The sequence below is a fragment of the Rhamphochromis sp. 'chilingali' genome (assembly GCF_963969265.1).
Source record: "Rhamphochromis sp. 'chilingali' genome assembly, chromosome: 19".
NCBI classification, from domain to species: domain Eukaryota; kingdom Metazoa; phylum Chordata; class Actinopteri; order Cichliformes; family Cichlidae; genus Rhamphochromis; species Rhamphochromis sp. 'chilingali'.
Window position 1 is genome coordinate 32,523,443 of NC_137946.1, and position 142,213 is coordinate 32,665,655.

A 142,213-nucleotide genomic window follows, 5' to 3' on the forward strand; every position below is an offset into this window, starting at 1 on the left:
GAGTGCACGTGAGTGCACGTGAGTGCACGTTCACGGCGGCTCGTTCAAACATCACCGTCAGAGCTCATGGAGAAATCGTCCACCGTCTCTTTACTTAAGCAGTCTGTGAACTGTGGCGTTTCCTCACATATTCTCTTTGCATCATGATGTTACTTCATTGAGGTCAAAGGTCACTGATTTCACCTGTTCAATCATACCTACTGGCCAATTTTCCAGCCTCTTATTGTCAGATGGGCATCGGCACAGCGAGGCTTCTTCTCAGTAGTTTCCTCCTCACCTGTTTATTTGTCATCAGCACCACAGCATCAGTAATGAAAACACACAGGCTCATTCTGATTGGACGGTTTAACATTTTTATTTATTCACTGGCTTTAGTGCACATTGTGCTGCAGCTCTTCTTCTGTGGTTGTTTGTACATAAACTCTTTATTCCCCATTAAAAAAAAGAGCAGGAGGATTTTTGGCACCTTAAAAAACACATTTCACAAACATCCTCTTCTCCCTCTTTTCTGCATCAGACTGAAGCATCTGTTATCTTTTACTTGGACACAAACAGATCACTGCTGTTCAGGATGACTGGAAATCTCACCAAGCAGCAAACGGTGCATTTCTCTGATAATTCTTAGTCTTGTGTTTTTTATTTATTGAGATTGAGGAAATTAAAAAAGCCAAATTATTTATTCCACTCTTTCTTGCCTTGTACCACCATGTGTGCTGACAACCGTCACAGATTTATGTTAATAAAAATAATCTTAAAAGCGCGACATTTCTCAGGGAAGCTCTGAATTGTTTCCGTTCCTTTAGCCTGTTTTTCATCAACATCATTTTCACACATTAAGGTTTGTAAACTGTCCATTTTTTTAAACTTTAAAATATCCTGTTATATAATCAGAACATCAGCTTTCAGTGGTTATTATTATTATTATTATTATTATTTAACATTACCGAGTTACACTCACAGTGACACACTGAGGAGGAAAACACTGTCTCTAACCAGCAATAGTGGGATCTGGGCCCCTCTGCCCCCCCTGGAGTATACGCCCCTTGCTGCAGTGATATAACAACACTTATTTTTAGGAATTGTTGCCACCACAAATCCCCCTGAAGCTATGCCCCTTATTAATAAATACGTTTTTAATGGATCAAAATCTCCATAGCGACCTATAAAATGACTTTAAATCTTCTCCTTTTGACGCATCGTTTACTTTTTAATACCTTTTTCAGTGAGTCTTGTGCAAGTTTTTGTGCTTTAAATACTCTGATCAACATGTTTTCTACTTCTTTTCTAATAAAATCTCAACATGATAAAATACCAGAGGATTCCCTCCACCTCTCTTTACATGATATGAACAGTTGCAGCTGCACTGAGGCATAGATTGGTCAAAAATACATTATTGACCCTCTTCCTCCTCCTCCTCCTCATTGTCCTCACCGTCGCTCTCCTCTAGCAGTCGGGACTGGTGAGCCAGCCTCTGCGCCACAGCCGTTACCATGGCAGCGCCCTTCCCGCTGCCGTCCTCCGAGACGAGAAAGGTGATGTCACACTGAGGGGCGAGCAGGCGCACCGCCTTCTGGAGCTTACTGCTGAAGCTGGAAAAGGAAGGAAAGAGAGAGGGAGGTGTTGAAAGGACAGAACTGCCAGATTTCACCGTTTAATGAGTTGCAAAAAACAAAACAAGAAATGGGTTTCTCTAATCTACACAAGATCAGAATGATAGCTACAGGCTCAAATCTATGCGTAGACCCAAACGCGGTGCTGAAGGTACTACAGTGTCTATTAAGTCAAGGCCTATTCATATAGTTTCTCTTTGCCAGAATAAAAAGGATTTGATAGCAGATACTGGATTGACCGATTCAGAAAAATGGGAAAGTTTGTGAAACTCAGGAAATCTAGGTTGGGATGTTCTCTTGGAGCCATTTCTAAATAACCGCAGATTCAGAGATCATCAGCTCAATGTGTCTCCACTTTGAGGGTCTGAAACAAGATCCAAACTGTCCCCCTCAGAAGAGGGAAAACCGGTCAGGATGTTCAGGAACAACCCAACAACCACCAAACTGCTGAAGCACCAGCGTCACTGTCCATCAACTGAAAGGGTGTCCACCAAGAAAGAAGTTCCTCCTTCAAGCTTAACTGAAATTTGCAGCATCCCACATGGACAAGTGCTTCATAATACAGCCTAGGACTACAGGTATCATTCCCGTGAAATTAAATGGAGTTTTATTTTAAATTACAATTTAATTATATTTTAAAGGTGGACATACACAATGTAAAATTACTTACATAGTACATATATTTACCCAAACGCATCAGAACTGTTTGCGGGATGAATAAAGCAGGCTAACATTAAGCTTGTGGAAATGCCTTCCCAGAGCCCTGACCCCAACCCTACTGAAAATATGGACTATGCTTAAAAGCCGGGTCTGTGCCAGGAACCCAACCAGTTTAAATGAACTCTACCAAAACTGGCAAGAAAAGTGATCAAATATTCAACCAGAGTTATGGCAGAGGCTTGTTGACGGCTACTAAAAGTGTCTGGTCAAAGTGCAACTTGCTAAAGAAGACTTAACCTAGTATTGATGGGAGTGTATGAATATATCTGAACCTGAATGTACAGAATAGTGCACTCAGTTCTTGTTTTTAAAGTCATTAAAAGTGTACTCTGTACAATCTTTCCAAACAATATTTAAGTATGCCTGTTAGAAAAGACTGGTTACTTAATATCAGCAAACCAACTGAAGTTTGGTGAAATGTTCAAATGTCTTTGCTCTGATCACCAAATGCCTCTTACGTGGGGTGTTTTCTGTACACTGTCCCGTCCACCCCGACAGTGGTCTTCAGGTGGCCCAGTTTGCGGTTGTTACGGATGCGGTTGACGAGGGTTGCCAGGGCGGCAGCACAGAGATAGGCCGAGCGTGAGGAGATAGTGTCGCAGACCAGGCGCACCACAGAGGCGTCGACCAGACTCCAATCCAGACCCAACTCAGTCAGAATCTTCTTGGCGTTCTCCAAACCGCTGTCCGGCCTGAGCACCAGACAAAGTGGTTAGATAATGAAGACCAGGAGAGACTGCTGGAAACAAGGAAAAGGCAAAAGACTCACTCCTCAATCTCAGAGATAAACTTGGTCTCAAACAGTCCACGGGTCCCCAATGCCTCCGATATCTGTCCTTTAAACAGCAGCTTGTCCTTGGTCATCTTCACCAGCACCAGTCGAACGATTTCTCCCAAATACATGCCGCTGATCATCTTCTCAAAGCTACAGGAGAATGCACATAATCAGGACAGAAACTCTCACAAACATTAGCTATCAGTTTCTAACTTCTGCTGTGGCAAAAAATTATTGTATAGAAGTTGTGTCAAAGACTTATCTGAAGCTGATCACATGAACGGGAGAGGTGTGTTATGATTCTGAATAGTTGTGAAACATACATGTGCACGCCGGGGTTGATGGAGGTCTTGTCCACCTCCACGTCGAACTCAGTCAGGATGTCATCCAAGCATCCATCATCCCCAAAGCCGCCCCACTCCGTGTTGATGCACATCCGTCCGTCCTCGCCCTCAATACGCTTCACATTCTTTATTTCCTCCATGTAGCAGGCGTTGGTTCCCGTACCTGCAGGACAATGTTGTTTAGATCTGTCAGTGCGCCCCAGGGTGGCTGTGGCTACAATGCTGCCATCACCAGTGTGTGAATGTGTGGATGACTGGTTGTGTAAAGCGCTTTGGGGTCCTTAGGGACTAGTAAAGCGCTATACAAATACAGGCCATTTACCATTTAAACCGCGAAGCATTTAGCAGCTTAGAAGAGTCAAAATCATAATAAAAGGGAATTATTCGCAACTCCAAATTGACCCCAAAATGTCATAAAATTAAAATATAATTTTCTGATATTTTAAAATATAAAAATTAAAATCTAGGTCTTGGAGGAAGCCCTCCAGATATAGCAATGAACGTTTGGCCCAAATATGGCAAATATGTACACTCGTGGGCCACACCGTTCTGTGACTCCTTCACCTATGGGCAGATGTCACTTGTCATTCAGACAACATCTGGCTCAGACAGCAGCTCCTGTGACATCATTCTCTGTTGTTTGAGTAAATTTGGGGGCTTGTCCGGGATTCTGAGCCAAGAAGCATCATAACCAAAGCACAAATCATACAGTGGGGCAAAAAAGTATTTAGTCAGCCACCGATTGTGCAAGTTCCCCCACTTAAAATGATGACAGAGGTCAGTAATTTGCACCAGAGGTACACTTCAACTGTGAGAGACAGAATGTGAAAAAAAAATCCATGAATCCACATGGTAGGATTTGTAAAGAATTTATTGGTAAATCAGGGTGGAAAATAAGTATTTGGTCAATAACAAAAATACAACTCAATACTTTGTAACATAACCTTTGTTGGCAATAACAGAGGTCAAACGTTTACTATAGGTCTTTACCAGGTTTGCACACACAGTAGCTGGTATTTTGGCCCATTCCTCCATGCAGATCTTCTCGAGAGCAGTGATGTTTTGGGGCTGTCGCCGAGCAACACGGACTTTCAACTCCCGCCACAGATTTTCTATGGGGTTGAGGTCTGGAGACTGGCTAGGCCACTCCAGGACTTTCAAATGCTTCTTACGGAGCCACTCCTTTGTTGCCCGGGCGGTGTGTTTTGGATCATTGTCATGTTGGAAGACCCAGCCTCGTTTCATCTTCAAAGTTCTCACTGATGGAAGGAGGTTTTGGCTCAAAATCTCACGATACATGGCCCCATTCATTCTGTCCTTAACACGGATCACTCGTCCTGTCCCCTTGGCAGAAAAACAGCCCCATAGCATGATGTTTCCACCCCCATGCTTCACAGTAGGTATGGTGTTCTTGGGATGCGACTCAGTATTCTTCTTCCTCCAAACATGACGAGTTGAGTTTATACCAAAAAGTTCTACTTTGGTTTCATCTGACCACATGACATTCTCCCAATCCTCTGCTGTATCATCCATGTGCTCTCTGGCAAACTTCAGACGGGCCTGGACATGCACTGGCTTCAGCAGCGGAACACGTCTGGCACTGCGGGATTTGATTCCCTGCCGTTGTAGTGTGTTACTGATGGTGACCTTTGTTACTTTGGTCCCAGCTCTCTGCAGGTCATTCACCAGGTCCCCCCGTGTGGTTCTGGGATCTTTGCTCACCGTTCTCATGATCATTTTGACCCCACGTGATGAGATCTTGCGTGGAGCCCCAGATCGAGGGAGATTATCAGTGGTCTTGTATGTCTTCCATTTTCTGATGATTGCTCCCACAGTTGATTTTTTCACACCAAGCTGCTTGCCTATTGTAGATTCACTCTTCCCAGTCTGGTGCAGGTCTACAATACTTTTCCTGGTGTCCTTCGAAAGCTCTTTGGTCTTGGCCATGGCGGAGTTTGGAGTCTGACTGTTTGAGGCTGTGGACAGGTGTCTTTTATACAGATGATGAGTTCAAACAGGTGCCATTCATACAGGTAACGAGTGGGGGACAGAAAAGCTTCTTACAGAAGACGTTACAGGTCTGTGAGAGCCAGAGATTTTCCTTGTTCGAGGTGACCAAATACTTATTTTCCACCCTGATTTACCAATAAATTCTTTACAAATCCTACCATGTGAATTCATGGATTTTTTTTTCACATTCTGTCTCTCACAGTTGAAGTGTACCTCTGGTGCAAATTACTGACCTCTGTCATCATTTTAAGTGGGGGAACTTGCACAATCGGTGGCTGACTAAATACTTTTTTGCCCCACTGTACTCTAACATCACATATTCCTGTGTCTAAAACCTGCTGCTACTACAGTACTACAAATAACATCTACTTTATAATACTATAACGTAGATGCGTAAACAGTAGCTTTCAATGTAAGCCTGGTATTTTCTTTGGGGACCATCATTTAGATCATTTTGTCTTCAGTAAGACTCAAAAATAGTGACTGAGAAGAAAAACCTTGTCAGGAAACTTTTTACAGGAGGCTGAGTCCATCCTGTATAAAAAGACTTTCATGTTTTCATGTTTGTGTACTTCTTGCCTTCTTGTGACTGTGGCTCTTTAGGGGTCATTTTCTTCTGCTTTGCGTCTCTTTGTGGTTGTTTTGTGTATCTATATAGCTGCTTTTATGTCTTTGTTGTGGATGTTTTATCCATTCAGTAATTTATTTATGACCTCAATAAACCGACTACTCATCATCTTGTCAGTGTGTTCGGGGCGTGCAGGCAAACACAGCTCAGTCAGACAGATGTGAGGTTTATCTATTTATAAAGCACAACAGCATGGCTGATTAAAGTGCAATAACGGCAAACATAAAAGACCAACACAGACAAAGACATCCCAGAGTGAAATTATGGTTACCAATGATCATGCCGATTTCACAGCTCTGGTCCTTGTAGCCACAGCTCATCATCGTTCCCACTGTGTCGTTCACCATGGCAACCGAGCCAATATGATAGTCCTGCAGAGAAGAAGACAGGCAGACAGGTGCATTTATATCTCGCCTATTCACAAATATCCTGCCTACACAGAGAGAGAAAGTGCCACGGTGCTTTTAATCTGCACCTCAGCAGCATGCACAGAGAGGTGAAGTGGGAAGAATTACTCGCAGATTCAAATATCAGGCCCACAAACAATTTAACATAACATTTTCTGTCAGCACATCAGCACGTGGTGCTACTGGGTTTATCCCTTACTGTTAAGTCCACGTCTCTTTAGACAATGACAGTTTTTTTGTAGCTTTGCCTCTGCACTCGTGGCTCGTATACGAGCTGCAGTTACTTTGATGCTCGAACATCATGAGTGAGTTAGCATCAACTGAAACAGCAATCAGTGTGTGCAGTGTCACTGAGTGTGTGTGTATAAAGAAACATTGTGCTGAAGGGTAAAACACTAAAACGCCGCAGCTGGAAGAACGGCTCTGCAGGCCAGAGCTGAAACACATGAATGTGATTTCTGGGAGTGTTTGTGGACCGACCCCTCTCCTGTGAATGGCCTCTTTCAGTAACTGGACCACGTCTTTCCCCTCCACCCCGGAGCAGTTGAAGCCTTTGGTCCAGCGGATCAGGATGCTCTGTGCAGAAAAACACAATTTACAGAATCTATCAGTGACATCGGTGTGAACGCGAGGACTGACACCGAGTTCACCTCAGAAGGAAAATCTGCTTTCAGGAATGTTTGGACTGTAGGAGGAGGCACAGAAACCCGGGGAGAGTCCGGGGTCTCTAAGGGTCAGTCGTCTTGGATCTCTGTGGTAGTTTTTTTTAAGGTTTTGTCTCTTTGTTTATGTTTTCTGCACTTTAGTGAAAGTTTTCTGTCTGTGATTATTTCTGATCATTTTCTTTTCCTTCTAAAAACTCATCTAAACCACCTTTAAAACCACGAACAGCCTAACAGCTACAGGCTGATGTCTCCTCAAACAGCCGAAACACACAGGTCACTGTTGTGTGTGTGTGTGTGTGTGTGTGTGTGTGTGTGTGTGTGTGTGTGTGTGTGTGTGTGTGTGTGTGTGTGTGTGTGTGTGTGTGGGAGACCTTGTCGATTTCCAGCTGTTCACAGGGGAAGGAGAAGGTGAAGCCCAGAGGAAGAGTTTGACCCTTCAGGTTATGAGACTCGAGGAAATCCCCAAGACAGGTGGCGATGTGGTCGAACAGCTGTACAGAGACACACGTGAATTTTGGGGATTCGCATGTTTCCGTTTGCTTCGTTTTCCTTCAGTGTGCATTTGTGTCACCTGTTCTCCGGTTCCCAGCATCATTTCCTGTGGGATGGCGCAGATCTGACTGTCCATCTTCAGAACCTTCTGCGCCTCCTCCTCCACACGGACGTGAAGCACACGGAAGTTTGTTCCTCCCAGATCCAACGCCAGGAAGTCGCCTTTCTCTGCCGACCGCATGATGAAGATTTAGTTACAGGAAGCCATCTTTAAAACGTAATTATAGCTTTAATAATTATAATACCGCCCTTTTATTTCCCTGCAAAGGTCTCTGACAATCTAAAGTGGAGGAAGTTGTGAATTACTCTGAGTGTTTTCATCGTTGCTGCAGTGCTGGTGCAGACATGCTATCAGACCCTGTTCAACTCCCGGCCACCAACTGTTCCACCTGCGAATCACTGAAAACCCTCCCACAGCCGTTTAAGCTTTAACTGCTTAGATTCATCAGCAGCTGTCCAGGGTTCCTCTACTGTAGCCACGTGAAGACGGCTGAAGCCTTCAACATCCAATCACAGCACGTGCCAGTGGGGAGTCAGCTTTGTCCCAGTGTGCACAAAACACAAATATGCAGGACTGCTTTCTTTATCTGCACAATATCTAAAATTAGAAACACCCTGTCTCAGAGTGATGCTCAGAAACTAGTTCATGCATTTATTACTTCTAAGCTGGACGACTGTAAAGCTTTAGTATCAGGATAATAAACAAACACAGCAGCAGGAGTACAAACAGGAACTATAAGATATCATCGTTCTCTCATACTGGCTTCTCTTCACTGGCTCCATGTTAAATAGAGACTGAAATTAAAGTCATTCTCCTCACACGTAAAGTCACAAATGTCTTAATTTTAAGAGAAAGAGTCACAGAGCTTAATCATTAGGACACATCTGGCCTGTAGCTCCAGGTGTAAGCATGTGTAGAAAGCAGCTGGAGGGTAAACCACACAGTTCTGGTTTTTATGGGAAGATTCAAAGTTTGGCTTTTATCTGAAAATGTCCTTACCCGTCCCATCAGGCGTGGCCCTGACAAAGGTGGGCAGCATCTTGACGGGCGCCTTGTGGTGCGAGTGCTTCCCTAAACCTCGGAGCAGATCCTTCCTGAGCCGAGCCGAAACCTCCTGCAGTGTCTCCGGGGACAGCTGGAAAGGCTGCAGGTACTTCTCCACCTGCAGAGGGAGGCCGTGTCACGTGAACAGCATAAAGACAGAAAGGTGTTCAGGGAGAAACCCAAACAAGGCAACTGTGTCATTTAACCACAAGATGACGACATTTCCTCAAAATCTGCAGAAGAACACACGACTGTTTGAAGCAGTGTTCAGCAGAGAAAAGCACCGCCCGGTGCAGAGGACGTCTGCCCGGGGGCAGCGGGCTCAGCAGGCGTGCTGACCTCCGGCTGCTCCTCTGGGAGACGCCGAGGTGTTCAGCAGAGAGGCAGGAACTCTGCCCTGAGATCTCCTCCTGCTGGACATGCCTGAAACACCTCACCAAGGAGGAGTTCAGGTCTGAGTCAGACTCCACTCTAATGACTGAGCTCCTCACCCTCTCTGAAGGAGGACCAGCTCTTCAGAGGAAGCTTCAGCTGCTCGTAGTGACCTCATTCACTCCCTGCAGCGTGTGGTGAGGCTTAAAATACAAAAACAACATTTAAACGCTTCTGCAGATACGTTCAGCACATCAAACCCACGGCTGAGCCTGAAAATCAATCTTTACTCATTTCTGATCACATGTTGTGACTCAGCTGCTGCTCTGTGAATCCGTCTGTGCTCGGAGACAGAACGGGCTGGAGTTTTGTCTCTAACAGCATCAGGCTGGAAGTCAGGCTGACACGGACGAGCAAACGAGATAAAGAAGGCTGTAACTGCGCTCAGCGACACAGCGTTTTAGATTCACGGTGAGATCCATAGACTGGCTTTACATTCGAAGAAGAGACGAATGTCCTTCAGGCGTCTTTTAAACAACTGGACACAGAAACTCTGAGTCAGATTTGATTCTGTTGACTGTGATGCTGCTGACTCCGTTTACATCGTTTTGAATGTGCTTTCGACGGCTCCATTACTGCACTGAAGCCTGCTCGCCTACAGGCGGCACAAAACACAGCTGACGCAGGCAGCGAGCTCATCGCTCATCTACGAACCGAAGAGCTTTTATTTGTTTGGAGTCTAACCTTTGTGTCCGGTTTTCGTTCTCTCCGGATCACCTGACTTGTTCCACAGACGGGACACAAACTCCGAGCTGATCACGCTTAAGACATTTAAAACAGGCCTTCCACCCAAAGTTACAGCTCGTTACTCTGTGCCCCCTCGCTGTTTAACCTGCACGACTCTGTTGTGTCTCTGTGGTCGCCCTGTTCTTGTTTCCAACAGAGCTTTATAAATAAAACGCTGCGGTTTAAATATTTTACAGATAACTGATGATTATTATTCACTGACCCGTCGCACTGTAACAGGATCTGTTTCATTTGATCTCTTGTGAAAGTTGAAAGTTGACACACTTTGAAGCTGATTTCACAAGATTAAATTAAATTAAACGGAGTAACTTCTGGAGAAGTTGCACAGGGATTGTTGCTTCTGCCGGATGTTGTCTGTTGAAATCAGCAGAATCAAAGTTTAAATTCTAAAACCAACCGAAAGTTTTTACTTTGAAAATTTGAGGGATTTCTCAGAAACATGATTTATTTGTACAACAACAGTCACCTCGGGGCGCTTTGTATTGTAAGGGTGAGAGAAAACCCACTGAGCGAGCACTTTGGTGACAGTGGGAAGGAAAAACTCCCTTTTAACAGGAAGAAACCTCCAGCAGAACCAGGCTCAGGGAGGGGCGGAAGACATGACTGAAAAGAAGAGAGCCAGAGATTATTAACAACTAATAATTAAATGCAGACTGGTGTCTAGAACAAACACTCAGTGCATTATGGGAAGCCTAAAGGAGCGCCCTGATGGGGTGATGTGGTGCCACGAAGTCTTAAAGAAAAGATGGAGAGAAGAGGAAGACCTCCGGGAAGACTCGTGGGTGTAGTAAAGAACAGGGTGTGGTAGAGACAGTATTCGATAGATAACTAGCAAAAAGCCGACCCACATTGCCAGGCCTGCAGCACATGTTCGTCTCATTTATGTTTAAAACACAGAAGTCTGTTTAAATTTATCATGTTGTTGTTTTTTTATATTCTTTATATCACTTTATAAAGTCACACGCCATAAACACCAAACACATAAATCATGAATACATATTTTATCGTTTTTCTTTGCAAGCTAGATATTTATTTTATACCACAAAATAATAATTACAGGCACTTTTAGCTTTGCTGTCTCATGAATATTTATTTAAACATGTGACCACACATCCCACTGCACAACAATGTACATGTAGCGTACATGTCAGCATTCATTTAGAGATTAGTTACTAGAATCTGAGTGTTGAATAGAGCTTGATAATCCTGGTCTGGTCAATTATTTAGTACATTTGATTGTGATTTAGTCGCACGTCTAAGACGAGTTTGGGATGATGCACATGCACATATACACTACGATCAACATATTAGGGTCCAGTGAACACAGGATATATGTCTTATTTCTGCATGTCGGCATGCTAATTAATGAGAACACAGCATTAAAAAGTCCCTGTGCAGATACAATATCAATTAAATGTATTTTATTGGTTATTAACAGTAATTATAAAATACCTTTTAAAGTAAATATCACTTTAAAGGTTCCTGCATGTTTGCTCAGTCTGCCACAGTCTAACGTTATGGTTTTAGCCTCTTATTGCACTGATCAGAAGGGAAAATCCAGAAGCTTTAATCACATGATGATGATGTCTTTATCTTTGCAGATAACTTGTCAGAAACAAAGAATTTAACACTTTAAATGTGCTGAGCAAAGCTACCAAAGTTTATTGAGAATTCATCAGAAACTTCAGGCTAGCTTAAGTCACGGGGATTCTTCTTTCGGTGAGAAATGATCCAGATGTTGTCTTACACATTGCCACAGCTGCTAGCATTGCTCAGTGAGGTTCAGCATCAGGCTCCAGGGCTGGAAAATGAAGCCAGCGCTCTCAGGACCACTCAAAGACTCGTACAGCCTGGTACCAAGTATCTTGCACATTGAAGAAAGGAGAGTCCATAAAGTATGTGTGTATAAATATCTGTGTTTGTTTACAGCAGTGGAAAAAATGAAAATGGGCATAAAATCACATGAAAAACCAGCATTCTCCCTGAGTGACCAACAGCAATATAATAATCTTCACACAAAAGCACCAAACACTCGTTACACAGACGTAAACAGAGCAGGTGAATATTTAAAGCACGCAAAGAACAGGAAGTAGCTGCGAGCTGCCGCAAACTGTTAGTGAGTGAATTCCTGACAGAGGTCAGGAAAAAACAGGAACAAAGGATCATATTTTTCATTTGTCAGATTCATGGTCAGTCATTGGTTTACTAACTTAAATCATGACTTTATGTATTTCATCATTTTTAAAGTGACAACCTCCAGTTTTTCAGCTGCAACTTCATGAATAAGAAATCGGAGCCAAACCTCCTTATTTCCACGAAACCGTGACAAGCAGCACGATCGCATCGATTTCTATGACATCCAGGGAGTTTGTTTTTTAAGGGCGAGGCTCTGATGACTCCCAAGATGATCGCCAAAGACTGTCACCAAGACCAAAGGTTTCAGCAACCTTCAGTTTACTGGTCCATGTCCATGATGCTGACAACAATAAGCAAAACAAACCAAACGTGACTAAACTAAGACTAAAAACACCAGTTTGTTCCAGGATGAAATCAGTCAGCCAGTAAAGCTGAAATTGATCCTCTAAAGTATCTGTGCCAGAAGAAAAATCAGAGTGTTCACCAGATGAAGAGTTAAAAGTATCCGAGAATATTGGAAATAGTATTTCGGGACCATAACGGACATCTAAGGAAAAAGTTGAAGTTCACAGTCAGAAAAGACGGAAATGAAGGAAACTGTGAGACTGCAGCAAACATGTGACTGAAAATCTGAGGGAATTTCTCAGAATCGTTACTCAGTTCAATTCAGTTTTATTTATATAGCGCCAAATCACAACAACAGTCACCTCGGGGCGCTTTGTATTGTAAGGGTGAGAGAAAACCCACTGAGCGAGCGCTTTGGTGACAGCGGGAAGGAAAAACTCCCTTTTAACAGGAAGAAACCTCCAGCAGAACCAGGCTCAGGGAGGGGCGGAAGACATGACTGAAAAGAAGAGAGCCAGAGATTATTAACAACTAATAATTAAATGCAGACTGGTGTCTAGAACAAACACTCAGTGCATTATGGGAAGCCTAAAGGAGCGCCCTGATGGGGTGATGTGGTGCCACGAAGTCTTAAAGATAAGATGGAGAGAAGAGGAAGACCTCCGGGAAGACTTAAATTCTCAGACAGAAAATACAGACATGAGAGAAACTCTGAGACCAGCGCCACAGAAAAAATATGGCTCCAACGTTAAACATGAACTAAGAGCCAAGTCATGAACACATCCACCCTCGGGTTGTTAACTCACGACGATGTCTCCAAGTCGAGGATTTCATCTTCCAGGAATGCGTTCCTTGTTGTTTACTTTGTTCTGCATAAATCAGCTTTGTTTTTGCAGATGTGTTTTATCAGTAATCATCAGAACGACCACGGCTCCACCTCTGGAGCTGAATAAAGGAGTGCTGCAGTTCCTCCAGCGTCCATGTGAGGCTCCAGCAGTCAGTCTCAACCTTTTGTCAGAGATAAACACGTCTACATGTAGCTGCTCGCCTTCATCGCTTATGATGTTTGGGGCATTTTTAATAGATTCTCTGACTAATATTACTGTTTCAGACCATTCTGAAGTCTGTGCTTCAGTTTCAGTGAGTAAAATTCACACATTTATGAGTCTGTTACTTGGACTCCAACGTTTCATCCACACATTTGGCTTCAAAAGGCCTCCGTGGCAGCAAGCAGGTCTCACTGCCGTGTCTCACTGAAGCTTCAAAGTATGCAGAACTGTCCAGAACATGTATGCGCTCTACATACATACACAGCACAAAGGCTGTTACACAGACACGTAGGCTCTATGTGAGGGAATAGAAAGGCAGCGAGAAAATCAGCAAAGCAAAAACGTATAACTGACTCTGTACAGTAGCACGGAGCAGCTGTACCCGAGCCACACGATGGATCAAACACACGAATTGCTGAGTGAAAATGTGTTTGACTCAGTCATCGTGCTGGTGGCTTGGCTTCTCCGCTTCCTCTGAGCGCTGAAGTTCCTCAACTGCCACAAGAGTGGCAGCCGAACCCAGATCGCCCTGAGCCATTTTACGACAGGAAACACCTTCCTGACTCGCTGTGCAGCTACAGTGCCAGCGACTGGTTTCTTCTTCTTCTTCACTTCCTCTGGATCAGCTGTGAGCAGCCAGTGTTGATACTACAGAAGAAATATTAAGCTAGGAGGTGTCCGGTTACTTTTGAACCACAGTGGTCTGGATGCTGTGCTTTAACAGGATAATATCTCCCCCACACTTCCCCTTAAATTCACCTGCTCAAACCAGCACCTTTATTCTCCATTATTTTATTTCAAGTTTATTTTAAATTGAATGAAGCACATAAAACTTTAGTTTCACTTCCAAATGTTGAATGTCCTCCCGGCTAAACGTGTACCTGTCCGTCTTGATGGAGGAATGAAGTCAGCCTCGCCTGCTGGGAGGGAGGAACCCAGAGACGAGCGTGTGGAGGCACGAGGAGGAGCGAGGACAGTGGAGGAGAGAAAACTCGCTCCTGGAAAAGTACTGCAGCTGAGGACTCAGTCAGAGACAAAGAGGAGGCAGACACGTTTGTATCCCTGCCTCACGGCAGCATCTGATCCTGGGACAAAGTTTAACTCCAACCACAGCTGCTGTTTAGGTTGATATCAGGTTCATTTCTGACTGCGAATCAATAATTTAACCACTGATAACAGTTTGATACAGCAGAGTTGCTGAGCTCTAAATGTAAAGTCAAACTTCCACACAGATTACTTTAAAAGCTTCTTAAAGTAAGGACGGAGCTGCAGCGGCAGGGCTGTTCAAACTTGTTTACCGTAAAGAACATGTGTGACGGTGGGAGGAAAAAAGCCAACCTGCCAAAGAAGTCCTACAACATGAGACCTGGAAGCACACACACATTTCACAACACTGGCTGCCAGGGCGTGTTCGCAGCAGCTTACAGGCCTTCATCAGGCTTTGTGATGGTGACACGAACCTGAATGCAAAACAAACATGTGTTTACGTGAAATCAGAGGCAGGAAGAGGCTGGGCTGACACAGCGAGTAATGATCCTCTGGAGATGGCAGCAACAATTCAGCCTTGCTGTTTTCCCGGCTTCCTTCAGAGCTGGAAAATCACTGCACAGCTCTTCAGACCGTGTCCACGTTACTGTGCAGGTACCTGAGCGCAGGTGTGAAAGGTCAGAGGTGAAAAGCAGCTTCGGATTCAGGGCAGAATTATGTGCTTGGACAGGTTTGTCAGAACCGTAACAAAACATCGCGTAAATAAAGTTTATTACAACTTCTTTCCTTTACAGCACCAACTTCCTCCATCTCACCCTGTTCTTTACTACACCCACGAGTCTTCCCGGAGGTCTTCCTCTTCTCTCCATCTTATCTTTAAGACTTCGTGGCACCACATCACCCCATCAGGGCGCTCCTTTAGGCTTCCCATAATGCACTGAGTGTTTGTTCTAGACACCAGTCTGCATTTAATTATTAGTTGTTAATAATCTCTGGCTCTCTTCTTTTCAGTCATGTCTTCCGCCCCTCCCTGAGCCTGGTTCTGCTGGAGGTTTCTTCCTGTTAAAAGGGAGTTTTTCCTTCCCGCTGTCACCAAAGTGCTCGCTCAGTGGGTTTTCTCTCACCCTTACATTATAAAGCGCCCCGAGGTGACTGTTGTTGCGATTTGGCGCTATATAAATAAAACTGAATTGAACTGAGTAACGATTCTGAGAAATTCCCTCAGATTTTCAGTCACATGTTTGCTGCAGTCTCACAGTTTCCTTCATTTCCGTCTTTTCTGACTGTGAACTTCAACTTTTTCCTTAGATGTCCGTTATGGTCCCGAAATACTATTTCCAATATTCTCGGATACTTTTAACTCTTCATCTGGTGAACACTCTGATTTTTCTTCTGGCACAGATACTTTAGAGGATCAATTTCAGCTTTACTGGCTGACTGATTTCATCCTGGAACAAACTGGTGTTTTTAGTCTTAGTTTAGTCACGTTTGGTTTGTTTTGCTTATTGTTGTCAGCATCATGGACATGGACCAGTAAACCGAAGGTTGCTGAAACCTTTGGTCTTGGTGACAGTCTTTGGCGATCATCTTGGGAGTCATCAGAGCCTCGCCCTTAAAAAACAAACTCCCTGGATGTCATAGAAATCGATGCGATCGTGCTGCTTGTCACGGTTTCGTGGAAATAAGGAGGTTTGGCTCCGATTTCTTATTCATGAAGTTGCAGCTGAAAAACTGGAGGTTGTCACTTTAAAAATGATGAAATACATAAAGTCATGATTTAAGTTAGTAAACCAATGACTGACCATGAATCTGACAAATGAAAAATATGATCCTTTGTTCCTGTTTTTTCCTGACCTCTGTCAGGAATTCACTCACTAACAGTTTGCGGCAGCTCGCAGCTACTTCCTGTTCTTTGCGTGCTTTAAATATTCACCTGCTCTGTTTACGTCTGTGTAACGAGTGTTTGGTGCTTTTGTGTGAAGATTATTATATTGCTGTTGGTCACTCAGGGAGAATGCTGGTTTTTCATGTGATTTTATGCCCATTTTCATTTTTTCCACTGCTGTAAACAAACACAGATATTTATACACACATACTTTATGGACTCTCCTTTCTTCAATGTGCAAGATACTTGGTACCAGGCTGTACGAGTCTTTGAGTGGTCCTGAGAGCGCTGGCTTCATTTTCCAGCCCTGGAGCCTGATGCTGAACCTCACTGAGCAATGCTAGCAGCTGTGGCAATGTGTAAGACAACATCTGGATCATTTCTCACCGAAAGAAGAATCCCCGTGACTTAAGCTAGCCTGAAGTTTCTGATGAATTCTCAATAAACTTTGGTAGCTTTGCTCAGCACATTTAAAGTGTTAAATTCTTTGTTTCTGACAAGTTATCTGCAAAGATAAAGACATCATCATCATGTGATTAAAGCTTCTGGATTTTCCCTTCTGATCAGTGCAATAAGAGGCTAAAACCATAACGTTAGACTGTGGCAGACTGAGCAAACATGCAGGAACCTTTAAAGTGATATTTACTTTAAAAGGTATTTTATAATTACTGTTAATAACCAATAAAATACATTTAATTGATATTGTATCTGCACAGGGACTTTTTAATGCTGTGTTCTCATTAATTAGCATGCCGACATGCAGAAATAAGACATATATCCTGTGTTCACTGGACCCTAATATGTTGATCGTAGTGTATATGTGCATGTGCATCATCCCAAACTCGTCTTAGACGTGCGACTAAATCACAATCAAATGTACTAAATAATTGACCAGACCAGGATTATCAAGCTCTATTCAACACTCAGATTCTAGTAACTAATCTCTAAATGAATGCTGACATGTACGCTACATGTACATTGTTGTGCAGTGGGATGTGTGGTCACATGTTTAAATAAATATTCATGAGACAGCAAAGCTAAAAGTGCCTGTAATTATTATTTTGTGGTATAAAATAAATATCTAGCTTGCAAAGAAAAACGATAAAATATGTATTCATGATTTATGTGTTTGGTGTTTATAGCGTGTGACTTTATAAAGTGATATAAAGAATATAAAAAAACAACAACATGATAAATTTAAACAGACTTCTGTGTTTTAAACATAAATGAGACGAACATGTGCTGCAGGCCTGGCAATGTGGGTCGGCTTTTTGCTAGTTATCTATCGAATACTGTCTCTACCACAAAAATATCATACATACCAACCAGGTGACACGTACCTTACTGAGCGTGTCCGGAGGGATGCCGTCCAGGTGCAGGGCGGCGGTGTCGCTGCTCATTTTGGCTTTCTTGGTTATCTGAACGTTGGACTCGCCGTTTGCTTGTGTGTTGCTCATCTGGATGAAAACAGGTCAAAAGACGATTAATTAAGCTGACAGGGTTAAATTATCAGAAAAAGAGGACAATAAGACTCAGATAAAATTAAAGAATTAAAAGTAAGATAATATGGCGTCTTCTGAGACGTCACCCCGTTGTTGCCCTGACAGGTTTTAGAAAAATCAATCAATGATCTTTGATTTTCAGACTAATTTTCCCAGAGTCAGCGTCACAGCATCTCACGTGCCCGCGAGTTTATAGCGTAAGTGGTCTGCATTTATTTGAGCTGCGCCATAACCACAATGATTGTTGGTGAAACCCGACCGGTCTTATTCTGTGGTTCATACAAAACGGGAAAGGTACGGAGCCCCCCAGGGGACATGGGAGGAAAAAAAAAATTAGGGAGGAAAAAAAAAAAAATTAGGGAGGAAAAAAAAAATTAAGACGGACTTTTTGCGAGCGCTCGCAAAAGTATTGCGAGCGCTCGCAAAAGTATTGCAAGCGCTCGCAAAAGTATTGCGAGATCTCGCAAAAGTTTTAGCCGCATTCTTCGGAGGCCGCCAGCTCGAAGCCGACCGGGAGGTCGAGGCACGATGTGCCGGGAAAGCGGTGTTCCTCCCGGCTGTAGTAGGTCTCGACCGCCCGTTAGCTTCGAGCTAGTGGGTGTCAGATCTCCAAAAACGTCGGAGCTCTTTTGCAAATATGTGATGTCTTGTAAACCGAGCAGGTATCTGACGTTTACACAACTACATTCACGCCTCAAAATATCTTAAAAGTGTATTTTGTGACCCAGAAAGAGTAATATTACAACTAAGTAGCTGCCGCCATTGTTGGAGTTTTGCGAGATCTCGCAATACTTTTGCGAGTGCTCGCAATACTTTTGCGAGATCTCGCAAAAGTCCGACTTAATTTTTTTTTTTCTCCCTAATTTTTTTTTTTTCCTCCGTAATTTTTTTTTCTCCCATGTCCCCTGGGGGGCTCCGTAGGAAAGTACGGATTTATTTAGAGAAATTAAAACACTGGGGGGAAAAAGTATTTTTACCACACTCACGATCAACTAATCAAGTGGACGCTTGTTGCCATGCAGCACCTAAAATATGTGTAAATTTCTACTTACTAAGGAGCAAGTTGAAATTTTGATACTTCAGCTGCATGAAGAAGCTTGCAGATGAATCAAATCATCATTAAAATAAACTCCATTGCTGAAACATGTTGCCTGAATGATCTGTAAAGATTAAAGCTAGCATGCTAACTCTTCATTAGCAGCTCCACGGGTGTCATGTCACAGGCAGATTATGTTTATTTTATTTAACAGATGTGATACACAGCAACGAACACGAACGCTGAAGTTAATTATGTAAATATGCCCAAAAAAGCTGTTTCAGTTTAGAACCAGACGGCAACCTCGTGCTAATGTGGACAGTGTGCATTCTGCTGTGGTTTGCTAGCTGTTGCTAGGCAGAATTGGCCTCAGAAGTGGTGCTGCAGTAAAAACCTTGTTGCAGTTGCTTCGGTTGCTGTCAGCTTGCTGTGTTCTCTATCATATCGAGACTCTCTCTTCCCGAGTAGAGAGATAGTCTTTTATTCAGAGAACCAAGGTTACGGTGTAACCATAGAGTCGCTCCACAATTTGGATGGAAAACTCCAGCTGTGATGCAAAAAGTTGCACCTGTTGAAGCGTTTTCGTTTCAGCAGTTAGACACAGCTTTTCATTTAACAGCGAACTGTTTCTGTTTGCATCGCACTTTTTCCAGGTTTACTGCGCTCGGAGGTTAGCTCATGATTTTTAATGTAACACCTTTATCTCTTTCACCAAGCATGAGCCTCAGTGATCCTGTCACCAGGGGAAAATGTGTTGTTCCCTCAAAGGTATCAGCAATCGATTTCACAGCAGCTGCCTGCAACCACTTACAATTTTACAGTAAAAGTCACAAAAGTAAAATTTTGAGCACTGTGATAACCCTCAGAAGTCATTATTAATAAACCGAACACTTTGCTGTTAGAAAACATACATCGTATCCTTTTTAAAACATTTTCTCCCAAGTGTTGGAAACCAGCAGACAAAGTAATCACACTGACTCATAAGGGTGTTACAGTGCTCAGAGACCTCATAACATCCAGTGAGCTTTACTGTTATAGTCAGGGTTAGGATAAGGCTGAGGTCACGACCCATCACCACGTGGACCTGACAGTGTCAGATTTTACCCACTGAAATGAAAAAGCTTTAACAGAAAAAGCTGCAAAGCATCTTTAGTAGAGCTAAAATATATTTATAAAAGTAAGAATTACTGTTGACCTGCTGTGCTGATGCGTCCTCGGCGTAAACTCAGGTTTTCACGCAGGGAAACAAAGTGAGCGCCGTAAAGCAACGATTAAACGTGCCTTTGAGCAAACATCTCGAAGCTTTAAATGCTGTTAGATGCAGAATTCAAAGCACACAGAAAGGAAGGTGCAGCGAGGAGCACACGAAAGAGGAACAAGATTTTTCTTCACATCCTGCAGTCGACTTGACGTGGACATGAATAACAACAGGTCCAAATGCAAACATAGGCCCGGAGTAAACGTCATATGTCCTGTGTTACTACCTGAAGTGTCAACAGAGCACACCTGAGAACAGCTGGGAGCCGTAACTGGAGTTACGAGCGGCGAGTTTAAAGAAACCTGAAAAGCTGCTTCCACTTCACGTCCTCAGAGTCAGCAAAAGGACTCCCGAAATCCAACGGCGTGACACTGTGACCAAAATAAAACAGTTTTCTGAAGTGAAACTGGACAATGAAGAGACAAATGCATGACTGCGTCTGATGACAGCAGGATTTTACCTTTTTTTGAAAAACTGGGAATATTGATGATGCAACACTTGCAGTCAGCTTTCACATGTCGCAGAAAGTTTTTATTTCACTCTAATAGTTACTAAATGATAATGAAACAGTTTTAAATGCAGGAAGTTGACAGTTTTAGTGATGACTTTAAAGCCACAGCAGATTTTCCTTCATTCAGTAACATTGTTTTAGTTTATTGGGGTATTTTTGTCTGTTTTTATTATGTTAGTGTTTTATAATCAGCTCTTTATAGAGCTTGTCTGGTCTTGATGGACGCCTGTTTCCAGAATGGTTTGAATTCGCTCCTTCACTTCAGCAAGGTGAGGGAGTCTTTTGGCCGTGTTGACATGAGAGCGTCACACAGGTGCTGCAGACGTGTCCTCTGCACATCCTGTTGTACTGACCTTTGACCTACGATTCTCTGTGAACCCCACAGACTCAGAGCCGACAACCACATCACGTTCAAAGTCACTTCCTTCCACACTCTGATGCGCGGGGTGAACTTCAGCAGGCCGAGTCTACGTGTCTGAACGCTCAGAGTTGCTGTCCTGTGACTGGCTGATGGTTTTGTGGTTCTTTATTTGCTTCCTGCCTCTTTCTCTTACAGCATCCAGTAATTGAGTAAATTTAAAAACCCGTGCAGAGCACCGAGTTACACTAGAGCAGGGATCAGGTTGTGACACCCGTGACCTCCTGTGGATTAGGGTTTTTGGGTGGAGTAGCCTCTGAGATCACATAACAAACAAACAAACAAACAAACAAACAAACAAACAAACAAACAAACAAACAAACAAACAAACCAGCTCCCAGGTAAACCTGCAAGCTTCACTGCTCTCCACACCTGTCAATTCTGAAACCACGCCCCATATTTTTCAGGTGACACCTCATTAGTGACGTAAAAATTTCTGATTCCTTTACACTTTTATTTTGAAACAAGTTAAACTGCCTGCATCATCGCGCTGACAGGTTCCTGAGACTGTGCGGTGACCCTGCGGAGAGGTCGATATGAAGAATAACAGCAATGATCAGATTCCGGCTGCGCCCGAAGGCAACGTGAAACAAGTCTGACTAGTTCTAACTGAGCCAAAGATTCCGAGCAGCGCAAACCCGTCAGAGAGACCGGGCTAGTGACAAAAAAACAAAACAGCGGCTCGGGGTCCTTTACCAGGACGCAGGGGGTCTCAGGGTGAGACAGGATGGGCGGTGAAGTCACCAATCAGCCGCTCGCACTGATGCAGACACTCGTGCAAACTCCTCATCCTCTCTGCGTAAAAAGCCACGGACTGAAGCGAACTCAGACTCACCTTTGCGTCCGGCTCCGCGCGCTCAGCCTCACAGCTCTGAGCTTCCTTAATGAATGAGAGGCAGGGAGAGCGCGTGAGGTGCTCATTTTGGGAATCGTTTACACCCACTTCGTGTCGCAACACGGCAACCTCCCGCTGTTCACGAGCGGATCTACAGCTGATCGCGCGTAAAAATGCCGGGGTCGTGCCAGAGAGTTTCCGATGTTTCTGCGTGTTTTACGTGGAACATCTTTAACTGTATTACTTGTATTAACACACGGTGGTGATGTAGAAATATGACGGAGGCACATATAAAGTTCTGAAGTTCTCTATGATTCTGCGTAATTGTACCCACGCTTCAATCACTGACAGCGTGTTTGTGGAGCTGTGATGTTCCTGCTGCTCTCTCCGTCTGAGCTCTCATCAAAAACACATAAAACAGTTTGTGACCGGAGCTGTTTCTGGACCAAAAGGACTCCACATCACTCACGTTTGACCTGCTCGTGACGGATTACAGGTCAAAAAGTCATTTTTAACAGTTTAACCAACCTCCAGGGTGGAGGCTGGTTAAAAGGGTGGGGGTGAAGCCGGTATGAAACCACCCACACACACACACACACACGCACGTACGCGCGCGCGCGCACACACACACACACACACACACGCACGTACGCGCGCGCGCGCGCGCGCGCACACACACACACACACACACACACACACACACACACACACACACACACACACAGAGAAATGATTAATTATTGGTGATTTAAAATGAATCCGAGTCACGTGGATCAGTTATCACGCGGAGTGAGGCTCGGATTTATTTGTCAAAATTAACCTTGAACCGGTCGGTGAGTGGGTGGTAATTGGAGGGGGTGGGTGGGTGTCTGAGTGTGGAACGTTTCAGCATAAGACACTCCGAGAGGAGCCGCAGGTGTGGGAACCTCCTCAGACATATGACACGTTTTTCTCTTTTCTCTCTTTCATGTTTGATGTTCTTAATGTCCTGTTTCTATAACGTTTTATTTATTACATTTTTCTCATATCTCTGCTGAGTTACTGCATACACAGTGCTGTGCAACAGTTTTATTTCTTAATATTTCCAGGAAGAAACAGGAAGAAAGCACCAGCAGAACCAGGCTCAGGGAGGGGGGCATCTGTCACTGGGGGCAAATAGGTCATGAAATCCAACATGCAGTCACCTTTCAGTGGGAGCGTCGGACGAATTCCTCCCGTTCATTTCTCCAGCTTTTCCTGCACAGCTGAACGTCACTGTGAACATCAGTGTTTCTCTGGACGTAGGCAGACGGCAGCATGTGAGTCAAAACGAATTTCAGGAAACTAAAAGCAGTGTTAAGTATCTGAAGCTGTCTGCGACCCCCCCTCCTTTTGCTTGCCATTTCCTACATACACAGACTGCAGGCTGGTGACAATTTGGGAATCTCCAGCTCCAGAGGGAGGAGGCCCTTATAAAAGGAACTCACCTGTGGCTAGAGGTGGCTCTCTGCTCCTCGCTGCTAAGGATCATGTGGCACATGTGCTGAGCTGCCCTGGATCTTTTCATTTGTTGTGTAAGGTTTGTGGGGGGGGGGGACCCTGCACATTTCATGCATGTAATGTTTGAGTTTATTTTGTGAGTTGAGGAGTAGCACTTTCTTTTCTTTTGTTTTCCTCTTAGAGTAAACCTCAGCTTAGTTCTGGTTTTTGTCTTTTTGGTGTTTTTCTTTGGCACAACCTTTCTCCCCCACATTGTTGTATGGCTTGGAGACATTGGTTTCTTTGAGGAACAGCCCAAAAAAGCTCTTATCTGCTACAACACTTGTACCGACCTATTGGAGTTGGTGCGTAACAACCAGACTTTGGTTTTACTCTCTGTGGGTTTTATTGTCCAGCAGCCCGAGGAGGCAGATGTTCCCGTCTGACGAGGGTCGAGTGTTCCTCGAGAACGTGAAGAAGTTTGTTCGGTTTTAGTTTAAAATTGACACCTGGAAGCAGCAAATACGATAAAACGGCCGGACTGCTGTCTCTAGGTAAAACAATAACAGCGCTTCATTCCCTCTGGCATACGTCAACTCCATCCAACCACACCTCCGCCTCCCACCACCTCCTCCACTGAGGCGTTCTAGAGCCAGCTGCCACTAGGACACGCCCACAACACCTGAGGTGCCCAGACGCCTGAGCCTGAATGTCCGAGCTTTCCCTGTGATCCCAGCAGGACGGGAGATGGTTATCCTCGAGATGCAGCTACCGACCCACGTGGAGTCAGGCCTGGTGGGCTTCAGGAGCTCGAGCCGAGCTGCCAGAATACAGAAGCGTTAACAGTTTTCCAGCTTTTCTGGAAAAAAGAAATGTTTGACAAGAAAACGAGCAAGAAAAACCTCCTGTGAACCAGCTGACTTATTTCAGTACACAAACGTCACATTTCACCTTGATCCTGTGAATATTTTCAGAGTAAAAGCTCTTAAAGTACACACACCGATATTCCTGCATATATAAAGTTATATACATCTCATCATACATCGGTCAGGTCACAGCTGGAGCTGTCAGGTGACTGTGTGGTGGTGTATGAAGAACGTGACTCACTGATTACTCATCGTTGAGCAGCTCGGTGGTTTCTTCGTCTCGTTTCAGAGAACCTGTCCACTAAATAAACCCAGGAAGTTGCAGAAACCCCGGCTCCACCTGTGCTGCTCGTTATTCTAAGAAGCTCATTTCTTCATCCAAACTTAAGTTGCGCCTTTATTCTTTCTAAACTTTCGCCTGGTGGTGCAACTCGCTCAGCGTTGAGACAGCGAATGTTTCAACACAGCGGCCACAGAATGTTGCGAGGAAACTGAAACCTAAGGCTGGGGCAAATGAACCCGACGACAGGCCGTCTGGGGCCTCCTGAAGGTGCAGAGATCGTGTGAAGGACGAACGATGAAGGACACGAAGTGTTCGGAGTTCAGCGCAGTTCATTTAAGTCTGTTTTCATCAAAGAAATGGGAAGAGGTTCGATTCAAGTGTTTTGTGGCCAAAGAGGTGAAAATGAGGCAGAAAGATCTTACAGGACGGTGATGTTTTCAGATAACTCATCAGTGCTGCGTTCACTTACATCGGGAATAATCAGTAAACTGACTTTCACTGCAAAGTAAGAAACTCTCAGTGTTCAGACACAGGACGAGTCAGTGCAGAACAGGAAACACTCGTTTATGAGATTTTATAGAAAACATTCACAACAATATTGATTTTGATCATTTTTGTCTTGTGAAGACAAACAAAGCACTTCTAGTTTTTCTTTCTTTAGCTCAGTTTGGAGGCTGAGTAAGAATAATGCACATTACACTGCAGTTCCTCCGGCGCCACTCGAGGCTCCGGCGGTGACGGATTTTACAGACAGCCTGTTCCTCAAAGCTAGGGGGCGTGGCCTCTGTGACTGACAGGCTGCTAGCAGGACTCCCTGGGCCTCTGCAGCGTGTTTGTGCTGTTGAGCCTTTTTTAAATTATTTGAGAACTAATATTTCATGCTAGGCGTTTATTCAGTGTGCTACTCAGCAGGTACCATGCAAGGGCTAGCTTGCCAACAGCGGGTGAACAGGTTAGCAGCCAAAATGGTGACGCTGAGGCCTCAAAACCCAGAAAGTGACATCACAAGCCTTCGTCCATCTTTGATCGAGGAAACAATGCACAGAGCGGGACTCGACTCAAGCACCGACACTGTTAAGTTCATCTGTGGAGCAAACCTCTCTAACCGTGGTGTCCTCTGGTTTACAGGAAGTCTTCGATGTTACTGTTACGTTACAGGAAAGTGAGGTCTGGATGCCGTGGCGTGTCACTCTCCTGGAGCGATGACAGATGCAGTTTGGTGCTGTAGTGTCATTTCTGAGCCACGACGGAGGAAAAGGCTGGTCCAAAAGACACCTTCACCCAACCAGCTGCAGGCCCGTCTGTCTGATGCTGCTGAGGTGCACCAACTGTGATGGCACAACACCCTTGCTTGAGGGCACACCGGACTTTCTGCGGTGTTTTTCTTGGGTAATCTAGGAAACTCTGAGCTGACACAATCACTCAGTCACGACTTCAGCACAGCCACATTCAGCACTTCTTCCTTCAGTGACCTCAGAGGTCACCACGCCGGACCACCTGCCTCCATAACCAGCCTATCCTGCTCTGGATGACACCCAGAGAGCTCTGAGGTCTCCCTCTTCTCCTCCTTTGTCCAGACCACGTCAGCCTCGCCTCTCTAACCTGAGGCGTCCCTCTGACAGACTCATTTCTAATCCCACCCATCCCAGTCGCTCAGCAACACAAAGGTGTGTCAGAGCACGGCGAGCAGAATGTTCACCGAAGGCCAGCGCACACAAGCACACCGAGTGAAACGATCAGCTGAAAACTCGACTGTACTGTGAGAGTTTATGGGGACTGACTCACTGCCGCCTCATGTGGCCACTAGAGGAACTGCAGGTACTTTGGTTTGGCCTCACCTGTAAATGCAGTGAGCAGCGCCTCAGCGCATCTAACTCGCTGTTTCCACACGAGTATCCATGACGACGGGACAGAAAATCAAAGGCAGAAAATCCAACATTTAATTTCATTTCATGTTTGAGCGAAGCTACAGTAACATAAAGGAAATGTTCATGAGGAGGTAGACTGAGACATCTTCAGCGTCAGCCCGACGCACTTTCAGCACTCAAAAGTTCGATCTGCAGAAATGTCCTTCAGCCCGCTGTGGGCTCCAGTTAAGGCTCCGCCCTCATCGGCGTCTTTGGTACGGCTTCTTGGCTCGCTGCTGTTTCTTGAAGTCGATAAGGCAGTCGGCGGCTTCTGAGATGGGTGTGAAGGACCTGATGGGAGAGTTACTGACCCTGAATGCTGACACTTCCTCCTCGTCATCATCATCATCCCGCAGATCGATGACATCACTGAAAGAATGAAGACAGAGAAGATTTCAGGCGTCTAAAACTTGAGCAAACAGGGTGTAGCAGGAAGATTTCAGGTGTCTTTACAGCTGGACTTCAAACCCAGAGCTGTTTTAAAGGCGCCTTACCCGGGCAGGACTTTGGATCCAGACGGGCCAGCATCTGCAGAAAAACAGCGAGGCAGGAAAACGTGACTTTATGAACCCTGATTCAGCGGTGACATCACATCAGCAGGACAACAGCTTTCCCCGTTTCTAGAAACATCCCGACCCCGTGTCCCTGACTTTTAGAAACGGGAACGTTGATAACAGAAGAACAAAACCTGGAGCTTCATCTATAATCAGTCACATCAGAGTCTCAATAATCATCATAACAAAAGACTTTATACCAGAACTATCAAAGTCTCCACTCAGTAACTTCATCTCAGGGTTCAAATGTGTGAGAAAGTTCTTCACGGTGAACCTTCGGGAGGCCAGACTGTTTGATTTAGGACGCCTGTGAAACACGAGGGCTGTAACTGAGTCCTGCTGCTGAAACGTGACGAGCAGCTCATCACTGCTCAGTGAAGCGCGGCTCAGTTTGGTGAATAAGTTAAATAAAGAGATTATAATTTGACTCCATCCCAGTCTGAAGCCTGAGCGCTGAGCGTTTAGCTTTGGACACGTTTATCGTGGACATCTGAGACTCATTCCTCGTGTTTTCCTCCCTTTAAGCTCGTTAGACTACACTGCAACAAGGCCAAGGCCGGCGCGGGCCTCGCCTCGGAAAAACAAATTCCAGTGAGAACGGAAACAAAAGACAAAGTCTGACAGCGAGACGCTCCGCTCTGCACGAAGGTCACGGCGAGTTGTCGCTGAAGATGTTTAACTGTGACTCAGACTTTTGGGTTTTCATTTAGCTCCTGTGATCTGCAGAGAGCAGTCGGGACTCTGGCATTTTTCTCCCATCAGGTCCACAGGCGGAGGCTTTTATTTTTGAGCATGCTCCTTCACATGTCACTTGTGTGACCTTTGACCTGCTGACAGTGCTGTCATAAAGAAAAACGAGGAAGCAAAAACAGATATGAGCGTCAGACGCCATCTGGTGGTCAGCGTGAGGAACTGCAGCCGTCTCAAACAGACCTCTCTGCTGGAAGCTTTGAGCTCACAGGAACGTCTCATCAGTGTTTACTCTATTTTACTTTTTCTTTGTTTTTTATCATCATTGTTTTATTCTGTGTAAGTTAAAGAAAATCACCTAAATAAACTCATAATAATAACAATAATACATACAGCTAATGATCCGACAGTCTTTTCTTTGTCAGCTCGTTTCCACTGAATCAAACGCTCACGCGGAGCCTCGGGCTCTCTGACATCACATCAGCAGCATCACACGATAAATCGATAAATGAGAAGATTTCTTCATCACTGCTCAGAATAAAAAAAACCTTTACGTATTGAACAGTAAATTCAGCAACGTTCCTGCAGGCTGCTTTATTGGGGGCGTGGCTGTAAAAACATGGCTGCCTCAGACCGTCCAATGACTGTGCTACAAACATGGTGATTTCAAATTTGTTATTCAGCAACTATTAGCAGGTATCTGTGATACAACCATGCAGTCAATTATACATGCTAACAAAGCTAGCTAGCATTAGCCGATAGCTTAGCACTCCGCGCTCTCATCTGAACCTGGCAAATTCTGCCTTCAGGAAAACCCCCTAAAAAACAATGACATCAAATGACAAACCACCGTAATGGGGCTACATCCATCTTTTATATACAGCCTTTGCTTTTTTTTATCATTCAGATTTTTGTGTTTCAGAGGAAGAAAAACAAAGAGCAACAACGATGACGTACCCGAGTCTCTGCTCTCCGTCTGATCCAGAGCCAGCAGCAGATTTCCCCTCTGCAAGATCAGAAAACAACAACTTTTAAACATCTTTAAGTTTCTTTACTGAACTTTTACTCTTTTAACACCAACAGTCGGCACTTTGAATGAAACTCTTCAGCTTTTCAAGCAGCTTCTCTTCTTCGTCACCTGAGCTATGATGTCCCTGTCTGTTGTCTCCTGCTCCGTCTGCTCTGCTTTTAACCAAAAAACAATAAAAACTAAGTTTAGGAATAACAAAACAAAAGCCTGCTGTAATTTAGGATCAACAGGTGTCTGATTTCAAAATAAAAGCTTGCTGCTGTTACACATTTTCCTTGATGTTTCTCCTGGAAAAATGCTACGAACATCCTGCTTCCTGTCAGACTGTCACCTGTGGATCTACACCGCCAAAGCCATCTGGCAAAGGGGGGTGTCAAACATAAGGCCCGGGGTCCAGAGCAGGGCTGCCAGAGGGTCCAATTGGTCCTGTATTTTCATGTTTTACATGTTTTAGTGTTGATAAAGACCTCACCGCTCACACTACAACACAGTAGTAGGGCTGGGCCATATTATACCGTTCACGGTAATATCGGTACAATGTTAGGCAACGATAAGAAAATGAAATATCACGATAGAATATGGGTAAAACGCGCATGCGCACATGGCCGAAAAAGCACGGTGGTAACGGAGAATGAGAAGGGAGAAGGTGGATCGTTGAGTGAAACGGATGATCCAGAATTGGTTTGTAAAGATGGTCCCACTTCAGTGGTGGTGTTTGTCTGTCACATACCCACCAAAGAACTTTTTTTTTTTTTTTGTAGAACATGCAAGCGGCCGTTGTTATTGACTATGTGCACGTTAGCATATGCTACGTCCGGTGCGGAAACTCCTGTGGGGAGCTTTGTTTCCGGTGTCCTATTCGCGCCTGGTTTACGGTCCAAAACAAGTTAAGCAAATGAATGAATCAAGCGGCGATTTACATTTCTATAGATGTCTCGGGCATTTACCCAATATATCTGTAAATGATGTTCATCGACTTGTCGATATTTTTCCCCCGCGCCTCAGAGCAAAAGAGAAAAAGGATTCAAATGTTATATTTCTCAGCTGTCCCTCGTTTATCGCGGGTGTTATGTTCTACAAATAACCAGCGAGAGGTGAAATCAAGGAGCCAATTTTATTTTTGACGGTGCAAAACGTTTCGTGGACATCGTGGACATACAGCACTGCACTGCAGAGTCACACTGCTAGCATCGATGCAGCGATTCTGTACTGTACAGGAGAGACGGAGGAGATCGTCAGCAGTGATCAGGACGCAGGACACAATGTGATGTAAAAAAAAAAAAAAGCGCAAACTTGCACTAAAAAAATCTGCGAAACAGCGAGGTGAAAGGTGAACCGCGTTATAGTGAGGGACGACTATAATTTTGAAGGCAAGTCACAACATACCCTTTGTAAATACTAATGTATAGAAACCGTTACCAGCAATCATTCATTTTTTGTGTGGCTTTTTTCACGGTTTGTTAACATGCTGTGTAGGTGTGTACTTGACGAGCTGATCTCGACATTATGGGGGAAACATCTGGTTTGACTATTCTTCACCTGTAGTTTGAATGCTGAACATTTGCCTGTTTAAATCATGAGACCAGTCACTATACAGACATGTGCTTCTGCATGTGGACGAGGTGTCTTCTGCTGCAGTGATGCAGTTCTGCTTGTGTTGAGTGATGTAAACAACTGATCGATCTAAACGCTTTAAACATCAAAACTGATCATTAGATTTTTATGACACAACAGTGGTGAGTGTTCCCACCTTCTGCTCTTTGTAACTTAACGCCATCTTTCCGTTTTCCAGTTTTGGACATGATTTTGGAGTATATCTTCGCAGTAGCGATTGACTGCAAAGTAAAGCTACCAGAAATGTACAACCCCACATCCGGTCTCAAACCAGGAAGTTAGCGTTTTCTCGTGCACAGGGTCTATTGCCGTATTTGTCGGACTAAGGTGCTCGTAAATCTGGGAGTAATCTGGGTCCTAAACTCCGTATTCTTCAGGTCAAACGAACACTGCAGCATCACTGAGCGTTAAAAACTGTCTAAATTCTTTCATCTTTAATAAAACGATCAGCATTGCTGCTTTACCAGGTGTAACTATGAAGTTTAACTTCCAGGCATCCATGAAAACAGAGTTTATTACATTTAACGAGTTAGAAGTTAGCAGGAAGTTAACAGAAGTTAGCTCGCTAGTTTCGCTAGTTACCTAAGCATGATATTGCATGCTCTGACTGAGAGATTTCTGAAAAAATTCAAACGTACAGCTCTGCTATCACTTCCAACATAAATGAAGACAGGAAACTAAACAGCAGTGACGTTTGTAGGGTTACTGAAGTTGGGCTAGCTGGTATATAATGATGTGCTACGTGATCGCTAGCGACACAGCTATGTTAGCATAAACACAGTGAAGCTAGAGGATGAACGCTAACCTTTTTCCACTCAATAAAAGTTAACGTGAGGGTTCCTGATAGTTAGAGACAAATGCAATCGCATGGCAGGATGCTGTAAACGGACCAAACGTCAGTCAGGAGAACAACTGAGATAATCCATCCACAATACGAGGTTAGTCATTAATGTACTGCAACAACATGGGAATAGAGCCGCTGTGATAGAATACAGCATTAATGAATCAATGGTACAGAAGTGGAGGAAGCAAGAAGAATGAGTTTAATAAAGTTTGATTTATCTGACTGCTTTGTTGTCTTATAATCCCGTGCACCTTATGGTCTGAAAAATACATATTTGGCTTTTTATTTGGCACACTGCAGTTTAATGTTGCAAAGCACCTCTTTTTAACTTCAGTGGATATTATACATGGTTATGCTCAGGATATGTCAGCCCATTTCCACTGGAAATGCCTTTTGGTTAAACTTTCAGCAAGGAATTTGCATTTGCACTGTTAAATTTTTATATAGCTTTAATGTACATAAAAAACAGCTGCTTGTTTAAGTGAAAATAAATGGAAGGTTGTCTTTTTGCGCTAGTAAAGTTGTGGGGCTGTATTTTGTCTCGCATCAATTATATCGTCATTTATAACGCAAATTTTCAAATGTACATCGTGATAAATATTTTTGGCCATATCGCCCTGCTCTGCACAGTAGCATGTTTGGTTTTCCATGACTTACTATAGAAATTTAAAAACAAGTGGGTCCAGAGTAAAAACACGAAACCAAACCAAGATGACGAGCTAAAGTTTCACTGAAACGAGCGGCTCAAATGTGCCTGCTCTTTCTTTGTAAACAGATTTGAGTTTACACAGTGAAAAAAAGGCTGATCGCGGTTTGTTGCAGACTAAACTGGTGGACTGTCTAAGCTACAAGCAGACAGGTGTGTGGTTTCAGAGCGTCGCCGGCTTACAGCTGCAGTCTTGGATCCGTGGCGCTGGATGCAGAGCTCGGTGTGTCGGCTGTAGTCCTTCAGAGGCACGGCTCTCTGACAGATGTAGCACTTCTCCTGGTTCCTGTTGGATTAATTTAGAAGAAAGCAGCGAGTCAGAAAACAAAGAGCTCTTGCAGCTAATGTAGACATCGCCGCAGACACACCTACCTGCCAACGTCAGCGCCCTCATTTGTGTCTTCGGCGTTCGCTCTGTGTGTTCTCTTCCTCTGAGTCTTCCGTGACACTAAAGAGGAGAACAAAGCTCCGACTGAAACCACAAATCAAACCACAAAATGCCACATCTGACTCTCACCGGTGACTCATGTTGTAATTCCCAGTTTGGCCTGAGGGTGGCAGCGTTTTGTCACTGTTAGGTTTAAAATTGGACACACTGATACAGAAAAGCATCCAACTAGCTTCAATGTGAAGGTTTGGAATAAAAAAATCTTGAGAGAACTGATTTTCTACCTGTGAATTACTCCGATAATCTAACGCCCACGCTCGCCACGCCCGAGTTTGACACAGCCTGAACTCCGATTTCATTCAAAACGTGAAGCACTGTGTTCTTTATATATTTGGCTGACGCAGAATGAATCATCATTTAAAACCATCACACAGGACGAGTGTGACTGCACAGTGCAGCTTCCAGCAGAGCCGCGATCGGCTCGGATATACGAGACGCAGCACAGAGGAAAGGTTTTGCTTCTGAATATGTCCGAAAGATTTCCACGATGACGACAAACCAAAACAAACGTCCCGATCATGGAAGCTCGGGTTTATGATCGCAGCTTGCTGAACAACAGTGGAACTTCACTATTATATAAAAGCTTCTTTATTCTATGATTTATTTCATTTCTATTACTCCTTCATTCCTTCTTTTTTCCTATTATGTAACTTATGTTACTGAGTTACTCTGTGGCTGCTGTAAGACAAAATAAACCATCCTCTGTCATCTACAGTGCATGTGTGACAGTTAAAGCATCTTTCCGATCTATGAACCTTCAGCAGTGTTTTATCATTTTGTTCTTTGACGTCTTTGTTGTTTTTCTTCTTCTGTGTTTTCTTTCATCGCAGATTTCTCTGAGCTGTTCTTGTTTCTCCTTTTTCGAGCCGCTCGCTGCGTTTGAACGATTAAAGTTCCTGATGAACTCTGCGGATTTTTAAAAAAAACAACTCACCTTGTATGTAGTCGACCTTGGGCCTCCTCTCCTCCACGACTGCTACCTCGCCGTCGCAGTACGCGGCGTGCATCTCGATCCTGCTCGCGGGGAAGGACGCTTGGCAGAGCGGGCAGTCGACGGCGGTCTCGGGGCTGCGGGGGACGACGGCCGGCTCCGGCGCTTGGTCCTTTATCTCCTCCACATCTGGATCCCCTCCGTCCTCCTGCACCTCCTCCCTGCTCGCAGGCTGACCGGCGCCGCCCTCGCTGCTCCTGACGGGGACGTCCGCCTCCATCTGTTCACCTGTTGGAGCTGAGGATAAATGACAGCTTCAGCTTCTTAAACACGCAGCATGGAGGGTGAAAATGAAGCTTTTCTGTCTGATTACCGTCGGCCTCCACCTCCTCCACCTGTGGCTCGCTCCTGGAGGGAGGATCAGCGTGAAGGATCATCTGAATCTCCGGAGTTTTAGCTGCAGGCTGCGGACAAACTTTTCACATTATTTCAGCACTTTAACACATTATTTACTGACTGCTGCCACACACAAACCCACCCAGCACCTCCACCTGCTGCTTGTACAGTTCAGGGTCTCGTGTCTCTGAGGAAGAGAACATGCAGAGGTGGTGCTGACCTGTGGACTTGAACCTAGAACATCCACAACGTGACGCATCGTTGCTAACCACTGCAGCACCGTGCTGCCCTGAAAACTCAGGACCAGTTCCTGTCAGAGTCGGCCAATCAGCTTTAACGCAGTTAGATCAGAACACATGAGCTCAGATATAAAGGATGAACACACACACACGGCGACGTTCATCAATGAAATCGTCACTGTGACGGTGCTGCAGGTATCTTCTCTAACACCATCCATTTACTAGCAGACAAGCTCCACACTCTTATTTTGAAAGTCTAGTTGCTGCTAATCAGTTGAAAGCAGTCCTTCCTGTCAGACTCAAACTCCACCGTGATGGAGAGGAGCCGCTGACGGCGGTCCCAGTCTGCTCTGCAGGTCCTGCACGCGACGAACCGGAGGCTGAGCAGAGCGAGGACCGCCAGCTGCTCCCGGGTGGAGGAGGAGTCAGTTGGGACCTGCAGTTAACCTCCTGACTTCCTGTCTGCGAGTTTCTCCCGCACACCTGAGCAGACTCACCTGATCTTCTGCGTCACACACCAGCGTCACGTCCTGACTGCTGTCGCCGCTCAGCTGCGTCTCTGAGGTCACATGAAGAATAACGTTATTGGAAAACACAGATAATAAAAGCACACAAACATATCACAGCATCGTTGTTCACTCCTCTCACTGCATTCAGGTCCTTTACACTCACATCAGCCTCGGCGTCTCAACTTCCTGATTAGAGACAATCTGATGAGTTTCTTCTAGTCTGAAGAAAAACGTTGAACTCAGGCTCAGGCGTGAGGACAGCGGAGACAAAATCCTTACCTGGACAAACCTCACAGTCCTCAGCGTCCATCGGTTCTTCGTCTCCATCCTTCTTCCCGTCCTCCTCTTTGTTTTCCGTCTTCGTTTGCTCCTCTTCCTCCTCCTTCTCCTCCGTTGTCGGAGTATCAGCAGCTTCATCCTGAGTTTTGCTCCTCAGCCTGAGACCTCGTCTGAAAGCCAGTTTGAACAAATCGAACGTTCCTCGTCAGATCAGACGGAAATCTCCTTTAACCTCCAAACACGAAGCAGACGCCGCTTCACGGCCGAGAGCAGAGTTTTACCTGCGAGCGGCGTGACGCTGAGGCGATCCAGCGGGCAACTCGTGCGACGGCGATTCCTAAAAACATCACACGTGTTCAAACATCTGGAACAGAAGCAAACAAACGTAATCTTCTGAGACATTTTTGTACCTCCGTTTGCGGCAGGACGGCCTCGCCCCACTCCGCCTTCCTCAGCAGACGCCGCTGAGCCCGTTTCAGAGTCTTCTCGTAAACCTCCATCTGAGCCACGATCACCTGAGCGGCGACAGGAAGGACGAGTGGACACACGCTTATGATACTCGGGTCAACATTCTCCGTCACACACGCATCACGTTACTGATTTCACAGTGACTCAGATTTGATTTTGACATTTTTAAGAATAAAAACAAACAAATTTATTTTACACAATAAAATAAATTTGAAACAATCCCTGGACTTCATTAAAGCTGCTTTGCATGATTTACAGCTGAAAATAATCCTTCTTTATCCTAAACAGGGGCTTCTGCAGCCTCTCGGCTCATCCTCTGTCTCCGCCTTTTATGACTTTGTTCTGATTGGCTGTCCCTCGTAAACAGCAGGTGGCGGGGCTTCTCTGACTGACAATAGCCATACCCCCCCCTCTGTGACATCATAAAGTTCCACAAGTAGAAAAAAAACTGTGTAAACATTTCAGGGATTATTTGTAGACACGCTGACTTCACATTTGAAACGTCGGCCATGTTGACTTCTGTCACATCTAAGACCAAAACTACATTTAATTACTGAAAGAGTCACTAATTATTTTTGCAGAATTTCATGCATGAAGTAAAAGACAGCAGCGAAGCCTCGTCCTGATGTCAGAACCATGATGTGCTGTAAACGTGTAAACGAGTCCGTTATAAATGATCGTAATCTGTAGCGTGACCACCTGCGTGTACGTGTCTGGGTCGAGGCCTCGCGGGCAGAAGGGAACGCCCCAGTAGTAGTGAACCGTGGTGGAGTCGGCGGACTCTCCAGAGCCGACAGAGGAGAGCGTCCTGCTGCGATCAGGCCGCGGCTCCTCTGTGCCGGACTTGGAAGAAGTTTCAGGCGAAGTTTGTCTGTTGGAGCTGCTCTGAGGACGCAGGCTGCAAACAGACAGAGAGAGAAGACGGAAACTGGTTTGCATGATTCGTTCGGCAGCAGGACTTCACTGTCCTGTCTGTGTGTGCACAAACGTTACAGCTGGATTCAAGTAACGTGAACAAAACACACAGACACGTGTTTACTGACTGTATTCAGGCCACGCCTTCTTTGTTTCTAAGGAAACACTTCCATCTATCTGTCCGTTCAAGCAAAGCTTCCCAGTCCCTCTCGGGGGACCTCAGGGTATTTCTAGGCCATGAAAGACTTATAACATCGCCCAGCTGGATCTGCCTGGATAACCTCGACAGGGAGGAGGCGCTGGGACGAGCATGAACCACCTCAGGTGACTGAGGGTGGGTGTAACGTAGGCTGTGAGACAGGTGAATGTTATTTCAGGGTTGAAAAAGAGAAACAGGTGAACATCCCGCTCCCCTCATCTTTTACTCACCAGAGTCTCGTGAGCCTGACAGCTGACACGTGAGGTTTCGTACCTGCAGTTTGATCCAGTCGCCCCTGAAGAAGCAGCCACGTGGTTCAGGGAGGCCGCCGGGCTCTCCGCCTGATGAACTGACGTCTCCTCTGGGAAGACGGGGCTGGGAGAGCCGGTCGGCTGCAGGAAAAACAAAAAAGCAAAAAACGACATTTTTAAGATGATGTGACAGAGATGAAGACATCGCCCCGTCTTCATCTGCAGTCTGTGTGGACGAGCTGAGCTGTGTCCTTGTAGTAAAATGATCAGCTGTGTACCGTGACGTCCTCGTCCCCGTCAGACCAGACTAGCGTCATATCGCTGGTCAGCTGACTCTCGGCCGGGTTCGGGGCTTTGGCCTGCCCGCTCAGCTCGTCTGCATCGAGGAAATCCAGAATAAAAACACCGTCAATAAAAACAGACACAGTCCACACAGTCCGAAAGCAGAGCGGGCGACCTTCCTACCTGACTCGGACGCTTTCAGCCCGTCCAATCGACTCTGACCGTCCTGCAATAAAGAGCAACGAAAATAGAGAAAAGAGTCTGAAAAGTCACATAAACATCAAATAACTGAGTGCCCAGTGTGGACCAGTGAGGCACACGATCGAGCGTCTCATCGTGACGCTTTCAGAGAATCCACGTAAATGTATCGAGCGTTCGGCTTTCTGGAGGAAAGCGCGCTCTGACCCTGCATGCAGCACTGCGACCTCTGAGCTCACCTTCCTGTTGGCTGGAGGACTCTCGCACCTCTGCTGCTGCAGTCCGAAAACGGGGCTCTCGGAGTGGGCGTGGCTCGGCTCGGCCTGTCCTCTATTGGGACTTTCTGGGAATGCTAACCGTTCTGATGGAGGAATGCCGGGGCTTCGTGGGAACACGGGGGACGTGGGTCTCACGGAGGGGGTTAAACTGTCCTGAGAAGAAAACGTGAATCCTGAGTTTTCACTGTCTTGGCTGCGCATGGCGTCTCGAGGTCTGCGGGCGCTCGGCGACCTCTCGTGCTGAGCGTTCCTGCCAAACACGGGGCTTTTAGCGCACTCGGGGCTTGGCTCAATCTCGTCGCTGTTGTCGGGATCTGTGCCAGACAGGGCGGGGCTTTTGGGACATGAGGCGACGTCACTTTTAGGGAACGTCGGGCTCTCGGGACGACGGGACTTTTGGGTGGCGTTCGAACCATTCTGAGAGCACAGCACGAACCCGGAGCTCCTGCAGGTGTCCAGCAGGTCCTGGCTCAGCCGGCCGATGCGGACCTCCGCCCGGCAGCCCGTCAGTGGAAAGACGGGAGACCGATGCAGCTGTGAGTCCTGGATCTGCGTGGAGTCGGAGCTCTGGGAGGAAACAAAGAGATGAACCTTTAAACGACTTTTCTGACGCACGTTTTCCTGCAGATCGCAGACGATGACGAACCTGCGGCGAGTCGGGGAGAGCCGGCAGAGACTCGGAGCTGCAGGGAGACGCCTGAGAGTAGACCTGAGTCTGCGACAAGTCTGGCATCTCCGGCAGAGGACTCCCCGCTTTCCTCTTCCTCTTTAAATTCCCGTTGTCACCGTCTCCAGATCCTGCTGGAACAAAGAAACAGTGCCTTTCATATTTATTTCCTGGTGTGAAGTCTGACCTCAGATGGACGCCGGTGTTACCTTGAAGGCAGCCGTCCTCTGAGGCTCCTCGATCGATGGCGAGCGTTGTCTTCCCGTTCGAGTACGCTAGTTTGCGGCGGGAGCAGAGCCTGAGGGAAACGTCGGCGGGCTGAGATGGACTCTTGGGGGTCCGGCACGCCTGCGTCTGGCCGACCATCTGTGAGAGGAAAAGCAGGAACATCTTTCTCTGCATTCATTTGTCTGTTCGCTCTGATTTGTTTATTTACTAAGATTAGCATTGTAATCTGTGCTGTTCTGTAGCTTTTAGCTAACTTTAAAGAACATGAATGAAACTCTCAGAAGCGCATAAAAGTAAACCATGCTAATGTCAGGATTCACGCAGATCTGTAACATCGTCTTAGAGAAGAAGAGCGGGCGCTCTGCAGAGAGGCCCTGATTGGTGCAAACTGCCATCAGCTGCTGATCGACAGGTAAACAGGACAGAAATAAAACCCAGATGCGTGCACGCCTGCTCCAGCTCTGTACTCACGCTCTCCTTGATAGCCCTCATCATGGCCTCCTCCTCCTCTTGCTGCCGTCTGAGTGCCGTGGCGCTCGCTTCCTGTTCGCTCAGGCGCAGAGCCAAGTCCATCATCTCCTCCTCGGACATCTCTGCAAACACACACACAGAGCTTCATCACCAAAGTCCTGCTTACACCCTCAAAATGAAACAGGTTCAGCAGTTCTTGAACCTCCCGAAATGCCCTGATTCCACCTCCATGCTTCTGCACCTTTAGGTTTGGATTTGCTCTCCCTCTGCCGTTTCTCCCTCGCCATTGACGTGGCGAGCAGCGACGCCGAGAGCTCGTCCTGCAGAGACAAAAAAGGACAAACAGTTCTGATGTTGTTTTTCATGCGGCTGCCAGATTATCAGTCAGATTTTACTGATCCTGGTTCCACGAGAGCGACCTCATGTTCATTCAGGACGCTCGCGTTTCTTCACCTGCTCGTCTGCAGCTTCGTCCTCCTGCGAGTCCTCCTCCTTCTGGTTCTCAGAGGCCACGTCGATGAGCTTTTGCTTCCTCAGCGCCATCTTGCTCTATTCCTGAGTAACTGCAGCCAGCAGACACACAAAACTCTAAATAATAAACCAACCAGCCGTAAAATCATTGAGTTAAAGTTATTAGTAATCATCTTTAGATCCACTGCTTCCATAAACACGTAATAAAACATGTGGCTGCCGAGCTCCAAACAGGGTTTTATTAACACGTCGTTTCTGATCTCAAATATCACCACAGTCCGTAACATTAGGATCCACCCAACCATTGTCTTCTGCTCCAATCATCATTGGATTGGTGAAGTCGATAATTGGTCGGATCACTTCATCCTCCAGCACAGTCCGAACTCTCTGAGGAATCTTCAGAAATGATTCTCCAAGCGTCCTGAGGGACATTCAAAGCTCTTCTTTGGATGTTTCTGTTTTTTGTCCTGTTCTCCATCAGAATGATCTCACTCTGCTTCAGGGATGTTGAGGTCCGGGCTCTGTCGAGGCCAATCTGTGACTTATGGTGTTCCTCAGGCTTCTCCTGCACTGGCAGTGTGTTTGGCATCAGCCTCATGCTGAAAAACGAAGCTGCTGCCAGTCAGATGTTTCCAGACGGTACTGATGGCGTGTGGAAATCTGACCGCACTTTCATAGAGTTGATAATTCAGTTTCGATGAGATCAACACACTGATTGAAGGACAGCAGAGACCACGACACAGCCTCCACCATGTTTTACAGACGGCTGTAGACACTCGCTGTTGTAGCTCCCTCCTGACCTCCTCCACACATTCGGACCATGATTTTGATTGGTTGCTCTACCAGACCTGTGTCCATTAATGTTAAATCCAGTTCAGGTGTGATGAGGCATACCTGTTTCCCTTCTTTAAGAATGGCTTCCTGAGAGCCATCCTTCCCCTGAGACCACTCCTGATGAGGCTTCAGTGATCTCTCAGGTCTTCTCTCTGAAGGACATGACTGTCACCTGCTGTTAACACCTCTCACTTCTTCTGTCCTCCACTCGTCTAGCTTCCTCCTCTTTGTTAAAAACACACAGCACACCATGCTGAGATATACCTAGTTTCAGCTAATAGATCTTTGGGAATCACCTTCCTGGTTCAAACATACTTTCCATACCCCAAACTTTGTTTTTTCTTTCCACATTTTTTGATTTTAAATGTAAAGAAAAGTCCCCAATGGAGTAAAATCCCAAATAATTATGAGTGGTGGCTCAAGACTTTTGCACAGCAGCTGAGAAAACAAGCATGAATGTGTGATACGAGTCTGAAGTTTGCTTTGATGGTCACGATTAAATAATTTAAGTTTGTGATTGTTCAGCGGGATTATTTAAAGGGTCAGTTCACCCCCAAAACACGAAGCTTTAATCCTTCGAACCGCTTGTTTCCGTCTTTAATAACAAACAGCAGAATGAATGACAGCCCTCAGGCCACGCCTACTACCTGCTTCACCTGATGATGGTGGGTCTCCTCCTCCTCTTCTCCTCCCTCCTATCATCTGTCCTGCGGTGGGGCCTGAACAAACTGCCCTCTGCGTTAACACAAAGACAAACAGAGGCGCGTGAGCGGCCTGAAACATCGCACACTGGACGTAACGTTAGCTCACACGGCGCGAGGGCAGCGGTTGATATGGAAACAAGCTGACCACACGAGTCAGCGAAAAGAGGCCGTTAAAAGTTGGCGCTTTTCGGTTTTCCCGCAACTAAAGCGTGACGCTAGAGAGCGGGTCAGCCTGCCGCTCCTGCCCGGCACTCCGAGCGGCTGAGGCGGCGGTTGAAGGCCAGCGCTCCGCTCACAAACACTCACCCAGCACTTTTCCTTACTTTCGCGGCGCCATGTTTGTTTCTGTCCACCTCGTCATGTGACTGCGACGTCGGCGGGGCCGCCGCTGTCCACGATGCCTTCACGGACTGTCGGTGAACACAGATTCCTCACCTCGTGTTCCTGATGTCAGAATTCTAATTAGAGTTGATTTGTGACAATAAACGAATTAACAATAAATAAATAAATATAACATAAAAAGAAGAAAAATGTATATTAAAATTAAAATGAGTGTCTGTTTGTCTGTTCGCAAGATGAAATGCTTGATAAACTCTTGAACTTCCCCTTAAACCTGTAAAAATTAACTTTCATTTCTTGGTAACCAGCTTCAGTTACTGGGCGTGGTCCTCACAGTTTTTATGATCGCCACCATCCTTCATCTAATCATGGAGACGCGAAAAAACCGCAGAGACTATAGAGAATATTTTGTAAGGGGTGAACACTTAAAGCTGAAAGAGCTGAAATCGAAAGCTCGACATTCCTACCTGGATACGAAAAGGAAAAAATACCTGTTCAAAAATAAAAAATACATCCCTCCGTACCCCCGGCCGGAGTTTCACGTCTCTCATGTGAAACACGACACAGAGAGAGGGTCACTGTGCTGGATCTCGAAGGATGGAGGCTTCAAGGATCCACACGGAGGCGTCAAGGACCCTGAAGAGCCGTCCCTGGTGTGGTGGAGTCTGGCTGTTGGACCAGAGGAGATCCGGTCAGCTGAGAGGAGGCTCCTGAAGAAGACCTTCCCATACCGGACCAAGGAGCAGGCCCGGAGGCAGCAGAGGTTCCTGTGGAAGTTCGCCTCCTCTCCAGCCTTCAGTGAGAAGTCCAGGTATGGATCGTACCGCTTCACCTTCAGGGTGGAGGAGGTGCTGGAGGCCTACAGCGAGCAGGTACGGACTCCTTCAGTTTAAATTTGAAACACTTACTAACCTTTGATAATGCTGTTTTATTACAGCAGACACTGATGAGACGCCTGCTGACTCATTACAAACTGAATTTTATTTATTCATAAGTGTTCAGTTCATCCAGCACACAGCCCCTCAAAACTCTGCTGACCACGTTATTGCAGTTTAAAAAAAATTGATTTAGTTTAGACTTTTTTGTTTTTAAATCATTTCAGTTTCAGGAAGTCTCCAGTTCAGTTTGCTGGTCTCAGTTTAGTTTTTATAGTTTGAAAATGTTTCGTTTTCATTTAGTTTTATTAGTTTCGGTCTCAGTTTTAGTCTTTGTGACTCATTATTGTATTTATTGAAAAGACCAGAGAAGATGTAATTTATCTGCATAGATATTCAAATATGAGGAGAAGCCTCATAAAAACTTCCATCTGACCTGATCAGGCAGTTTGTGATTTTACCAGAATATTAAATCATGAAACAAAAACATTTCCTTTGTAAATTAATTTTACTTTAGTTTTTCATGTTCATTAAATTTCATTTCGTTCAGTTTCAGTTTGTTGTATGTAAGGTCTAATTTTGGTGTAGTTCTATTACCGTGTAATAACCTCGGTGTAGAGGTGAGTAAACGTCTTCCTTACATTTTGCTTCCAACAGCCAGACTTGATTGTGATATCTGAAGAGTCCTACAGATTTCCTGAAGCCTTTTCAGAGCTTTTATTTAGACATTGGCTGCTTTTTCACTCATTCTCAGTCTGGTCCTTGTACCTGACCACAAAGCACCAAACACATGGGAGGAACCAGTGCTGCAAAGATTATAAATCTGTCACCAGCCTTTCACGAAACAGTCTGACACCAACAAAGAGCTCTAAGTTGAGCACTTGTCACATCTCTGCGTGGTGTTCCCTCCACTGAAACCTGTTTATTTGTCTCCAGTTTTGCTTCGGTGCTCCACCCGTCTTGCGAGTGTTCAAGACCTCCCTGTACAAACAGGAAGTGGTGTATACTGTGCTGGTCCACAGACCGCACGATGACGGGCGCTTCTCCGAGTACCCCGAGCTTCCCGATGACGACCCGAACGCCGTCTGTGCTTACAGACGAGAAGAAAACATCTTCATCTGGAGACCAGAGGCCATGTGTGGGACACACTGGTAAGAAACACATAAAGATTTCCATGGAGTCCACCGAACCACACACTCACTGCCAGTTTATTAGATACACCTTCTCAAACATCTGAGCAGCAGCTCAGTGCATGTAGACATGTAGACGTGATCAAAACGACCGAAGCTGAGCATCAGGATGGGAGGGGGAAGGTCTGACCCAGAGTGTTTCAGGAGCTGCTCATCTGCTGGGAGTTTCCCAGACAGCCGTCCTCACACGACCACACTGTGCCATCTTCTGATTGGCTGCTTCCAGCAGGGTAACACGCCATGTCACACAGGCCAGATCATCTCAAACTGGTTTACTGAACACCAGTGTTTGTATATGATGTCATGCCACTCCAAGTTTAAACACATTTAAAAAACAGCTGCTAGATTCAGAATCAGCTGATTTGTCTGTAATTTGTAAAATAACTTTATTATCGTTAATGAAACTTACTAACACATAGACTCACGGTGAGAAGATGGTGGTGAAAGGAGGACCTAGTTCCTGTGCCACAGACAGTACACGGGTCCAGTTTTACTGTGATGTAGCTCAGAGTTAGTGAGAGACAAACACTGATGCTGAACAGAAACCAGGCCGTGACTTCAGGACACTCAGAGTGTCTTTACACTTCAGCGCTGACCTGAGCAGCGTCAGTGAGGCGCAGTGATGCAGTTTAACCTCTGTGGGCTGATTCAGATGCTGCTTCCTCTCAGGTATGAGCTGGACTACAGACCTGAGGACAACCTGATGGAAGCCTGGGAGCTGGATGATTGGCCACAGTATTATGTTTGGGATCACGTCGCCCTCGCCCTGCATGTGGAGAGCGGACAGGTACGTTCGCTCAGATCTTCACGTCGAGCATTGCTACAAATCCAGCTGCACAGACGTGTTAATTATCCTCTGTTTCTTTTTCAGGTGCTGAAGTTCGACTCCGATCGACTGAGACAGAACCTCAAGTTCTGTGAGCGAGACGACGTGACCATCGCACCGAAATTCTACTTTGATGATTGTGAGGAAGCTCAGAGCGTTATCGAAAGTCTGTGGCCCGAGTCGTCACTGGAGAAGAATTTTGCAGGTAATAAATCAATAAAACTCTCAGTTACAAACCTTAAAGTTATATGACAGAAACTCAACTCCACATAGTTTTTATCACGTCAGGCAGCCTGTTTATTTCTGCTGGAACATTTTACCATTGGAGTCTATGGGGACTGAACCAGCCTCTAGTGGTCGCTAGAGGAACTGCAGTTTTCGCTCCTGGAGCGTTGGCTTCATCTTTCCTCCATCTCAGTTCGTCCTCTGCCTCTCTCCTTCTCACAGGTCTCTCTCTTTAGGGGAAGAAAACCCCACAGCAGTGTTAAACAGGCCTCAAGACTCGGTGCTGTGAGACAACGATCGGGTTTAACTTCTGCAAACTTTTCCTTTTTCCTTTTTTAAAGAGACCAAACGTACACACTGCTGTGCAAAAAGCTTGAGGCACCTCGATAAGAAGCAAACTAGTGAGAGAGCTGCTTAAAGTCTTATTGATGCTGTCAACGATAAGCCGCGCTGCTGAAGCATCAGCGCCTCTGTGTGAGCGCACTGTCACTGTCAAATCATCAGCAGCACTGGACGTTGTCACTCTGTCCTGTCTGCAGGAGACCAGTCTGCAAATTTAAGATTAGAAGACATTTCAGAAAGTAAAGCTATATACAGTATTATTATTATTATTACGACTGTTACTGTAGTTATTCTTATGGGTGCTGTGTCAAATTTAGGGTGACCACCTTTATTCTCAGGAATCCTTCTCCAGGCTTCCTGAATTCATTCAGAGCTCTTCTTTGTATGTTTCTGCCTTTTGTCATGTGATATGTGATTGTTGGGGTTTCTCAGTATCACTGTGGGGTTTTTCCTTGCAGTGTGAAACACCTCGAGGTTACTGTTGTTGTGATTTGGTGCTAAAGAAATACAACGATGATCTCACACTGCTTTGGAAATGCTGATGTTTCCTCTGAGGAGGCCGATCCATGACTGACGGTGTGTTTGGGATCGTTGTCGTGCTGAAAACTGAGACTCTGGCCAATCAGATGCTTTCCAGACTGCTGGTAACAAAGTGTCTGAAGATACAATTTAAACAGCTTCTTTGATTGGTCGTCTGTTACGTGTAAAAACGACACTGGTTCACGTGGGTGGGGTTTCTCCACTTCTATGCTCCATCACGGTGGAGGTTATACATGTAACAGTGGAGGGGCGGAGACAGAAAAACTGCTTCACATGCTTCGCTTTTGCATTTTATTAGTTGATTTCAGATATACGACTTCCTGTAATACCACAGATACATAATTATGTATGAACATGTATGATTATGTGTTTTTATGCAGTGTGTTCATGTGCCTGAATTTCATACACATTTCTACCTTTTTATACAATAAGACAATAAAGTTCTTTTGAATCTGAATTTGTGTATTTATTAAGAGAACAATCGTACAATTAATTATAAACACAAAGATTAGTTTATTTATATTTCTAGAATAATATTGAAAAGCTCTGAGACATATTAATCTAATTTGATTGACCCCACCTTGAAGTTGGACCTGTGGGCGGGGCTTGTCAGAGCCTCTTGTGGGTTTACCACACATAGTTAAGAGCACCACCCTTCTCTGGCTCCTGGAAGGTGCTCCATGTGGGGACCGGGCTGTGACTGGGAGGAACGACCTACCTGATCTCTGAGCACTGGAGGTCGACGGCAGGAGGAGCAGAGTGCAGCTCAAGCAGCAGCTGAAGCAAAAATCTACCATCAGTCATTAGGTTGGTTTAAAGAGAATCGTGGATGCCAGCAGCAGGTGGGGCTCCATCAGTGAGGTCAGGTCACATTGTCATTGTTGTAGTTTGAAGTTTGTCTGCCCTCAGCACACATACTGTGTGTCTGTGTCTGTGTTGGGCCAGTAATATGTGTAATACTATAAAAGCTGCGTTTGTGAATGAGTCAGAATTTGTGGGTTTATTGCTGATTTGAGTCCGAACTGCAGTTTAAACCTGGTGAGAAGAACAAAGAAAAGTAGAAAAAGAGCCTGAAAAACTCTTATCAGGGGATCTGCAGCTGCAGGTGAGGCGAGCTCGAGAAACTGTCAAGAAATGCAGCTGGTGGGAGAGGCAGTGTTTAACAAATAACAACCTTGAGATGGTGACAGCGTGGTCGAATGATGCTCCACCCAAGAGATCAATGCAAACATCCACCAGCCTCCAAAGCAGCAATGAGAGATAAACGAACTCCATGAGACTCTGGACCTGTGTGGTTCTTCTTGTCACTGCCTCGTTAACACGAGAGAAGAAGAATGAGGACGTCTTCTGTGCTCAGATGTTGTGTTGTGTGTATCAAAGAGCCATGTAGGGGTCAGCAGAGGTGGGAAGTAATGAAGTACAAATACTTTATTACTGTACTTAAGTAGAATTTTCTGGTATCTGTACTTAAGTATTTATTTTTTGGACTACTTTTTACTTTCTACTCCTTACATTATCTCTTTAGGCTCAGCAGTATCATTTCTATGTGATTTCTGTTATGTAAGCTGCTATAAGTGACTTGTTGGCCTATAATATGTGAACCACATCTCACATGTATCCCTCATGAATGATATAAAATCATCTTGAGACACAAACGACATTCACATCACGAGAAACTGGAATCAAACAGACTTATATGTGTTCTTTATCTTTAGGTACAACGACGCCGTTTATTGGCACTGGGAGCAGCGCCGGTGTGCGTCTGTGGTATCAGCTTCGAGCGGGGCTGCAGAAGAAGCATGAAGGGAGAAACGTTTCTATCAGCTCAACAAACATGTGAAATCACAGAAAAGTGTTCGCAGGGCACCAGACAGGCCGGGACCCCGCTGGGTAGAATCGCCCTTCAACTTTTTTTTTACTTTCTTACTTACATTTCGGTACTTTTTCACTTTGACATGAGTAAAAAAGTTGCTTCAGTACTTTAACTTTTACTGGAGTATTTTTTACCACAGGTATCTGTGTGTCGTTAGAAAGTCTCGTCGGTTATGATCTGGGGACGGAAAGAGGATTTCCGTTTGGAGGAGGCGGAGGGAGTAAAAAGGTCAAGCTGTTCACAGATGTTGAGGAGACGCGGACAGTACCGGTACTTTTGGTTTTACTGCGTGAAAGGAGCAGAGCGCAGGTAAGCGAACACTGATAATACTAAAGGAAAGCTTTAGTGGGGTCGTTGGTGTGTGGCCTCAGGTTCACACGGTTAACTGGTAATAATGTAACAGCGCGTTTGTAACAGTGACTTTCTGATGTGTAATTAAACAACATTCATTACTTTGACGATGAGCTACGAGATCACATGTAGTGAAAGGCCTGTTGGGATGAACTTGTAATAGAATACATGTTTGGACTTGAGTGAGCAGAGAGCTCCGAGTCATCTCAGCAAAACTTTATTATTTACTTTTCGCTACTTCCTCTTTCTGTGCGTACGGCCCAATCACGTATTCGGTACGTTCATCAGCCGGTGCGGACTTTACAGCAGTTTCGACATCGCGGTACTGAACTGTACTGCCTGGGCTCTTTTGTTTAAGCCGAGGGAGACAAGACACCTCTGCCCAGCGTCCTGCTCGCAATCGGTCAGTCTCTGGACAACAAACTGGACGCCCAGCGTCCCCGACTGTACCGGGGAGACAGAACGAAGGACTCAGGCAAGAAAAGGGGAGGAGTGTGTGCTTCATGGTTAAGTCTTTGTGGGCTATGCATGTGTGTATCTTAAAAACGCACTGCACTCAGACCCTCCAGCTGCTGACCTTCAGTTAAACTCTCCTTCAGCTGTTTACATCCCCCCACGTGGTGATAAAGCTATGGCTATGGACGACCTGTATGACGTCATCAGAGGACTTGATTACAAAAATCCTGAAGCTGCCTTTATTGTGTTGGGAGACTTTAACAGAGCCAACATGAAGAAACGTCCCTACAGCAGTGATCAAACACTGGATCACTGCTACAAACCCCTCCCCCGTCCAGCTTTGGCAGAGCATTGTCCCATACTGCTGCTGCCTGCATACAGACAAAGGCTTAAACAGGACAAAACAGTTTCCAGGGTCATTTACAGATGGGACAGTGAGGCTGAGGGCGTCTTACAGGCCTGCTTTGAGACAGCTGACTGGCAGATATTTGAGAATGCTGCTGATCGCAACATCAGTAAATTCATAGACTCTGTTATAGGCTATACTGGAAACAAGCATGCAGCGTTCAGTCCACCGTGTCTCTTGCAGATGAGCTCAACAAATTCTGCACTCGTTTTGATGCAGAAAACATAAAGCAGGTCCTTTTCCCTCAGGCAGGCAGTGAGGCTGTAACCTTAATACTCGAAATAGAAGATGTGAGATGGTCTTTCCAAAAGGTCAACCCAAAACTTGCCTCGAAGCTCGTCGACCTCGGGCTGGAAACGTCTCTCCTGAACTGTGGGTGGTGAGAGTTGGTAAGCACACCTCCTCAACACCTATTTTAAACACAGGGTCGTGTGCTTAGCCCCCTCCTGTGTTCCCTGTTCACACACGACTGTGTTGCTAAACATAAGTGCAACACCATCATCAAGTTTGTGGATGACAAAACCATCATAGGCCTCATCACAGACAACGAAGAGACGGCCTGTAGTGGAGGTGATGGCGCTGTACAAGTGGTGTCTGGATAATAACCTGTCTCTCAATGTCAGCAAAACAAAGGAAATGATAGTGGACTACTGGAAACGACCAGTCGGGGAACACCAGCCCATCCACACCAACGGTGTCAAGGTCCAAAGGGTCAGCAACTTCAAATTCCTTGGAGTAAATGTCACCGAGGACTTCTCCTGGACCTTCCACACGGACACTGCAATCATGAAAGCTCATCAGCGACTCTACTTCCTGAGGAAGCTGAAGAAGTTTGTCATGAACGCCAACATCACCTCAAATTTCTACAGGTGTGCGATCGAGAGTTTGCTGACGAACTGCTTTACAGTTTGATACAGAAGCTGCTCTGCCAGCAGCCGCAAATCACTACAGAGGGTGGTGAAGGCACACACACACACACACACACACACACACACACACACACACACACACACACACACACACACACACACACACACACACACACTTCATTTCTTATCATACTGTCTGTGTTTCCAGCTTCATCAAAGAGGAAATCTTCAGCCTAATCATCAAACTTAGAAAGCGCGTCTGCCTCCTGGATCCAGCTGCGACAAAGCTCTCAGGCTCCTGTATGTGAGTTCCTATAATTAGTAATCACCCCTGGGTGCTTTAAGAAATCTTGTCCCGTGACTCACACCCAGTGCTGATCATGCTGATTACAACAACAGTGTGTTATTGTGTGTGTGTTCAAAGATGAACTTTTATTTCCAGATAACCAGCCGATGACACTGCCTGACTTATACTGAGCTGTCAGAGCTGCTCTCCACATCAGCAGAGTGACACTGACGGTCTGGACGGTCTGTTTGATCGACATCATCCAAATCGGATCATGCAGAGACAAGGAAACGTCAAAAAACAAAAACATTATAAAGCGAGGCATTTAAAGCTGAATGATTTGAAACAGGAAGCTCAAGATACTCATTTGTACAAGAAGTACCTCTACAAAGACGACATCCCTCCGTACCCCGGACCTGGAGAGGTTTCACTTGAGTTTCATGTGTCTCGGCTGAAACACGACACATACAGATTAGAAGAGATCAAGAATGACGGAGGCTTCAAGGATCCAAAGAGCGGCTCAGAGGATCCAGACAGACTGTCCCTGGTGTGGTGGAGTCTGGCTGTGGCACCAGAGGAGATCCAATCAGCTGAGAGGAGGCTCCTGGAGGAGGCCTTCCCAAACTGGACCGAGGAGCAGGCCCGGCGGAAGCAGGGCTTCCTGGTGGACTTTGCCTCGTCTCCAGCCTTCAGTGAGAAGTCCAGGTATGGATCATACCGCTTCACCTTCACAGTGGAGGAGGTGCTGGAGGCCTACAGCAAGCAGGTACGGACTCCTTCACTGTAAATTAACATTAATTAGCTCAATGAAGATTTTTAAACTTGATTTTGTCAGTGTAGCCCCTCAGACTGAAAAAGCTCCCTGACTCCTTCATGTAATCAATGATTTTCTGTTTTAGCTGGTCAGCTTCACCTCAGTGGAACATTTTGTGTATTATGTGTTTGGCTGAGACGTCTGTACAACGTCCCGGCTCACTGATGAAGCCCGGTGTAGCTGGTGTGAGTCTGTCATCAAAACATGGTTTTTTTTCCAGTATTGCTCCGGCCGCCCGCCCGTCATGCGTGTTCTCAGGACTTCCCTGTACAGACAGGAAGTGATGTATGCTGTGCTGGTCCACAGCTCAGCCAATGACAAGCTCTTCTCTGAGTATCCCATGCTGAATGACCCTCCGAACACCATCTGTGCTTACAGGGACGGACGCTTCACCTGGAGGCCCGAGGCCATGTGTGAGACACACAAGTAAGAAACAGATGTTACACACACACACACACACACACACACACACACACACACACACACACACACACACACACACACACACACACACACACACACACACACACACACACTCAGACAACATTTGGTGGATGTTCCTGATCCTTTAACACTGTCAGCTGATTCAGACGCTGCTTCCTCTCAGATATGTGCTTTTACAAAGACGTGACAAAAACCTGATGGAAGCTTGGGGGCTGATTCAGGATCCACAGTTTTATGTTTGGGACCACGTCGCCATCGCCCTGCATGTGGCGGGAGGACAGGTACCTTCACTGCTCCTCCTCCTCACACACCTGCAGAAACATCAGCAACATTATTGTGTTTAATCATCGTAAAGCTGGAGGAAGCTTTTTGATTCTTGTCTTTCTGAGTTTTTGGTCTTTGTGTGTTTCTGCCAGAGCTGGTGTGTTTGGAGGTTTGATGAATAAATGATGTTTACTGTAAATAAACTAAACGTTTCAGTTGTGTTTGAGTTTCATTTTGTAGGTTTTTTGTGTAAAACTGTTGCTCGTCTTTTTCTCTCTGTTCATTTTCTTTTCCAGGTGCTGAAGTTTGATTCTGATGATCTGAGAAAGAACCTCACGTTCTGCGAGTGTGACGCTGTGACAGTCACACCTAATTCTGACTTTCAACATTACCAGGATGCTCAAAGCCTCGTCACTCGTTTGTGGCCACTGAAGAAGGAGGTTTCACTCCAGCAGAGAATCAGAGGTAATAAATCAATAATCGATAACAGGCTGACTTCCTGCTTCACCTCCTGACACAGCCGATGAGCTGTGAGCTGTAAACGTCTCCTGATTAACCTTCTTCATCAACAGGCTCTACAGAGTGAGGCTGTCTGTGGAGTTTCTCCACCTTTATTCTCCTTTTCCTGAGCGACTGCAGCATCACCGGCTGCACAGTGAACCACGGTGGAGGTTACACAGAAGGCAGCAGCCGAGAGGAACGAACACAGAAAAACTCTTTGATGTGACTTTTTTATTCCATTAGTTTATTAAAGGTTTATTACATGAATTTCCAAAGTGCACAGCAAAAGACCAAAGACATCCATCCATCCTCATCCGCTTTGTCCGGGGCCGGGTCGCGGGGGCAGCAGCCTAAGCAAAGAGGCCCAGACCTCCCTCAAAGACAGATAAAACATAAACATGTGATCATGTGTTTCACTGCACTCTGTCCTGTCTGCGTGTGATGTGTTCATGTGACTGAATCAAAGACTAATTACTTTGTACACACAAAAAGTGGACAATAAAGTTGTTTTGGATATTTTGTATTTTGGGTGTTTTCCGTGGTGTTCAGGTGCCTTCACTGCTCCTCCTCCTCACTCTTCACACACCTGAAGCTTTTCACATCAGATCATTTGTTGCTGTCTTTGTTAAATCAGTCCAACGTGTCACTAAAAGTGCTCCGAACGACCATCTACTCCTGATTCTGAAGAGAGGTGAAGCACATCAGCAGAGTGTCTGACAGATGACATTCAACTAAAATGAAAATAAATCTGTAACCTGAAAAGGAACCCAGAGGAAACTGTTTCCAATCTTTCATTTAAACCATCATTTATTTCAAAAATAAATACAGTGGCTTGTAAAAGTATTCGGCCCCCTTGAACTTTTCTACATTTGGTCACATTACAGCCACAAACATGAATCAGTGTTATTGGAATTCCAGGTGAAAGACCAACACAAAGTGGTGCACACGTGAGAAGTGGAACCAAAATCATACATGACTCCAAACTTGTTTGACAAATAAATAACTGCAAAGTGGGGTGTGCGTAATTATTCAGCCCCCTTTGGTCTGAGTGCAGTTGCCCATAGACATCGCAGTCCAAAGAACACACCAGACCGGTCAGGGATAAAGTTATTGAGAAATTTAAAGCAGGCTTAGGCTACAAAAAGATTTCCCAAGCCTTGAACATCCCACGGAGCTCTGTTCAAGCCATCATTCAGAAATGGAAGGAGTATGGCACAACTGTAAACCTACCAAGACAAGGCCGTCCACCTAAACTCAGGCCGAACAAGGAGAGCTGATCAGAAATGCAGCCAAGAGGCCCATGGTGACTCTGGACGAGCTGCAGAGATCTACAGCTCAGGTGGGGGAATCTGTCCACAGGACAACTATTAGTCGTGCACTGCACAAAGTTGGCCTTCATGGAAGAGTGGCAAGAAGAAAGCCATTGTTAACAGAAAACCATAAGAAGTCCCGTTTGCAGTTTGCCACAAGCCATGTGGGGACACAGCAAACGTGGAAGAAGCTGCTCTGGTCAGATGAGATCAACATGGAACTTTTTGGCCAAAATGCAAAACGCTATGTGTTGTGGAAAACTAACACTGCACATCACTCTGAACACACCATCCCCACTGTCAGATATGGTGGTGGCAGCATCATGCTCTGGGGGGGCTTCTCTTCAGCAGGGACAGGGAAGCTGGTCAGAGTTGATGGGAAGATGGATGAAGCCAAATACAGGGCAATCCTGGAAGAAAACCTCTTGGAGTCTGCAAAAGACTTGAGACTGGGGCGGAGGTTCACCTTCCAGCAGGACAACGACCCTGAACATAAAGCCAGGGCAACAATGGGATGGTTTAAAACAAAACATATCCATGTGTTAGAACGGCCCAGTCAAAGTCCAGATCTAAATCCAATCCAGAATCTGTGGCAAGATCTGAAAACTGCTGTTCACAAACGCTGTCCAGCTGTCCTGGACCCCCACCAATTCGCATACCGCCAGAACAGGAGCACAGAGGATGCAGTCTCCATCGCACTGCACTCTGTCCTCTCACACCTGGACAACAACAACACCTACGCCAGAATGCTGTTTATAGACTTCAGTTCAGCATTCAATACAATCCACCCCTCACAACTCATCAGGAAACTGACAGACCTGGGCATCAGTTCCCTCATCTGCAAATGGTTACTGGACTTCCTGACCAACCGCCCCCAACATGTCCGGCTGGATAACCACTGCTCATCTACCATCACAATGAACACCGGTGTACCACAAGGCTGTGTGATGAGCCCTTTCCTCTACTCCCTCTTCACCCACGACTGCAGACCTGCTGATGGTTCCAACACCATCATTAAGTTTGCAGATGACACCACGGTGATTGGCCTCATCAGTGACAACGATGAGGCCGCCTACAGGGAGGAGGTGGATCGTCTGGCTGAGTGGTGCGACAGAAATAACCTGCTGCTTAACACCGAGAAGACCAAGGAGCTCATCGTGGACTACAGGAGGAATGCTGACCCACATCCACCCATCCACATTAAGGGGACGGCTGTGGAGCGTGTGAGCAGCTTCAAGTTCCTGGGAGTCCACATCTCCGAGGATCTCACCTGGACGACCAACTGCTCCAAGCTGGTCAAGAAGGCTCACCAGCGCCTCTTCTTCTTGAGGACTCTGAGGAAGAACCACCTGTCCTCAGACATCCTGGTGAACTTCTATCGTTGCACCATCGAGAGCATCCTGACCAACTGTATAACAGTCTGGTACGGGAACTGCTCTGCCTCGGACCGGAAGGCGTTGCAGAGGGTCGTGAAAACTGCCCAGCGCATCGCCGGAGCACCACTTCCTGCCATAAAAGACATCTACAGGAAGCGGTGTCTTTTATTACAGTTAATACTTGTACAGCTGCTGTTATTGTGTATATATTTATTTATATTTAGATTTCTTCATACATTCTTATATAGTTCTATATTGTGTATTTTGTTGTACAGTTATTTTATTTTCAACTTTAATTTATATATTTTATCTTATTCTCCCAGTTAAATTTACCCTTCATTCTAATTTGTGTTGTACAGTTATTTCATTTTTAACCTTAATTTATATTTTATTCCTTCCTAGTTAAATTTACCCTTTTTAATTTTTCATATTTATTTCCTATCTTATTCATAGCCTTTTCCTTTTTTGTTTTCTTTAGGTCAGGAGCAGTTGTCCAAGCATTTCACTACATATCGTACTGTGTATGACTGTGTACGTGAGAAATAAAATTTGAATTTTGAATTTGAAAAGGGCTGGGAAAATCATCAGAGACCCCAGTCACCCATCACATGGACTCTTCACCCTCCTGCCCTCTGGGAGGCGCCACAGGAGCCTCCGGACTAAGACCACCAGGTACCGGAACAGCTTCTTCCCCACAGCTGTCAGACTCCTGAACTCTGCCTCCTGACATCTGACCCACGTTAAACTCATGGACTGAACATACACACCCCCACAATGGACAACTGTACCCTCAAACACAATAATAACATGGACTGAACCACCACTCACAACCACCAGCACTTTATATAGCCTCTGTAGAAACTATCTACACCCTCACTTATCTTAACTGCACTACTGTATAGCTCTGTGTAAATAATCATTCTGTACATTCGATAATCTTTAATCCTACAACTGTTTACAACTTGCATAGTTCACATTTCTGTATAGCTGTATATCTCAGATTCTGTAAAGTTATTTATTTCATATTCTGTATAGTTTTTCATATTTATATCCTGTTCATATCCTGTACATAGCTTGTACTCACTACAGCCTGTACATACTTATAGTTATAGAATATTCACAACATACTTCATACCGTGTACATTATAACATACCATAATAGACCCATTTCTGTAATATACTCACATATCTATATTATTGCTAATATATATTGTAATCTATCTATATCACTAAAGCACTTCTGGATGGATGCAAACTGCATTTCGTTGCCCTGTACCTGTGCATGTGCAATGACAATAAAGTTGAATTCTATTCTATTCTATTCTATTCTATTCTATTCTATTCTGACTGAGCTGGAGCTGTTTTGCAAAGATTTCAGTCTCTAGATGTGCAAAGCTGGTAGAGACAGACCCTAAAAGACTGGCAGCTGGAATTGCAGCTGCGAGGTGGTTCTACAAAGTATTGACTCAGGGGCTGAATAATTACGCACACCCCACTTTGCAGTTATTTATTTGTAAAAAATGTTTGTAATCACGTATGATTTTCGTTCCTCTTCTCACGTGTACACCACTTTGTGTTGGTCTTTCATGTGGAAGTCCAATAAAACTGATTCATGTTTGTGGCTGTAATGTGACAAAATGTGGGAAAGTTCAAGGGGGCCGAATACTTTTGCAAGTCGCTGTATAAAACAAAAAACGTTCCTCCTTCAGGTCGTCTTTTTCACTGGAGCTAAGGAGCCGAGCTACTACTGAACTACAACCAAAATAACTGAATGTAAATATGAGGAAACCAACACAAAATAATTCTAAAAAGGCACAAAACTGCAAAAAACCTACAGTAACATAAGACTGAAACAGAAACGTTAAGGAACAGAAACTGAAAGTGCAAAACTCCTGATTTAATATTGCTGACTGCAGATTTCGTTCATCTCACAGGCTCCTACGTCTGCTTGAATGTGCTTTTAAGACCAGGCAAACGATCAATATCAGATGACCTGATTGATGCGACGTGAAGGAAGCTTTTAAAACTGTGACAGAGCTTTGCTGCAGAAACACAGAGCACTGCCAACGAGGCGGCTGAAGGAAGTCACGCAGCTGAGAGGAAAGCGGTCTGCAGCAGAACATCAGCAGAGACAAAGTAAAAGGCGAACATGGACAGCAATCCTGCTTCACCCTGTGAGTAATTTATAACTGGAGAATATGAGGTTTTGTATTCATTACATTGATGAATTCATTGTTTTCAGGCAGCTGATTTCTCTTTGTGAATGTGTGTGTGTGGTGCTAAAACTGCTCTCTCTCATTCTGTTCTATAGTTGTTTCACTTTCCTGTTACAGCCAAATGTGCTGTAACACATTTTAAACAAATGCAAGTGAATTCAACACTGAAAAGCTTTTGTGACAACAAAGCATAAAATCCAACAGTTAACAACCAAATGAACTGTATTTAGACAGCGTTAAAATGAAAACTCTTTCATGTATTGGTGAAAATTTCAGGGAGTTTTTATTCAGACTGAAGCTGCTCCACCATTACAACCAGTGAGTAGATCTCACAAAAACAGACGACCTGAACATTAAAGTCAATTTATTTGTTGCTGTGTGAAGGTGTGTGTTACGTGCAGTGTTGTAATGTGTCAGAGGACCTGTATATGTAAAACCCTGCTTTACTCAGCACTCGTTGGTCGGACCAGAGAAAAAATAAAAACTGTCTTGGCTGCATCTCAGAAGGCTGCAGCGGATTGATGCTGACAAAATCTGCCTTCCTTAACAGGAAGAAACCTCCATCAGAACCAGGCTCAGGGAGGGGCGGCCATGTGCCGTGAGCGGTTGGAGTTGAGCGGAGGAAGACAGGACAAAGACACGCTGTAGAAGAGAGCCAGAGATCAATAATAAGAAATGATTAAATGCAGAGAGGTGCATAAACATTTGTGTCCCTCCCCTCAGAGGGCGGCCCCTCCATGAGGCTGAGCTCACTGCTGAACAGAAAGTGTTCTGTCTGCGTGTTATCAGCTACTGACTCATGCAGGAAAGTCCTGATATCAGTGAAAGGAGTAGAAAAGGGGTGTCAAACTCAAATACACAATGGGCCAAAATTCAAAACTGGAACAAAGTCGCGGGCTAACATTGATATTTATTGAAATATATTTATTCCTCCTGATGTAAGAATGAATCTTTTCTTATGGACACGTTTTGCTGAAAAACTGAATATGGAACAAGCCGAGCTTAATACTAAACAATATATATATTAGCTGTATAATACCAGTAGGGCAGCTCTGATAGTAATTTGGTATGGCTTCGCGGGCCAAATGTAATTAGGCTGCGGGCCAAATTTGGCCCGCGGGCCAGAGTTTGACACCTATGGAGTAGAAGGAGACGTGAAACAGCTGGGCTTATAAAACTGCTGCGTCATCTGTGTAGCAGTGATATCATTTCATGCTGATGAATAATGCCACTCAGAGGTGTGATTACCAGTGTTGGTCAAGTTACTTGAAAAAAGTAATCAGTAACTAATTACTGATTACTTCCCCCAAAAAGTAATCAGATTACAATAACGCATTACTTGTAACGCGTTACTGTAATCTGAAATTGAAAAAAGTAATCAGATTATAGTAACGCATTACTTGTAACACGTTACTGTAATCTGATTACTTTTTTCAACGCGTTACAAGTAATGCGTTACTGCCCATCTCTGGTGATTACTAATAAAGTGGATGTGGAATGCTTCTCTTTGGAAAACCTCATCGATGACATGTTGATCTTCTTCAGCAGATGCAGCAGACGATCTCAGGATCGTGATGGTTGGGAAAACTGGAGCTGGGAAGAGTGCAGCAGGAAACATCATCATAGAAAGAAGAGTTTTTAAATCCACTTCGGCTTCGTCTTCAGTAACAGCAGAGTGTCAGAAGGAAACATCAGAGTTTGGGGGTCAAGCACTGGCTGTAGTTGATACTCCAGGTCTGTTTGATACCAAACTATCTCAAGAGCAGGTGGTGAAAGAGATCAGTAAGTGCATCTCCTTTGCTGCTCCTGGTCCTCACGTGTTCCTGGTTGTGATCCAACCAAACAGATTCACCAAAGAAGAACAAGAAACAGTGAAAGTCATTCAGAAGATATTCGGAGATGAAGCGTCACGCTACACTATGGCCTTGTTCACCCATGGAGACGATCTGGAAGCAGATGAAGTCAGTGTAGAAGATTTAATTGGTGGAAATAAAGAACTCAATGACTTCATCAGTCAGTGTGAGGGAGGATATCATGTTTTTAACAACAGACAAAAGGATTCCTCTCAGGTCAAGGAGCTGCTGGAGAAGATCAACACAATGGTCCAGAGAAACGGAGGAAGCTGCTACAGCAAAGAGATGTTTGAAGAAGCTGAGAAAGCAATAAAAGCAGAAATGGATCGACTCCTGGAAGAAAATCCAGAGATGTCAGAAGAAGAAGCCAGAAGACGGGCAGAAAGAGAAAACGAGTTCACCAGGGCTTGTTTGATAGGGGCGATCATTGGAAGCATCTTAGGCCCACTGGGAGCAGCAGCAGGAGCAGGACTGGCAGCTGCAGGTGTAGCACTGAAACATCAATGTGTCACACAGTGAAGGTGAAGAATGAAGGTTCATAATCTACGTATTTCCACCTCAGAGTTGGTATGCAGACGACTCAGCACTATACTCAAAATTAACTCAGTGGAATAGAACAGAAATATATCCCACTATTATAAATACACAGCAGTATATGGCCACATCAGACCTATAATGGAATAATTCTAGTTAACCCTCACATGTAGATTTAGGTGGTCAGAACTTCACTGCATGGTTTTGCACAGCTATGCATGTTTAGATGGCTGAGAATAAAAGAGGAGCTGAGACGTCCCAGAGTTGACTGTGAACTGTGGTGTTTGATGTGTGTCTGTTCTACTGTGTGTAGTAACAAATACTTTGACCACAGCTCTTTGCAGACTTTATTTATGTTTTAATTCCACGACAGAATGCAAACAGCTTGTTGATTGGATGAGAATCTTGGAGCTGCACGAGCAAAATGTAACTATGTTCACTAATAAAGGTCATGTTTACTGTGTGTTTCCATTTATGCATAAATCAATACACTTGTGATGTAAATGAATATAGTAATGTTAATGTAGTCCTGTTGCATACTGAATACTGCATGCTGCATTGTTCATGGCTGCATGAGAGTGAGGCTCTCCTGCTGGTACAGCAGACATTACTGTCTCTTCATGCTGGAGGTGGGACATAAATTCCCACTGTGGGCGAGCCGTCACTCTGACCAGCTGCTGCTGAATGTGTTCCTTGTGTTTGGACCACACAGTGTGTACGAACAATAAAGCTTTGCAAAATTCTCAACACTGTGTTTATTACTAAAGTCATAGCTTATGTCGTTCCAGCGGCGGGTCTGTGCTAGACAGACCAATGAGTGGGACATGGAGTTACTGTAGGTGGGCACAGTAGTAACAGAAAGTCTGTTTGAAATATCTATGTTAAGTTATATATTATTTAAATATATATATATATATATTAAAAAAAACACCCAGCACGCCCCTGCGGGCGGTTTATCCTTCAAGCTCGGGTCCTCTACCAGAGGCCTGGGAGCTTGAGGGTCCTGCGCAGTATCTTAGCTGTTCCCAGGACTGCGCTCTTCTGGACAGAGATCTCCGATGTTATTCCCGGGATCTGCTGGAGCCACTCGCCTAGCTTGGGAGTCACCGCACCTAGTGCTCCGATTACCACGGGGACCACCGTCACCTTCACCCTCCACATCCTCTCGAGCTCTTCTCTGAGCCCTTGGTATTTCTCCAGCTTCTCGTGTTCCTTCTTCCTGATATTGCTGTCATTCGGAACCGCTACATCGATCACTACGGCCGTCTTCTTCTGTTTGTCTACCACCACTATGTCCGGTTGGTTAGCCACCATCATTTTGTCCGTCTGTATCTGGAAGTCCCACAGGATCTTAGCTCGGTCATTCTCCACCACCCTTGGGGGCATCTCCCATTTTGACCTCGGGACTTCCAGGTTATACTCGGCACAGATGTTCCTGTACACTATGCCGGCCACCTGGTTATGGCGTTCCATGTATGCCTTGCCTGCTAGCATCTTGCACCCTGCTGTTATGTGCTGGATTGTCTCTGGGGCATCTTTACACAGCCTGCACCTGGGGTCTTGCCTGGTGTGATAGACCCCAGCCTCTATGGATCTTGTGCTCAGAGCTTGTTCTTGTGCTGCCATGATTAGTGCCTCTGTTTCAGTCCAGCTTTGTCCAGCCACTGGTAGGATTTCTGCTTTCCTCTATCTGCCGGTGGTACATACCGTGCAGGGGCCTGTCCTTCCATGATGGTTCCTCGTCTCCCTCCTCTTTCTACAAAGAGCTTAGAAATGAGTTCAATGAAATAAATAAATAGTCAGTTAAGGGAACTGAGACACAGAGAGATGATGGGAAGGAGAGGCATGGAAACATAAGGAGAAGAACATAGGAACAGAAAAGGGAAAGAAGACACAAGGACACACACATAAACAGACACACAGAGGACAAACACACAAGGGGAACCTACTAATCAAGAAACTGATCTCAATAAACTAAGCAAACTAACTTTGTGTGATTCAGTCCCATGAAAATGCTGATAGTTTAGCTCAGGATAAACAGGTCAGCTTGTGTTGGGCTGGTGCTCAGTGTCCTAAATAACAGATTCAAGCTGAGAGCGTTCATCAGAACTTAGAAGTGAATAACATTTGTATTCTCATGTACTAGTATTCGTTTTTTTACACAGCAGAAGTTACCTGTGCATAGGTGGTAGAATCGTTCTTCAAGGAGCTGCTTTCTACTTTTTTACTCTGAGTACATTTCAGTACTTTTTCACTTTTACTGAAATGTTGGTTTAACTGTAGTATCTGTACTTCTACGTACAGAATGTGCACTTGTGCCACCTCTGCTGGTCAGTCTGCGGTTACTGAGGTTTTTTCATCCTTAAAATTTAGTACACAAAAGAATCTTTTTTCCCCGCAGGTTCAGGATCTTGGAGTAAATAAAAGAAAAGCAAACTCATGAATTATAGATAATAGATAGATAATAATCTGTGGACGGAAAGAAAAACAGACACTCGTGTTTCTCTCTGGCTGTGGGCGACAGTCAGCTGATTTCAGTTTGGAGGAGGCGGAGGAAAATGGTGGAGCTGTTTACAGATGTTGAGGAGAGGAGACACGGACGTTACTTTGGTTTTTACCGCATGGAAGGAGCAGAGCTGCGTTCAGCTGTTGTGTTCGTAGGTGAGCAAACACTGATGATAATAAAGGAAAACTTTGTTTGTGTTGGTGTGTGTGGCCTCAGGTTTGTACTGTTAACTGGTAATTATGTAACAGCGAGTTTCACCTAATGATAGAGAAACAAATGACTTTCTGGCGAGTAATTAAATTACATCCATTACTTTGACGACGAGCAACGAGATCACAAGGAATAAAAGGCCTGTTGGGAAGAAAGTATAATAAAAATAAGTGTTTGGACTTCAGTGATCACTGAAGTCCAAGTCCAAGTCCCGAGTACTCGGGATGTGTGTTAGACTGTTAAAGCAGAAAGTTCTTACTGGGAGGACACAAATCCCCCTGGGCCTGCGCCAGGAAACCTTTGTGTGAGGTGCCGTGAATAGTTTAATCAGTAAACACCACACAGAGTTGTTAATACTTTGTATTAGTCTTTGAGTGGGTTTGCAGTAAAGTTTTTTGCAAGCATGCACGAAGTCAATAAGTGAGTGCTTTTTAAAAAAAGTTGTCCCCGGTGTGACAGGGGGAGGGATACTAACGCTGTCGCTGTTTCACTGTTACTTTGATATTTACCATAGATCAGCGGTCTCCAACCTTTTCTGCGCCACGGACCGGTTTTTTATTTATATTTTCACGGACCGGCCTTTAAGGTGTCCCGGATAAATACAACAAAATAAAACTAGCACCGGTACCGAAAAAAAGACAATTTATTCATAACACATGTGAACAGACCCAGGGAAACCGAGTTAACGATAAAACGATAACAAAATAACGCTGAAAACCGATAAAAACCCTGAAAACCAAACATTTCACACCTGAGCCTCAACTCCTGCGGCCCGGTACCAAACGACTCACGGACCGATACCGGTCCGAGGCCCGGGGGTTGGGGACCGCTGCCATAGAACGTAAATGTCACCCTTTTTAACTGAGTAGTCCAAAATCAGTCAAATCCACAGTAATCTGTCATACAAAGTCAAGGAAAAAAAACAATATTTGGGGATCTACTCTTGTTGGGTTCAGTTAGGATCGTAAGGAGACTGGCAGTGGTAACTCAACTTAAAGAAGGAATATCCCTCCACTCAGAATGAGACACTGACAACAACTTAAAGGGAGAAAAGTGATTTGAATGTATTCAACATTTAAATGGTCCGAAACATAGACATGAACAAAACATTTAAATCAATTCAAACATGTAAATCTCAACAATGTACAATATATCACTTAAAGTGTCCATAAATGTATCAGGTAGGCTGTCCCTTTCAGTTCAGTGCACTTAGTATTCAGTGTTCTTAGTAAGTGTTAATTGTCTTTAGTCACTGGTTTGCTTTTTTTGATGTTAAGTGGAATCAGATCTGACCCAAAAAAAAGAAAAAAGTAACAACATAAAGTGTCCTGAGATCTCAGAAAAAAAACGTTAATCCAAAAAAAATTGCAAATCGTTGTATCCTACCACCCTCCAAGAAAACAGGTGGCCTTCAGATTGAGAACGTCCTTTCTAGGCACCTCCAGTGGCATCCAGTCCTTAGATGGCACCGCTCGGTCCTTGCAGCAGATTTCTACCACATAAAAAAACCAGCCAGGATATTCTTCATAGAAACATTAATTCAGTAGCGCAACACGTTACAGGACTGAATATCCACACAGCTTTGCGCATCTAGCTCCGTGCAGGCGGATGCAGTGAAAGAAAGTCACCACGCACGCGTTATGGTGCATTCACGGTACATGGGAAAACTCAGCATTTAACAAAACAGTAACACTTCAAATTAAAATAAAACAGAATACAATTGGCAATAAAATAACCATGGGTTACACTCTCCCCCTCTAAACGGCATGAGTCCCTTCATGCATCGTTGACCAACTGGGGCCTGGTAAAGGTGACATGACAGTTTTGGAGAATGCAACACCTAAGGTTTGGAAAAAGGAGCTAATAGCCAAGGTCAGCGGCTCTCCTAACTCATCATAAGTGAATTTCTGAGGTGGGCGTCTTTCTCTGTCAGAGCGCCTCAACCTCACTGGTTCTGTAGCATCAGCATCAGTACTAACAGCATCATCATTAATGACTGCACGCTCTGGTGGAGTGAAATCTGCGTCAGTCATGGTAGGTGTCAAGTTGGGCTCGGGAATGTCAATCACAACATGGTCTGAAGACCTAGCATCGGAAGGAACATAGTCCACATGACTTGTGTTAGAGACTTCAGGTTGTGTCAAGGTAGGTTTTCCAATATCAGGTAAGGACGTTTCCGGTACAGCAGTGTCAGGGGATGATACAGGGGGATGAGTGTCCAATTGCTGTTGGGCTTTAGGATGAGCTGACTCAATTTGAATGTAAGGGGCTTTTGTGATGATTTGTGGATTCCATATGCCAAAACATAATTCCTCTTCATCACTCATCTCATCACTGTACTCTCCTCCATTATCCTTGTCGTTGCCTTTTGTGCAGTTTGGTTTACTCCTGGTCCTCATTTTCCTTTGATTCCCATTTTGAGAGTCCGATCCAACCTGATCTTCAACAGGTAAGAACCCGCAAGGGAGAAGCAAATCCCTGTGCAATGTACGCTGGGGGCCGTCTCCGTTTTCCAGTCTGACAACATACACTGGGCTGTCTTTGACCCGTTTGACAACAATGTGAATATTTTGTTCCCCACGGTTAGCAAGTTTGTGCTTCCCTCTAACATTCACGTTCCTTACTAAAACTCTGTCACCTGGAAACAGTTCTGCAGCTTTGATCTTTTTATCAAACCTCATTTTATTCTTCTCACCCATCTTTTGTGAGTGTTCGCTGGCAAGGGTGTAACTCTCTTGGAGGTTTTGGCGAAGACCTTTAACATAGTCAGAGTAAGACTTTGGACTGGTTTTGCCCGGGTGAGTACCAAGGACAAGATCAATAGGCAACCTCGGCTGTCTGCCGAACATAAGTTCATATGGACAGTACCCTGTTGTGTCATTTCGTGTACAGTTGTAGGCATGTGTTAATGGCCTAACAAAGTCTCTCCAATGATACTTGTCTTTGTCCTCCAGTGTGCCTAACATGTCTAAGAGAGTCCTATTGTACCTTTCCACCGGGTTTCCTCGTGGATGATAGGGCGTTGTGCGAATCTTGCTTGTCCCAATCAATGTGCAGAGCTCTTTCACAAGCTTAGATTCAAAATCTCTGCCTTGGTCACTAAGCAGACGGCTAGGAATGCCATAGGGGATGATGAGGTGATCCCAAAGAGCCCTGGCTATTGTCTTAGCCCTTTGATCTTTTGTCGGGACCGCGACTGCAAATTTTGTGAAATGGTCCGTCAATACTAACACATTTCTGGTGTCTCGACTATCGGGCTCAATACACAAGTAATCAATGCACACTAGCTCAAGAGGGTAAGTTGCCTGGATATTCTGTAGTAGAGCAGCCTTTTGGGGAAGGGCCTTCCTCATGAGACAACGTGAGCATTTCTTACACTTCTCTTCAATGGACTGAGCCATTCGTGGCCAGTAGAACCTTGCCCGAGCGAGATGTAAGGCACGCTCAACCCCGAGGTGACCAACCTCGTCATGTACACCTTTCAGGGATCTGTCGCGGTACCTTTGGGGCAGTACTAACTGGTACACAAGGGAATCTCTGTCATTGAATTTCCTGTAAAGCACGCCATTACTGAGCTCGAGTTTGTTCCATTGTTTCAGAAGGAGTTTAACATCTGACGATTCAAGATTTGTTTCTTTGGGGCTGGGTTTCAAGCCTCTTCTCAACAGGGCTATAACACGAGCGAGAGAAGGATCATCCTTTTGTGCAGCGCACCAATCAGCATCTGTCATTGAGGGTAAGATGTCTTCTCCATAAGCCTCAGTGACTGAGCTGGGGTCAATAGCAAGACTCTCGACAACTGAGAGGGTTTCTGAATGGCATGACACTGAGTGACGCTGACACAAGGCAGAAAACGTTTCATGGTCAAGATTGTTTGGCATGTTAATCAGACGTTCTTTCATGTCATCAATGCGAGCTTTTTCTTTGACAAATGCCTCATCCTCATGAGGAGGCTCTTGGGGCCGCCGTGACAACCCATCAGCATCTTTGTTTGCTTGACCTGCCCTGTACTTAATATTGAAATCGTAAGTAGACAAGGCAGCCAGCCACCTGTGTCCTGCCGCATCTAATTTCGCAGTTGTCAAAACATAAGTTAGCGGGTTATTGTCGGTCAGGACTGTGAAGCTAGAACCGTAAAGGTAGTCATTGAACTTTTCACACACAGCCCACTTGAGGGCTAAGAATTCAAGTTTGTGTGTGGGATAGTTCTGTTCACTCTTTGAAAGCCCCCTGCTAGCGTAAGCAACTGCTCTCAGCCTCCCCTCTTGCTCCTGATAGAGCACAGCTCCCAACCCATCCCGACAAGCATCCGTGTGCAATACATAGGGGAGTTGAGGGTTGGCAAAAGCAAGAATTGGTGCAGAAGTCAGCTTTTCGATTATTGTTCGGAAGGAGGTTTCACACTCATGAGTCCATTGTTCCCCGAGAGGCTGAGTGGGACTGTAAGAAAGTCTGGGCGGTTCTCTTTTGTAAATCTTGCCTCTCTTCTTCGGTGGCCGGTAACCGGCAGTGAGACGATTCAACGGTTTGGCTATCTTGGAGTACCCTTCAACGAAACGCCTATAGTATCCAGCGAAGCCTAAAAAACATTTAAGCTCTTTGAAATTGGATGGGCGCGGCCAACATTTCAGAGCAGAGATCTTTTCAGGATCAGTGTGGACTCCGTGAGCATCCACAACATGCCCTAAATACTTCACAGATGTTTTGAAGAAGTGGCATTTTTCTGGGGATAATTTAAGTCCGTAGTCTCTCAAGCGAGTAAGAACTTTCATTAGCCTGGATTCGTGCTCTTCTAATGTGTCTGAGAACACAATCAGGTCGTCTAAAAAGACAAGCACTTCGGTGAGGTGGAGATCACCCACACACTTCTCCATCAGGCGCTGGAAGGTGCTTGGGGCATTTGTAACACCCTGTGGCATCCTATTAAATTCATAGAAGCCAAGAGGACACACAAAGGCTGTCTTAGGCTTGTCCTCCTCGGCTACCTCCACCTGATAGTAACCGGACTTAAGGTCCATGACCGAAAACCATTTGGCTCCGCTCAGAGCTGTGAATGTCTCCTCAATATTTGGCAGGGCATATGCATCTCGAATAGTTCTTAGATTTAGTTTACGGTAATCTATGCATAGCCTTATCGAGCCAATCTTTTTCCTTACCAATACAATTGGTGAGGCGAAAGGACTTTGTGACTCTCGAATGATGCCTGCATCCAGTAATTCTCTTAGATGTTGTTTGACAGCTTCTCTGTCACTTGGGTGTATGGGCCTCGGCCGCTCTTTGTCGTGAAAGGTCGTGTCACAGGTGTCAAGCTGAGGGTGGCAGCTACTATCCCTGCAGGTGTGTGTACTTGCCTAAAGGTTTTGAGCGCTTGTTTCTCCTTATAGATCAAATCAAACACACTGAGATCTCCTCACCTCTGCACAGCAGCGTGGACTCTGTGGATCTCAGCTAATAGCTGAGCAACTTTCTTTGTGTCTTTCTTTGGTTTTATTGAGAGATGTTTTTCCTCTTTTTGCTGCTGTGACAGGGTCACTTTCCTAATCATACTGTCTGTGTTTCCAGCTTTATCAAAGAGGAAAGTCTTCAGCCTAATCATCAAACTTAGAAAGCGCGTCTGCCTCCTGGATCCAGCTGCGACAAAGCTCTCAGGCTCCTGTATGTGAGTTCCTATAATTAGTAATCACCCCTGGGTGCTTTAAAAAGTCTTACCCAGTGACTCACACCAGTGCTGATCATGCTGATTACTTTAACAGGACTTTAATTTATTGTGTGTGTGTTGAAAGATTAACTTTTATTTCCAGATAACCAGCTGATGGGCGTCTGGGCGCATGTGCCTCCTCTCCCCGTCAGCACAGAGTGACACTGACAGTCTGGACTGTTCACTGGTGTTTCTGATCTGGATCCTTCACCTGATCATGCAGAAACAAACCAACAGCAGAGGATTTGATGAACATTTTATAGAAAGTCAGCATTTAAGGCTGGAAGACTTGAAACAGGAAGCACGGACATATGGTTTTGGAAACCAGTACCTTCATAAAAACATGCGTCCATACCCTCGGCCGGAGCTTCACGTGTTTCATCTGAAACACGACACATACAAATTAGAAGAGATCAAGAATGACAGAGGCTTCAAGGATCCAAACAGCGGCTCAGAGGATCCAGACAGACTGTCCCTGGTGTGGTGGAGTCTGGCTGTGGCACCAGAGGAGATCCAATCAGCTGAGAGGAGGCTCCTGGAGGAGACCTTCCCAAACCGGACCGAGGAGCAGGCCCGGAGGCAGCAGAGGTTCCTGTGGAAGTTCGCCTCCTCTCCAGCCTTCAGTGAGAAGTCCAGGTATGGATCGTACCGCTTCACCTTCAGGGTGGAGGAGGTGCTGGAGGCCTACAGCGAGCAGGTACGGACTCCTTCAGTTTAAATGAACACTTACAGAAGAGCTTAATGCTGTTTTATCGCAGGAGACAAACTTTCATGTGGCACTCTGAGTTTGCTAAAGGAAAAATGTTTTTAAACTGCTCAGTCCGTCCATCACATCAGACTGGAAGAGAGCAAACTGCAAAGACAAAAGTCACGTGACCAATGATGACCTGATACTGTCGATCTGTGGGGCCACCACCCTGGATCAGCTCTGTCCTAATCCCCACTTCAGGTGTTGACCCACCAGGACTCCCAGGGTCCTGAGTAACTAACCAACCACACCTGTTAATAACAGCTCCCCTCTAGGTCGGTGCATTTGGTAACTAACTGGCTTAAATTTCATGGCTCTGTTACTTTTAAAGGGCTGGAGGATCCTGTAAGAGCCATTTATTTGACCTTTACTGTTTCACAAAGGGGTAAAAAGGACATTTGCACAGTTTAATTTGCAGCATATTTCATTAAAACAATTTAGCAGGAGCAAAGAAAAGGCAGAATAAAATAACAAAACAGTCAGAATATTAATCAGTCAAAGCACTAACGTGCTCTGAGCTAACGCTGAATTTGTTCTGGTGTTTGGAGGAGAGAGGCTGGGAAGAAGAGCACAGCTGGATCCAAAGATGCACTGTGTTTGGTGCTGGGTTGAAGTCTTCTTGATTCTTTAACACGGCAAAAATGAGCCGAGAAAACGCAAAAAAAATACCGTTTGAAGCCCACAGTCTTGGGTGGCTGCTGCCCCTCTGACATAACTTGCTGTAATTTGTGACTGTGAGCTACCCAGGCTGAACCTTCAGAGGATGCAGGCGTGAGAGGAAGTAACCCTGCACAGCCTTTCAGTGCGAGGCCTGTCTTTGAATCATTTCATTGATCACATTTTCTTATTGTTTTTATTATTTAAACTAAACTTGCTCATTTTTAACTTACCTGGTATAGTCTGATCAGTATTAAGCAATTAAGATTAATTATCAGCAGAATCACACATGAATCTGTTTAACACTCAGTACCATTACTTTTACTTTTACTACATGTATTATGATGGAGACGCATTTCTTATCTTTCACATTCCTGCAGTCACACCTGCTGGATCACATTTACACGCACAACATCCACAGATTAGAACAGACATGTTCTCTCGTCAAACTAAACATATTCATCAAACTTATGGTTCAATCTTTGAGTAAGAATGAAGATGATTTATTAGCAAAAGCACACCAAGCTAAGCTCTGTTTCTGTATGGTTTCAAACATATAAGACAGGACGTCAGGCCTTTCTACCCTCAGATGCACTGAGAGGTAAGCCGGGGACTTCAGTCTCTCTACTCTAACCAGCTGTGTCTGTCTACCTCGACCTCTCACTGCTCATGTCTCGAGTTACTGATTCACAGTCAGTGAGACGTCCACCTAAACCAGTTTTGTTCTCTCAGTTTTGCTTTCGCGCTGCGCCCGTCATGCGGGTCTTCAAGACTTCCCTGTACAAACAGGAAGTGATGTACACTGTGCTGGTGCACAGCCCGCACGATGGCGAGCGCTTCACCAAGTATCCCGTCCTGCCCGACGAGCCCAGCAACATCTGTGCTTACAGGGACGGACACTTTACCTGGAGGCCCGAGGCCATGTGTGAGACACACAAGTAAGACACAGATGTTACCACACACACACACACACACACACACACACACACACACACACACACACACACACACACACACACACACACACATTCAATCTAAAACTGACTCCGAGGTTCCTCACAGTGTTACTGGAGGCCGAGGTAATGCCATCCAGAGTAAGAATCTGGTTAGACACCATATTTCTAAGATTAGGGCAGAGTAATGACCCAGCACGTGACCTTTGACACTGTCAGCTGATTCAGACGCTGCTTCCTCTCAGATATGAGCTGATTGAAAGACGTGAGGAAAACCTGATGGATGCTGAGGAGGTGAATGAGCGACCTCAGTTTTATGTTTGGGACCACGTCGCCATCGCCCTGCATGTGGCGGGAGGACAGGTACCTTCACTGCTCCTCCTCCTCACACACCTGCAGAAACATCAGCAACATTATTGTGTTTAATCATCGTAAAGCTGGAGGAAGCTTTTTGATTCTTGTCTTTCTGAGTTTTTGGTCTTTGTGTGTTTCTGCCAGAGCTGGTGTGTTTGGAGGTTTGATGAATAAATGATGTTTACTGTAAATAAACTAAACGTTTCAGTTGTGTTTGAGTTTCATTTTGTAGGTTTTTTGTGTAAAACTGTTGCTCGTCTTTTTCTCTCTGTTCATTTTCTTTTCCAGGTGCTGAAGTTTGATTCTGATGATCTGAGAAAGAACCTCACGTTCTGCGAGTGTGACGCTGTGACAGTCACACCTAATTCTGACTTTCAACATTACCAGGATGCTCAAAGCCTCGTCACTCGTTTGTGGCCACTGAAGAAGGAGGTTTCACTCCAGCAGAGAATCAGAGGTAATAAATCAATAATCAATAACAGGCTGACTTCCTGCTTCACCTCCTGACACAGCCGATGAGCTGTGAGCTGTAAACGTCTCCTGATTAACCTTCTTCATCAACAGGCTCTACAGAGTGAGGCTGTCTGTGGAGTTTCTCCACCTTTATTCTCCTTTTCCTGAGCGACTGCAGCATCACCGGCTGCACAGTGAACCACGGTGGAGGTTACACAGAAGGCAGCAGCCGAGAGGAACGAACACAGAAAAACTCTTTGATGTGACTTTTTTATTCCATTAGTTTATTAAAGGTTTATTACATGAATTTCCAAAGTGCACAGCAAAAGACCAAAGACATCCATCCATCCTCATCCGCTTTGTCCGGGGCCGGGTCGCGGGGGCAGCAGCCTAAGCAAAGAGGCCCAGACCTCCCTCAAAGACAGATAAAACATAAACATGTGATCATGTGTTTCACTGCACTCTGTCCTGTCTGCGTGTGATGTGTTCATGTGACTGAATCAAAGACTAATTACACACAAAAAGTGGACAATAAAGTTGTTTTGAATATTTTGGGTGTTTTCTGTGGTGTTCAGGTGCCTTCACTGCTCCTCCTCCTCACTCTTCACACACCTGAAGCTTTTCACATCAGATCATTTGTTGCTGTCTTTGTTAAATCAGTCCAACGTGTCACTAAAAGTGCTTCAAACGACCATCTACTCCTGATTCTATCAATGTGACGTGTAACAGCGCCACCCTGTGGTCAGAGAGGGTGTTACACCCGCACTGTTCCTAATTTAAACCATCATTTCTTTGAAAACTCACTCAGCTGTGCCTTCATGCAGTTTCCACTTAAACACTGTTTCTGTTCATTGTATTTTGATGAGTTCCAGCTTTTGTTCCACGTGATGTTCACAGCTTTGAATTTACCTGATCATCTGTTTACAGACGAACATCCTGCTGCTGATCAGGTCAAATGTGTTTCTCAGTCCTGCATATTTCATGTGAGGATCTCGTGAACCTGTGGAGTTATTCAGGATCGCACATGTTCACTCTCACCTGCATCTTCTTCAAGTCGCTGTAGCTCAGAGACAAACATGCATGGCTTCATTAAATACACTAAAGTTATTGTAATAAAACAGTTCAGTGTGATTTTTTTATTTAAATGGGTTTTGCAGCATTTGAGTGCAACACATGTGATGGTCAGCTAACAGCCTGGCAGTGAAGTGTCACTAGATGTATGTGGTGTTGTCTCAAACATAAAGCAGTATTTATTTAAATGCTAAATAAATGTGCTGCTCAGAGGAAACTTAACTGAAATATATTTAAAATAAAAAACAGCAGTTAGTTGACTGGACTTCAGGATATGAGCACAGACTGTCTTCCTTTTCTAGCTTTGCACTACTTAAAGTATCCCATCCTTCCCAGTGTCTCCCAGTATCAGTAACTTCCTGCTAACTTCTAACTCCGTTAAATATCATAAATTCTGTTTTCATGGATGCCTGGATGTTAAACTTAACTGTTACACCTGGTAGAGCAGAACGCTGATCATTTTGTTACAGATGAAAGAATTTAGACAGTTTTTAACTCTCAGTAATGCTGCAGTGATCATTTGTACGGTGGCTGGGAAGTGCAAATCACATTTACAACATCAACAACAAAATAACATTTCAGAAAACACTTTTACATAAAAACAAACAAACAAATCACCACATATCCAAACTGATATCATGACCAGCAGCTTTTACAGCTGTGGCTCCAGCAAACATCAGCTGATACTAGAAAGTAATATTAAATAAATTCTAACAACAGCTGATCAAGTTTAAACGTGCTGCTGTTGTTTAGCGCGACATACACTGGTTTCCTCTTTCTGGCGCAAAGTGGACGATAAAAAAACAAGAGAGACGATCAGCTGATCATTGATCAGTTTCATGATTGAACTAGCAACAGGAGAGGGAGGGGAGAGAATGAGTCTTTTTCTCAATCTAGATGAAGTAGGGCAGCACGGTGGCACGGTGGTTAGCACTGTTGCCGCACAGCAAGAAGGTCCTGAGTTCAATTCCACCATCAGGCCGGGGTCTTTCTGTGTGGAGTTTGCATGTTCTCCCTGTGTTTGTGTGGGTTCTCTCCGGGTACTCCGGCTTCCTCCCACCGTCCAAAGACATGCAGCTTGTGGGGATAGGTTAATTGGATAATCCAAATTGCCACTAGGTGTGAATGTGAGTGTGAATGGTTGTCTGTCCTTGTGTGTTGGCCCTGCGACAGACTGGCGACCTGTCCAGGCTGTACCCCGCCTCTCGCCCTATGACAGCTGGGATAGGCTCCAGCGACCCTGAAAAGGAGAAGCGGAAGCGAATGGATGGATGGATGAATAGATGAAGTAGGGGTCAAATTGCTTTCCTTTTCACCTCAATACCAAACTTTATACTGAAGTTCAACCTCCTCTGCTGCAATTGGTCCAGCCCAGAATCGATCACTCCACCACCTTTCATTGTTTATACCGTTACAAAGAAACAAAAAAGAAAAACAAAAAGAAACAATCATAAAAACGAAAAATGGCCCGGTGGCCAGTCCAGGTGTGGTTATATCATATTTGATTTGATTTCAGACAAAATGAGTCATTATATCATTAAAAATAAACAACAAAGACAAAACTCACAAAATATACAGACACTTATTCCAAAGTTTATAAAAACTTGACACATACTTAGTGCCACCTTGTGTTCGACTGGCAAAGTTTTGCCCTCATTACCCGCTCATTACTTTTAATGAAATGGACAGCGTTCCTAAATTTAGCCACAACAGGTGTGACTGATCAGATTGGACCTGCAGGGCTACTCGGGCTTTTTCACATCAGGGCGAGCAGGAAAGACACTTGGACATTAAAGCATCCACATAAACTCCCTGTGACCTCTGTGTTATCTACTGTAAGACTCAGAGGACCAGAGATGAAGACTTTTCTTTTTATCAGAGAGCCGAACCAGACTTCCTGTATCAGGATGCTGCAGATCTACAACAACAAACATCAGTCAGTTTGTCAAAGCTCCAGAAGTATGAGGAAATACAGTGTCATCAGTTCCCGTCACTCCTTCACAAACAAATATCGTGCACGTGTTTTCTGTACTCACAAAAATGACTTTAAACTTTGGACCTAAATGGCACAATTAGCCTTGCGCAAAAAGTCAAAGTGTTCACAGGAAGCAGTGACAGTCTGATAACTGTGTTGTTAAAATGGTCCATTAAATAGACCTGCTATGAGTCTGGACCTGTTAAAGAAGGATCAGTCACAAGGACTTTCCCCTAAAAACTGGATTTGTTTTATCTTAATGGAAATGAAATATTAATGAAACTTTGATATGAAGCATTGCAAGCTTAGGGTGCTGTTTAAAAAAATCTGGGTCGAGGTACAGATGAAAACAGTCAGAGCATTTTTTACATGTTACAAACTGTTGTTCTGCAGTCATCCAGCTTTTATACAGTGAGAGGTTTGCTTCAGTGTCTGAGTGTAATCAGCTTCACTTTAAGATCTAAGAAATGGTTCAACACAATAAAAGCTTGTTATCATGTATTTGAAGATGCAATGGACTGTTTCTCTCTCACATAGTAAACAGTAGATCACTGCTGTAGATGAGATGGTGAATTTCAAATGCTTGTGTTTGTTTGTAAACACTCTTGGCAAGAATGTAGAACTGTGTCAATATTCTGGGTTATTAGTATCTGTATTCACCATCTAAGGTACAGCACAAGCTGGTATCCAGTCCTCTGCTGCGATGTTAGTTTCCATCCCTGTCCCACATAGAAGAAAGGTCTGGCCTGGATCTGGTGTCAAGCCAGAACTGCTGGCTGCCTTCTGCCATGGTAGGTGGTATGTCATCCAGATATGGGCCAGGCCTGGCGTAGATGGCACTGTTTATGTGATGACATGCCCGATTATGGTTTGGTTTATGTAGCCCAGGCTCATAGAAATCCGGCATCAAGCTGGCACTTCTCACTGACTGGTGTCATGGCTGAGTGTCTGCAGGTCTGGCAATGATGCACTATTTATGTTCCCATTTTCTTATTTTAGTTAGAAGACCTAAATGCAAAGTTGCTATGCTACAGTATAGAGTATGAAGCACAGAGCGCTGCAGAGGAGAGCTTTGCTGGTTTCTTTGACATAGTTATTAATGTCTGTGACATTGTTTGTGTGCGTGTTTATGAAAGACACCAGATTTAATCTGTCAGGTTTCATTTAAACTCACTTAAAATTGTGACTGACACAACTCTCAACACAACAAAGCAGAATGTCTGCAATACAAAGATCATGACTCATTTATATTAATCGCTTTTAATGGCGAATTACGTTGTTTCATAAACTCTGAAATATGATAGTCTTGGCATTCTGTTGGTTTTATTTCCTCCACATTATGTTTTCAGTTTATTTCCCCTCCCTTATCTCTTCCCTCATTATCTTCTTAGTTACATGTTTTCGTTTCCTCAGGTTTTACTTCGTTGTTTGTTGGTTACTTCCTGCTTTACTTTGTTTATTAATGAGTCTTGTCTTTACTTCCTGTCGGTCCCGCCCTCCTCGGTGTCACCTTCTGTCCCCTTTTCTGGATTCCTGTTTCATTTGTTCAAGACTTCAAACAAACTTGTGCTTAATTAAGGGGTCTCAATGTTCTTTATACTGTAAGGTAAAGATCCTACAACAATACAGAGAAACCCTTAACAAACATATAACTAGGACTGGTTGATATGACCCAAAATTCATATCTCGATATTCTTTAGCTGGATGGCGATATACGATATATATCTCGATATTTTTCTAAAGCCATAAAGTAAGAACAAACAGAGAGTTTAGTCACACTGTGTCCCAGATGTCACACAGGCACTTTTATTCACATACAGCGTAGATGCACATGAAAAATTACTCAAAAATAAATTATCAGCATTTATTAAATAATAATGATCCGTAAATAAAAGAAAACAATGTTGTTTTTGTGCATAACAAAGAGCTCACAACTGTGCAGTCAAACTGTAAGCTAACAGACGCTGAGCATAATAACAAAGGTTTCACAGCAGCTCTGTTCCCAACTTCTACTGCGTGACTGACAGCCTGGAGTTTGAAATCCTCTTCGTAACCACGACTCTTACAGGTGCCATTTATGGTCCTTATACACACACAACACGGTAATATTATGTTGAAGCACAGTACGTATCACTCCGCGAGGCTCCAGACTGCGGTAGCCGTAATGCTCCAAGAATCCATCAAGCGGTGCGGCTTCGTAGCTGACCAAAGTCGTACTAAAACATTTTTTGACAAAAGACAAAAGTGGACAAGAGAGAGGCAAACTAGCGTCTCCACAAGTAAAATTATGATGTAACATAGACTATATCGATATAAACAATATTGTCATATCTCATATAAAAATATATCGATATATTTAAAAACTCGATATATCGCCCAGTCCTACATATAACCACCCAATAAGCAAACACTTGGTCTCTGTGGGAAGGCGTTGAGCTCTATCAAGGGCGACAGAAACTCCTGTACAGGAAGTTGACTTTGTTCTATGAGTTTTACGCAGTAGATAATGTAGATTTCTGGACTCGCCCAGTCCAGTGCTTTGAAATCATCCAGGTGTCTTCCCTGCAAACCCCGATAAGAAGAAACCTGAGTAACCCTGCAGGTCGAATCCTATCAGTCCAACATGTTAACAGTAGCTTTCCTGTTGACTGTGGCATTTGTTATTTCTGGGATGGTTTTAGTAGCCTGGACAGCAGGCTCCAATTAAACATTATTTTATTACTGCGGATAGGGTAAGCTGTGAGAGCTATTTGCACTAATAAAGATGAATAAATAAAGACTTTGCAGGAATTGCAGGAAATTTGTTTAAAGCAATTTAGCAGAGCAAAGCAAAATTAAATAGTAAAAATCAAAGAACAATAATCAAATCACCTGAACTCTACTTTCTAACTAACCTACTGTGAGCTGAGTTTGCTCTTATCTTTGGTGAGGAGAGGTTGGAGGAAGGATGAGCACAGCCAGGTGTAAAGATGCTGTTATCCCCGAGTCCTGTGTTGATGATCATCACCCAACAAGACAGCAGCATCCAGTGGACGTATGATGTCAGTCAAAATCCTTCTGAATGAACCATCTAACACGGCAACAGGCGAAAAGCCAAAATGACAAAACCAGTTCACAGGCTGGACTCTTTCCATCTCCTCTTCACCTCACTTTTATACCTGCTCACCCTTTCCTCCCCCATCCTACTGGACATCACATCATCTGATGTCCACCCACGCTTATCTTTCTCTGTCTGCTTTACTCGATTTAATACAAAGTTTAAACTTTAAAATCTTTATCACGTTATCTTTGTTATTCTAACATAAAAAAATCACTTTCACATCACATATGGAAATAATTAACTTCATGTTTCATTCAGTTTTATATAATTCTACTTCAGTTAGATTTGTTTTTGCACATTTTCACATGAACATTCATTGTAACAGATAATGTCATTAATCTCTTTCTATCCCAGGTCATATGACAAAGGAAAAACTCCTTCTAATAATAAGAGACCTCTGTGAGGAGCAGTGTTGGGTGTAACGCGTTACTGTAATTAAATTACTTTTCCACTGAAAAAGTAAAGTAACTGATTACTGTTCATTTTTAGGTATTTTAATTACAGTGACTTACAATGTGCATATCATTATTAAATTTCAATCATTTGTCTTCTAAACGTAGAGGTAAACTCTGCTGCTTTAACATCGCTGTAGTGCAGCTGCTCGTCATTTCGCGCCAGTTTGCTGCACAGTCGTATTCTAAAGCAGAAGCTGCCGGACTCGCTGAAGCGAGTTTTATGAAATGGACATATTCCCGTCTCTTCACTTTTCTGAAACAAGCAGACAAGAACATTACAGTAATATGTAAAAACTATCGGCGGCTGTTAATAGCAGGAGTAATCTGCTGAAGCGCCTGACACAGAGCACAGACGAACACTTCTGAGTGATCCTTGTTCATCATCCATGGATAACACAGCGGCAACTCCTGCTGAGCAGCAAAACCTGATTTTACTTCAGCAGCACAGAAGGTGCTTAAAAAGGTGAGCTTAAAAATAACTGCAGGCGACACTGTGGAAGAGATGCTACCGCTGCTGTGGAGTCCCTGTCTTTAAAAAAAAAGATTTATTATTTAAAGAGTTTAATTTCTATTGTTTGCCCACTCAAGGTTTTATTGGGATTTTAAGAAGTATTTAGTTAAATTACTTATTTAGTAATTAAGTTACTTTTCTGACACAGTAATAAATAATATAATAATAAAATACAATATTGATCAAGTAATTAGTAATTAATTACTTTTTTAAAGTAACTTACCCAACACTGGTGAGGAGCATCTATCTGCAGTATCTGAATGTCTCGGACTCCCGGACCATCAGCACCGGCTCCCCTCAGGGCTGTGTTCTTTCTCCTCTGCTCTTCTCCCTGTACACCAACTGCTGCACCTCCACCCACCAGTCTGTCAAGCTAATCAAGTTCGCAGATGACACCACCGTTATTGGGCTCATCTCTGACGGGGATGAGTCTGCCTACAGGAGGGAGGTTGAACGTCTGGTGTCCTGGTGCAGCCACAACAACCTGGTGCTGAATGCCCAGAAGACAGTGGAGATTATTGTGGACTTCAGGCAGCACACAGCTCCACTCCCCCCCATCATCCTGTCTGACACCCCCATCACCTCTGTGGACTCATTCCGCTTCCTGGGTACCACCATCACCCAGGACCTGAAGTGGGAGCCCACCATCACCTCCGTCATCAAGAAAGCCCAGCAGAGGATGTACTTCCTGAGGCAGCTGAAGAAATTCAACCTGCCAACACGGACGATGATGCAATTCTACACTGCAATCATCGAGTCCATCCTCACCTCCTCCATCACCGTGTGGTACGCTGGAGCCACTATCAGGGACAAACAGAGACTGCAGCGTGTTGTGCGCTCTGCTGAGAAGGTGATTGGCTGCAGACTCCCATCTTTGCAGGACCTGTACACCTCCAGGACACTGGGGCGTGCAGCCCGGATCTCAGCTGACCCTTCTCACCCTGGACACAGTCTGTTTGACCTGCTCCCCTCAGGCAGGAGGCTCCGGTCCATTCGCACCAGAACCTCTCGCCACAAGAACAGTTTCTTCCCCTCTGCTGTCGGACACATGAACAATAACCATATGACTGTTCCCACCACTAACACATGACCCTACGCTGTGTCACTGCATCATTTCATGTTTGGCACTGATCACCACCTGCACTCATGTATATATCATGTATATATCTATCCACTTAGCACTTTTAATTCTTATTCTTATTTTTATTTTCATGTCTATTTAAACGTAATTTATGACAGCATGTTTGCACTGAAGCACCGCAGCAATTTCCTAATGTTGTAAACCTGCTCAACATTTGGCAATAAACCCTTTCTGATTCTGATTCTAACTGGTTGGGGGTGAGGGGAGGAAGTTAGCTCGTACTCTGGCTTTTATTCTTGAAGTGTTTTCAAACTCGACTTTTATCACATTAATGAGCTTGACAAACAAATGTTTGCTCTCTTTATGAATTCACAGCTAAAATGTTCAAGCCAACATAAAAAAAAAGATTTCAGTTTTTCTGATTTTTTTTATTGAGTGATTTGTGTTTGTGACAGAGAATAACATTTGAGTCATAGTGAAGGCCAAAGGATCAGGAGATGTCATTAGTAACTGAGCTTTCCAGATATTCTTAAATAGCTGCAACAGTGAAGCTGCGAGTCACAACCCCCCCCCCCCCTCTCTCTGTGTGTGTGTGTGTCAGAAAGTCATGCAGCTGATTTCCTGTAACCACAGAGGTGCTGAGGTCAGTGTGTTGCAGTTCTTCGTATTGTTGAATTGTACTTTGGTTCTTTCAACAAGCTCGACAAACAAACGTTTGCTCTGTTTGTGGAGCTGACACGATCAAACCAGCATTCAAAAATAGTTCCATCTTTTTATGACTGTTTTAAAATAAATATCTGCTTCCTGTGTGAAAAGGCCTTGAGTCAGTGAGTTCTTCTAAAAGATCTACGGAATCAACCTTTCAGCCTTCCAGTAAATATTTTTAAGCCTGGTTTTTGCACCAGGAAACTCAGAATGCTGTTAAACATCAGAGTGGGTCATGGACGCTAACGCTGGTGTTAGCTGATAAGTCCCAGCTCCGCATGTATATATGCATGAACTCTGTGTACACAGTTAACTGCAGAGAGTTCAAAGGAGAACATCTCTACATCCCTGCTGTTTACATGTTCAGTCCTGCAGTCAAAGTCTGATTCTGGTCCTGCGGCTCTGCAGTGTGTGAGGTGGAGGATGAGGGGACATGTGGGGCAGAAACCTCCTCATTCACGCCTCTTTTCCCCTCGTTATAAAACTCTCAGATTAACAGATGACAGTTATACAGCAGGTTTCTGTCGACAGAATGAAGATCATCATGTTTCTCCCACTTTTGCTTCTGGTCTGCTCTGTTTCAGCAGATCAGACTGAGACTGCAGTCCAACAGTCCTGTCCACAGGACATCCACGCTGTGCTGAGAGAGCTGACCGCCTCATTGGCTGTGCAGAATGAGCGGATCACTGTCCTACAGAGAGAGAATCAAGGTACAGTTTCATACATCAATGTGACTTCAGAAATATCCAGAAGGTCAGAAACAGGAATGACCAACATTCATGGTTATGTGTTTTCTTATGAGACTCAATATTTTTATCACAGGAATATTGGAGCAGTCTTCAGAGATTAATGATGCAATGAAACAAAATGCTTTAAAGAGCCGGTAAAGAAGCTTAAAGAGACAGAAAACTGAGACTGATCAGCTGAAGCTGCAGTCCAAAGAGATTGTAGTGAAACCATCATGGAGCTGTAAATATATCCTCCGAATGATGTGTGATATTAAAATGTTTTTTTTACATGTTTGATTGTAAAAGTATAAAACTTTAAAACATCTTAAGATTTTATAGCAGAACCAAAAACATCTCTTTTCATCTCAGCATCAGGAACTGACTGGAATGTGTTTATAATGAAACAGCTCACGGCTCCTCTTCATGGCAAACTCTTCAAACCAAATACTTCAACATTTACTTAAACACCAGTTTCTGTGTTGATGCAAACTTTCTAATCATCATTTAAAGTCCGTGTTTGTGATGTAGCGCCCCCTGGAGGTGGAAGCTCACTAACTGATTCAAAGATTTAAGGACTGAAAGTGTTTATTGTCATGTGTACAAAGCAAATCATTTCTTTGCGCAATGAAATTTTTTCTCTGCTGTCCACACACAGATGCCGGTTAATATGTACAAACAGATAAAATACAAATAGCAGGAATAAATAAGTGGAGACCAAAAAAAATTGATGCGTTAAATAGATTTATGTGCAAAAGAGCTATGAGCTTAATATGCTGGTTTGATATGTGAGATGACCTGATGTGCAAAAATTACTATTACTGTTCAAAATATTTCAGCTGTTCAAGAGTCGGATAGCAGTGAAGGAGGAGTTGTTGAGTCGGGATGTTCTGGATTTCATACTTCTGAGCCTCCGAGGGCAGAAGAGTGAACATGTCGGGTGTGTGTGGGGTCTTTGCAATAGTTACTCCCGTTTTACACGTGCTTCTTTCTACGCTGTGATATCCTTGTCAGTTTTCTTGGTATTTATTTATAATCACGTCTGTTAATCCTTGATATTTATAACTGAGTGATCTGTATATATTAGTGCTACTTTTATGCTAACATTATGTATTGTCTGGAGTTTAGTCTGTTACTGTTACTATTTTTAGAATTTCTTCTTGGAGAATATGTAACCCAAATCATTTCCTTAGGCATTAATAAAGTATTCTGATTCTGAGTGTTTCATAATACATGACCTGCCATCAGTGTTGGGCAAGTTACTTTGAAAAAGTAATAAATTATAGTTACTAGTTACTTCTTCAAAAAAGTAACTGAGTTAGTAACTGAGTTACAAGATTCTAAAAGTAATTAATTATGTTTAAAAAAAAACGTTTAACCCTCTGGGGTCCAGGGTATAATTGGCCATTTTTAACTACTTTTGATTTTCCCTCCACATCTCACCTTTAAAAAGATTTATTTGCCTTGTTTGGTCTCGTTCTTTTCAGCACAACCTCGCGTGTCTGAATTTACAGTTATGTTTTCATTTTGACTACTGTATAAACACAATTGATCTAAAATCAGACAAAAAACACAAAATCCGAGTAGAAAAAGTTATGTTTTACTGTAACAACCACAAACATGTTTAATGATCATATTTCATAACTTTAAATGCAAATATAAATTGTCAATTTTAAAATCATATGCACAAGTTTTGCAAACAGCAAAGTTATTTGTATCATTTATCTTTTACCTTGATTTTTTAAATAACCATTTACAGAACAATCAGCTGTTCTTCAATAAGATGCCACAAATTATTTGTGCCACTCCAAACATTTCTGTCCACTATAAAGGAAACATCACAGCCTGATACCTGCAGGTCTGACAGCAGCAGGTGTATCACTCCTGTTTCTTCCTGGAGACAGCAGTCGCATCATTGTTCTGACACACAACACAAAACTATCCACAACACATTAACTACACACTGCAAACACGCTAAACGTCACAAATCTCTCACATCTCAAAACTCGCTCTCTCTCGCCGTCACTCCTAAATCTTCCGCCTCTTCCTAAACAACCAAATGTCATGTTGCCAAATCATTTTTTGATTGGTCGACATGGTGCATTTTTCCACCAACACAAACGGGCTGTTTTATGTTTTGTTTTTTTATTTCTTGCTCATAAGCAGAGCGTGCTCGCTGCGCTGTCCTTAGACAGTAAACGTGACGAAACTATTGAGGAAAAAATGCTGCGTATATCTTGTTTATCATGACTCTGGTTTTACGTGGCCACACAGTTTATAAACTGGTATATGTCACCTTGTTGCTTTGTCTTTAAGTGGTCATGTGATTGTCTTACCACGACTACTTTATTCTTCCTCAGTCAAACAGCAGCACTCATGTGATTGTTTTGCCCCCTGAGCTCCAGGTGTTGTGCCAGACAGTGATCATGATTACCGCGGGAGCGCAGCTGCTTAAAGCCGTAGCGTCCAGATTACTTACAGCTACTTCCGTGCAACTGATATAAGATGCTGTAAGCTGAACACAGCTTCAACCGTCTGTTTGTTGAAAAATAGTAACAGACAGCATTTTCTTCTTAGTAACGGTAACAGCGTTGTAACAATAGGAATAGTAATTAGATTACTCGTTACTGAAAAAAGTAACGCCGTTATTCCCATCACTGCCTGCCATTATCCAATGACACATCTGCTTCACTGTGTCTTTTGCTCGTTTCTCCTCCTCCTCTTTTCTCTTTTTTCTAAACTGAGCACCTGACGGCTTTGACCTTTTCTTGTCCATCTTCCACTGGTTTTCATTTTGCACTCCAGTATGAACACCCATCCCCCAACCCGAGGATCACCACAACAAAACCTAACAGACCTACACCTTAGTTCACAGATTCGCTTTGTCTAAGGTTTATTTCTGGGATTTCGCACAAATCATGAATACATGATGGTCTTGGATTTACAACGTTATGAATGAAATGTGCTCTATTTGGAAGCAGCCGGCCCCTCCCCTTTTGACAGGTTGTGTGTAAAAAAACTGTAAATTATAAATTTTAAATTGTTATTGATCCCTTGCAAGGTAGAACCTAGAATCTCCCCTAGTGTGGATAAAGATGACAGAGTTTAACAGCACAGAGTTCAAATGAGAATCAGTTTGTTCAGAGATCCAGTCAAACAAGTCTGCTTCTTCAACCATTCTCCACCCAAGGATCACCACAACTTTCTTACTTAGTTACTTTCTTACTTACAAATAAAAACCTGTGAATAACTGTGTGCTGTCAGTAAGATTTTTCTTTTTATTTCTATTATATTTTATCAGAACTAGCAACAAAGGTGGAGAGTCAGAAGACTGAGATCGACCAGCTGAAGCAGCAGTTACAAGGTACTGTGTGGGAATCTGAAAGAGAAATGTTGCAAGATTTCTATAATTGATACATTCTTACATTTTAGAATTAATGTTATATCTTAAATCTGATATTAAATTGACCAGATTAGTATTTATGTTTGAATGTCGTAATGTTAGACACTGAAACTAAAACCTGCTCTGATCAGCTCAACATCACAAGGTGACTGGAATGTGTTACAGTTAAAGACACAACGCTGCTCAACAGTGTTGGTCAAGTTACTTGAAAAAAGTAATCAGTAACTAATTACTGATTACTTCCCCAAAAAGTAATCCCGTTACTTTACTGATTACTTATTTTCAAGAGTAATTAATTACTTAGTTACTTTTTAAAAACACGATTTACAACCTGAATAGGTGATAAAGCGATAGATCTTTTTAAAACTTGTTTTATTAGTTTTAATCTTTTAACTTTATGCATCAAGCAAACATTAAAGTATATGCAACATTCTCTGACTGGAAGAAATCTGTTTACCATTTAAACATATTTTCTGCACATTCCAGCACATAAAATAAAATGTTTTGTGTGTTTACACTCAGTCTTTCAAATAGGTGCTTGCTCGGAAGTTTAGGGGATTTTTTCGCTGTAAAAAGAAGTTTTCTTCCCACGCACGATGGACACTAATGTTTTTGTCACTTTTTATGGAATCAAACTTAAAGTAAGGTCAGTACTTCCACGCTTTAAACGCTGCACGCTCATACTCTCTCCCGCACTCGATATGTGATCCATTGTTGATCTGCAGACAGCTGTTGTCACGAACGTCGCACTCGCTTACGTCACTGCCATGAGACATTCTCGCAAAAAGTCACGGTTTTAGTAACGCAGTAACGCAGCGTGCTTACAGGATGTAATCCATCTCTGCTGCTCAAATCAATTTCTGTGAACATCTGAAGCTGTATTTGTGCTGTAGCGCCACCTTCAGACAGAAGCCAACAAACTCTGGAGGATCAACATATATCAGTGCTATAAATCTGTTCACAAGGTGGTGCTACTGTGTTTGAAAATCTTTAGTACCAACAATATTTTTTATTTCTTCCACATGATATCTGAGGGCAAAGCTTCAAACTAATCACCTGCTGACACAGTATGTGGATTATCCAGAGTTTGATTTCTTCTGTGGCAGTGAAACGCTTTCAGCTGTCAAACATTTCTTTCATTGGAGATTAAAGTTTTTGTCATGGTCACTTTTATGGGAAGAGTCTAACTCTACAACAGGAAGTTTAAAATGAATTTTCTCTCTCTCTCAGTCAAACAGGTGGCTTTCTCAGCCTCTCTGCTGGATCAAGGTGAAGGAGATACTGGACCCTTTGATGACCACACTACTCTGATCTTCAAACATGTTATCACGAACATTGGAAATGCCTACAACAAAAACACAGGTAATAACACTGAATGTCACTTCTCAGCTATGTTGATGTCAGGCTGATGTTCCAGATGTTCTAACAGCTGATTTTCCATTTAACAAAAACAAATGTCCCACAGGTATTTTCACTGCACCAGTGAGAGGAGTCTACCACTTTGACTTGACCATAGTTGGTCATGGAAACATTGTTGCAGGTGCTTTCTTGTTGAGGAATGGGGAGCAAATTTCTATTACATATGAAAATCCAACATCTGGTACAGTGAGCGCCTCTAATGGAGTCTCGCTGCTTCTAGAGGTTGGAGATCAGGTGTTTGTACGTCTATTGGCTAGTGCAAGGATATTTGACAGTCAAAGTCATCATAACACGTTCAGTGGTCATCTGATCTTCACCATGTGAGAGGTGTGACAGCTCCAACACTTCCTGTTTGGCCTGTCCTGTGTGGGCGGAGCTTAGCCATTTTTAGAAGTAAAACAGGAAGTAAATCACCTGCTGGAATCAGTTTCTTGCTCTCTCTCTCTCTCTTTCTGGTTGGGTTCTAGTTTTGTGTTTATTTGTTTCTACTGACTCAGATAATTTACTTCTTCTTGTTATCTTTGATTCAAATACATCCAGTTAAATGCTCAGTGATTCTCTTCTCTTTGTCCTTTCTTTGAGTCGGCTCTTCACAAAGTGCTGCTCCTCCATTAGGTCCTGACTATTTTCTATAAGTTGGTAAACTGCATCGTTTTTTATTGGCTCCACTGTCCTGTGTTGGTCAGTCTGTTATTTTGGTGACTGCTGGCCCACATGTTTGCTTTTAACTGGAGTCTTTCCTGTTAAGTTCAGCAAAATCCAACAGTTCCTCTTTTTCTCTTCTTTGATAATCATGCAGGTGTTTTTCTTAAACTCTTAACAGATGTTAAACCTAATCTGACTATCATGATAAAACTGTAAACAGCTGATTTAGTTTGATATAAAAAGGTGTGTCAGTGCTGTGGAGGAATTTCTAGAAGCTGAAATGTTTCCTTATTTTTCATCTGAATCCAAATGCAGACACAGATAACTGACTGTAAACTTACTCGGGTTCATTTCTTTCAATTCTTTACTTTCAAAATAAAAGCATCTTTGAACTCACGCTGTGGATTTCTTTATGTGTGTTTCATACATGGAGCAGAGATCAAACCTACACATGCTGGGAGTTACTATCACAGGTAAAGTGACACCTGAGGGGTGACCTATGAAGTGAGATTAGTGGTTTAGCGAGCTACGCCGAGCTGAAACTGGCTAAATTACTACGGTAATGTCTGCTGAACACATAACTGGTCATGAGCTGATTATGTTCTGAGCTTTGGCTTAAAATCTTGTGGAAGCTTCTAGTGTTTCTTTGGAAATATTGGATGGAGAGAACATTCAGAGGCTGACGTGATCGACTGGGATTTCCTGATCTGCATGAGAAATACAGATTCTCAGCAGGACAGAGAGAGTACACTAACATCAAAACCAAAGAAATATACTGCTTGTGTGAACAGCGTGTGTTACTGTGCATGGAGGAAAAAGAACACAGCATTCCAAGAAACACACCTGCTACCTACAGTAAAATGTGGTGGTGGTTCCATCATGCTGTGGGCTGTGTGGCCAGTGCAGGGACTGGGAATCTTATCAAAGTTGAGGGACACATGGATTCCACTCAGTATCTGCAGATTCTGGAGACCAATGTCCAGGAATCAGTGACAAAGCGGAAGCTGCGTCAGGGCTGGATCTTTCAACAAGACAACAACCCGAAACACTGCTCAAAATCCACTAAGGCTTTCATGCAGAGGAACAAGTACAACGTTCTGCAACGTTCATCTCAGTCCAGACCTGAATATTACTGAAGATCTGTGGTGTGAGAGAGCTGTCCGTGCTCGGAAGCCATCAAACCTGAATGACCTAGAGATGTTTTGTAAAGAGGAATGGTCCAAAATACCTTCAACCAGTAGGTTCCCATTGGAACCTACTGGAAGCGTTTAGAGGCTGGAATTTCTGCAAAAGTTGGATCTGCTAAATATTGATTTCATTTCTTTTTTTGTGGAGCCCAAATTTATGCACCTGCCTGATTTTGTTTAAACAATTATTTCACTTTCTGTGAATCCAATAAACTTCATGTCACTCCTCAAACATCACTGTGTGTCTCCTACATGATATATTTAACTGACATTTTTTATTGTCACAACCAACGATTTATACAGGAAAATTATGACTATTAACAAGGTTGCCCAAACTTTTGCATCCCACTGTATATTCGGTAAATGCCTAAGACATCTTGAGAAATGTAAATCGCCGCTTGATTCATCCATTTGGTTGACTCCACCGGGGTAGCATATGCTAAGGCGCGCAGAGTAGACTGAAACTGAATGGTGAAAAGTGAAACAAATTATTTGAGAGCTACATTTTTAAAGGATAAAATACAGTTTCAAAGCAAATGAATTCATTTTCAAAATATAAAATTCAATTTCAATTTAGTGACGAACATTTACAAACCGATACATTGAATTTCAAATTAGGCTAATTCAAATTCAGTTTTAAAAAGCATTTATTCAAGTTACAATTCAGATTCAATCTGAGCAATTCAAATTCAAATTTAACTTATTCAAATTCAGTTTCGGATGGCACAAAGTTCTGCCCATACAAGAGCCCTAGTTCAAAATGTGTTTTGCTCCGGCTTCTTCCATGCATGTTAAATTTAATTGGTGTGTCTGTGTCACCCTGTGTGTACCTGAATCCTATGTGATAGTTTCAGGTATCCACTCTAAGCTGGGAAAGTGTTAGAAAAACAGAATCATATATTTTCTGCTTTTTCACAACTGGTTCTTTTCATTAAAACCCAATTGAACTTTTAAAAAAAGCCCAACTCCTGTCTGACATGCTGCTCCTGTTCATTTGTCAGTAAAACAATTATCTTTTATGAAAGAGGCTTATATTAGAAAAGTAAATTCTTACTGAATTTCTAAGGCATTAAAATGACATACTACTGCAATACTGAGATTTTTTTTTTTTTTTTTTCTTAAATGACATCAGAAACAGCAGTATGCGACATTACGTGATGGCAGAGCTTCAGTTCATCCTTTGTCATTTTTTTTTTTTTTTAATAAATAGGACAGGGGGAATGAATGAGAGAAAGAGGGGGAGAGAAAGAAAGAAAACCAAAGGGGAGAAGAGACGGTGAGAAGGGGGGGGAAGAGAGAGAAAAAAAAAAAGAACTCCTGGGTCACCTGTATGGAGAAAAAAAAACAAACAAACAAAAAAAACAAACAGAGGAGACAGCAAACAACAAAGAGCAACATAATAATAGAGAAAACAAAGCACCATCACAATAAACTAGCTAGCCATAGATATCAATATTTACTAAATAATAAACGATATTGTGCAGCACGCAAGATAGACAGCGCACAGTGTGCTTTGAGGCAGCAGCCAAGAAAGCTTTAGTCCGCGTCTGTGAATACCCATGTGTGCATACCTGTGTGGATCAGCATGCTTGCATTCCAAAGGTTTCTCCATGTAATGATCTGCTAGGGAGTGTGGGGGGGCCACAGCCCCGTCCTCCAGGGTGTGAAGCGGGTATGGAGGAGATCAAAACTCCAGACATCCAGAGGCCCCCAGAACACAAGAGACCATGGAAGACCAACAGAGGGGCAGCCGCGCCACTGTTCCAGTAAGAGCTGAGGAGAGTCCCAGATGAGGGCTCGCCCAGCAGCCGCGGAGCAGAAGTCAGGGGGAGTTGCAGTGACGCGCCCGTGAGCTCCGCCGGCCCCCAGCTGCGCCTGAGTGACCGAGCCCCAGGCCGAGAGGCCGGGGGCACCCCACCTCAAAAGGGGCCCGAGCGAGCCCCAGGCCCCAGGCCCCGACAAGCGGCCGCCAAGGAGTGAGCCGGTGTGTACCCGGATGCAATACTGAGATTAACCACAACACCAGACCATATGCAACACTGTCACTGTTTGATCATTTGGATTCATTGCACTTCATAAACAAACCACATTTGCCACCAGACAGCGACACACTGTGGCTAGAGGGGGTATTACATTGAAAGACTTGAAGCACATCGGTGTTGTTATAACATTATAATTAACCAAAGCAAAACAAACATAAAAAAAGGCCGCTGTAAGTGTTAAAATGGTGAATGGCCTGCATTTGTATAGCGCTTTACTTAGTCCCTATGGACCCCAAAGCACTTTACACTACATTCAGTCATTCACACACACTGGTGATGGCAGCTACATTGTAGCCACAGCTGCCCTGGGGCCACTGACCCGAGGTTAAATTTGATATACTTTTGTGAGCTGGCACCCAACATCTACATGTTCACTTTTTTCTTTGATATGAAAATAACTGCACTTATTAATTATTATACTGAACGTAGATTACGTACTGAACTCTACCAGTGAGAATGTGCTCTCAAGGTGGGGTAAACCTGAACATGCAGAGCTAACAGAGAGACAGTTGACCCATCACACTCACCTTCACTTCTTTGGACTGTGGAAAGCAGCTCGAGTACAAATCCCTGTGGAACTGGAGTCAAAGCCAGATTTCACTCACAAGTCTACAAAATGTCAGCCAACAATTAGACTTGTGCATCTTTTAGGAACAATTAATAAATACATTTGGAATTTACAGTTTATCATATTTATTTTTTTTACAATTAATTAAAAAAAAATATTTCAAACAGGAACAGAAGGTAGAGCTGAGCATTAGAAAATATCACAGAAAAGGATCAAACAAATCAAATCATCTCAAAGACAGATCAGCTGCATGCTTCTAGAACTCTGCACATTTTTAGTCTGATATTAAGTTACAAGACGGCAAAGAAAAAAATAAAGAAATTAAATCTAAGTACACAACATTTAACCAATCCTCCCAGAAACAGAAGAGGATGAAGGCAAAGCAGAGGAAAAAGTGCATCTGTAAGCTGAAATAACAGAATATCAAAAGGCTTCACATGAATGTACACAGAGACAAGACTGCATAGGGAGGAAATGTTCTCATAGCTTTGCTCTGAAATGCAATGACATCAATTATTCAAGTGTGTGACTCATGACTAAACAATGAAGTCTTGGTAAGCATGAAACGGAAGTGACCAGAACACAACAGCAGAGTCATTTTTGTTCTTGACGACTTTGCTCGAGCTCCGAGTCGTTCTGCTTCAGGATTAAATTAGCTGTGTTAGCATGTATCATAGTTAAAAAGCACTTATTACACGTTACTAAACTTGTACTTGTTACAGCAGAGAAGTGTGTTTTATGTGAAAAAATAAAATAACAGCATCTAAAAATGTGTCTGCATCGTGGCTAATTAAAGCTAGCTGGTGCGATTAAGTTTGCTACAGCTGATTTCCCCACTTTTGCATGTTTCATGTATTCACATATACAATATAACATCGTAGTATATGAAATACTACATAAAATTTGAGCTACATCTGATTATAACAGAGGAAAAATCACCATCGGTTAACCTCATCCTGATAAATGCTAACTAGCCCAGCTAGTCGTATATTTCAAGGGGATCTATTAGCTTTTCTGTATTTTATGTGATATATATTTATTTGTTTGAATACCTGCACCCCACCTGACCAATCAGACAAGAGTAGGCTGTTGGGGGGAGGGGGTCTGCATAAAGATTGTGAACCATGCATAGCTACTGTAGCGAGAATCAAAGAACGAAAATATGAAGCTAGCGAATAACACGTTGTACAGTGAACTGTAGTTAGCATTGAAAATAAGGAGCTGCGTTAGTGCCATGCGGATATTTTCTCTATTTTTTCAGAGATTTATTTTGTTGATATTTTCTCGTTGTTACAACACTAGTTTAGGGAAAACTGGTTTTAAACATTCATCTGTATTAAGAGATTAAGTCAAAAATCCTCCCGAGGCTGATCTTTACTGTGATAACACTGAGAATGGAGCATTCATACAGATGTTACAGTAAAGAAAAGTAAAGAAGAAATTGCCATCAGTTCATAGGTAAGATAACTAAGCTAAATGACCACTCAGCAGACTCTCCAGTAGCCTTAAAGCTAGTGAGAAAAACTCGGTTTACATACTTAAGTTAAAATCATTTAAGCCAAACATTTTCTGCACAAAATCCAGCATAAATACAAACCAGCAGGCAATAATTAGTGCAAATGACACAAGGAGCATTATATGGAACTCTTATAATGCAATTTGTTAAATAAAATACTCAATATTGCATTAAAATTGCTTAAATTAGCTTAAAGACTCGAAGACGTTTTGGACATTTAGTGACTTCTTAAAATGTTATATTGAACTGCAAATTAAATGAAATGCCCTTAAATGTCCTGAAGTGAGAATGCTCACCTTATATATAAACTAATTAACATTTTTGATAATTCTAGAAAGACACAGCGCTACCAACCCCTTGTCTTTTATGCTAGTAGTGTTAGCTGCTTGTTAATAAGGTAGAAACTGCTTGTGTGTAAACTATATGAAAGTAATATTTGTAATCTTCTACCTTAGCTATACCTGCACTTTATATTTTCAAGATTAGCTAAAAAACCTAAAGCCTCACATAATTCTGAATCAATTCTGATTTGCGGTAGTACCATTAGCAAGAACCGTTTTTTATGGAAGACATAAATGTCAGTTTTTCAGTTTGTTGCTAGTTTGCTGGTTGTTTAATTGGAGGGTGTTTGTCTGCAAACAGCAACAATACGTGTACTTTATGTGAAACACAGTTTTACACCAGTGTAAGCAGCGGTGTACGTTTAGGCTCAGCCACACTAACTAACTGTTTTGGTGGAAACTGCCAGACTCACCTGCTCTTCGAAAACACAGAGCCAATGATTTCAGTGGATTAATTTTTTCGAGCCATGCTCAATTTTTACGATTCAAATCAGCTGATCAGACCAATCAGAACTCTGCTTCTGCATCAAGCGTTTGTAGCTCAAAGCGTGCACTGTTACTGAATACACAAATAGTAAAATAAAACTGTTGTACATCAGACGCACAGCTACATGCTGCTCTGGGACCATCAGCTCTGTTAAATGATTTCTCTGCACCCTGAGATGAGGTCCACACTCTGCCAACAAGAGCTCAAACATCCTGAAATATCCACGGTCGTGATAAAGTCCTGGATCAGGCCAGCACATCCCCCCTGCTGTTGTCTTCTTCTGAGAAGTTTCCCTTTCTTGTTTAGAAGCATCAGGACCAGCTCATCGTGGCTACATGTCCACTTCATTTTGTTCACAGTGCATTTTTTCCCCAACACGTTACAGACACTGTTAAACTACAGGGATATGGATACAGCGTAATAACATGGGAATGGTTGGTGATACTAAAGTCCTGTTTGTGGCACATTAGTATATGTGAGGGGGCAAACTCCTCAAGATGGGCGGTGACCATGGTGGCCATTTAGAAGTCGGCCATCTTGGATACAACTTTTGGTGTTGCTATCAGTGAGTGAAGAGTGGGAGAAGAGGGTTGCACTGACAATCCAACACAATGGGCAGCACATTGAACACATTTTATAAGTGGTCAGAAACTTGTAAATAACTCATGAAAGAATAAAGTTACGTTGAAACCAAGCACACCATTGTTGTTCTTGTGACATTACCAATAAGTGTGATGTGTCACATGGCCCTCTTCCTATTGAAAAAACAAACGTTGTATCCAAGATGGCCGACTTCTAAATGGCCACCGTCCATCTTGAGGAGTTTGCCCCCTCACATATACTAATGTGCCACAAACAGGACTTTAATATCACCAACCATTCCCATGTTATTACGGTGTATCCATAGAAACGGCCCACCCTGTATAAGTTTGGATTTTGTGTCATGTTTTTGCCACGAGCTCAGTGTGTCACGGACTGAAGAAACAAATACTACAAATAAAATATCAGTTAGCATGTCCATATAAACCGAGTGGGGCTTTTACGTTGGAGAAAAATCAAATGCTGATATCACAGTAAAGACCCTCCTCCTATAATACTCTCATAATATTTACACTACGTGAGGATTACAAAAAGATTACTGGAAATGGCAGGACTCACAAAGTGTGTAAAAAACCTACGAAGTGACCTTTTGGGTTAAGTTAGAAGTAAACTCATCTGCAGGCAGTATCTTCTTCAATAAACGGGTTCAGTGAGGTGTGTAAGCATCATGTATGTAATCACACAGAGGCACAGCGGCCTCCTGCTGCCTGAACAAGAAACCAGAACACAAACACACAAGCAGAGACGGTGTCGCTGGACCTGCGCACGACTGATATTTATGACCCAGTTTGCTAAATTTTGGATTTTATCTGCTTTTTAACTTCAGGAAGAAATGATTTTGGACCCCTCAAAACAGGCTGGATGTCAGGGAATCTGTCCTGGAAAATATTAATATGCACTTTTTGATCAGAGGACATTTTTGGTGGTCTGTCACTCACTCATACGCTCTCCACCTCGCAGTTATAGCAGTGGTGGGAAACTCCAGGCCTCGAGGGCCGGTGTCCTGCAGGTTATGTGTTCTTGATCCAACACAGCTGATCTAAGTGGTTAAATGACCTCATCATGTCTTGAAGTTCTCCAGAGGCCTATCAATGAACTAATCATGTGATTCAGGTGTGTTGGCCCAGGGTGAGATCTAAAACCCGCAGGACGCCGGCCCCTGAGGCCTGGAGTTCCCCACCCCTGAGTTAAAGGCAATCACTGAGATTGCTTGAAAACCACCAGAATTATCCTCTAAGGTCAACATGAGCATCAAAATTTGGGCAACTAAGAAGCATCCAGTGATCACACGTCAATGACCTCACAGGGATGTGTGTACAGCAGCACATGTATGAGCTGGTCGGACTCCAGTGTGTGTTAACAGCATGAAATATTTATAGAGCGCTCTTTGTGGTTCGGTAGTGAGGATGAGGTTTGCATGCGTCGGCTCATCTTCATGCAGGACTCAGATTTGTGCGTTGATGCAGTCAGCGGTCTCCTCCAGCAGTCTGGCTGCAGTTCAGCTTCCTGAAGCCGGGCAGCGTGACGCGTCCGCTGGTGTAGATGTCGCGGTCGGAGCCCTGGTTCATGCGCTTAACCAGGTTCTTCTCGTACAGCAGCGGGTGGTAGGCGCCCAGCGTGCAGGCGGCGTCGTAGAAACGCTGGTAGTAATGGCAGAGCTCCGTCTTCCTCCGGGACGGCAGGAACTCGTACACGTGCACCACCTCGCACAGCGACATCATCAGGACGGTGCCTGGACAGGAAGCAGAGGGCATGAGGACACTTTGCAGAGCTTTTCAGACAGTTTGGTGCTTCCTCTGTTGTGCTTATATAAATCAAATAAAATCGAATAACCAGAACCACAGAAGGTCACAGGAGGACATGAAACCTGACACAGAATATTCCCAACTGAGTGAAAATGATTTCTTTTGAAATCCTGGAAACAAAGACGTCTTTCAGACTAAATATATGAAGATATCATTTCTGCCCATGTGGCCCAGCGCTGGTTAGGACTGATCCTCACTTTGGAGCAACATCTACAAACATGAAGCCTTCATGTGTTCTTCATCCAGCCCACAGCTTTGTCCTCAGTTGTGTAATGAACAGCACAGCTGCCTACGCACTGTAGGTCCGCCAACATGTTCACGTCCTCCACGGCCCGCACACATGCTGCAGAAACAACCTTCTCATTACATACAGTGGGGCAAAAAAGTATTTAGTCAGCCACCGATTGTGCAAGTTCCCCCACCTAAAATGATGACAGAGGTCAGTAATTTGCACCAGAGGTACACTTCAACTGTGAGAGACAGAATGTGAAAAAAAAATCCATGAATCCACATGGTAGGATTTGTAAAGAATTTATTCGTAAATCAGGGTGGAAAATAAGTATTTGGTCAATAACAAAAATACAACTCAATACTTTGTAACATAACCTTTGTTGGCAATAACAGAGGTCAAACGTTTACTATAGGTCTTTACCAGGTTTGCACACACAGTAGCTGGTATTTTGGCCCATTCCTCCATGCAGATCTTCTCGAGAGCAGTGATGTTTTGGGGCTGTCGCCGAGCAACACGGACTTTCAACTCCCGCCACAGATTTTCTATGGGGTTGAGGTCTGGAGACTGGCTAGGCCACTCCAGGACTTTCAAATGCTTCTTACGGAGCCACTCCTTTGTTGCCCGGGCGGTGTGTTTTGGATCATTGTCATGTTGGAAGACCCAGCCTCGTTTCATCTTCAAAGTTCTCACTGATGGAAGGAGGTTTTGGCTCAAAATCTCACCATACATGGCCCCATTCATTCTGTCCTTAACACGGATCAGTCGTCCTGTCCCCTTGGCAGAAAAACAGCCCCATAGCATGATGTTTCCACCCCCATGCTTCACAGTAGGTATGGTGTTCTTGGGATGCAACTCAGTATTCTTCTTCCTCCAAACACGACGAGTTGAGTTTATACCAAAAAGTTCTACTTTGGTTTCATCTGACCACATGACATTCTCCCAATCCTCTGCTGTATCATCCATGTGCTCTCTGGCAAACTTCAGACTGGCCTGGACATGCACTGGCTTCAGCAGCGGAACACGTCTGGCACTGCGGGATTTGATTCCCTGCCGTTGTAGTGTGTTACTGATGGTGACCTTTGTTACTTTGGTCCCAGCTCTCTGCAGGTCATTCACCAGGTCCCCCCGTGTGGTTCTGGGATCTTTGCTCACCGTTCTCATGATCATTTTGACCCCACGGGATGAGATCTTGCGTGGAGCCCCAGATCGAGGGAGATTATCAGTGGACTTGTATGTCTTCCATTTTCTGATGATTGCTCCCACAGTTGATTTTTTCACACCAAGCTGCTTGCCTATTGTAGATTCACTCTTCCCAGTCTGGTGCAGGTCTACAATACTTTTCCTGGTGTCCTTCGAAAGCTCTTTGGTCTTGGCCATGGCGGAGTTTGGAGTCTGACTGTTTGAGGCTGTGGACAGGTGTCTTTTATACAGATGATGAGTTCAAACAGGTGCCATTCATACAGGTAACGAGTGGGGGACAGAAAAGCTTCTTACAGAAGACGTTACAGGTCTGTGAGAGCCAGAGATTTTCCTTGTTTGAGGTGACCAAATACTTATTTTCCACCCTGATTTACAAATAAATTCTTTACAAATCCTACCATGTGGATTCATGGGTTTTTTTTCACATTCTGTCTCTCACAGTTGAAGTGTACCTCTGGTGCAAATTACTGACCTCTGTCATCATTTTAAGTGGGGGAACTTGCACAATCGGTGGCTGACTAAATACTTTTTTGCCCCACTGTATAATCACCTCTGTGTAACAGATCTACTTCCTGTCTGATGATCCTGGAGGAGAGATGTTTATAATGAACTGAGGCTCTAATATCAGACACCAAAGGAGGCGGAGCTCCAGTTACAAATCAGATCCTGCATTTGTGAAACTCGTGACATGAACGGAAGACGTTGGAGGAGAGAAATATGAAAATCAAGAGTCGTCCTCGGCTACAAAGAAACCAAACTGAGACTGAGGGGAAGGACGAGGAGTAAAAAGACTCCCGGCAGGTACGGCGGAACTCACTCAAAACACCACGAGGAACAGACTTTCAAAATAAAACAGGAAGACAACTGACAGAAGACACAGAGGAGTTTGTATATATATGCGTTCAACCTTAAAGGGACGTTTCACCCCTAAAACCAAAGGAAATGTTTTTGCTGCAGCCTGCGGAGTCGTTTCTATAAATTAAAAGTACCAAAAAAAGAAGCCAGGAAAAAACAAACGTGTGTCGGTTCGTCACATGACACTCTAACGACAGCGTCATGAAGAGGGCAAAGTTTCCTGAAGTAGATTTCAGTCTTTGTTCGTTCTGTGTCATTATGCTCGCTGTTCTCCGCCCTCAGCGCACGCCGGCGATGTCACATCGCTGGGCGCCTCATTATCGCTCCTGCAGAGTTCGCCTGGTGCGCAGACTCTGAGGTGAAGCTGAAGGCTGAGACGGGCGGTGCAGAGAGATCAAAGGAGTGAGGCGGATGATGCCTCATCGATCAGCGGATCGGCCTGGACCAATAAGCAGCTGTCACACAAACGTTCTTTCAGAAGATCGTGATTGGACCAGGAGACATTTACAGAAAACAAACAACACACGATCAATGCAGCCAATCAGGTCGCAGACACAAACATCTGATATCTAACCGCACACAGGACTTGAACATTAGTGACCTCTGAGTTTATATTTTAACGAGTATTCAGTAAATGTTTTGTTTCAGATTTCTGCCCCACGTGTGTTATGAAGGCAGTTTGTAGCATAAACAGGAAGTGAGAGAAAACCATACCGAGCATGCCGGAGGAGGGCGGGTTCTTCTGGATGGGCTCGGCCATGTTGTCCTGTATTCGCTGCCAGATCTGCCACTCAAAGCGAGGATGCAGGATGTAGAAGGGCTGCAGAGGGTGGAGCCTCCTGTACCTCTGGTACTGGGCGAAGATGGGGTAATCAGTCCTGTTGAACCACTGCGGGGGAGGAGGGGCATACAGGTATGAGTTTTAACTGACACCTCAAAATACATTCAGTATCAGCACCAATCCTGCTGCTTCAGTCTTTGTTTTACTGATGCTTCCCTTTGACTGAGTTATCAGGGAGACGCTCTGTGCAGGCTGCAGAAACAGGACGTTAACTAGTTAGTGACCGAGGGATGTTTTAGAACAGAAAGTGAGCAACCATAACTGAAAACAGGGGAACAAAGACGTGAGAGGAACTGATAAACTGCATAAATACAAACATCACAAAAATACTGAAAACAGCAGCTCAAATAAACCAGAAACTTAAAAGCTCAGACCCTGAGAATCTCACTGGGATCATGACTTTTCTACCACATAAAGGCTGCAGAGATAATGTAGGGGGCGGCGGCTTCGGAGAGGAAAAGAAGGGCCAGGGCCCCCCCGCTGTTTGGAGTGTCCTTCATGTGCAAATCTTTCAGTCCCACTGCTGGACTGAGGCCTAAATGTCAGAGTTGTCCTTTATGCAGCTTCCAGTAACGAAAGAGTCTCCATTTAAAGGGACAACAGACAAGATGCATTCAGAGCAGACCAGCTGGGCTGCATAAAGGAGCAGCACAAGATAAATGACGTCTTTTGTCCACTGGGTTTTAATCGTGCCAGGTTACTCGAGTGGAGTCCAGGAATAAAAACAAAGAGCAGAAGAAATCCTGTGTAGTGGTAGACGTGTCCTCTCAGGATAAACACATGAATTATGCATCAGAGAAACGGCTTCTGAAGCTGGAGAACCAGCAGTTGTTCCTGCTGGTAACTGGATTTACTGACGACTCGTTCAGTTTCCCTGCAGCGCAGAGTCAGACCGGCTCCACGCTCTGTGCATCCACGAGGGGAACACTTCATCATGTCAACCTTTAAGCTCCTGAGAAAAGCCTGCAGACCAGGACCACCCGACACAGGAACAGTTTCTTTCCCCTCGCCACCTCCCTCCTAAACAGCTGACCTGTCACACTGCTCCCACTGCCAGAATGCAACTGCACCTTATGTACATTCTGTAGTATTCATTCCACCTCATTTCTGTATTCTATGTATATAAGTTTAGATTGGTTATTTATAGTTGGTTTACACAGCTTTGTGTAATGTGTGTATATAGACACGTGTGTGTGTGTGATTTACATTGCTGTGCTTGAGAGCCTCCATCTACCAGAACCAAATGCCTTGTATGTGTCGGCACATATACTTGGCCAATAAAGACGATTCTGATTCTGAAAAGAAGCCAGTGCGCAAGAGCCACAACCTGCAGTCCCTCAAGTGTCCACTAGAGGTCCCAGCAGTGAGCCAGTCCCCACAGACTCGTGTTAAAATGTTTGGCTTTGCCCTGGAGCGAATCTTCCCGTCATAAAGCTTTACATTTTATTTATTAGGGGCGTGGCCTATTAGACTCAAATACAGATGCAGGTATCGACTGTGTGCACAGCAAAGTTATGTTGTATGTTTCACTGTTTTTGCACAAACGTGACATTTTCCAAACAGAATTCTTGCAGTCAGACACACCATCATGCTTACCTGTGCTCGTCCATGTTAGTCTAAAATCCACAAATGTCCAAAGAAACCACAAACTGATTAATACAAGCGTGTGCATGAATATGTGCACCCGACGGAGCCGTAGGAGGAAAACTTGAATAAATGTTTCTCTTATTTGACAAAAATTCTACACTTAATTTGAACAATTTAACAAAAGTTATTAAACGCACGCTGGTTGTGACAGAGCTTCTAGCTTAAATCCAAACGCATCACCTTTGTGAGATCTGCAGAGAAGGGGGCGGGGTCCCAGGCCACCAGAACACCTGAGCTGTACAGAGAACTGGACAGGAAGCGGTGGTCATCAGACGCCATCACCTGTAAAGATTCAGAGAAAAAGCACACTGACACACGTCGCTTAGCGAGCCGCGTCTCTCAAGCTTTGATAAATAAAACATGACTTTTAAAACTCTTTAAAAATGAAAAGCTGTGAAAACCGAGCAGCTAAATTCTCTGGTTCTACTGATTAATCCAAATCCACTCAGTCGAGTTTTGACTTTGCCGTATTCAGAAGCATTCTGCAGATCCTCACAGCGAGGTGTTCTCACATAAAAGCATCTAAAAACAGCCACAGGCAGCTGCTCTGCACTGAAACGCCCACAGCCCATCTGCAAACTCGACCTCTTCAGCGCGACCATCGCCTGCAGCGTCGTTACAAACTCGACTTTACTCCAAACTGTGGCGGAGAGCCGAACGCTCTCACACACTAAACAAAGTGATTTAAATAACAAAGCTGCACGTGTTGTATGGAAAAGTTATTAAAAAATAAAAACAATTAACATTATTTCTGTCACATTGTTGTGTTGATATTAGACACCCAGGTTTCTAACAATGAGGCCAAAATCAGCCTAAACGCTTCGTTTCACACAGTTTTTCTCCTCTTGGATCTCTGTGATGTCACAGAGGGGGATCTCAATCAGATCTACTGTTGAAATATTTTGCTTATGAGGGGCAACCAATCAGAAGAACACAAGTTAATAAGTGTGACAGAGAAAATTATCGTATAAAACTGGCCGCAGATTAAAAATCAACGCGCAGACGATCTTTGGATTCTCGTCTTATTATCACCACGTCTGTCTCGTTTGCAGTGAAGCACTTCCTCTCAGCTCAGCTGTCACCACCTGTGTCTGTGCCCACCTGTGAGTTGATGAGGCGGATGGTGGTTTTGGACCCGACGTCCTTCTCGTACCCGGTGGTGGGCGCAGCGTTGAAGCGCAGCACAGCTTCATGTGAGTCTGAAAAACGAGAAAACTAATTCGGTTAAGAAGAAGTGAAAGTTTGTGATTCGCTGAAGTGACGCGTTTTCTGTTCATCAACCAAGAACACACACACACACACACACACACACACACACACACACACACACACACACACACACACACACACACACACACACACACACACACACACACACACACACACACACACACACACTTAATTTAAAAGATGATGATAAAGTCAGTTATTACATAAAGAGCTGACTTCAGCAGGAACACTGGGTGAATCTAAAGCAGTCTGAGGTCACCTAAATGTGTTTTCAGCCTATTTTCACACTAACTTTGTGCCTCCTCCACGTTTTCGGACACAAACAGCAGAAAAAGAAAAGAGCAGCTGACTTGTTCTGTCCCACAGTGGTGGAGCTTAGTCTCAGTTGGACAGTCTGTCCATTCACCCGTTTCCTGCAGCTTGTCCGGGCCGTGTGGGCAGCAGACATTCCTCTTCCTGCCTCCTCTGAGGCAACAGCAAGATGTTCCCAGACTGCCCTGGGGCCTCGAGGGGCCTTTAGAGGGGACACTCCACCCTTTTATGGCTAATGCCAACAGCCAGCACATCATCCTCCAGCAACAGAGAAATGATCCTGACCACCAAACCTCCACCCACCAGCACGGCAGTTGGTTATACAGGCGCTGCACGCAGCTCACACTTCAGTCAGAGCACCAAGCAAACTGTGTTTGCAGACATGCTGGGTGAGAAACTCTGGAGCTACCAGACTTCTGCAGAAAACAGCTCAAACACATCCTTCCTCTGTGGTTCAGGGACAGTGTGCTGCAGAGAGCAACTTTGCTTTGCAACTTTCACACAGCGAAAACGATCCTGTGTGAGAGCAGCAGGGCTCAGCACTTACACCAAACCTCACTTTGAACCGTGCTGTTTATGTTTCGCGTGCTGCTCACTGCTGATGCTGGGAGGAGAAGAGCAGCTCTGAGGTTCTCGACAGAGAAATATCGTCTCATCCTCTGGACTGTCCAGATGTGAGGGACGTGTCCTTTTTAAATCCCAGACTTTGGGAGTCAAAAGCATCAAATCCACATTTAACCCTTTAAGACCTACCATAGAACCAAGTCCGCCAGAGCTTATATTATATTTTTACCTGCTGTGGAGCCATTTATGGGAGCATTTCAAGTTGATATACATCAATACAACCATTATAGCCCAGATTTTAATAATATGTCTGCATTAAGTGCATAGTAATTACATAAATTGCAAAAAAGTGCAATAAACTACAAAAAAAATTTAAATAGTTTTTGCTTTCTTAACATATATTTCTAGTTAGAGAAATTTAAGAGGCTTATCCCTCAAAACTGTAAATACAAAAAAGTTGCACAAACTAGTTTCCCACCACAGGAAATTAATTTTGAGTGTCTTCATAATTTTATTTTTGAAATACACCAATTTTTAAACACTGCAGGAAAAACGAAAATAAATATTATACTGCAAATTTGCAAAAAAAGCAGCATATGCATCAAAATAAACTATTTCCAGCAGTGCAATATGAGTCCTCAGCATCCCAGAAACGACACAGAAAGTCATAAAGTCAAACATAACTTTTAAAAACACCAGTATAGGCTCATGAGGCCCTGATGGTAAAAAACTACATTTCCGCAAAAATGACGTCACTTCCGGTTTCGGGCAGGTCATGGCGGACATGCGATAGTTCGTGCTGATGGACATAGGAAGTGTTATGAACAGCTGATCGGATCGGCAAAGCGTGTTTCTGGAATATTATGTTCTTGTTATGTTTTTATGCAGTTTTTGCAAAGCTATATGTGGAAGGAAACTGTGACCGAGGACAAGCTGATGGCATCAGATGTAAGTACAACTCCTCTGGTTTCATATGCAAAAAAAATTATTGCGCTAGCTCACGTGGTTGCAGTGCTGCCGGGATTTAAAAATAGTTACGCAAAGCAGAGCATGCCCGCTCCGACCGGCTTTAACCCTTTACAGCCGATCGGAGCGGGCACGCCACCCAAAAATGGCTCCACAGCAGGTAAAAATATAATATAAGCTCTGGTGGACTTGGTTCTATGGTAGGTCTTAAAGGGTTAAAGGGTTAAATGTCTCACCGATCTCTTTGCCCAGCCCAGAGTAGCGCAGTGAACCCGCCGATGACACCACAGCACAGCTCTTGTAGGGTCCGAGGTCAGAGGTCAGCTGCTGCGGAGGCAGCTGGGTGGCCCAGGGCAGCAAGGAGAAGGGCTGGAGGTCAGGGGTCAAAGTCGCGACCTCTACTTTGTCCTTCAGTTGGCAGAGAAGCTCGGGACCGCTCAGCTTCGGCGTGCCAGAGACGCCGCCGGGGCCCGACAGCTCGACTCCGTATTTGTTCATCGCCTGACAGAAACACCAGAAACATGGAGGGAGGAGCGCGTCAGTCCATATAAATCTGGACTTAGCCTGCATGTAACTTGTAGACGCTGCGTCACTGGTCCACGACTCACCTGGTAGTTCTGCACCACCTTCTTCATCCTGGTCCCCAGCATGCTGCTGGACATCTCGTCGTCCCACACCTCTCCCAAAAGCCCGTTAGGCCCGAAGAACTCGGCGTCGCTGCCTCTGCCGCTCAGCTCGCCCTTCCGCCGGCCCCCGAACAGGGTCTCCAGCGCTCGCGTGAAGGGGCGCGGCAGCAGCCGGCTGAAAAACCCCGGGGGCTCCCGCTGTTTCCGCTTCGACGACGAATCCCTGGCTTCGTGGCTGTGGTTGGACGAGGACAGGATGGGGATCGGACGGCGAGGGTCGCCTGGGATGACGCCCGGGAGCTTCTGAGGGTCCGTGTACATGGGCTTGGCTCCACCTCGCAGCACCTGTGGGAATCAGCAGCATCAACATTATTGTGGTTCACCAAAAATAACTCAAGTCTGTTCGTTTCTTCCCCCTCAGGAAGTGGTGCAGACTTTCAGGTGGTGCTTGACACCAGCTCAAGCATCGAGCCTGTAGCTTCCTCTCGCTGGAGCGCAGCTGCAACACCTTAAATATGACGATGGAGAGAACGAAAGCTGGACCACTAAACCCTGGTTTTGGCCTTGAGGCTATTTCTGATTGGTTCAGGGAATAGCAGAGCGCCGACTGACGTGCCAGATGCTTCTCTGTGGTTCTGTGTCAGGTCTTCTAAGGACATGACTTTCAGATACTGTTCAGCTGTAGTTGTTTTTAGGTCTGCTGCGTCTTCTTCTGGCCTCCACTCACTGAGTTTGGGAATCAGCTTGTCGGTGCGAACACAGTATTGCCTTTGAGACTTTTCGATATTTAACCAAAGAAATGAGAACAAATGATGTGTTTTTGTGACAGTCTGCTAATAAAAGTTGTTCTTATGTGTAGGAACAACACTTTAAAACATCTGGCTGCTTGGAAGCAAAATATCTAGAAACAAGGGGTGGCTCAAGACTTTTGCACAGTGCGTGTTTGTTTGTTTTCTTGCCAAATTTCATTTTTCACCTGAATTTAAAACTTTGTTTTCCTTGATGTAGTTTTGCTGTGGGTTGAATAGAAACTATTCAATGAAATGTTTCCGGTTGTGGTTAAACTTTTCGCACCTTGATGACATTGTGCGCATGAGGCTGCGCGCGGGTTCGTGCCCGGACGCCAAAGATGGCGTCGGTGACGGGCACGCTGTTTTCAGCACAGATGGCGTAGAGCAGAGCCATGGAGATGCAGAAGAAGGTCATGCAGAGCACGCCGCGGCGAGCCCGCCGCCTCAGACGCCACAGCAGGCTGACTCTGTCCATCGCTGCCGCGGGTATCTGCAAAGACAGAATGAAAGGTTTGTATTACACATCAGAGCCGCTGTGTCTCACCTGGACTCTGTGTTGTGGGTCAGCTTATAAAAGACGGGGTGAGGGTGCGGCACATTTCATGTTTAGTATCGGGAGAATTCAGCTTTCATCACAGCAGCTGATGAGAACCCACAGAGCTCAGCTTCCTGTAACGGCTCCGTCAGTGCTGTTTAAGAGATTTCACACATGAAATTAAGACTCAGCAATATCAAGGTGATGTGTTCAGTTAATCTCTGCTAATCTTCACAGCTGACTGTAGCTGATGCTTTTCTGTCACCTGAGACAATAAAACAAATTTTTAGTGTTCACAAATATGTCTGAAGGTTCTCAGTCATCCAGGTCATCGCAGTCTAAGGAGCTTGGAAAGAAAAGTGTCTGGACTTCTTTAAGTTGCTTGAAGATGTTCCACCTCTCATCCCAGAAGCTTCTTCAGCTCTAGGGTCAACTGGTGGAGAGTCCCAGATTTAAACCCAGTGGGAGTTTCCTGATGATCCTCTACCTAACCACATGAGCCGAGGTGTGAAAACGGGTGTGGGTCACAATCAGCCAGAGTTTCGGGTAAGCTCATTGTGAAACCTGGCCCCACCCTATCATGTGATTTCCTGAAGTCAGATGGCCCAGAATGTGAGTGGGCGTTAAGGCGTCTGGGAAGAATCTCACGAGTTTAAACTGACAGAAGAACGCAACACACAAAAACAGAGCTACAAATAAAAATGTGGAACAAAACATTTGGCTAAAAAACCTAATAAAGGTCGGGAGAAGAAACAAACTGGATGAACATAAAAATCAACCCAAGCACGAGGTGCTAATAAAAAGCTGGTTCACACAGAAGGTCCTCAAAACAATCCAGATACCAAAAATACAAAAAGGATGGTGGAAAGAAACAAAGTCCTGAAGTTAAGTCTTCTAACTGTGCCACAGCCTGAAAAAGAAGACGTGGAAATCACTTCAGCTTGTCGCCGATCAAAGTGAAATTAATCTGATTGATCAGGTTTCCAGCAGCAGATCAGACTATAAAAACATTTACACATCTTCTAAATCACCAAATGATTCCATGCATGCTTCAGTCACACTGCAATCCAGTTGACTCTTGGTTCTTCGCTCTGCACATCACCAGCTCCTGACCAGGTGATGTGTTCGGTGTCAGTTACCACGGCGATTTAGCCTCGTAAAAGGAGACTATTGTGCCCACTCACACTCACACCACAGAGACAAACACGAGGAAGCAGCTTACAAATGATGCATGCATCAAAGAAGAACCATCAGCTTTCAAAATGCTACACTTTGGAAGTGATGGACACCGAAGGTTGTGGTGAAGTTTAACATTCATAACTCAGTATGAAGTTGCTCAGGGCAACCACCACACACAGGCAAAGGTCAGGAAAAGAAAAAAGGAGCATCTGGTGAAGAGAGTGTGCTGAAAGGTGAGTCTTTACAACAGTGTCAGACTCGTCACAGACTTTTGCGAGCACGCCTCGAGTCACGCTGAAAGTCACGAACAAGCTCTGTTGTTTTTGTTTTTTTACAGGACGTGTTTGGGGTGTGACCTCTTCATGGCCTTCGCTCAGTAAGACCAGAGAGGAGCTGGTTTACTAAAGTCTGCTAACATCGAGCTGTGTCCATCTTTCACCTCGATGTGGTTGATTTGTGCAGGCGTGGAGCAAAACGACCACACTGACAGTCCAGAAGTGTAAACGCTGCACGTCTGAGACTGACATTCTGTCACATGACGCCAAAGAGAGATAATCCCATACAGCTTATGACAAAATTTGATCCGAAGTGATTGATGGCCCTAATCACGACCTTTTGACCTCCCGCCCCTCCCCCCCGGAAGCGTGTAATGAGCGTGACGAATCGCATCCGGAGAAGGGGGGTGGGAAACCCCCCGCGTGTCGAATTGCATCCTGAGAAGGGGGGGTGAACCCCGGAAGCGCGCCATCTGTTGCTAAGCGTGTCGAATTGCATCCTGAGAAGGGAGGGGGGAACCTCCGGAAGCGCGTCATCTGTTGTTGGGAAAAAAAAGTTTTTAGAGGGAGGGGGAAACCTCCGGAAGCGCACCATCTGTTGGAGGGGAATAAAAAAGCAGAGAGGTGGAGTCCGTCACAATTTCTAAGGCACAGACACAAGATGGATTTCCTTCTGCAGCCCAGCAGCGTTCCTGTGTCCGATGAGATCTGCTCTCCCAAAGAAGAAGAAGGCTTTGAATATGACATATTCAAATACAGCATATTTACTATGGAAGGCCTCGATCCGGACCTTATGACCCTACCGGAAATACTCCGGAAGTGTCTAGTCATTTTCAGACCTGTTGCGTCATGTTCCCTAAGCACAGCGGTGATGCAGCAGCTGATTCTGTGATGTATAGAGAGACAGAGCGGATGTAATTTTACTTTCTTAAGCTGCACCGGCGTTTGTAATGGAAATAAAGAGTGACTTCCTGTAGAGATTTCAATAGTATTTTATTTTCCTATAATACAGACGCTGTAAAAAACCTTTAAGATACACCATAGCTTGTGATGAAAAGAAGAACTTTCTATCCGCTTGTAACCTACAGGCTGCCTATGTGTAAAAAATGAATAAATATTCCTTAGTGAATACTACTTTTCCTTTTGAGAGACTGAAAAACAAACCAGCGACAGGCGATCTTGTTTCACACACACACACACACACACACACACACACACACACACACACACACACACACACACACACACACACCCCTCGGGCCAAGGAGGAGTTTTTTTCTTCAATACTTTATCAATAAGTTTTTTCAATAGATAGAAAATGATGACGCTGAGGAGTCAACATCCGATATTATCGTTGCTTGTAACCCGGTAAATAATTTCGTACATCTCCCCATAAAACAAGTCTTAGTGGAAAAAAGCTCATATTCAAATAAGTTTATTCCCCTCTGTGGGAAAGAGTTTTTTTCTCAGAGTCAACCATGAGGCGAGTTTTGTCAACAGCAATTGTCCATTTGGTAAAACAAATATCCGCCTCTAAGTCGTATTTTACCGTTGCAGAATGTGGAAAACAGACAGCCCTCACAGGATGCACCATAGTTAAAATATTTAAATTTCAACTAAATTTGTAGTAATGATCGGATTTCCTCACTTATCTACACCACACTCCTTGTCCTTGATTTCTTATCGTTTCTTATCGTTCCTCTGTCCCTTAATAGAAACCACATATATAGAAACTATCCTCCCTTTCAGTTGTCTTTTGCACTTCCATATCGCAAAGCAGTTACTGTAGGTTATTTTCTGCTTATGCATTAATGTAATTAATTAACTTATTTATCCTTAAGTAAGGTAATGACTTGAGTTCTAATGCTTTTTGTCTCTTGAGTTAGCTGTCAATGTGGGATTTTTTTCCCCTTTTGTCCAGTTAAAGCTGCCTTTCATTCTTCAACACAGCTTAAACTCTAATAGGTAAGCTTTCTTGTAATTTCTTAGTTCTGCAGGCTTCTTGAAAGACATCCGAGACTCTTCTTTGGATGCTGGCTGCCTTTTGTTTTGTTTTCTGTCAAGATGATCCCACACTGCTTCGATTATCTTGAGGTTCGAACCCTGGAGAGATCAATCCATGACTGATGCGTTGTTTCATCCAGGCATACTTTGACTACATTGGCAGTATGTTTGCGATCATTGTCGTACTGAAAAATGAAGTTGAAGCCAATCAGACACTACGTGGTATTACATGGTCGATCAAAATCTGGTGGAACTTTTCTACATTCATAATTTGATTAATTTGGATAAGAGCTCCAACAACACTGGCTGAAATCCAGCCTCAAAGCACGGTAGAGTATCCACGCTGTGTTAAAGACGGCTATAGACATTCACTGTTGTATCTCTCTTCGGACCTCTTCCGTGCATATTTCAAATTTGGATTCATTACTCCATAAGACATATTACAGCTGATTTCTTTTTCCAGTCAATTTCTTGTGTAATTTGGCACACCTCAGCCTTATTTTTCTCTGTTCTCCTTCCTTAAGAATGGCTTATTAACAGCCACCCTTCCAACTCAGATAACTTTTGATGAGGTTTCATGAAATGTTTACAGCACTTGAGTTACTCGCCACGGCCATCCTAAATGCTAAAAACACTAAACTTTAATTCTAAATTACGTAATTAACGTTAACCAGAAAAAACAAGCCAAAGTCGAAATGTTGCTGAGCTGACCTGTGGTATGCTATGTCTTCTAAAGCACGTATAATGTAAACAGAACTGGTCTTTGCACAGAAGCCTGTGGAGCTTCATAATTAACCTCAGTGTGTGAAGAGGACTCTCCATTTAATAATAGCTGTAATAAAATGTTCTGGCCGACGGTGTTAAACGCTGCACTTGGGTCTAGCAGGGAAGATTTCAACTTTTCAATATGAATGAAGGCTGAAAACTGATTAGATTAATGTCTGATGATCTTTTCCGTGCTTCTTCAAGTTTGTAACACCAAACATATTAAAGGATGATGTAAGGCTCACAGGAAGAGTTTAATTAGACACACATTTACTATTTTTCTTTATACTCTTTCTTTCTTGACATGTTTAATATGATTACTATCAGAGGAGAAAATGAACCTTGTGTAGTCTAAAAACTTTTTTATTTAATCAAACTGTAATGTTGTTGAACTCTGACGGACGTGTCTTTTAATCTTGTCAACAAATCCTTAATCATCTAAATCTGCCATTTATCATCTTGTAAAATGTTCCCTCTGCTTCTGTTGCACATCTCCCCCCGACACTCTCTGCTTCACCTGTCCTGTGCAGGTGGTCCAACCCCTGCCTGCCTCCTTAAACTGGGGTGTTTAAATCTCTTTACCTCTGTTGTGAACTTCACACAAAGTTTGTGGTAACAAAATCAAACTGACGAGGATCTCGTTTGAAAAACACACACAGTCACGAGACAAAATAAAAACAGACTGCTCAAAGCAAAAGCAGAGCCCTCACAGCTGGTAGTACAAACACAGTGACAACATGCGTATTAGATACCCTCAGTGCCAAAAGCATAAATATGAAAAAAATGTGATCACCAAGAATATCCTAAAAATGGCATTGAGGTGCGTGTTACAGTAAAGAAAAAAAAAAAGTAGCCAAATTTTCATCGGAAAATGTTGAATTTTAGTAAAAACAATGCTCTGTAGTTTGATACTGTCGTTACAGACAAAGCAGATGTTTAAAGCCTTTGGACGCTCATTTGAAACGCACTCATTCTCCTTATCAGCTGGAAACATTAAAGCCGTAAAATGACTTTTTCAAACGGATAAAAACTATTGAACAGCAGCAATGTTGAGCCTGTTCCAAAATTTGAATGTACATGTGTTGAAGGTGCGGGTCTTGTTGAATTATTAAACATACTTTCTTTAATTTTTCGAGCCACAAAAACAACAACTTTTAATTTTCTTCTGCTTGAGTATCGGCCTCGGGTAGCTCTACTTATCATTGCTCAGTCAGTCGTCTGTTTGTGCTACTTTTTTTCAAGGAGCAGTGGATTATTGGTAAGGGTGACTTTATGTGTTTAGTTACTTAAGTGGAAGTACTGTGGAAAGTTTTACCTTACATACATAGATCTACCAGTACAGCTTCTGAGGTATCTGTTTACAAAATGTTATAATCTATTCAAAGGTTCTTTGCAATTTTACATTGATAAACATTATCCTTAACACATTTGGCCCACATAAAGTACTATGGCCATCACACGGTCATTTAGAACTGTTTAAATAACTCGTGTCTTAAGTCCTTCCATCAAACAGAAAATTAAAAAAAAAAAAAAAAAAAAAAAAACATGGTTCACTTTTATATCACAAAATGTTAGAAATATAAGCCGTTCATAACAACCTGAAAGGCTGGGAGTTTAAAATGCAAACCGATGGAAGCAGAAGTAGAAGACTATAATGTCTCAGAGCACACGGTGTCTATTAATGTGTAGACATGTATAAATAAGAGCTTAATAAAGATGCTTAATTTCTTAAGAAATAAACAGGTGGAGTGATCTTTATCAAAAGTGGATGTTGCATCTGTGGCTAAACCCCTGTACCCAAAAAAACTTTAAAAATCTACTGTGTGTGAGGCTGTGTAAGTAAAGCTTGCCCTTCACACCTGCGTGTAATAAACCATTTGTTGGGGGTTGTGGATTTGGCACCTCAGCATTGTGAAAGTGGGGAAACATGTTTCTGGCTGTGCATAAGATTCCTCCTTACAACTTAGAATCTCAGTTCTAAATGAAATTCAGATGTTTTTTAAGTATGGCTAATGTATTAATTGACTTCTAAGGCACACACACACACACACACACACACACACACACACACACACACACACACACACACACACACACACACACACACACACACACACACACACACACACACACACACAACACAGAGAAGAAGAAGAGGGGGTCGTTTTACTACACATCATAAAAACGCAATCATTCATCTTCCAACTGTATCTTTCTGTTCTGGCTTTAGAGTCATCGGTTGTTTACTGAGCCGTACTTTGGGAGTCATACTGTTGTGATACTGAGGAGAAAAGGGTAAGGTTTGATAGACTAAACCATTACACACACATAACTTGAATAACCTAAAGAGTGTGTGAGACTGCTAGCTGTGTTGTTCAGCATTAAACTCATCTACAAATGTGTTAGTAAAGAGCGACTTGTACTTCTGTCCCATTAAGCAACGGTTTAACAAATTTCACTGCAAACTATAAAAGGAATCTGGATTTATATAGAACATAGTAGTGATGGATTAAGTGCAGGAAACACTAGTATAAGGTGTCTATGGAACAAATCTCCTTCAGCGTTCAAAATGACCAAAGTGAGGCCTACAGGCGTTTCTCTCGATTGGTTGTGTTCAGGGAAAAAGCAGCTAAATACACTGAGACTGCTCCACATTGTTAGCGAGTTAACTCTGGATATCTGTAGGTTTTGTCAAACTTGGAGTGAACAAAAGCAGAAAAACAGTAAAAGATGCAGACAGTGAAAGTCTGGTTTATTTCATGAACACAATGAAACATTTTACAGTCCACAGAGCAAAGTAGCATACATGATAAATAGATACACATAACATGAGAAGTAAAACTCGTCGTCTTACCACATGTTATATTCTGTAAACTTAAAATAACCACAGAAATTAGAGTTTAGTGTTTTAAGTCATCTATTAAAAAACATGAGTCAACATTACTGAAGTGATGCTTTAACGATGCGTCTTATCACCGTGTTTATGATGATAAAACATGTTCTCTCGTTAGTAGATGTCAGCGCTGTCACTTGTCATGAAAATGTCCAGAGCCAGGGTTCCTCTTTAATTACCATTGATCATTAATAGGGTCACAAAAGATTTGTCACATTATCCCCATAAACAAAATTGCTTTTATAGAAATCATTGTGATACAAATATTTAGATTCTTGATTCACAATGTGCACGAACTCAAAATCTTTAGAGGTTCATATTTATAAAGTATCGCAAATAATACATTTATACCATTGTATGAGCTACTTCTTGTAAAAAACTGATTGAAAAAAGCTCCTGTCGTGACCTTCCTTCTGTGAGGACACACACACACAGAGAGAGAGAGAGAGAGGGGGAGATCATTAGGATTGGAGGCGTTTTTGGATTTTCACTTATTGTTGGCTTTACAGTCACATAAAATTCATTCCAATTTTTTTGCCTTTGCTTCAATTAAGGTGTTTCTTTAAATCTACAGCAGCTTCCTTTTCAAAAAGTTTACTGACATAGTAAGGAAGTAGCTAGGGAACTCAGTAAGTATGAGCAACAACAGCTTAGGGACTGTTTCTACAATAAAGAGGAATTCATCATCATCCGCAGTTCATCAAAAAAAAAAAAAAAGTGCCATTAAAAACAATTCAGCAGATCCTCAAAGTATGGATACAATCTGTTTTCAGCTGTAGAGGTACGCTTCATGTACTTATCAACATGCAGTTTAGAGGCTTGCATTAGAGTGCTTTGGTACTTGGGCCTCTTTTATTTAGCACGGTTATACCATTGTGTATTTAGCTATATAAATATGCTCAAGAGTCTATTGTATGTTTGTCATGCAATTAAAAATTCAAAAATATAATTTTTAAATCAGTAACTTTGCAAATTTAGAGGAAATGTTTTTGGATAACAAATGTGTCACATTTTCAACAGGGTTTGAATAATCAGCGTTAACACAGAGACATTTATGCGCTGGGTATAACAGACATCCTTACCTTGGAGCAGAGAAACACGGTGTATTGTTGCTTTTCTCTATTGTATAAGCAGCGCCCGACTGTCAGAAACGCTCTGTGCGGGTAGCAAAGTCGGATCCAACGCACATCCAGGAATCCCTGTGAAAGAAAGGTCTCGCTGCAGCTAGGCTCTCAGGATAGTCAGGCTTTTATTTATATTTGCATTCTGGTGCGTTAAAGCAGCCTCTGTGTCCCGCTTGGATCCTCATTCCGAAAATTCAGATATTTAAATAAAATGGTGAATTGGCTAGTGATGAGGAGCCACTTAGATCCGTAAAATGAGGTTTGATTAAATTAAACTCTTATGAACAGCTATGAACTCTACCTCTCTGCTGATGTGTTCCAAACAAGCAATGTTTTCTACACGTCCAAACTGTGTGCTAACTACCTCACACCGCTGTGTCTGGGATCCGAAAAAATAAAAAGTTAAAACGCTATACCTTGGGGGGAATTGTGAAGTGCTGAGGAAACTACTGTGTGTCTGATGGGGTGTTTTTATATAGGTGGACTTGGTTTCAGTTGGCCTCTGACATGATAAGATAAAATAAAGGAAACTGATTGTAATGGAACTACAGTGCTGGGATGCTCTTGATAAGGCAGCCTCTTTTATTGTTTTATGACTTGTTTTGCTGACTGTTGAGGGCCTAACTGTAACCAACTCTGTCTAACTGTTGCAGAGTTAAGAATCTGTAGTTTTTAGAAGTAACACAAGAAAAGTTTATTTCTAAAGGAATACCTGTTGTTTGTGGTGCTCTATTTAAAACTATTAGTGTCATGAACCGAAGTTCAGCGCACAAGCTGGACCCAGAAGCAGAGCCAACACACACAGGAGTACGAGAAAATAAACTTTATTTTAACTGAAGGTGTCCCGGGAGGGTAGAAGGAAAACACGCGTGAAACTCGAGAAACCAAGGGACCGGGAGATGAGTCGCGCAGGAACGCCGAAAACGGGACTGTGGGAGGCTGCAACAGAAAAAGGACAAGAATTATTGGGGCGCGGGGAAATAGCAGCATACGTGGGGGAAGAGTATGAGTCTTACGGTGACAGTGGGGCCGTGGGAGCCGGAGGGAGGGGTGAGGGTCCGCGCTAAATTTGCAAAGTTACTGATTTAAAAATTATATTTTTGAATTTTTAATTGCATGACAAACATACAATAGACTCTTGAGCATATTTATATAGCTAAATACACAATGGTGTAACCGTGCTAAATAAAAGAGGCCCAAGTACCAAAGCACTCTAATGCAAGCCTCTAAACTGCATGTTAATAAGTACGTGAAGCGTACCTCTACAGCTGAAAACAGATTGTATCCATACTTTGAGGATCTGCTGAATTGTTGTTTTTTTTTTTTTTTTTTTGATGAACTGCGGATGATGATGAATTCCTCTTTATTGTAGAAACAGTCCCTAAGCTGTTGTTGCTCATACTTACTGAGTTCCCTAGCTACTTCCTTACTATGTCAGTAAACTTTTTGAAAAGGAAGCTGCTGTAGATTTAAAGAAACACCTTAATTGAAGCAAAGGCAAAAAAATTGGAATGAATTTTATGTGACTGTAAAGCCAACAATAAGTGAAAATCCAAAAACGCCTCCAATCCTAATGATCTCCCCCTCTCTCTCTCTCTCTCTGTGTGTGTGTGTGTGTCCTCACAGAAGGAAGGTCACGACAGGAGCTTTTTTCAATCAGTTTTTTACAAGAAGTGTAGCTCATACAATGGTATAAATGTATTATTTGCGATACTTTATAAATATGAACCTCTAAAGATTTTGAGTTCGTGCACATTGTGAATCAAGAATCTAAATATTTGTATCACAATGATTTCTATAAAAGCAATTTTGTTTATGGGGATAATGTGACAAATCTTTTGTGACCCTATTAATGATCAATGGTGATTAAAGAGGAACCCTGGCTCTGGACATTTTCATGACAAGTGACAGCGCTGACATCTACTAACGAGAGAACATGTTTTATCATCATAAACACGGTGATAAGACGCATCGTTAAAGCATCACTTCAGTAATGTTGACTCATGTTTTTTAATAGATGACTTAAAACACTAAACTCTAATTTCTGTGGTTATTTTAAGTTTACAGAATATAACATGTGGTAAGACGACGAGTTTTACTTCTCATGTTATGTGTATCTATTTATCATGTATGCTACTTTGCTCTGTGGACTGTAAAATGTTTCATTGTGTTCATGAAATAAACCAGACTTTCACTGTCTGCATCTTTTACTGTTTTTCTGCTTTTGTTCACTCCAAGTTTGACAAAACCTACAGATATCCAGAGTTAACTCGCTAACAATGTGGAGCAGTCTCAGTGTATTTAGCTGCTTTTTCCCTGAACACAACCAATCGAGAGAAACGCCTGTAGGCCTCACTTTGGTCATTTTGAACGCTGAAGGAGATTTGTTCAATAGACACCTTATACTAGTGTTTCCTGCACTTAATCCATCACTACTATGTTCTATTTAAATCCAGATTCCTTTTATAGTTTGCAGTGAAATTTGTTAAACCGTTGCTTAATGGGACAGAAGTACAAGTCACTCTTTACTAACACATTTGTAGATGAGTTTAATGCTGAACAACACAGCTAGCAGTCTCACACACTCTTTAGGTTTTTCAAGTTATGTGTGTAAGGGTTTAGTCTATCAAACCTTACCCTTTTCTCCTCAGTATCACAACAGTATGACTCCCAAAGTACGGCTCAGTAAACAACCTATGACTCTAAAGCCAGAACAGAAAGATACAGTTGGAAGATGAATGATTGCGTTTTTATGATGTGTAGTAAAACGACCCCCTCTTCTTCTTCTCTGTGTTGTTCTTGTGTGTGTGTGTGTGTGTGTGTGTGTGTGTGTGTGTGTGTGTGTGTGTGTGTGTGTGTGTGTGTGTGTGTGTGCGTGCCTTAGAAGTCAAATAATACATTAGCCATACTTAAAAAAACATCTGAATTTCATTTAGAACTGAGATTCTAAGTTGTAAGGAGGAATCTTATGCACAGCCAGAAACATGTTTCCCCACTTTCACAATGCTGAGGTGCCAAATCCACAACCCCCAACAAATGGTTTATTACACGCGGGTGTGAAGGGCAAGCTTTACTTACACAGCCTCACACACAGTAGATTTTTAAAGTTTTTTTGGGTACAGGGGTTTAGCCACAGATGCAACATCCACTTTTGATAAAGATCACTCCACCTGTTTATTTCTTAAGAAATTAAGCATCTTTATTAAGCTCTTATTTATACATGTCTACACATTAATAGACACCGTGTGCTCTGAGACATTATAGTCTTCTACTTCTGCTTCCATCGGTTTGCATTTTAAACTCCCAGCCTTTCAGGTTGTTATGAACGGCTTATATTTCTAACATTTTGTGATGTAAAAGTGAACCATGTTTTTTTTTTTTTAAATTTTCTGTTTGATGGAAGGACTTAAGACACGAGTTATTTAAACAGTTCTAAATGACCGTGTGATGGCCATAGTACTTTATGTGGGCCAAATGTGTTAAGGATAATGTTTATCAATGTAAAATTGCAAAGAACCTTTGAATAGATTATAACATTTTGTAAACAGATACCTCAGAAGCTGTACTGGTAGATCTATGTATGTAAGGTAAAACTTTCCACAGTACTTCCACTTAAGTAACTAAACACATAAAGTCACCCTTACCAATAATCCACTGCTCCTTGAAAAAAAGTAGCACAAACAGACGACTGACTGAGCAATGATAAGTAGAGCTACCCGAGGCCGATACTCAAGCAGAAGAAAATTAAAAGTTGTTGTTTTTGTGGCTCGAAAAATTAAAGAAAGTATGTTTAATAATTCAACAAGACCCGCACCTTCAACACATGTACATTCAAATTTTGGAACAGGCTCAACATTGCTGCTGTTCAATAGTTTTTATCCGTTTGAAAAAGTCATTTTACGGCTTTAATGTTTCCAGCTGATAAGGAGAATGAGTGCGTTTCAAATGTGCGTCCAAAGGCTTTAAACATCTGCTTTGTCTGTAACGACAGTATCAAACTACAGAGCATTGTTTTTACTAAAATTCAACATTTTCCGATGAAAATTTGGCTACTTTTTTTTTTCTTTACTGTAACACCCACCTCAATGCCATTTTTAGGATATTCTTGGTGATCACATTTTTTTCATATTTATGCTTTTGGCACTGAGGGTATCTAATACGCATGTTGTCACTGTGTTTGTACTACCAGCTGTGAGGGCTCTGCTTTTGCTTTGAGCAGTCTGTTTTTATTTTGTCTCGTGAGTGTGTGTGTTTTTCAAACGAGATCCTCGTCAGTTTGATTTTGTTACCACAAACTTTGTGTGAAGTTCACAACAGAGGTAAAGAGATTTAAACACCCCAGTTTAAGGAGGCAGGCAGGGGTTGGACCACCTGCACAGGACAGGTGAAGCAGAGAGTGTCCGGGGGAGATGTGCAACAGAAGCAGAGGGAACATTTTACAAGATGATAAATGGCAGATTTAGATGATTAAGGATTTGTTGACAAGATTAAAAGACACGTCCGTCAGAGTTCAACAACATTACAGTTTGATTAAATAAAAAAGTTTTTAGACTACACAAGGTTCATTTTCTCCTCTGATAGTAATCATATTAAACATGTCAAGAAAGAAAGAGTATAAAGAAAAATAGTAAATGTGTGTCTAATTAAACTCTTCCTGTGAGCCTTACATCATCCTTTAATATGTTTGGTGTTACAAACTTGAAGAAGCACGGAAAAGATCATCAGACATTAATCTAATCAGTTTTCAGCCTTCATTCATATTGAAAAGTTGAAATCTTCCCTGCTAGACCCAAGTGCAGCGTTTAACACCGTCGGCCAGAACATTTTATTACAGCTATTATTAAATGGAGAGTCCTCTTCACACACTGAGGTTAATTATGAAGCTCCACAGGCTTCTGTGCAAAGACCAGTTCTGTTTACATTATACGTGCTTTAGAAGACATAGCATACCACAGGTCAGCTCAGCAACATTTCGACTTTGGCTTGTTTTTTCTGGTTAACGTTAATTACGTAATTTAGAATTAAAGTTTAGTGTTCTTAGCATTTAGGATGGCCGTGGCGAGTAACTCAAGTGCTGTAAACATTTCATGAAACCTCATCAAAAGTTATCTGAGTTGGAAGGGTGGCTGTTAATAAGCCATTCTTAAGGAAGGAGAACAGAGAAAAATAAGGCTGAGGTGTGCCAAATTACACAAGAAATTGACTGGAAAAAGAAATCAGCTGTAATATGTCTTATGGAGTAATGAATCCAAATTTGAAATATGCACGGAAGAGGTCCGAAGAGAGATACAACAGTGAATGTCTATAGCCGTCTTTAACACAGCGTGGATACTCTACCGTGCTTTGAGGCTGGATTTCAGCCAGTGTTGTTGGAGCTCTTATCCAAATTAATCAAATTATGAATGTAGAAAAGTTCCACCAGATTTTGATCGACCATGTAATACCACGTAGTGTCTGATTGGCTTCAACTTCATTTTTCAGTACGACAATGATCGCAAACATACTGCCAATGTAGTCAAAGTATGCCTGGATGAAACAACGCATCAGTCATGGATTGATCTCTCCAGGGTTCGAACCTCAAGATAATCGAAGCAGTGTGGGATCATCTTGACAGAAAACAAAACAAAAGGCAGCCAGCATCCAAAGAAGAGTCTCGGATGTCTTTCAAGAAGACTGCAGAACTAAGAAATTACAAGAAAGCTTACCTATTAGAGTTTAAGCTGTGTTGAAGAATGAAAGGCAGCTTTAACTGGACAAAAGGGGAAAAAAATCCCACATTGACAGCTAACTCAAGAGACAAAAAGCATTAGAACTCAAGTCATTACCTTACTTAAGGATAAATAAGTTAATTAATTACATTAATGCATAAGCAGAAAATAACCTACAGTAACTGCTTTGCGATATGGAAGTGCAAAAGACAACTGAAAGGGAGGATAGTTTCTATATATGTGGTTTCTATTAAGGGACAGAGGAACGATAAGAAACGATAAGAAATCAAGGACAAGGAGTGTGGTGTAGATAAGTGAGGAAATCCGATCATTACTACAAATTTAGTTGAAATTTAAATATTTTAACTATGGTGCCTCCTGTGAGGGCTGTCTGTTTTCCACATTCTGCAACGGTAAAATACGACTTAGAGGCGGATATTTGTTTTACCAAATGGACAATTGCTGTTGACAAAACTCGCCTCATGGTTGACTCTGAGAAAAAAACTCTTTCCCACAGAGGGGAATAAACTTATTTGAATATGAGCTTTTTTCCACTAAGACTTGTTTTATGGGGAGATGTACGAAATTATTTACCGGGTTACAAGCAACGATAATATCGGATGTTGACTCCTCAGCGTCATCATTTTCTATCTATTGAAAAAACTTATTGATAAAGTATTGAAGAAAAAAACTCCTCCTTGGCCCGCGGGGTGTGTGTGTGTGTGTGTGTGTGTGTGTGTGTGTGTGTGTGTGTGTGTGTGTGTGTGTGTGTGTGTGTGTGTGTGTGTGTGAAACAAGATCGCCTGTCGCTGGTTTGTTTTTCAGTCTCTCAAAAGGAAAAGTAGTATTCACTAAGGGATATTTATTCGTTTTTTACACATAGGCAGCCTGTAGGTTACAAGCGGATAGAAAGTTCTTCTTTTCATCACAAGCTATGGTGTATCTTAAAGGTTTTTTACAGCGTCTGTATTATAGGAAAATAAAATACTATTGAAATCTCTACAGGAAGTCACTCTTTATTTCCATTACAAACGCCGGTGCAGCTTAAGAAAGTAAAATTACATCCGCTCTGTCTCTCTATACATCACAGAATCAGCTGCTGCATCACCGCTGTGCTTAGGGAACATGACGCAACAGGTCTGAAAATGACTAGACACTTCCGGAGTATTTCCGGTAGGGTCATAAGGTCCGGATCGAGGCCTTCCATAGTAAATATGCTGTATTTGAATATGTCATATTCAAAGCCTTCTTCTTCTTTGGGAGAGCAGATCTCATCGGACACAGGAACGCTGCTGGGCTGCAGAAGGAAATCCATCTTGTGTCTGTGCCTTAGAAATTGTGACGGACTCCACCTCTCTGCTTTTTTATTCCCCTCCAACAGATGGCGCGCTTCCGGAGGTTTCCCCCCTCCCTTCTCAGGATGCAATTCGACACGCGGGGGGTTTCCCACCCCCCTTCTCCGGATGCGATTCGTCACGCTCATTACACGCTTCCGGGGGGGAGGGGCGGGAGGTCAAAAGGTCGTGATTAGGGCCATCAATCACTTCGGATCAAATTTTGTCATAAGCTGTATGGGATTATCTCTCTCGCCAATAATCAGACTTCACTCTTCTGACCGCTGTCACGCTGTCTGAAGTAACACGCCGACGCTCCGCGCAGCTTTAGCGACTTCAGAGCCTCGCTCTCTCCACACTCTGATGTCTGAGCGATGTTCAGGAGTCGAGGGGCTGTTTTTCTGATAACTGATTGGTCAGTAGGACTAAAACTAAAACTAAACTGAACAAAAAAGTTTGTTTTTTCATTTGAAATAATTCGTTCAGGTTCCTGCAACTGTGACATTTTAGCCCTGTCTTTGTTTCTGTTGATTTGTTGCAACAGAAGTGATTCAGTCACTGAACCATACCAGCAATGTTTAACTTATAGTTGACTAATAAATGATATATGATATGATAAATGATAATTTGTGTATTTCATTACAGATGAGCTTTGCTGCAGGGAATGAAAGTCCTTCTGTTAATCAGCCTTTTTAGTAGGTCTGAGTTTTCCATATTTCTGTTGAGCTCAATCATTCATATCTCTGGTTTTGCATATTTTATCAACATGACCGTCTCATCCATGCTGCCAAACTGTTGCTAAACATCACCAGTGACTGCTGTTGCAATCTTCCTGAGGGTACACTTGTTGTTGTAAGTAGGGCTGCCACAAACGATTATTTGGATAGTCAACTAGTCACCGATTATTTTTGCGATTAGTCGACTAATCAGATCATCATCCATTGGACATACAGCTTATCCCATATGGAAAAGAAATAGTAAAAACTTCTATGATTTACTCATGAAAGTGGCCACTTTCTCATTACTTTCATATGTTGTTTTAGTAAGTATCCAAAACATACAAGTTTCATTATATAATTTTTCAAGGGATCTTATATCTGTTTTCACTCTTATATACTTTTCATACAAGTTTCACACAAGACAGATACAAACTTTATAAGATTTATAAATATCTTTTCCATATGGGATTGCACCAGCAGCATCTCGCCTGAAAATATGTTAAACGTTTATTTTGTGACCCAGAAAGAATAATAAGAGTAACATTAAAACTAACCAGCTGCCGCCATTGTTGGAAACTGAGCTGGGCTGCGCTATGAATTCTGGGACACAGCTTCTTCTTCTTCGGGGTTTAACGGCAGCTGGCATCCTTGTACATGCAGTGCTGCCATCTTCTGTTTCAGTCTGTTATTACACTCTTAAATCCTGCTACTCATTCCTGCGTCTTTTGGGATCTTACAAAGCTTCAAACGACGCGTCGACTATTAAATCAGTCATCGACGATTTTGATAGTCGACGTAATCGTGACTAGTCGACTAATTGTGGCAGCCCTATCGAACACTTAACTGAATAATAAATCTGAAAGACATTTGTACTTTGAGTTTATGGCGTCTCCTCTAATAAAATAAACCCGACAGGCAGCACAGAAAATCCAGGATTAATTCCAGAGTTAGTGAATAATCCCAAATCCTGCGTCATAGTCCCGCCACTGATACGTCATTCGTTTACAGCAGAGCAGGCCGCCTGCACCGTTTCAACCAATCAAACAAACTACACGGCGACACGTCACAGTTTGTTTCTCAGGAAGAGGAGAAAGCTGTGGTCAAGACAGCGAGAGCGAGTTTAGAGATGTGAGCAACACTGAAGGTGTTTGCTGTGTGTAGTTAGTGTGTAGTGTAGTTGTTTTTTGATCATTAATAAATAAATCGATAAATGGGGCTGTTCGATATAACGATATATATCAGATGACGATATAAAAACGTCTATCGTTTCATTTTACGCTATCGTTTGTTTCATGGTGTCGCAAAATAAGCTGTTTACGGCAATATGTTTTCATTATTTTGATGGTCACTGTCGTGGCTATATTAGTTTCTTAAAGTTCTCTCTTTCTCGTATATTTAATATAACCACACTACGGACGGACAAGCGCCTGTTTGTATGCGTTGTCGTTAGCAACAAGGACGGTAAAACCATCGCGTGTCCGCTTGTTTATTTTCCACATAAACCTTTCACAATAAAGCTCAAGATCCTGTTGAGACTTTTCAAAATAAACTGAATCATGTGAAAGATGCAGATTATTTACAGATGAGAAGTAAAAAAAGAGCCGCCAGGTGCTAAAAAATAAACCTTAGACTCAAACGTTAGAACAGGCTTTTCCCCGCAGCACGCCGTGTAATAAATACTCACAAAGGAAACGGCAGCCGTTACAACTTATGTCTAAAAATGTATCGTTTCATGCATCGTTAAAACACTCGACTCCAGCTACACGATGCCCAGCTGGAAACACTTCACACAAGTCGAGCTGCCAGAGATTCACAGAGTTTACAGAAAATGTTACATTTTAGTGATTTATATCGTTATCGGACGATAGAATTCTTATATCGGGATATGAGATTTTGGTCATATCGCACAGCTCTATCGATAAATCATTAGGTCTAACACACACACACACACACACACACACACACACACACACACACACACACACACACACACACACACACACACACACACACACACACACACAAAATTAGTACAAGTCTACCAACAACATCTCCTGAAATGATGATTTTTAGTAAAGAGATAAAAACCATCTTACTTTTTTGAAAAGACGTTCCAACACGTCTGATCACGAGCTCTTCAGCGCCTCTAATAACGCCGGCAAGCAGACTGAGACTCAGCAGCACTAAATGCTGATCACAACATCCTGTTCAGACCACACGTAACAATAACCAATCAGATGTGCGTTACATCAGTTCCACTGATCTTAGCATGCAGGAATAAAAGCACACAAAGTGCTCTGACAGTGTCGGGTTAATGCTTTAAATCAGTATTATCATCATTATGAGATTGTTATTAAATTTAATTTTATTTTCGTGTTGACAACTTCTTCCTGTTCTGATGTCTCAGGGGCAGGCGATGCCCGAGGGACTACAGCTGTGTGCAGTAAACTTGTTCCGTTTGAAAGGCTGCTTTCTGTTTGTTAGAGAAAATATTAGAAAAAGAAATAAGAAATATAGCATCCAAAAAAAAAGGAAATAGCCACAATAGTTGCTATACTCAGGACAAAAGGTAAGAAAACCTGCCTTTGGCTGATTATTTGTGCAACGGTGCTTCTCAGTAACAAATCTTAGACTATTGAAAAGCTGACTTACGTCCTCTGACACGGCGCCTCACTAGTGAGGAGGATGAATTTGTGGGTGGAGCAGCAGAGTTGAGGACGCACACGCAGGCAAACCTTCTGCCAATGACCAGCAGGAGGCGTCTTGGGGCAAGCAGGGCTGTGTTTTTTAAAAATATCGATATATTTTTATGCGAGATATGAGCTGTGACAATATCCTTTATATCTTTATATCTATGTTACGTTATAATTATACTTGTGGAGCCGCAGGTTTGCCTCTCTTTGTCCACTTTTGTCTTTACGCAACGTTACTGGACCTCGCCTCTATCCTTCACTGAACACAACTCCCCCTCCTCCCCCATCGCTTCACCTGCAGGCAGCGACAAGATGGAGACGGCAAATCTCCGTTAACGAGTTACTGCGCATTGCCCCGTGCGTGGGGCTGGACGGCGTCAACGTGTTAACGAGCTAACCGCGCTAACGCCATCTGCACAGCCTAGAATCCTTTCATTTTCTCAAAAGTTGACAGCGCACCTTATGGATGAATTCTGGTTGTGCTTGATGACCGCGAACCGATTTTATGTGCACGGCGCTCAGCAATCTGTCAACAAATGTTTTAGTACAACTTTGGTAAGCTACGGAGCCGCACCGCTTGATGGATTGTCGGAGCATTACGGCTACCGAGGAGCCTCGCGGAGTGATACGTACTGTGCTTCAACGTAATATTACCGTATTGTGTGTTTATAAGGACCATAAATGGCACCTGTAAGCGCCGTGGTTACGAAGAGGATTTCAAACTCCAGGCTGTCAGTCACGCAGTAGAAGTTGGGAACAGAGCAGCTGTGAAACCTTTGTTATTATGCTCAGCGTCTGTTAGTTTACAGTTTGACTGCACAGTTGTGAGCTCTTTGTTATGCACAAAAACAACATTGTTTTCTTTTATTTACGGATCATTATTGTTTAATAAATGCTGATCATTTATTTTTGAGTAATTTTTCATGTACATCTACGCTGTATGTTAATTAAAGTGCCTGTGTGACATCTGGGACACAGTGTGACTAAACTCTCTGTTTGTTCTTATTTTATGGCTTTAAAAAAATATCGAGATATATATCGTATATCGCCATCCAGCTAAAGAATATTGAGATATGAATTTTGGGTCATATCAACCAGTCCTAGGCTGTGTCGTACATCATCACCCACGATAACCTCAGCTTAAATTTCTATCCATCTATCCGGTTGTTCAGTCTGACGTCACTAGCCGTGTCTGGGTCTAAACTCCGCTGCAGGTCCATATATCAAACGATCACTATGGCATTACTGAGAGTTAAAAACTGTCTAAAGTCTTTCATCTTTAATAAAATGATCAGCGTTCTGCTCTACCAGGTGTAACAATTGAGTTTAACATCCAGGCATCCATGAAAACGGAATTTATGACATTTAACGGAGTTAGAAGTTAGCAGGGAGTTAGCTCGCTAGCTTCTATCTAAATACAATATAGCATGTCCTGACTGCGGGGTTTTGGAAACAAATTAAAACGTACAGCTCTGTTATCACTTCCAGCATAAATGAAGACAGAAAACTAAACAGCAGTGACGTTTGTAGGGTTACTGAAGTTGGGCTAGCTGGTATATAATGATGTGCTACGTGACCGCTAGCGACACAGCTATGTTAGCATAATATAAACAAGCTAACTTTTTTTCCACTCGATAAAAGTTAACGTGAGTGTTCTCGGTGGTCAGGAACAAATGTAATCGCATGGCAGGATGCTGTAAAAGGACCAAACTTCAGCCAGGAGAACAACTGAGATAATCCATCCACAATACGAGGTTAGTCATTCATATACTGCTGCATGGGCTGGGCTGTAGTTACATCCTAAGGTTTTAAAAACTGAGCTTAAATAAATGATTAGTGGTAATAAAAGCCGAGGGAGGTCAACAGTGATCACTGACTGTTTTAGGAGCTTTTTGAGATCAAATAGAAGAAAATACAAAACATTAAACATGTTAACAACACAAAAGCCATATTAAACGCAGACTACTTTAGACCCGGAAGTAGGATTCGTCGCGTCATCACTTAACAACCGGATTCTCCTCCGCTTGTCCTTTTCAGGGTCGCGGGGGGGGGGGGGGGGGCTCTCTCTTTTCTCAGTTATTGATTCGGTCTTCAATACCTCCCCCGCTCTCCATATAGATAGCTCCACTGAAACTTGCGATAGGTTCTTGCAGTTTTTTTATTAATAAGATAGAAAGGCTTCGATCTACATCTACCCCATCTCTGTATAATGTCTCATTAACATATACCTCCTCAACTGCTTTTGACCAGTTTGAGGCTGTATGTCTTAACCAGGTGGAAGATCTTTGCAATAGCATAAAGACATCATCCTGCCCTTCAGATGGAGTCCCGACCCATTTTCTAAAAAAGATTATTAAGGTAGTCGGTCCCGACATTTTAACTATTTTTAATAGTCTCAGCCCTGGAGTGGTACCAGCTGGATACAAGCACGCTGTAGTGCAGCCAGTGCAGCTACAAACCTTTCTAAATAGTCATAATATTTTTGAGAAGTTCCAGCCGGGCTTCAAAACCCACCACAGCACAGGAACTGCCCTCCTAAAAATACTTAATGATATTTTATTAATCACTGACTCAGGAGACCTAGCTGTGCTCCAGCTCCTAGACTTAACTGCAGCCTTTGATCCTGCTGACCACAGCATTCTGATCTGGAGCAATGTGGTATCAAAGGTATCCGCTTGGAATGGTTTAGGTCGTACCTCTCCGACAGGACTTTTCCCCTGAGCCTTGATGATTTTATTTCTTCCCCAGCTCCTTTTACTTGTGGTGTCCCGCAGGGTTCCACATTAGGCCCAATGCTTTTTTCAATCTACATGTTGCCCCTAGGCCTAATCTTTAGGAAGCATAACATCTGCTTTCACTCATATGCCGACGACACCCAGATTTATCTTCGGTTTAATAGAAACACCTCCACGCCCATGGAATCAAATGTCTCGACGAAGTTAAAACCTGGATGTCCTCAGATTTTCTTACCTTCAATGAGGATAAAACTGAGGTAATTATTTTTGGACCGAGCTGTAATTTCAATGCCCCAGATCTGGACTTATGCAACCTAACATGTGCTGTTAAAACACATGTAAAAAACCTGGGGGTGTTCTTGGATAGCAAACTTACATTCGAGAAACAAATTAATTCAGCTGTCCAGCGGTCCTTTTTTAAATTAAGGCTCCTATCCAAAGTGAGATCTTTTTTATCTTTTATTAACTTGGAACAAGCAATTCATGCATTTGTTTTAACTCAGCTGGATCACTGCAGTTCACTGTATGTGGGTGTCAGTCAGTCCAGCTCAGCCCGGCTCCAACTTGCTGCAGCTCGCCTCTTGACTCGTGTGAAGAAACACCAACATATTACTCCGGTGCTTGATTCCCTTCATTGGCTTTCAGTGCGTTTTAGAATTAAATTCAAAATCTTACTTTTGACTAATAAAGTGCTAATTGGCCAGGCACCGGACTATTTGTCTGACCTATTGCAGCTGTATACGCCGTCTAGAGCCCTTCGATCAAGCGATCACCTGCTCCTTACCTTACGTAAGTCTAGGATGGTTCATAGAGGAGATCGGGCATTTGCGGTTGTGGCACCGAAAATGTGGAACGATCTACCTCTCCACATTAGAAAGGCCCCAACTGTCACTCTTTTTAAATCGCATCTTAAAACATAGTTTTTTACTCTGGCTTTTGAAACTGTGTGAGAGTTACCAATTCTTTTATCCTAATTTTCTTTTCATTTTCTTACCTGTCGTTGTTTAACTGTTACTCTGTGCAGCACTTTGGTCAGCTCCCTGTTGTTATTAAACGTGCTTTATGAATAAATAAATGAAATCTGGACAGGTCGGCAGCCGGTGGCAGCGCTAACACGTGACAGTTCATTGGTAACTGAATCAGGTGTGAATATGGTTGCCTGTCTCTGCGTCAGCCCTCTCTGTCCGTCCACACTGAGATGGAAAACGCTTTCATTTGAAGACGGTGCTTTCATGTCGCAGTGTGGACAGCGAAAACGGAGACTTTCGAAAACGATGACGCGTGTTAGTCATATGATGCAGTCATGTGACCAATTAAACTACGACAGCGGAGGGCAGCAGTTGCTGTGTTTGCTCTCAGCTCTGACAGCCCTATTAAAGGTTATTATCAGTCTGTACGTGCTACAGATCAAACTCTTTGATTCTCACTCGCTTTTGCGTTTCATGTGCAGGACTGGAACGTAAGCGTTTTCAGCCGTGTGGACGCCGAGCGCTTTCAGACGAAAACACCGTTTTAAATCTATCCGAGTTAGTGTGGACGTAGCATCTGTCTGTGCTCACACTTTGTTTCAACACGTTCACTTCAAATTATGAAGCGTGTCTTCAGTGCGAGCCGCTCGGCGAGAAACAGCCTTCATTCACTCGCACTTAGAAATCAAGCTGGAGGTGTCAGCGCCACAGCAGTGGGTGCTTTCCCACAAACGCTCTTATTGTGAAATAATTTGGTGATAATAATCTGATGATTTTCCTTATTTGCTCATTTTAGGTTTTATTAAATAAAAAGTTTTTAGCATCTGAGGCGTTTTGCATCCGAGCGGCTTCGTCCATCTGCAGGTCACCAGCTTATCCAGCCTCCAACATGATCCCGTGAACGGAGGCAGCATCAGTTTAGTGCTGCTGACTGCAAACAGATGTTGTGATAGGGCATCTGATTAAAGATGTTAAGACAAATCCCCCCCACACACACGCATCTTTGAGAAGATACTCACTCTGGAGCTGAAACGGCTCTTTAAAGACGCCAGGAAGTGAAGACTGACACAAAATGGCCTCTTCTCTCTTCACGAGATCACAAAATCAAGCTGCTCCTCACACAGAGAGCAGAATCGTGTGTGTGTGTCATGCAAGGAGATATGAACACATAAACTACCCGTGATTAAAAAGGCCGGCGGGTGCGTGTTTTAATCCGTCCGCTGAGGGAGGTTGGCAGCGGCGTCACAGCGCACAGCAGCTGATTGGTCGGCTGCAGTGGGACATTTACGCCTCAGATCACATCTCCTGAAATCCTCACTGAACACAGGCGCAGCAGTTTAACGCAGCACTCACTGGTTTGACTCTAAATGAGCAAAATCCTCACACGTTCCCGGCTGGTTGGAAACAGGGTGCACGGTGAAATCTGGCCTTTTTTAATTAATGTTGCATATTTGAGCTTCATTAGTATGACAGACTTCCAATGAAACTTGAAGGGCATAGATCAAGGTCTTAACATCTTCATGTACTTCTACAGTCATAGTTTGAAGGTTACTGAACTTTTGTGCAGTTTGACGGTCGATGGATCGATCCTGCAGACGCAGAAACGGTTTTGCTTTGTGAAGAAACACCTCGCTGCTGCGCTGCGTCCTGTTTACTATAACAGCTGCTGTGCCACCCCTGTGATGTTTGTACTGATACTCAGCGCAGCTGAAGCTGTGTGAATGAAACTCGACACCCACAGCATCTGCTGCTGGTACTACTGCTGACTCTGTGAGTCAGCTTCATCACAAAGCACACGTTTCTGAGCGCAGAGAGGCTGAGATTTCAAACACAGGCTCAGAGAGGACGGATTTATATCGCTCGGAGGATTCAGAGCAAACACTGCAGATGACCTGAGAGGGCGAAGTGAGCACATTACCTTGTAGGCCATGGCTCGTCTTAGTGCGTTGATCGTATTGATGGTTTGAAACAGGATGCTGCTTTCAGCGCTCACCTCATTGCTTCTGTGGAAAGGAATATATACAGTAAACACAGGGTTCATACACATCCAGTCCACTCTTTCTTTCACAGTTTATCTAAAATAAACTCTTAATGAAGGAAACTGGAGCAAACGTGTTAGAACAAAAAATAAAATGTTAAGCTGCAGTCTAGTTTAGTAAAGACTCATAATAAACGTGTCAGACTGTGTTTTTATGATAGCTTCCTGATAAATGTGCAGCACGTTGCTTTGTTCTGTTATCACTGCTGCATTAATGCACTGTGGACTAAAAGGCCTCAGGAGCACTTTTACTGTCTGCTTCACTCACGATGGCACCAGGACAGACACATGATGCTGCTGTTGGACAGCAAAGATCAGAGTAATGGAAGAAAGGAGGACATTTAAAAACGTGTGAAAAATAACAGGTTCAATGATGATGCTGCACAGTAGATACAGAGCACAAGATTATTAATGACTGACAAGAATAAAGTAAATACAGTAGCACATGCCGGGCATTGGCTCGGCACAGACACATCAACAGAGAGAGATGTCTGAGGTGACCTGCATAGGTGATGCTCCTCCGCTCGCCTCCTGCCTCTGATTTGTGGACGCTAAGGCTCCGAGCAGCTTGTTGTTCCCGCCGCCATGTTTCCGGTGATTCGCGGTCCTGCTGTCCGTCCGTCCGGTCCGAGGCCGCTGTCCGCATGCATGAGCGGAGGCCGGGAGCGGTGAGTCCTCCTCTCTCGTTTTAGCCCCTCTCTTTTCTACTGTCTTTCTCTGTGACGGTCACCATGCAGGCTGCTCCTGCTGCTGCATCGAGCAACAAGCTAGCGCTGACACGACCGGCGCATTTCCGGTGAGATTTTCAAACATAAATAATACATTTAAGTAAATTAGTATGGAAGTTACATAGCACCTTTTTAGACTTTCACAGAAATAATTTAGAAATAAATAAATAAAATAATATTGCACGTTTAGTAGAACATACATAAAATTGTGGAAAGAAACATAATCTTAAAATTAACTGTGAGACAGTTTGAAGAAGAGATTTACCAGTTTAACAGATTTAGAGAAGTGAGAGAGGATGTACATGACAATACCTTGCTTTTCTTTTTGTCACACTTTTTAAGATCATTAAATACATTTTAATATATTTAACACAAAGCTAATCCAAGTAAAAACAAATTCGATTTATGTTTTTCTTTATTAAGAGGAAAAATCCAGCCAAGCCTTGTTAAAAGTAATTTTATTGCATTTTTTTGATGATCTGAAACATGTAAGTGATGAATGACAATATCTGAAGCTGGTTCTGCAGTTATGGCAGTTATGGCACAGGGAAGCTCTTCTTCCCCGTGCTTGCCAAGTGCTGCTTTAAGGGATCATCTGATCATTGTGGTTTTCTCTGTCTGGTGCTGTGGGGTCTTTACTTTAACTGTACTTTGATCTTGCCTTGGGATGGCTGCTGTATAAATGAAACATCTTCTTCAGTCACTGGTGTCACATGCATACTTAAACATTAGTTTTGTAGGTCATAACGTTCCTCTCCCACAGTGCTGGGGTTATAGCTGGACCTCAAGGGTCCAGGCTCCCCAATAAATCACTGTCCCTCTTTAAGCTGAATTCTGCTGATATACAACTGATAACAAAAATATCACCAATAATCACTGAGGAGGACACTGATGAGCCCGGGTGACCATATTTTGATTTCCATAAAGGACACTTGGACCAGTCGTTAAAAACTTTAAAAATACTGTTTGCTTCAAGAAAACGTTAACATATTTAGACGATGCCTTCTCTGTGTGGTTAATGAATTATGAAATAAAAAATGTCTTTATATGCTTTTACAAGTCAACAAGTGCAAAAGAAGAGGACGGTTGGTCACCCTAGCCTGTGCAGACAATTTGCTTCTGCAATCTAAGATAGATATTTTTACACTTTTATTGCTGCTGTTATACAATTTTAGTTATTGATTCGTTGATTTTTGTGAATACCAGAGTGACATAATTGGTTACCCATCCAATACATATGGTGTCCTGCTGACCCTGCTCCTCTGACAGGTGAAAGACGTTTCTAATGTGAAACTGCGTTTTTATTTTGAAGGGAAGTTTTAATCACCTGACTTCCTCTTCTCGCTTTATTAATTCTGAATGACATGTCGTGCCCTTATGCAGCACGCCAGAACACGCAATCTCTCTGCAGGGAACATTAAGATGCACCAAAGATACAACAGCCTGAGAGTATCTTTGCTTTAGTGAATCTTGTGCTGTGCATACTGACATAAATAACTAAAGAATCACTTTTCATTTAAAAAAAAGTTTGTAAATTCATGTAATTAAAGCAATATTATAAAACTGATGTTCCCTGACCGGGAATCGAACCCGGGCCGCGGCGGTGAGAGCGCCGAATCCTAACCACTAGACCACCAGGGACAGATATCAGGCAAGTGTCACCAGGTCGATTCATAGTACAGTACATATACGTTATATGAGATGGTTATGTGCAGTAGCTAATATTAATCAACGAGCAGAAGAACTGTTCATTGTCTGTTATATCGGTACACTGACGGCGACACAAAGCTAACAACCCCCTCACTTTTAACTACTTTAGAGCCCTGCTTTTTAAGCGTCGCTTAGCCGTTAGCCCTTCGCTAGCGGCTTTCGCTAGCTTTACCTTGCAGAACGACAGCGACGCGACACATGACGGCGGCTTTATGTCGCTTTTGTTTCGTGATGCTACAAATGACGGTAGCACATGTCTTTTACTGTGATATAAATTAAAAAAAAAGACTTTAGCATGAATGGTGCTTATTCATATGACCATATACCCACTGCTTGCACACAAGACCTCGTGGCGCAACGGTAGCGCGTCTGACTCCAGATCAGAAGGTTGCGTGTTCAAATCACGTCGGGGTCATCCTGTTTTTTAAATTTCTTTTCCCTTCATAATTTTACATCAAAATTGTTAATTATTTTGGTTTTATCGAACAAACTCAAAGTGAAACAGTCACTAATTATGCGAATACGTAATGATGGCAGTATGTGTGGTGGACTTGTGTGACATGTATATAGTTATACCTATATAACTATATACACTATATATAGATAGAATTGTTGAATTGTTTTGAATTTGCATTGTTTATATTGTCTACTTTATTACTTAATGTTTTCTTTATTTTAACCTTTGTGTACAGCACTTTGTGACTGCCTGTCTACGAAAAGCACTTGATAAATAAACCTTACCTTACCTTATCTGCACTGAACATATATTTTAACTTCCACGTAGAGTCTTAAGGACATGGTTTATTAAGGTGGTACAGTAACAGGGCAGTTAATGTAAGGAGAGAATTTCTCCTGAATAACTCACTCTCCAGATCCGGTAACTAACCTCTCTCAATACACACTCAATGTCTTTCATGCAACACAACCAAAACAGTAACATTACTCACACACACACACACACACACACACACACACACACACACACACACACACACACACACACACACACACACTTTGAACTGAAGTGTTTTAATGTATGAGAATCACAGTGTTAAGCATGTAACCTATGTAGTTATAAGATTGTATATTATAAGATTATGCCACTTTCTGTGTAAGATTTAATAATTAGGATTTATGTGCGATATTTTACCGTGTCATGACCTATTGTGAAAAGCCAAAGCCAAAAGCGTAGCCAGTCCTGACTGGCCTCTGGCCAGGACCTTGGCTGCTACCTGAGCCTGCAGCTGTGTTTGGCTGGAGGACGGGTGGGAAAGTTACGCTGCAGCAGGGGGCGGGGATACTGGTCCCCATATATTAGAGGACCAGAGGCGTCCGTCTCTGTGTTGCTCTGCTGTCTGTGCTTAAGGCTGTACACCTCGGGGGTTTGCTTTGCTTGCTTTCTGCTATGTGTTATCTTGCTATACCTTGTATGTATTTTCTTGCTGTTCATATGATTCGGTGTATTAAACTCTGTTCCAAGAATTCTGGAATTTTTCCAGAGCATCTGTTTGAGTACCTTGATTTTACAGTTTTTGCCCGTTGCTTGAACACCATGAACCCATGCCTAGACTAAAGTAACACAACTTGAAGCTTTTGTTACCATACCTCAAACACATGTACCCCTACCTTAAACAAAAGCGCTGCTTTGCACCCCAGTTCCAATTATGCAACACACCTACTCCTTTATGCAACACACATGGTCCTGCATGCTACACTCTATTTCATACATAAGACACTTCGTTCACAAAATGAAATTTCAGGGTGCCATTCGGAAAACACATGTATCCAAAATACAAAACACATCGGGTAATTGCAACCACTCAAATACACACCTGAAGGCACTTACTTGCAAAACCAAACACCAATTAGCCAACTACAAAAAGCCCTCAGCGTAGCCATTTCAAGAACTTTGCAAGCATGGATGGAGGGAGAGCAAGAGGAGGAGGAAGAGGAGGAGGAGGCCGAAGAGGCCATGCACGGACCCATATTTCTGATGAAATAAGAGCAACTTTGGTGGACCATGTCATCAACCATGGCCTGACTATGAGGGAAGCTGGGCAGAGAGTCCACCCACATCTAAGCCGCTTCACAGTGGCATCTGTAATACGAACATTCCGACTAGAAAACAGGTCTGTCTTCACCTCCATACCTTCTGCTCTACTCAGATGGTTCCATAGCACTGTTCTACAGTATATCACATTACCATATCAAGTGTACGGGGTGCTAATGCTCCTTTTGCAGCCAAAGTGGCTGATTCCTCATATTGAAGTACAGTGTTGTACAGTGGATGACACAGTACATACAGTAAAGTACTGTATGAAAAATAAGCAAACCGATGACAATATGTGGTTGTATTTCTCTAGAATGACTCGAAGACCTTCTGGGGGAGGACGGCAACGCCTGTTCACACAACAGCAGGAACTTGCCATTGTGGACCTAGTGAGGGCAGACAATGCCATCCGTCTCCACCAGCTACGACGGAAAATACTTGCAGACAGGCGAGTGTTCAGCAACATAGACCATGTGAGCATCACCACCATCAGACGCATCTTGGGTAAACACAGCATCACCATGAAGCAGCTCTACAGAGTCCCATTCGAGAGGACCAGTGACAGGGTCAAAGGACTTCGAGCTGAATATGTACGGGTACGTGTAACTGTCCCTTACATTTACAATAGAGTATTGGTGAAGTCCAGTAGCAGCTGAATATGTACCATATCAGTACCACATGGATCTATTCTGAGAGCTACACAGGTACCTGTGTGATGGGGTGAGGGTGCTGTATGTGTAGCACTGTAGTACAGTGACATGTTCCCCTTTTTTTCAGAGAATCTTGGCCATGGATGGAGCTGCACAGCCTCATGAATACATTTTCATTGATGAAGCTGGATTCGACCTGAGCAAAACAAGACGACGGGGTCGTAATGTAATTGGCCAAAGGGCAATTGTGCACGTCCCAGGGCAGCGCGGGGGAAATATCACATTATGTGCCGCCATATGCCTTCGAGGGCTTCTGCACCATCATGCAATACTAGGTCCATACAATAGCCAACACATACTCACATTTCTAGATGCTCTCCATGATATAGTTGTACAGAACAGAGCAGATCAGCCCAGGTTTGTGGTGATATGGGATCATGTCAGTTTCCATCGGGCTGCTCTGGTCCAGGCCTGGTTCTCCAACCACAATCAACTTGAAGTGGTATGCTTGCCCCCTTACTCACCATTTTTAAACCCTATAGAGGAATTTTTTTCGGCTTGGAGATGGCGTGTATATGACCGCCAACCACATGCCCGCATGCCTCTTCTGCAGGCAATGGAACAGGCCTGCGGCGACATTCAGGTGACAGCAATCCATGGATGGTTTCGACATGCAAGAGGATATTTTCCCCGGTGCCTAGCGGGAGAGGACATTGCTTGCGATGTTGATGAGGTCCTGTGGCCAGACCCCAACAGACGGCGGGATCCATGAGCCCACTTATGCACAATTGTCATGGTTTTTTGTGTTTACAGTATAGTGTTTTTTCTATTGCAGTATTATTGTGTTGTTTTTTTTTTTTTTTTGCTTTATCTGAATTCATGGTGCTGCAATGTACAACATTGAGTAGGTCTATTTGCGTTTTTGGTTGTTTGGAAATGTGTCTCCTGTAAATGTGCCTTCTGAATAAACAATGGAAATCAAGGACTGCAGTGTTTTATATAAAGAAGACTAGTGTGTTCCCCCTGATCTGTAAGTGTTTGCATATGACGCAAGTATGTGTCATTTTGTCAACAGAGTTACATTTTGACAAAGGAATGTTAGGTTTTGACAGCAGAGTTTAGGTTTTGGGAGTAGAGTTTCAATTTGGCACAGATGTGAATGGTATATTTCCCAGTGTTGTGTCATGTGTACTTGTGTGTACAGTTTTGGCACAGAGAGCGGAGTTTTGCAAAATGTGTTCAAGCAGTGGGCAAAAACTGTAACTGGATCTAAAAAAGTTGGATCTCCACATCGTTGGTGGGAGAAGATATCAGGACGGCTTTAAAATTTGCAACCACAGATGACTGAATCACCAAAAATTACATAAAGTGTTTCATGTACATAAACCACATGTGCTGTGCAATGGCCTTTATTTTCTAATAAAAGTAAATTACCCAGTGAACACCTCGAACTGTTTTTTATACTTTATAAAGCAATTTACAAAAAAAATAGAGGTATGACAGTCAGAGTCGCGTAACATGTACACTTTAAATAGGACAACAAGCAAATAAAAAGGTGAGGTGATGCTCCACAAATGCAGGTATTTACTTATTCCGAAACCATTTTTTTGTGCTGATATTTGGCATAAATTAAAAATAAGCTTACAAATTACAACAAAACAAAGCATTTTTACCCCCAGATAACTAATAAAAATGTGCCAAAGACACGGTTATTCTTTTATCACCAAAGTTCCAAATTTACATGTTAATGGTGCAGGTGGGTCAGAGTTTCAATACTGCTTATAATCATAATAAAATTTAATGGTGTTATCTTTGAGATTAACATCTACAGCAGACAACCTGCTATTCAGACCTGTTTGTGAGGGGCAGCCAATCAGAAGAAAGCTGGCTTAAAAGAGGAGGAGCTAAAACAGCTTATGTTAGACAGAGGAGTAACTTAGGAGCTGCGCTCAAGCCCAGTGTAAGACAAACAGGCATTATTTTGGACTCGAATCATACAAAGCTGCTCTGGTAGTCCAAAGATATAAAACATGGAGTCTTTAAAAGATAAAGCTCTGAAACAAAATGTACTGCTGCCTAAAGTCAAACCACGTAACTTTACACTTGTCATTTACTCTGACCGTCCATCTGCTAGAAAATATGGATTATTACGCCACTGAAAACAATTCCAGAAAAACACGTTTCGTCCTAAGAAGTGAGGAAATGTTTGAAAGGCTGAATTAAAGACGTGTTCACAAACCAATGAATAACTTACTGACACGTGGCTGCTTTTTGGTCTTTCCATGTGTTTGATGGCAGTTAGAAAATCATAGTACATTTCCAGCCCTTTTATCCACACCTTGTAATATATCTAAAAACTCAAAACATGAAGGTCTTCTAAAACTAGGACTCTTGTTAACAAAACGGCTCTGTAAGGATTGCTCCGTCAAATCTTTTTTGTGCTAGCTTGAGGAGCTGGACGGTGACTTGTGGATGCTGACTTTCTTGCAGGTGTTGTCGGTGCAGCGCTCCAAGATGAGCTCTGGGCTGGGTCGGGGAGGGATGACCGGCGCCTCCTTCTTTAGCTCGCTCTCCGAGCTGGTGCCGGACATCTCGGGAATGTTATCTGTGAGTCAGAAACAGCAACACGAGCAGGTCAGCCCGGGGTTCGAGGAATAACATTAAAGACCAAGTTCACACTAACTGAAACAGAAGTGTCACCAGTTGTTTGGTTTTAATGGTCTGGTTGAGACTCCTGTCCAGAGGTGGCACAACTTTATCAGAGACATTCTGTAGTTAAGTAGAAGTACAGATACTAGTGTTAAAAAATACTCCAGTAACAGCTGAAGTACGTCACTTTGTTTCGCAGCATGTTTCATAATATAACTCGTCTCAAATGTGTTAAAGCAAACAAGCCTGTTTCAAAAATGTAGGGAAGAAAAGTAAGAAGTAGTCGGAAGACAAACTACTCAAGTAAAGTGCAGATACCTGAAAAGTCTACTTAAGTACAGTAACATATGTATTTGTACTTCATTACTTTCCACCTCTGCTCCTGTCAAATATCGTCCTAATTCCGAATTTGTATCACAAGAACTGTTCATTAATGTATTTCCAAGACTCTTAACACGATGTTTAACCACCACAAACATGTACTCAACCTTCGCCCTGAATTCAAGTCTACCTTTAAACCCTAAAACAAGCTTCCAATCCCCAAACAGGCCTTTGAAGGAACCAAAACGCTCTAAGGTTTACTCTGATGGTTCTAATAAAGATAGCTGGACATCTCAGTGGATCGTTGGCCTCCTCCTGGGACTAAAATGTTCCAGTATTATGAAGCAAGTTTGAATCCATATTCAACCTGTCAAAGATTTTTATGCCTTTTGACCTTCCTCATGCAATCGTATGTCTGGGCTTGGTGTTGGTAAAAGGTCTCTCTGTGGCTGAGATCTGTACATGGTTTTTATGAAGTTTTACCCATTTAATTCCCTTCATTCTTATTGGCTGAGGACTGTCTAGTTAGCGCTCTCTGTTGCGCATCTAACTCGGTTGTAACAAACCAACCATTTTGTTGCAAAATGGGATTACGAGGAAGTCAAAAATCCTCTCAGTTTGGCTCTGATGTGTTTTTATACATCAAATTACCTGCAAGTGATGCAAAGGAGCACAGACTGATGTCCTGTTAGAGAAAATTACAAATATGTGGAGATTTCCAGTGTGTGTGAACATTTTTAGTTCGATTTCCATCATGTGGAGCAGATCGCGTACGGTTTCCCACATACATCCCCCTGTATCAGTTTCAGCCATGCCTCAAAAGCTTTCTGTTTGCAGTAGCATATTTGCTTTGACACCTCTAAAATGAACGAACTGAAAAACAATTAATTTAACAAAAACAACAAACAAAAAAACCTTTTAGCATTTTTTCAAAGACTTTAAAAGAGTAGATGTTCAAACATGTGAATACTGCTAAATGTATGTTTTATTTACTTCAGAGATTTTAAGACTTTTTAAGACAGTGGTGGACACGTGGTCATTACCCTGGTTCTTCCTCTCCTTCAGCGGGGACTTTGCTGCATTCCTCTGTGGTTCGCTGAGCCGGCTGCCTTTCTGCTGGAAGTAGCGGCGGCTGTTCCGGCGGTAGGTTTCCTGGCTGAGCCGCTGGCGAGACTTGTTATGAATGCTCTTGGCATTTCTGATGGTCGATCTGAGGGAGATAAAGGACAGGTGGTGGGTTTGTTAAGTGTTTGGAACAGCTGCAAGCTGCAAAAAAGGTGAGGTGATAGACTTTGTTTCTTCTTGGGTGGAAAACAGTTTGCAAAAGTTTAGTATTAAATCTGAGGCTCTTGGAAGATTTCTTCCCCTGTAACTGGTCCTTTGACTCAAAAGGTTCAACATCCCCTGGATTAATGTATCCTGTATTTTAGCATTTATCCAACCTGTATCCATCGCTGAGATCAAATATTTAACCTGAATCCCTCAGTCCTCAGTGTTTTAACCCAACTCATAATGGGCATCTGGGGGTAACTGAAGGTCACATAACCTGCAAATTGTAATTACACAAAATTGGTAATATTATCTGTTTTTATTACATAGCTGCTGATTTCCTGTCAGCTGTGGCAGATTAAAAAGCAGAAAAATGACCCAGACACCCAAAAATAACTCCTGCAGAGCATTTTCTGGAATTTCTAATTCTATGAGCACATAAGCGGACCATAAAGCAACAAGGAGAAATGAAATCACATCCTGAGGGTTTTTTCACAACTCACTTCCCTTTAATCTGATGTTACACAGTAAAATGCCAGTATGAGAATGGAGGAGGCACTGCAGACCTGGCAACAGAAACCAGCTCATTATGTATTTTAAGATGAGGCACAGACCTGCGAGGTGGTGGCTTCTGCCCACCCGGGTTCAATCTCTCTCTCTTTCCGGCCTTCGACAGGAACAAAGAGGGGAAATATCCAGTCTCGTCTCCTTTCCTGTACAAAACAGCCGTTTAAGAGGAAAAAAAGGTTCAATGAACTTTACAAATGTGGAATTAGTCTCAAACAACAGCTTTTCTTTAACTTTATAACCCTACAGTGCAGCATGTCTGAGAAATACACATTAGGCAACCTGCTTTCTGAGTTGAGCTGAGTGTATAAAAATATATTTTTTATAAACTGTCTGTGCAGTCTGTATGGTGTCATACAGAAAGGGGATATCCCTCATATGTTCATCTCAGGTACACAGCTATGGCTGTAGGCTGTCTTTTTAGGAGGACAAGCTCCAGGAGCTGGAGCTGGAAACAAGCAGAGTGGTTCCATGTTAAAAACTGAGACCGGTGTCGAAGTACAAAAACTCTCTGAATCTGTGTTTTTTATGAATGCAGAGTCTGTGAGATCAAGCGTCTGTTAAATGTACTGAAGGGGCTCTGAAGTGAAGGACTCGTCGTACCTTACGACCCACCACCCGTCCAGCAGCTTGTGGATGACCTCGACAGTTTCACCGACCTCCAAAGAAATCTCGTCGTCCTGCTCCGCCTTGTAGGCCTGGATGGTGATGTGCTCGTCTCCTGCAGTGACACACAGCATTTTATATGAACGTGTGCCTAAAAGAAAGAGTGCCACAACCCACGGTGGATTAAAACCAGAGCTTCTTGCCTTCGTAGTTGGGTTCAACGTCCTCGGCCTCGTCCGGTCCATCCAGAGGCTCCAGGTATGACGCGGGAATCCAGCCTCGCTTTGACTCATACTGGCAGAACCACCAACCTGATCACAGCAGGAACATCAAGCGTCACTCAGTAAGGCTTGAAATTCGAGACCAACATAAATTATTCAGCTAAGTGTTTACTGAGGTCAGCGTTAAAGTGAGAAGATGGGTTGTTTTCTATTGGCTTAAAAATAAACCCCCCGGTGGCCATGAGGAAGAATGCACATTCAAGACGCTTCTGCACTGGCTTCACCTTTCAGACCTTCTTTTATATATACGGTGTGTGATACTGTGACTGGAAACACTGCAGATTCTGGACCAAAGTGGCATAATTTAGAAGTAGGAAACAAGAGCTGAAGTAAAAGTCAGAGTGGTAAAGGTGGTATTTAGATGTCTGTGTAGGTTTTCAGTCATCCGGGTCATGCTGAGGAGCTTGGACTTCCTTAAGTTTCCTGAGGATGTTTCGTTGCTCATCCAAGTGACTTCTTGGATGAGCGATGAAACATTTCTCCCACTGAAAACGTTACGTCCAGATAAACAGAATCAACCTTTTGGGATTTACTTACCTGGATGATTCAGCATGCATCAAGACAGATCACATAAAACTCTACTTAAACCAATTCGAGGCGCAATCAGAGCAAAACTTTTGTTTTCCTTCTGCATCTGCAAGCTACTTTGCAACCTCTCCTCCCCCCCAGCTCCTCTTTTTCAGGCAGTGTCACCATAAAACTTGACTAACTGTGCCGTAACACCAACTTCCTGTTTCTCTAGAATTTATCATCACTGAATAGTAAATCAACAACAACAAAAAACATTCAGAGTATTTGTATCTTTTCATTTTCCCTAACATAGGGATTTAAAATCTGTACCTTTATTATAAACTCTGTACTATGCTGTTTTACGTTTTGTCTTTTTTACCTGCAGACATGTTTGATTATTGTTGTTTTTCTTTTTACTGAAATTAAGAAAGAATGTGGGTAACTAATGTATGCGTAATCCCAGTGAGTCAAAAGCTTTCCTCTAATATCAACTCATCGCACTGACTTCTTTATATGGTCGTTTACTGCAGAGACAGCACGACCAGGAAATGATGGACGTGCTGCTCATAAGAAGTGCCCTTTGGTAGGCTTCCTTTTAAAGAAGAATCAGAAGAAACATGCAAAGTTTTGGCAGGCCAGAACTAAAATGTATATAAAAACCAGATGTGTGGTAAAAATCACTAGTCACTCGAGAGGTGGGGCTAGCAAACCAAATAGCAAGTCTTAATTTTCACCTGATGTGGTTTATAGAAAAAACAAAACAAAACAATCACTGGCAAATAAAAATTTCAGGGAAAAGACGAAGGCTCTAAAATTCAGAATAACAAATAAACTCTAAAAGATTCAGTTGTTTTATCACCGTTCTCATTTTTCTCCACGATTTCCACCAGGTCACCGGTGTGCAGAGTGATCTCATACTTGGTCGACTTTTCGAAGTCCGCAATCACTCTGTAGGTGTCCAAGATGATGGGGGCGGAAATCTCTGAGAAGTCAAACACAAGAATCTGTTTTAGTCTCATTAAAAAGACCTGCAACATCTGGATGATGATGTCTTCCAGTTTCTGAACATGTGCCCAGTAACCGTGTGGCCAAAACAAATCACACCCAACTTTTGTTTTTATTAAAACATTTGATCAAAGAGCTCACAGTCTGTTTAGAAACAGAGTTATGAAGGACAATCTTGAGGTGGGATCAGGAAATAGACACGTTGGTCTCTCCAAGTTTCTTTGCAGCCCACCCTTTCCTCAGCTCCTCCCTTTCAGGGTCTCTGATCTAATCAGTGTCACATCTTTTGTCTGCTCTGTCTTGTGCTTTCCTTCACCTTTTAGAAGGACATGGCTGCCATCACACCAAATATAACTGCTGCTTCTGACCATAGTGGTCCTGAATGAATTACAGAATGTAACACGTGAATAATAGAAGGCTGTGAGTGTGAGTGAGTCTTACCGGACGCCACGTCTCGAGCCTGGTCTCTGGACACCAAAAAGGTCTCGGCTCTTTTCAGTCTGAGGAGGAAAGGGTCATTTATACATCGTTCTATGTTTAACTGCCGTAACGTAAACAGAGACATGCGTGATGTACTGACGTGTTTGGGGCAGGCGGGTTTTCATCCTCTGGTCGGACCTTGAAGAAGCTGGAGAGGTGTTTGCAGCGGGAGATGTGAGGCGGCAGGCTGATGACCTTTTGGCAGTACTCAGCCAGGGTGCTCTTCGTGGTTTCTCTTGACTTCTCGCTTTCCCATAACCACCGAGGAGCTGAGGACAGAAACACAGTCTGTGTCTTTGGGGTAATGTTTTCTATAACAACAGGAAACTGTTGTTCAAAGATCCATGTTAGGTCCTCTTTTATGCTCAGTAAATGCTACCAACTTTTCACTGCTAAACTGATGACACTCAATTTTCTGCACCTGCAATAACTGAGGAAGAGCTTCCTGTTTGGATGATCTACAGTCAGTGTAAAAGATGCAGAGCCTGTGGCTGCAAAGAGACATCCAGCCTTGGCCTCAGTCAATGCTTTCTGTAGCAGAGATGTCATCCATCCATCCGTGCAGGGCTACTGAACTATAAAATGTCACCCCCCATGCTGCTTAATGCCGCATTAAGCAGACAGATGGGTTTTTCCACCCATCTGTCTGAATTAGATGGGTGGAAAAACACGAGTGGTTGGATGGATGCTACGAGATGTGCCAAGTTGTCAGCTATCTTTAGGAATCGCCTTCTTAGTGCAAAAATACTATATTATACACTGTTAAAAAAAACATTGTAAAACAACGGTAATATTCCAGCAGCTGGGGCGCCAAAATACGACCGTGAAATAACAGAAAATAACTGTCCCATAAAAATACGGTTATTTCCAGTAATGAAAATAGAATTAGTTGCGCTAATTTGACGTGGGATCTCGCCTTTTTCAAGTGCCGCTAAACATTAAATCAGGAACATGTTAATGTGATTAAACCATGAAACCATCTATAAATAGGAAAAAAACCCATCTTAAAACAACGGTAATGTTCCAGCAGCTGGGGCGCCAAAAATACGACCGTGAAATAACAGAAAATAACTGTCCCATAAAAATACGGTTATTTCCAGTAATGAAAATAGAGTTTGTTGCGCTAATTTGACGTGGGATTCTGCCTTTTCCAAGTGCTTTTAGACATGAAATTAGGAACATTTTTACGCGATCAAACAATGAAATTACCTATAAACAAGGTCACTGAATGTGGAAATATGAATCATAATACGTAAATGTGCAGAAATATACAGTTAACCGTTGGTTTAAGTAATAATTGATTACTCGGAGATCTCGGACTTTTGCGAGATTTTCCTCCCATGTCCCCTGCGGGGCTCCGTAATATTACACTATTGACCTGTGTTATCTTCTTGAATTTTTCATACATTCGACTAAAGAAACGGGAACAGA

At 43.3% G+C, this 142,213-nt stretch overlaps 8 protein-coding genes and 1 long non-coding RNA gene across 23 annotated transcripts in view; 5 read left to right on the forward strand and 4 right to left on the reverse strand.

Moving 5' to 3' along the window:
* Positions 1-344: 344 nt before the first annotated feature.
* On the reverse strand, positions 345-23,407 carry LOC308387511 (hexokinase-4-like; the record flags this gene model as incomplete). The annotated part of the gene is made up of 12 exons (XM_080867617.1): positions 345-1,589; positions 2,789-3,022; positions 3,100-3,255; positions 3,429-3,612; positions 6,359-6,458; positions 6,975-7,070; positions 7,531-7,650; positions 7,731-7,879; positions 8,712-8,874; positions 17,678-17,794; positions 21,898-22,054; positions 23,364-23,407. The coding sequence occupies 12 exons, from the start codon at positions 23,405-23,407 to the stop codon at positions 1,391-1,393; spliced, it is 1,719 nt and encodes a 572-aa protein (XP_080723743.1). The 3' UTR covers positions 345-1,390.
* A 3,014-nt stretch (positions 23,408-26,421) lies between these two features.
* On the reverse strand, positions 26,422-41,551 carry uimc1 (ubiquitin interaction motif containing 1). 5 transcript variants are annotated; one of them, XM_080867871.1, is made up of 24 exons: positions 41,424-41,550; positions 40,941-41,061; positions 40,561-40,648; positions 39,062-39,171; positions 38,850-38,928; positions 38,609-38,730; positions 38,119-38,275; positions 37,889-38,043; positions 37,204-37,809; positions 36,950-36,992; positions 36,763-36,860; positions 36,507-36,625; positions 35,819-36,017; positions 35,062-35,166; positions 34,933-34,988; positions 34,652-34,821; positions 34,361-34,422; positions 33,602-33,692; positions 33,232-33,525; positions 32,222-32,297; positions 32,033-32,135; positions 28,613-28,661; positions 26,906-26,939; positions 26,422-26,780 (listed from the first exon to the last, which is right to left on the reverse strand). In XM_080867871.1, exons 4-24 carry the CDS (start codon positions 39,149-39,151, stop codon positions 26,612-26,614), a joined length of 2,877 nt encoding a protein of 958 aa, XP_080723997.1. In that variant the 5' UTR covers positions 39,152-39,171; positions 40,561-40,648; positions 40,941-41,061; positions 41,424-41,550; the 3' UTR covers positions 26,422-26,611. The 5 variants fall into 5 exon arrangements, with proteins under 5 accessions (XP_080723997.1, XP_080723998.1, XP_080723996.1 ...); XM_080867872.1 differs by having other exon boundaries at positions 40,570-40,648; positions 40,924-41,061; XM_080867870.1 differs by having other exon boundaries at positions 40,924-41,061.
* LOC308387669 (uncharacterized protein) lies at positions 41,119-45,382 on the forward strand. Its single transcript, XM_080867877.1, has 5 exons — positions 41,119-41,828; positions 42,768-42,982; positions 43,691-43,808; positions 43,893-44,052; positions 44,295-45,382. The coding sequence occupies exons 1-5, from the start codon at positions 41,298-41,300 to the stop codon at positions 44,306-44,308; spliced, it is 1,038 nt and encodes a 345-aa protein (XP_080724003.1). The 5' UTR covers positions 41,119-41,297; the 3' UTR covers positions 44,309-45,382.
* A 279-nt stretch (positions 45,383-45,661) lies between these two features.
* On the forward strand, positions 45,662-51,662 carry LOC308387179 (uncharacterized protein). 8 transcript variants are annotated; one of them, XM_080867074.1, is made up of 9 exons: positions 45,665-45,796; positions 46,670-46,891; positions 46,985-47,136; positions 49,118-49,209; positions 49,352-49,961; positions 50,230-50,435; positions 50,617-50,734; positions 51,014-51,182; positions 51,290-51,662. In XM_080867074.1, exons 5-9 carry the CDS (start codon positions 49,470-49,472, stop codon positions 51,301-51,303), a joined length of 999 nt encoding a protein of 332 aa, XP_080723200.1. In that variant the 5' UTR covers positions 45,665-45,796; positions 46,670-46,891; positions 46,985-47,136; positions 49,118-49,209; positions 49,352-49,469; the 3' UTR covers positions 51,304-51,662. The 8 variants fall into 8 exon arrangements, with proteins under 8 accessions (XP_080723201.1, XP_080723200.1, XP_080723199.1 ...); XM_080867075.1 differs by having other exon boundaries at positions 45,662-45,761; positions 46,670-47,136; XM_080867073.1 differs by having other exon boundaries at positions 46,670-47,136; positions 49,118-49,213.
* Positions 51,663-55,949: 4,287 nt separating this feature from the next.
* Positions 55,950-58,663, forward strand: LOC308387730 (GTPase IMAP family member 9-like). 2 transcript variants are annotated; one of them, XM_080867989.1, is made up of 2 exons: positions 55,950-56,078; positions 57,669-58,663. In XM_080867989.1, the coding sequence occupies exons 1-2, from the start codon at positions 56,054-56,056 to the stop codon at positions 58,490-58,492; spliced, it is 849 nt and encodes a 282-aa protein (XP_080724115.1). In that variant the 5' UTR covers positions 55,950-56,053; the 3' UTR covers positions 58,493-58,663. The 2 variants fall into 2 exon arrangements, with proteins under 2 accessions (XP_080724115.1, XP_080724114.1); XM_080867988.1 differs by having other exon boundaries at positions 55,987-56,078; positions 57,666-58,663.
* A 7,836-nt stretch (positions 58,664-66,499) lies between these two features.
* LOC308387779 lies at positions 66,500-67,288 on the forward strand. The gene is made up of 3 exons (XR_013969988.1): positions 66,500-66,560; positions 66,786-66,882; positions 67,025-67,288. It is a non-coding gene; the product is annotated as an uncharacterized lncRNA (long non-coding RNA).
* Positions 67,289-69,040: 1,752 nt separating this feature from the next.
* Positions 69,041-70,586, forward strand: LOC308387752 (uncharacterized protein). The gene is made up of 4 exons (XM_080868018.1): positions 69,041-69,264; positions 69,525-69,642; positions 69,922-70,090; positions 70,198-70,586. The coding sequence occupies exons 1-4, from the start codon at positions 69,083-69,085 to the stop codon at positions 70,209-70,211; spliced, it is 483 nt and encodes a 160-aa protein (XP_080724144.1). The 5' UTR covers positions 69,041-69,082; the 3' UTR covers positions 70,212-70,586.
* Positions 70,587-89,074: 18,488 nt separating this feature from the next.
* st6gal1 (ST6 beta-galactosamide alpha-2,6-sialyltranferase 1) lies at positions 89,075-128,738 on the reverse strand. 3 transcript variants are annotated; one of them, XR_013969980.1, is made up of 10 exons: positions 128,458-128,738; positions 127,837-127,921; positions 103,270-103,476; positions 102,178-102,540; positions 101,806-102,070; positions 99,599-99,696; positions 98,678-98,779; positions 96,724-96,898; positions 93,136-93,649; positions 89,075-92,896 (listed from the first exon to the last, which is right to left on the reverse strand). XR_013969980.1 is itself a non-coding variant. In XM_080867917.1 (10 exons), exons 4-10 carry the CDS (start codon positions 103,459-103,461, stop codon positions 93,384-93,386), a joined length of 1,461 nt encoding a protein of 486 aa, XP_080724043.1. In that variant the 5' UTR covers positions 103,462-103,476; positions 111,720-112,700; positions 127,837-127,921; positions 128,458-128,738; the 3' UTR covers positions 89,075-93,383. The 3 variants fall into 3 exon arrangements, 2 of the variants coding, with proteins under 2 accessions (XP_080724043.1, XP_080724042.1); XM_080867917.1 differs by adding an exon at positions 111,720-112,700 and having other exon boundaries at positions 89,075-93,649; XM_080867916.1 differs by having other exon boundaries at positions 89,075-93,649.
* A 5,796-nt stretch (positions 128,739-134,534) lies between these two features.
* Positions 134,535-142,213, reverse strand: part of ncf1 (neutrophil cytosolic factor 1) — a 9,242-nt gene continuing 1,563 nt past the window's right edge. The window contains exons 4-11 of the mRNA XM_080867952.1: positions 140,883-141,051; positions 140,744-140,802; positions 140,157-140,279; positions 138,710-138,817; positions 138,504-138,621; positions 137,948-138,046; positions 137,108-137,274; positions 134,535-135,699 (exon numbers count right to left, since the gene is read on the reverse strand). Coding sequence (XP_080724078.1) covers positions 135,536-135,699; positions 137,108-137,274; positions 137,948-138,046; positions 138,504-138,621; positions 138,710-138,817; positions 140,157-140,279; positions 140,744-140,802; positions 140,883-141,051 — 1,007 coding nt within the window. The 3' untranslated portion in view covers positions 134,535-135,535. The remainder of the gene's footprint in view (positions 135,700-137,107; positions 137,275-137,947; positions 138,047-138,503; positions 138,622-138,709; positions 138,818-140,156; positions 140,280-140,743; positions 140,803-140,882; positions 141,052-142,213) is intronic.

Excerpts from the sequence above, each read along its gene's own strand:
- st6gal1 (XM_080867916.1), bottom strand. Across the intron at positions 102,071-102,177 it reads AGGTGGTGCAGAACTACCAG|GCGATGAACAAATACGGAGT; the intron begins GTGAGTCGTGGA and ends TGTTTCTGTCAG. Across the intron at positions 99,697-101,805 it reads TGGGCTGGGCAAAGAGATCG|ACTCACATGAAGCTGTGCTG; the intron begins GTGAGACATTTA and ends CTCGTTTTTCAG.
- LOC308387752 (XM_080868018.1), top strand. The coding sequence starts at position 69,083 with ATGCGGGTCTTCAAGACTTCCCTGTACAAACAGGAAGTGATGTACACT. Across the intron at positions 69,265-69,524 it reads GCCATGTGTGAGACACACAA|ATATGAGCTGATTGAAAGAC; the intron begins GTAAGACACAGA and ends GCTTCCTCTCAG. Across the intron at positions 69,643-69,921 it reads TGCATGTGGCGGGAGGACAG|GTGCTGAAGTTTGATTCTGA; the intron begins GTACCTTCACTG and ends TTTCTTTTCCAG.
- LOC308387669 (XM_080867877.1), top strand. The coding sequence starts at position 41,298 with ATGATCGCCACCATCCTTCATCTAATCATGGAGACGCGAAAAAACCGC. Across the intron at positions 42,983-43,690 it reads GCCATGTGTGGGACACACTG|GTATGAGCTGGACTACAGAC; the intron begins GTAAGAAACACA and ends GCTTCCTCTCAG. Across the intron at positions 43,809-43,892 it reads TGCATGTGGAGAGCGGACAG|GTGCTGAAGTTCGACTCCGA; the intron begins GTACGTTCGCTC and ends TTTCTTTTTCAG.
- LOC308387179 (XM_080867075.1), top strand. The coding sequence starts at position 49,470 with ATGCAGAGACAAGGAAACGTCAAAAAACAAAAACATTATAAAGCGAGG. Across the intron at positions 49,962-50,229 it reads TGGAGGCCTACAGCAAGCAG|TATTGCTCCGGCCGCCCGCC; the intron begins GTACGGACTCCT and ends TTTTTTTTCCAG. Across the intron at positions 50,735-51,013 it reads TGCATGTGGCGGGAGGACAG|GTGCTGAAGTTTGATTCTGA; the intron begins GTACCTTCACTG and ends TTTCTTTTCCAG.
- uimc1 (XM_080867871.1), bottom strand. The coding sequence starts at position 39,151 with ATGGCGCTGAGGAAGCAAAAGCTCATCGACGTGGCCTCTGAGAACCAG. Across the intron at positions 34,822-34,932 it reads CAGCGTCACGCCGCTCGCAG|ACGAGGTCTCAGGCTGAGGA; the intron begins GTAAAACTCTGC and ends ACTGGCTTTCAG. Across the intron at positions 28,662-32,032 it reads ACGGATCCAAGACTGCAGCT|AGGGGAAATCTGCTGCTGGC; the intron begins GTAAGCCGGCGA and ends CTGATCTTGCAG.
- LOC308387730 (XM_080867988.1), top strand. The coding sequence starts at position 56,054 with ATGGACAGCAATCCTGCTTCACCCT. Across the intron at positions 56,079-57,665 it reads CAGCAATCCTGCTTCACCCT|CAGATGCAGCAGACGATCTC; the intron begins GTGAGTAATTTA and ends GATCTTCTTCAG.